Raw genomic sequence first — 144179 nt, 5'->3', positions numbered from 1 at the left:
AAATTTCTCATATTTTTTGTTGCTTTGCTATGTATACATATGATGTTTTTTGCAAATATTTAAAACATATTATTTTTAGATATGTGTGCTATCATTTGACGAGATGAAAATCAAAAAAGCTTACCTTTATGACAAAGCGAACGATGAAACCTTGAAGCCATTTTCTTATGTACAAGTGGTAATGCTAAGAGGAATATTTAAAAGTTGGAAACAACCTATTTTCTATGACTTCGACTGTCAGCTTTCAAAAGAAAAATTGTTTAAAATCATACAGTTTGCTGAATCGTCAGGTAAATATTTTATGATAATTATTATTATACCTATTCAATGATTATTATCAGTTGTCCTCTTTAAAATGTAATCCTATTTTTAATTATACATATTTTATTGTTACTGAATGTGCTTATCTGTCAAAACTCTTAAAACACCTAATTTTTAGGTTTCCCGGTGGTAGCTATTGTTTAAGTGATATAGGTGGTGGAAACAGAGCACTTTATAAAGAGATGAATATTAGTCATACCAACACCTTCTTTAAAAACCCTGCAAATAATCACAATATCTATGTGATGGCTGATGTACCCCACCTTGTAAAATTACTTAGAAATCATTTTGTAGATCAGGGATTTATTTTCAATGGCAATTCAGAGATAAATAAAATAATTATTGAAGAGGTTATTGATGTAACTGGTACTTCAGATCTGAAAATTACGCATAAAATATCAAAGGAGTCTCTTAACATTCAAGGCACTGAAGACAAAAAGTAAAATTGGCAACTAAGTTATTTTCCCACACCATTTCCAAGGCAATTTTAAGATGTGGAACAATGGGCTTATTGAAACAAGCAAACTGGCTTGAATGTGGAGAATTTTTTAAACTAGTATGCATATTTTGTTTTTTTTTTGTTATTTGTAAATTAAATTCTTTTATATAAATATGGCAATGGTATAAATAATAAATTTTAGGTAAATGATTGGTTTGATATTATGAATGTCAGAGAGTATTCGAGTGACTCCAGGGAGCGAACAAAAGCTTATGGATTAGCTTCAAATATCCAAGATGATATAATTACCAAAATGAAGAACACAGTGGAAAATATCCGGGTTAAAGGAAAGAAATGCTTGCTTCCATTCCAAAAAGGTGACATAAAAGTACTGTAAGACTATTTATTAATTCTCATGACACCTATGTTTATTTCAGGCATTATTATGACTAACAATTCATTAAAACTTCTATTTGAAGATATGAAAACTAGATTTTCTACCAAATATATATTGACATATAGGTTAAATCAGGATGTATTGGAAAACTTCTTTGGAACTATAAGAGCCAAAGGAGGACTTCATGATCATCCAGATGCATTGCAATTTAAATATCGTCTACGATCCTATATTCTTGGTAGAAATGAAAGGCTCTCTTTCCAGCTTTGAAAATTTCGAAGAAGATGAAACTCCCAATATACCTTTGGATAGTGCAAATTTATGTGGAAAATATTTTTCTTCAGTTCAAAATAAGACTATTACTGATTTAGAGGCATCTACTATTGTTTGATAAAGAGCTCAGTGATATCGAATATGATGGTTTAGAAAACTTGGCAGGTTTTATATGTCACAAGCTGAAGGATACAGATTCATCTGTAACTTCATCTAGTTCAAATGAGTTCACCTGGATTTCTCATTTAAGTGAAGGTGGTCTTTCAAAACCTACTCGTCAAATGATGGAATATCTTGAAAAACTGGAGAAAATTTTTAATTCTGTTAATAAAGATAAGTTATTAGTTTCTAAACAATATTTAAAAAAAATATTAGACGAGTTCTTCAGAGTGTTCTGCTCTAATCAGACAAAAACTTTATTTATTTTTTAGATCCAGGATGTTTTTTCGAATTAGACAATTAAATAAAGATTTGCGTACTTTTACTTTGTCTAGAAAAAGAAAAATGGCAAAAATTGTACATTAAAGATGTTTAAGAAATAAATTCATTTTTGACGTGACAACGTCTTAAATTAGGTTGTGGCTCGGAGTCACTCATGAAAAAGTGTAACGCCCGCTCACGTCTGTTACGATGAGTCACCGAACGAGAGAGAGGCCCGCCGGACCGGCGAATGCCTTGCGTCTCTCTCTCCCACTCAAACATGATCGGTCCGCTGGTGCGATGCTATTTCTCCTATCATCGTCCTATCCTCAACAAAATCACTCAAATAGAAATTAGTTAAGTTTAAGTTTACATGTACAATGTTTTAGTAAACAAAATATATTTCTATAGTTAAAATTTGTGCAATTCTTATTTTCATTCAATTCCTTGTTCCTATTGTGCAATTTAATAATATTCATATCAATAAATATTCTACCGAGAAAAAGACGTTTTTCATTTTACCCAGAACCTACCGACCTATTAATCAACATATTGATATATTCATATAAAAAAAAAGAAGTACTTGTGACTAGTTTGGAAAAAATATATAAATATTTTAGATGGGTTGGAGTCAATAAAAGGGGCTATTGGTTAACTATTTAGTATCTCGAGCTTTCAATTGTGTTTACAATTATTATCAAGAGCTGCTAAAAAATACAAAATATCTTACAAAGTTGAACTAGAAAGAAAATTTTTTTTGTTAACTCACCAAATATATACTCTGTGTACGTAAAGTATGGAACAAATTCTTTTTTAGCTAAACAGAACATTTTAAGAAATAATCCTAAAACACGTCGATTTTTGATTTTAATTTACCGTATTTTAAAATAATATTCTAATATACAGGGTGAATTACTGTCTAGTAATGACGTCACCGTCATTTTTTTTAAATGGAACACCCCCATTTTGCCTCAATTTTCGGATTACTCTAGCTGAGCTGATTCCAAAAATGTATCACATGTTGATTCAAATTGGTACAGGGTGGTATATGAAAGAAATTATTTCTTATCAATTTAAAAGAAACATAGTAGGCTATGTTTTTGTTAAATGTCATTATTTGTTTAGTAATTTAATGATGTTCAGTGACAGTTTAGTACTACAATATTTTTGGTATTTGTAAATGTTTTAATTATTTCTTAGATTTAATTTGAAGTAGAAATGGAGTTAAGTGTAAAGCAAAGAATTGAAATGCTTATGATGATTGGGTGTGGAGACAGATCGCGAACTCAGATGGAAGTGTGCTATTTGTTTAATGATAAATATCCAGAAAGACCTATATTGCGTTCAACAGTAAGTAAGATAGAAAAGAAATTTCGAGAAACTGGTAAGGTTGAAAATGCACGGAAATCAGGTAGTCCCTCTGCAATTGCTGATACAGCATTAGAAATTTTACTTAGTTTTGAAGAATATGCGCACACTTCTGTGCGTAAAGTTAGTCGCGATATCGGTGTTAGCAAAACAACGGTACACAAACTATTAAAGCTTGAAAAATGGCATCCTCATAAAATCAAAATTGTGCAGGAATTAAACGAAGATGATCCTGATAGAAGAATGCAATTTTGCGAAGCAATGATGGATAACTGCCACCGAGACCCTCTCTTAGTACAAAATATTATTTTTTCTGATGAGGCCACTTTCTCGTTAAATGGCGAGGTTAACCGTCAGATTTGTAGATACTGGGCAAAAGAAAACCCCCACTGGATGCTTGAGCATCATACACAATACTCGCAAAAGGTAAATGTATGGGCTGCAATTGCAAGAAATCGAATCATCGGGCCCTACGTTTTCGAGGGTAATTTAAACGGGGCAACGTACCTTGAGTTTTTAAGGGAGTATCTCGTAACAACTTTACGTAATTTGTTCCCCAGCAGACGTAATCCTGGAGGTTTTGATGAAAGTTTATGGTTTCAACAGGTTGGTGCACCTCCACATTATGCTGTAGATGTTAGAAGGTACCTAGATGAAATTTTTCCGAACAGGTGGATTGGTAGACGTAGATCCATTGAATGGCCAGCGAGGTCACCAGATTTCAATCCTTTGGATTTTTTATGTGGGGCCATCTGAAGAATGTTGTATATCAAACGAAACCAGCAAATATTCAAGAATTACAACAGAGAATTCGGACAGCAATAAACAATATCTCTCAAGACACAATAAACAAGGTTCAACAAGAATTTGTACAATATTTGGGTTACTGTCAAATACAGTAAGGGCTGCAGTTCGAACATTTATAAAGTCATGTATTTCTTCATATTCTGTCCGCTAGACAATAAGTATTTTTGATAATATTGTTAATTTAACTAACGCGTTACTTTATGAACACACACAAAACTATTGTATTTTTGTCCACCCTGTACCAATTTGAATCAACATGTAATACATTTTTGGAATCAGCTCAGCTAGAGTAATCCGAAATTTGAGGCACAATGGGGGTGTTCCATTAAAAAAAATGACGGTGACGTCATTACTCGAAAGTAATTAGTAATTAAAGTAATTCACGTACCTGTTAAAATTGCAGTTAAGAATGATAAGACTGTCAGAAATTTGTTCTCTAAAACTAAAACACCCTTGTCCCTTCTGGAACAAGTTAATGTAATCTATCATATACCTTGTGCTGAGTGTTGTAACGATACGATCGTTAATAGTTTATAATACAATTTAATATATCGATTTACAATAGAATCGATTTCCTTGTCATTAAAGGGACAACGAATACTGGCCAGTGGCCATGTTCATTTTCGAACAGAACTTCAAGAAGTAATGAGTTAAGTTATCACGGCAGGCAGAACTTAGGAGATTGAAAATTTTTTTAAGTTATTTATGGTTTTTTGGAAATGTGAAATTAGAGTTTGAATAAGTATTTAGTTTATGTATCGTTTTATTTAGAAAGTTACGTTGTTTTATGGGAAAATCACTCCGAGGTTCTGGTAAGTACTTTCAATACACGTACATCTTCCATTTAAACTTGCCAGTTCTCAATCATTTAAATCTTCTCACCTTATTAGAGCTATCCAAAAATCATTCTTATTTTTATAAAAATATATAAGTAAATTCCAGTATGGAAATATTAAATATTTCAGTCAAGGTCACTTAATGACCAACATATTTCAGTTTTTGTCATGTGAACAAAAACTATAAGTATATGAAGACAGAATAAAAAGATTTTTTTTCTGTTCTTTTATAGAGCCTGCCGGCTCCAATCATTGGACCTATCTTTGTATTTTTTGGGAGAAGAATATTTTTAATTTTGGATTTGGGAAGGCTTTTTTTTGGGAAGAATTTTAGTTTGATTTTCTGGTTGGTCTATCGTCCGTGGCAGATAGAAAGAACATAGGCTGATCCATCCTAGAGCCCATCCACTACCTGGACCCTGGACAGCGGATTAGGGAACTGCCTTTCCAGCAAAAGGGTTACTAAGGACATTTACTTTCTAGTTAAAGCTGTTAATAATTCAAATTTCAATTTTTTTATATTACATATTATATCCTCGGATACTTAGGCCTTCAGCCTAAGTGGGTTACGAAACAGATTTGTGCACAATCCCTGGTTAGTACCCTCAACTTTTTGAATCCTTTCAATTGCTTTAATTTTGTTATTCCTTATTTACTTTAAATTTATCTATTTATTAATATTTTATATTACACTTAATAGGTTGTCAGGATATATTATCCAATTTTATGGTAATTTGTATATACCCTCATATATCAAATTGATGTATGTAACGTTCTAGTGTCTTAACTGACTAGTCTCAGTTTTTTAACCTGCCCTTTTTGTAACTTATATAAGTATTTAATTATTTTCTAATATTTTAATTACTATTTACTCCAAGTGAGTTATCCTAAACAGTAATCCCAGATCATTTCATCTCATTGTTAGAGAACTGGGTAGACCAATTTTTGTATATAATTATATTTTGGGTCATATTTTTAGGTAACTGTTTTTTCTTGTGAATATATTTTGGGGATATATTTTAATAATTGTTTAGTGTATATAAGTATAGGGTTGGGATAGTACATAATATTGGAATATAGTGTATAAAGCATTTCTGATTTTTATTTGTTTCCTATCATTTATTTTTCAGTCAGTATATAACTACATATACCCCAAATTGGAGTGATATTCAAAATTCACCATGTCGCCCATATCAGGATCATCTTAGGATTGATCTAACCTTAGGTTACTACGGGCAAGCAAACGTGCCAACCTCCTCTCTGAGCACTACTCTCATTCTCTTGAGCTAAACCTATTCTATTGTAGTACTTCAAGTAAATTTTATATTTTCTTTTGTATTGGTTACATTCCCTGTTATTTAACCTTATTAAAATAATAATTAACTTTAGATTTTATTTAACCATAAATCTTACATAATTCCTAATATTGGCTTCACCATCTCAGGTTTTTCCCTTTTAATTTGCAACAATTGTATTTTGGCCTTAATCTTACATTATTTGTAACATTGGCTTGAATATTTTAGGCTTTTCCAATTTTTTATCGGTAACAATTGGCTAGACCCAACGTGGTGCCTTAGTAGTAACATAAGTTATATTTTAGTTTTATTATATTTAAATATTTAGATATATTTGGTAACTGTGGCTATATACACTTATATTAGATAATCTTGTACTCAGTTAATATACCATCATACATATTGTGTAGTTTGTTAAGATACATTGGGGCAGTACAGTACAATCAATTTGACAAATTTTAGTATATTTTAATAACTGTGGTCTGAACTTACTTTATCAATATTTGAGTATATTTTCTAAATTTAATATTTTGATATATTTGTGATTATTTTGATTATTTTAATATTTACTATATTGAATTAATTTTTTTTCCAAAATATTAATACAAATTTACATTACTATAATTCGACTTGTGTGGTAATTACTGTGGTCTTGTGTTGTGTTGTAGAGGTTCATTATTTGAAATATTCTCATTATGTCTTCATTTACAGTAGAACATTTATTAGTTAGTGAGTTGGATTATGAAATCAAAATTAGGGGTATCAATATTGAGGATTTACCTAATGTTGATACAAAGCGCAAGGTCTTGCGTGGAGCCTTGAAACAGGAGGAGGGCAATAGGAATTTTACTCAAATTTCTGCTGGATCGATTCCATTCGAAGAACAACAGCAAGGAATATCCGTGACTCTCGATGACTTAGCTCAGAAAATAGGCGAATTTAGAGCGAATTTAGAGAATAAAGAGCGTGTTGAATGTCTAAGGATATCTAGAGGTGTTTCAGAGGATGATCTTTTCGCTGTTTCAGCTGAACTATTCACAGATTCTGCATTTACGTGGTTTATGAATAATAGGGGTCGTTTGTTGGTCTGATTTGGTGCAGAAGTTGAAGTCTGATTTTCTCCCCTATTCGTTCCAGGATGATCTACTGGATGAGATTAAATCCCGTAAACAGAAACCTGGTGAATCAGTCACTATGTTTATAAATAATATGTTGGGTATGTGTAGTAAGTTAGATACTCCCTTTTCTGACTCTGCAAAAATCAAAATCATTTTAAAAGGTTTGTAACCTTTCTATCATGCTCAGTTAGCCTTAGTGGATATCCACAACATCGAAGATTTGACTGACAAAAGTAAAAGAATTGAAGAAACTCTGTCTTGGTCTTCACATCCTCCGACGTCATCTCGACCTACTTCAGGTCCTTCGTCCAGTCCTTACCAATTTCAAAATCGTTCATGGCATCAGAAATCTCGGGAGCGTAACATGTCGGTTTTAAATTCTAATTTATCATGTTGGAATTGCCATGAAGCTGGACACACATTTTATGAGTGCAGAAAACCAAAGACACATATATTTTGTCATGGTTGTGGGAGAGATAACACTCTCAAGAGAAATTGTTATAAGTGTTCGGGAAACGAGCAGACCGAGGCTCGTACCCTGAGCGTTCCTCAGTCTACAATCCCATCAGGGAGTACAACCACCGTTGTGGAAGGAAATATAGGTCAAGCAGGGCCCAGCAATTCAAGGTCAGGTCCCCCCTCAGAGAAACAATCAACAAAGCACAAGCGCCACAACAAGTCGAATCAAGGAAAAAAGTAACTTGGAAATCCAAAGGACTCCATTCTGATGTTCTCAATCCTAGAGTATTTTCTCCTTTATTAAATGTTAAGTGTAATAATGTAGTGCACCAGTCATCTGTAATCTTGAGCTTTGTCTTTTTGTGCAACAAAAGAAGTTAATTAATGTAAGTACTTTATTTCCATTTTTTAATTAGCAGAAAATATTTTAGTTTTAATTTAAACTACTTGGATTATTTTTCAATTTTTTTTTTTCTTTATTCAATAAAAAATCTGTTAGAACAGTTTTTCAAAACGAACGTTAGCTTAATTATTTTAAAATCCCTACATTGCAAAAACAAATTTTATGGGCTTTGACATTTCAATTTTCACTTATTTTTTAAAAAATAAAATCGTAAAAAAACTTTATGCCTTTTACGGCCGGTTTCACAAAGTAAAGTTACCTTGCGGTTAAGAGATAACCAGCGGTTACCCCGAAATATAGGTTTCACAATATAATGTAAACAGCTCCGGTTGTGGTTAACCTACAAAATTTTTAACCCAAAGTAAAAGCGATGGTTTAGAGCTTGACCAGGATATCCTAACCTATTTTCGTTTTGTTGATATTGACAGAGTGGAGACAGACACGTAAATTATTAATTAATCAGATATGGATTTATATGATATAAATGCTTTTAGCAGTGATGAGGAAGCTGGCAGACCGATAATCATTAGGCACAGAACAAATCATTTTGAAGAACTAGACCATGAAGATTTTTCTGTCGGTTTAGATTCTCAAAGACCACATTTAAAAATATTTTGGAGCAAATTGAAGATACATCTCTGAAGATAAATCTCTTGAACAATTTTGTGGGTTCCATTTTATAATTTTAATTTGGAAGAACAAACAACCAATACTTAGAACAAACTACCACACTAGAATAGAACTTGAAAATGAGAATAATATTTGTATATTGTTTTCGATCTAACGTGACAAATGTGTCATAACCCATCTATACTGGTCAATATCCATACTATTTACTGACAATAGTCCATAAAAATCTGATTATTGCCCATAATTTCCTACCAACATAAGAAAAATAAAACGAAACCTGAGGTTAAGTGACCATAACCGAATCTGTGAATGTGAAACGGCATCTGTCAGTTAAACTTGGGGTAAAGGTTACTTAACTCCAAGGGCTAACCACTGATTGTGAAACTGGCCGTTAAACGAAGTAAATTATTTAGAGCCAAGTAGTATTAACAAAAATGCTTTTTGTTGCTGTTGATTTTACGCTTCAAAACAGTAAAGTATTGTTTTTTTTTCTTGTTTTTAGATGGATTTAAGTATACTAAATAAGGTTTCTCTTGTAGAGAAAAAATTACCAACAATCAATATTAAGGATCTGTCGGAAAACATCCCCATTCAAATTTTATCTAGAAAAGTCGTTAGTACAAAGTACGGTGAAACAATTGTGTTGGAGCTCGTAGACAAAGCTGAGTTTCTTCCGCATAGGGTAACCGATGCATACAAACCGTATTTAGAACAGTTCAGCAGCAGAAAATATAGCATTACGTACAGAGGTCAAGTGGACGTAGGAAAGACGCATTCACTAGCATCTTTTGTAATAACTGAAAATTAAAAGAATACAAGGCGAGAGAAAAAAGGATAGGGTAAGCGATTTTTTGTTTAATATTTTATTTTTTTTTTTGTCGTAAAATGACTTTTTTAAAAGTCTTTGAATAACATCAAAAATATCAAACAATCAGACTGTGTTGTAGTGACAATTAAAAAATTACGAAAAATTTTATTTGACAACTTATCAATTCGAGATGTGAAAGTATGGCTAAAACGTTTAAGGAAACATATTAGGGCATGTAATAAGGCAATTCGTAGTAGACAGCAATATAAATTATCGATTGGGGTTTTAAGAAAATTACAAACGAACGTAAGACATTTAAAACATTTTAGAAAATTAATTTGAAATAGACATGTTGGGATGGGACTTAATTTAAGCTTAGGTCAGAGCTTTCAAAGTAGAGTCAAAACCGGAATTATAGTTAATTTACGCCATAAGGATTTGAATAAATTTTTAGGAGATTGTATAGTTCTTTTTAAATCTAAAATTGGAAAAATTTTAAAAATCCACTCTGTAAAGTAAATACAACATTTTGTGGGGAGTTTGTTAGAAAATCGGGCAAGAACGAAATTGTGGACCTTTTTACTACTATTTTAATACTAAAAATTTTGTTATCGATTGTTCAACACATATAGAAGAATGGTTTAAAGAAAATGTAGTAGATAAACTTTTAAATAAATTATCTGAATTTGCTGAAAAAGAATCAGGGACCGCGTTACATAAAATTATTTCTTTGGCTGTTAATATCAATAAATTTCAACTTGGAAATGGTTCGTCTTACATTAGCCTCCCAGAACCAATTTAAAAAAAAAAGTTTTCATTAATATAAAAAATATTGTTCTGAAGCTATTTTCTTGTGGCATTTTAAATTAATTAATATTTGTAATGTTTGTATTTTGAGAACGATTTCCGAAGTGGAAATTGAAACGTCAATAAATGTATTTTAACCTTTAATTGTGGCTTATTCCCATTTAAATATTAATTAATATAAAAAATACTGACCAGAACTGCTTCTACTGGTTCATTGTAAGCGCTATTCGAGTTCCTAGACGACGAGACCACCTCATATCCATACTTTATAGAAGTTTTATAAACAGAGAATTTAGATAGTCCTATGCCATTATCACAAATTTCAAAATTTGAAAAATTAAATCATATTTCCATTAATGTTAATGCTTTAGAATTAATTAAAACAGAAAAAAAGTCATTTTACACAGTAGTACCTGCTAGATTGACGGAAAATAAGCTAGACAAACATGTCAATTTACTTGTTAATTCAAAATAAATATTATCCGCGCGTAAATGATTATGATACTCTACCAGCTGATGACGACTGCAACGAAGGGATTAAATACCATTATTGTTGGATTAACACCTTGACGACGGCACCTCAAAACGCTGTCATTAGTCAGAGCCGAGAGCAACTTTTCATTTATTTTAAGTGTAACTGGATTTAAATTACAAAAAAAAATTGTAGTAACTTTTAACATGTTGTTTTTTTACATTTGAATGACATTTGAAACGTGTACCACCGGTGGTACATGACGGCTGTAATGAATAATTATTTACTGGAGCCGACATATACCACCGGTGGTACACGGAAGAATGTGTCTATAAAATAGCTTTTTGGTTCCAGATTAGCCAGTAGAAATATGTCGTCTAGAGGGAAAAAAAATAATTGCGTTGGTCTCCGCCGACACAGAAAATAACGAAGAAAAACATGAAAATCCTCAAGCCGCTACTTCTACGTCACTACAAAATGTTGAACCTTCAGCAACATTATCCCAGAACATAGAGCCACTAGTGTATCCTTCAACATCAGCTGCTGTTTCTGTTACCTCTTCGGAAGAATCTGATCCCTTCGCAGATTCAGAACAATCTTATGTTCCCAGTGATAGTGGTCAAGAGGAATCAGACGTCGAGCCATCTAGCCAAAACTCTGATAAAGAAGTAGATGCAGTGACTGCTCAGTCAGATAATGAAATATTTATGCAGAATCGTGGTAAAGAAAGTGACACATGGAGTGCATGTGAACACAATCCAGTGAGTTTTCAGTTCTCTGGACAGAGTGGTGTAATTGTAGACACTATAAACTTGGCGAAACCATGTGACATTTTCAGACAGTTTGTAACAGATGAAGTACTTGATGTGATTGTTTCAGAGACAAATCGTTTTGCGGAGCAATATTTGAGGTCCCATGTACTGCGCCCCCGTTCAATGTACCGGAAGTGGAAAGAAACAAATCGTAATGAAATAAAAAAACTCATCGGCATAATTATAATTATTACACTTTGCGAATAATGAAAATACTGCTGTCAGCAGGACATACTACTAGTAAAATATTTTCAAATGTGGTCTTTGAGAATGTAAACCGACAGAAAAATCTTCATGGCCTAGTTCTTCAAAATGACAGCTTCCTCATCACTGCTAAAAGAATTTATATCATATAAATCCATATCTGATTAATTAATAATTTACGTGTCTGGCTACACTCTGTCAATATCAACAAAACGAAAATAGGTTAGGATATCCTGGTCAAGCTCTAAACCATCGCTTTTACTTTGGGTTAAAAATTTTATAGGTTAACCACAACCGGAGCTGTTTACATTATATTGTGAAACCTATATTTCAGGGTAACCGCTGGTTATCTCTTAACCGCAAGGTAACTTTACTTTGTGAAACCGGCCGTAAAAGGCATAAAGTTTTTTTACGATTTTATTTTTAATATATAAGTGAAAATTGAAATGTCAAAGCCCATAAAATTTGTTTTTGCAATGTAGGGATTTTAAAATAATTAGGCTAACGTTCGTTTTGAAAAACTGTTCTAACAGATTTTTTATTGAATAAAGAAAAAAAAAATTGAAAAATAATCCAAGTAGTTTAAATTAAAACTAAAATATTTTCTGCTAATTAAAAAATGGAAATAAAGTACTTACATTAATTAACTTCTTTTGTTGCACAAAAACACAAAGCTCACGATTACAGATGACTGGTGCACTACATTATTACACTAAACATTTAATAAAGCTATACACGTAACTTTCTCTCTTATGAGAGCCCCCGTTTTAGGCCTTTGCCTCTTCGGGGAAGGGGTTTTGTATTTGCTTGGGTCTTATTTTACCGTTAATGTCAGGACTAGAATTGGTTTCAAGGCTGAGATCTCAGAAATTCGAGGACGGAGAGAAAGTAATCGCCTACCTCTTAGTAAGGCAGAACGTAGGTATACAACCACCGAAAAGGAATGCCTAGTGGTATTGCATGCCGTAGAGAAATTCAGACCCTATGTGGAAGGGACGCGATTTCAGGTAATTACGGATCATTACAGCCTCAAATGGCTGTACAACTTTAAGGACCAGGCCGGTCGTGTAGCCAGATGGGCAGTACGTCTACAACAGTATGATTTTGAGATTATACATAGGAAAGGAGCAGAACATGTAGTACCAGACTCTCTTTCCCGATCAGTTCCTTGCGTCGAAACCATCCAAACCACTCCATCCAATCCTCCAATAAAAGATTCTTGGTACATCCTTCAACTAGAAAAAATAAGGAAGACTCCAGATAAATATCCCGATTGGAGAATTGAGAATGAACAACTTTATAAACTGTCCAAGGTCCCGTATCCGAACCTCGTCAGCCGAATTCAAGAATGGAAAATAGTAATTCCCAAAGAAAATAGCACTTCTCTCATTCATGATCATCATGCACCGGTCACATGGACATCAGGGTGTATATAAAACCTTGCGTAGGATAAATCATGAATATTATTGGCCAAAAATGAAAGCAGATATTGCCCGTTATATTCGTCGCTGTGAAACTTGCCTCAAAACTAAACCCGAACAAAAAGCATCTCGAGGGTTGATGCTAAGTATGACTCCGACTACCTCACGTCCTTGGCAAATTTTGAGCTTAGATATAGTTGGACCTCTTCCCCGTTCGACAGCAGGATACACCTTCATATTCACGGTCTGTGATGTATTTAGCAAATTTGTTTTGTTCTTTCCTCTTCGAAACGCCACCTCTTCAAAAATCGCAGAACATATAGAAGATAATGTATTTCTCCTATTTGGTGTACCTGAAAAGATTATTATGGACAATAGGAAACAGTTTCATAGTCATCAGATCAATACGATTTTGAACAAGTATGGTGTAGAAAAACGTTACCCTTTCAAACTATTCCCCTCAGGGAAACACTGTTGAGAGATATCATCGAGTACTCAAGACCATGTTGACTGCCTATGTGGAAAAGAACCATCGCCTGTGGAATACATACTTGCAAAAGGTTGCTTGTGCTATGCGGTCCGGCCATCATGAGGTCACCCAAATGACCCCAAATTTTATTTTGTTTTCCCGAGAGCTAAACCTTCGAGGTTCAGACAACACAGCCTTGGAAATTATCGACGATATCTACGACCCCTTATCTCGATCAAAAGCACTTCTGGAGGTATTTCAGGATGTAGCTGAACGAATTCAAACTGCTTTTAAGAAGAGTCGGACTCGCTATAATCTTAGAAGAAGAGATGGTAAGTTCACTCTCAACCAACGAGTCTGGAAACGAGTATACACATTGTCAAATAAAGCTCAAGGAATAACATCGGGATTGGCCCCAAAACTTGAAGGACCTTATCACATTACCAGGATCCTATCTCCATGGTCCTATGAACTAAAGGACGATAAAGGATGAAACTTAGAAGTATAGCATGCGAAAGATTTAAAAAGTCACCCACCAGATGCTGATAAAACTGACGATTCAGACTTAGAATAGCATTAATGATCTTCTTATATTTATACAAATTTTAATTATTTTAATGGCTCCATTACGGTTTTCTTGAGGAAAACCTCTTTGTAGTTAGGGGAGAGTTGTTATAGGTTTAATATTTCCTTTGTTTATTTTCCTTATGTGGTCGATGAAACTAGAAATGAAATAGACAATAAATTGGTTTTGAAGTTATTTTATAAAAACTTACTTAGTTTTATAAGGACTTGATTTTTCTTCTGGGGGATCTTGGGGAGGTCGCTATGGTGCCGCAAACTTGATTTCGAGTATTCGCTTCCATAGTCGTCCAATTTTGGAAGAAAATCTTATAGTTATCAAATTAAAAAAGCTTGAGATAACGTTTATTAAACATCTGTATGTAGGCCAAGCAATTTTAGATTTATCGAAAACTGTTATGTACGATTTTCATTACACTTATATGCTGCCGAAAATGGGAACAGATAAGTGTAAGTTGATGTACATGGATACCGATAGTTTTGTCTATGAATTGTACTGTGGATGATACGTATGAGGAAGTGATAAAAGTACACCCAAGTAAATTCGATACATCTGATTACATTGAAAATAACGAATATAAAATTGGACGGCTGAACAAAAAAGTACCTGGTCTTATGAAAGACGAAAATAACGGGAAATTCATGATACATTTTGTTGGACTCAGCAAAATGTATAGCTACAAAGTGCAAAGAGGTAAAATTATTAACGAGTCCAAGGGAGTTAAAAATTAAAATTAAATTTGAAGATTACGTTGAATGTTTAAAAGAGTTTAAAGAGAAAACAATTACCCAGCGCTCTATTAGGTCGTATGCTCACAACGTACATTCTATTGAACAGACAAAAATTCGTATGGCGATAAATGATATTTAATTCCAGAGAGTTATGACACACTTCCTTGGGAGCATGACAGTATTTTAGAATAGATCTTTTTTTTTATAGATGAACATGTTACAGGTTTAATATTTCCTTTGTTTATTTTCCTTATGTGGTCGATGAAACTAGAAATAGAATAGACAATAAATTGATATTTTATAAAAACTTACTTAGTTATAGTTTCATAAAGGGCTTGATTTTTCTTCTGGTAGTATCTTCATGTTATCTTTCAAATTGTTCTTCTTCAGGTTATCTTTCTTATCAAATGTTTTCTTTATCAAAACTGTCACATATTAGGTTAATGGCAGCGTATGCTTACCTTGAGTGACATGACACTTAGCCTCTTCCGACCGACAGGTTATTCGACATCAACTTCTAAAGGTCAATTTATTGGTTCATGGAACTAAAAGTTGTACTTTGAATTATTGGTCCTAATAGGTTGGAGACAGGATATCTTGTCATCAGTTCGGTTAAAAGTTGGATTTGTGTTTTTTTTTGGTGTTTTTTAAGAAAAAAGTTGAGATTTTTGGGTTCACGTGTGCCAAGGGTACTGAATACACAGGAAATTTCTGGATTTAAAACTCAATTTTACCTCAACAGTATCAGGAATCAATTCTGTTTGTCAAATAGGCGCTTATAGCGGATTAAATTCTTGATTGTACTGATGTATACCCAGGGGCGGATGGGCCCACCGGGATACCGGGAATTTTCCCGGTGGGCCGTCGTTTGTGGGCTGCCACGCGCGGACCTAAACCCTTAATTTTTCAACTGCATGAATTCTGGCATAGTCTTTACAGAAGATATGGTTAGAGCCGAATTATTAGCATTAGTAAAGGCCAATAAACCATTATTCTTTATTTTATTTTCTTCATTATTATGTACATAACATATTTTTATAAATTAATCGTTTATTTCAATTTTTGTCTGTAGAAAAACTTTTTATTTTATTTTTCTGGTACGCCAATGGTTTAAATCACAAAGTATGTAGGTGGTATTTATTATAGGGTTTGTTCCAGCCGACGAACCGTCAGAAACTCTCAGCGAAAGTCGATCAGCACGAGTAAAGAGGATAATACTGATGACTGTATTATTGTTCTCTCACTGACCAACTGTTTGCCACGAATTCTGACTGTTTCACTGAAGTTATTCCGGTTCCAAAAGACACGAATTATTATGTGACGTGCGCTTTTACTTCGGGATTAGTTGAATAGTGGCGTAGAAGGATAATAATAAACATTTACCTACTTCTAAATTAACCAATAACGTTATATATTACTTAAGCCGATTTATTAGAGTGGAAGTTTAAGGTAGGAAATAATTATTTAAAATAATTTTTACTATACAGGGTGTTTCAACACTATACACCGTGTCCAGAAAGTCGCGGATAAACAGTACAAGGTGTTATTCTGTACTAAAAGTTCGTATTTTTTTTAAATAAACACATTAATAAATTAGGCAGGTGCAAGCTTTCTGTTTAAATCATTCGATTAAAATAAATTCTCGTACATCCTGTTTCATCTTCTTTCCCAAACAAAAAATTTACTTACTTTTAGTGTTTTGTAGTATTGTTAAGTTCTGTAAAAAACTATAAAATTTTGTAAAAATCTATTGCTTTCAAGTGTTTTTTTACGTCTAATTCGCAAACAAATCGTTTTTGGGCGTTTGTTTATAAAGCAAGAATGTTGGTTGTGATGTCTCCTACCACGTTTAAAGGTTTGTAGGTATAGTTATGAAATACTCTGTATAAACATGCTCAAAAAGCGCCTATTCTAGCTGTTCAATAATTATGAAATTTGTTACGTTAGGACGAAAACTGCTTGTATGATAGCCGTCAGAACCAATATACTAAGTGAATAAAAAATCAAATACCAATGCCACCAAAACGAAAAGGAGGACAAGAAAAAAAACTAGAAAGGGAGAAGAAAAAAAGATGTGAAATAGCAAAAAAATGTCACTCTTTGGATAGTTTGCTCAACAGTTATTCTGTTCCTTCAACTTCAGGGGTAGAAAGTGATATTAACACGGAAAAACAAGAGCAAGAGCAAAAATCCGAAGAAAATTTACCGGTTTCAGAAACTAAATTTGAAACTGAGTTAAAGCTGTCAGAGGACTCGGACGACGACATAGAGACAAGTGATGAAAGCGATAGTGAAGCTAATGTAAAAAAGGCACTTAAAGACGAAGAGGCGCTACTAAAGCTGGGACAGCCGGAAGAGACAGAATCTGGCAATTTCTTCGACCGTCCGGATCCCAATAAATTACAGCTATTTTTTGAATTCCATCCAAAGGTACCTGTCGCCCAAAAAGATATACCTTTCAATGTGGAAAAAGCGTTTACACGTAATAATAAAACAAAAAGGAAATGGTTGAGCTATAGTGAAGAAAGAAAGGCACTTTTCTGCACAATTTGTCTTGCTTATTCAGTTGAGAGTAATAAAGATCAAAGTTCTGCTTTTGCAAGGGGTATGTCTGATTGGAAACATGTATATCAGCGAATAAATGAGCATGAAAGTTCAATCAGTCATGGAAAAAACTGCGAAACATATTTCATGTATATTAAAAATCAAACAATTGAAAAAATACTTTTTGGAAACGTTGTTGAAATGAGAAATAAAAAAGTTGCAAGCAATCGGCACGTTTTGGATGTTATTATTGATGTTATAAAACTAATTGGCAAACGAGGACTTTCTTATCGGGGCACAGCAAATGAAGCTGCATACAATCTAGAAAATGAAAACCTAGATCATGGTAATTTTTTGGAAATAATCTTACTTTTATCGAAATTTGATGTTATTTTGAAGAAACATTTGGACGCCATTGTTAAAAAAAGCAAAAGTTATCACAATAGAAAAATCAAACGTCGAGCTGGAAATTTCTACACATTTTTGTCAAAAACTACTGTAAATTCAATCATTGTCATAATCACAGAAATTATTCAAAAGAAGATTTCTTCAGAGATACAGACTGCCACTATGTTCTCTATAGAAATAGACAGCACTCAAGATATTTCAGTAACAGACCAATGTTCAGTTGTAACAAGGTATGTTAAATTGTAAGTATAATAAAATCTTCACCTTTGCTTATTTTATTTTATTTCAGGTATGTTTACAACGGAACAATTCACGAACGCCTTCTTGCAGTTGTTCCTTGTCACAATTCAACAGGGAAGGGATTCCATACCATGATTCATGACATACTGGTAAAAAATGGTTTGGATGAAAAAAATTGTATTGCTGACTCTACTGATGGGGCGGCTAATATGCAAGGGAGATATTCGGGATTCTCCAGTTTCATGGTCCAGGAAAATTCAAATCATGTTCATGTTTGGTGTTATGCGCATATTTTAAATCTTGTTCTGACAGACATTTTTAAATCCCACATTAAGGCCGCATCATTTTTTTCATTACTGAATTGTATAGCAGCATTTTTTAAAGAATCTCATCAACGCATGGGTTACTGGTTGGACATTGGCAACAATGCTAGATCACAGAAACTTCAGTTGATAGGAGAAACTCGTTGGTGGTCAAAGGAAGCAGCGCTCAGTAAAATTTTTGGTAATTTTAATGAACCTAATAAAGCACTGTACGTTGATTTAATTGACATTCTTAATACAATTGAAAATTCACAAAAAATTAAGCCAGATGCAAGAGCGACTGCTGCAAATTACAAAGCACAATTACTGAAATACGAAAATATTTTAATTGGGCACATATTCTTAAAACTGTTCTCTATAACAGGCCCTTTATCAAGATATATTCAGACAACAGGGTTAGATTTATTAAAATGTAACTTTATGGTTAATGATTCTATACTGAGTTTAAAAAAAATGCAACGAAATTTTCCAGACATTGAAGCATCTGCAGATAAATTTGTAGGGTGGGCTAAACTCTCTTTTGAAAGGAGAGACTTCGAATTTTTTATTGAAGAACAATTGCCCGAGTTTCGATCAAAAAAGAAAAAGAAATTCTTTGATGAGAAAACTTCTGATGAAATCCCAGTAAGCCCAAAAGAAAATTTTAGAATTGTTTTTTTTAACGTTATTGCGGATACTGCAGTAGAATCAATCAGTAGAAGATTTGCAAACAACGCTGAATTATGTAGGGATCTGAGCATTTTAGATCCAAATAATTTTGAAGAAATCGCCAAAGGTGAGCTACCTGAGAATTCTCTAAAAATATTGTCAGAAAAATTAATACAGTTTGATTCTTCTGCAACTCCTGCAAAGTTGAAAGAAGAGTTAGCAAGCTTTGCAAGCAACTGGAAACATATTAAATTAACAATTGAAGATTCATATGAAGTAAATTATGCTAGACTTGATGTGGGGTTAGACGACTCTTCTTCTGCACAGTCAGATGTAGACGAAGATGACTGTATAACAAAACAGAGTACAAAATCAAGGGTGTGCATCGAATCTAACAAATGTCAGAACTGTGTCATTTGTTGCTACGGTTCAATTTTAAAATATAATTTGTTTAAGGGGGCTTATTCCACGCTGGTATTGGCTTATCAATATATACTTTCATTGCCCATCTCGCAAGTGGCATGTGAACGATCGTTTTCAACTTTAAAATTTATCAAAAATAGATTAAGAAACTCCTTGTCTGATAATAGACTCGAGTCGTTCATGCTGATGAATATTGAAAATGATATACTGAGCGATATCAACAATGATGAAATTATTAATCGTTTGGGTCAAACAACCAAATTAATGAAGGACGCTTTAATGTATTAATATAATAAATAATAGGTTACCATTTAGTGATAGCTATATATGTAAAACGATATTTCATTCACCTATAGCTTATAACACATTAATTTGTTATTTATATATCTTAAATATCTTAATATAGAATTTTCTAGAGCAAACTTTGTATTTTATATTCCAAGTTTCAAGTTTCTATAGTTTAAAAAAATCAAAAAAACTCCCATGTGTATATATTATATATATATATATATATATATATATATATATATATATATATATATATATATATATATATATATATATATATATATATATATATATTTAAATTTTGGGCCGCCGTCGTTTATTCTCCCGGTAGAATTTTACTTGCCCATCCGCCCCTGTGTATACCTTCTCTTCCACCAGACGTTTAGATAATTGAAACTCTTAATATCTGAAATAAAAGTAACCTTAAATTATAATTAGTAGTTTAAAGTATAATTAGATTAAGTTAGATTACAAGGAAAGGTAGATATTTAGTTACTAATTAGGGATATAGTTAACAAGATTTATTTAATTTAGTTAAGTTAGTGTTAAAAACTTACTAGGAATAATTACTATAAAATACATACAGTGTGATATAATATTAAGTTAGAAACTCACCGTTGACAAAGTAGTGTGCACCTAAGATATATATATATATATATATATATATATATATATATATATATATATATATATACGCTGGGGTTATTCAAATCACTGTAATCATAATCCATATTCTCTGCTCTAAGCATTAAATCATACCAACCATTTGATACTGATAATGTTATTATTTGATTTCTCACAATTAACCTCACTTTTGAATAAAAAGATAAACTATAAATATAAAGTGTAGTTCTTGGCAGGTGGCAACAACACCCCCGCTGGGTTATGGCTAATGGTCTGATATGCGGCATTATTCGATAATTTGGGCCATAACATTTTACCCACCCCACTCTCCGGGTATACAGTCCCTGCTCAATTTATTAGACTCACCATAAAAATTTCAGTATTTTTAATTTTAATCGCATTGAAAGTATGTTCACTTTGATACTGAGGTGCTGAATGGGTTGCATAACTATTGGGAACATAGTTAAGTAGAAAATGGTATACTTTCTCTTAGAATTGTCAAAACTTTACAGATGACAGTAGAATGTGCTCAAAGTGTGGAGCAACTAATTATTTTACATTTTGATTTTTTTTTACTTAAAATCTAGATTTGTGATCAGTTTATTTAAAATTTGCACCAGTAAGTATTGACACTATTACATAATAGTGTTACTATTATTAATATTACATTATTAGATAATATTGGTTAATTCTTAGTTATAGTACAAAACGATTAATCTAGGATTGGAATTTTTCAGATGGGCAAATCTAAAGATCTTTGTGTTGAGCAAATCTCTTCCATTACTGCTCTACTACAAAATACAGCACTTAGTCAGAGAGAGATAGCACGAAAATGTGGTGTATCCCAGTCGTCAGTGAGAAGATTAAGTCAAAAACTCAAAGAGGGCCGATGTGGCAAAAAACCTTCAGTCACCGCCAGGGCGCAACGAATTTTAAAAAATTTACCTGTAACGCACAGAAGGGCCACCCATAGAGATTTAAGAAATAAGTTGGAAGAAGCAGGGTGCTGAGTATCGGTGGCCACTGTACGGCGAAATTTGTATAGCATGGGCTTTAAATGTCGCAGGCATGTTAAGAAGCCAAAACTAACACCACACATGCTCAAAAACGCTTAGCTTGGGCCAAGATCCATAAAGACTGGTCTATTAATGATTGGCGTAAGATAAATTATTACAAATAATTTTATTTTCGTTCTTTATAATTTTATTCACATTTCCAGGTTTGCTTCAGCGATGAAGCTACGTTTCAAATAATGGATGACAAGACCCAGTTTGTCCGAAGACGTCCAGGGGAAAAATATGAAAAGGGGTGTGTAATTAATACAATTAAACATCCCGCCTCAGTAATGATATGGTCGGTGATTAGTGGCAAAGGTATGGGACGTTTGTATGTCGTAGAAGGAACCATGCGACAAGACCAATATAAAAGGGTTTTGCAGACAAGATTGGTTCCACAAGTGAACGAATGGTTTGGTAACAGCCATAAGATATTTATGCAGGATGGAGCACCTTGCCATACGACTAAAAGTATTAAAAAATTTTTGTTAGAACAAGAAATTCCGCTCTTACCATGGCCCGGCAACTCACCAGACATGAACCCCATTGAAAATATCTGGGAGTGCCTAAAAAGAGAATTAGCCAAGGAAATAATTACCAACAAGATTCAGTTGATAGAAAGAATCATTTTCCATCGGAATCATACCGAAAATTTAAAAGAAATCGCAGAAAAATGCATAAACAGCATGCCTAGGAGAGTGGCTGCACTTATTAATGCCAAGGGTGGCTTAACAAAATATTAATGTTATAGTACAATATTGTAATAATTTACTTTATTTTTGTTCAATAAATATGCAAAAAGGTTACTACTATCATTTGTGTTGTTTCTTACTTATAGCTAACCTAGTTATAATTATAATTGATTAAAAAACACAGAAAACTTGAATTTGCTAAGTGAGTCTAATAAATTGAGCAGGGACTGTATATTTTATACAGTCCCTGCATAGACTGCAGGAATAATTTTTTTAAAATAGAATTTTTATGTAACAAACGCTCCAACATTAACAATATTAGCTGTTAGAAAAATTTGTAAATCAATAACGTCAGCAGCAGATTTAATGAAACAGTCTCTTCTACCATGGAAACTAACCATGGTAGAAGAGACTGTTTAAGAGAAAACTTTTAAATTTGTAAAAAAAATTCCTTCATTTAAATGGCGCGCTATGATAAAAAAAGCCAAAAATTATCATAATCCTTCCCATGTAGAACTTGACTTTATTACATGTTGCAAAGAAATATATCCCAATTTAACTAATATTATATTGGAAAAATCAGATTGGGAATATATTTTTGAAGATTATTTTACTTATTGCGTATGGACAAGTAGATATTGGCTTCAACAATATCATCTTAATGTATGCAAAACATGTTTTTTCTAAATTAAAAAGAAAACATAAAATTTTAAACAAATATATATTTGTTAGCTATAATCATTGTCACGAGGTTTACAATTCTAATGCTATTATTGAGGATGTATATCAACAAAAAAGTTATTAGTGTCACAGCTGCTTTAAAAGCATATTATTTGAAATAGAAAACTATGAATCTTGTATAAATGCCTTACACGAAATGCCTAAATATACCCGATTTGATAATTCCGATGTAGATAGTGAAATTGACTCTATTGAAATAATTTGTTAACTTTTTACAAAAAACAGCTTTACGACAAACAAACTAAAATATTAAAAGAAAATTGTTCATCCCTATTCTTGTTTAAGTAAATAATGTTTATAATTTTATACTAACACTTATATCGTTATGTTAAATTTTTAACTAACATTTAATATTTATTTCTCCCAAAGTATGTATGTAATTAGATTTAATAATATATATATATATATATATATATATATATATATATATATATATATATATATATATATATATATATATATACACAGAGTGCGGTAAGTCAGTTCCCGTTATGTAGTTTCGCATAACAGGTGTTCCCTACTGTTTGTAGGGTTAACCTTGAGTTTCGTTCATCTGCTTTTCGCGTGTTGCTGTTCGTTGTGAGTGTCGGTGGGGTTTTGCGGTGCGTTGTTAGTAAAGGTAGCATTCCGCATCATGCGACCGAGACAGGAGACAGAGACAGGCCACAGATATGCGAGACCGCGACACCAAGTGAACTGTCGCCCCTTGAACTGGGTACGCGACCGATACAAGCGACATACGAGAAACGTCGCCTGTCTCGGTCTCCTGTCTCGGTCGCGTGTTGCGGAATGGCACCTTAACGAGTTAAACATGCAGGCGGGCGGCAAATACACGAAAGAAGAACGCGTTTTTTTACTAACTTCGTATCTGCGATTGTCAGCGGACTATGGGACTATTTTTTCCGAATTTCAGGAACGTTTTCCGAATCGTCCAGTACCATCGCGTCGTAATGTCACTAAACTGTACCGTAAGTTTTTAACGACGGGTTCCGTTGCAGACGCGCCGCGGTCTGGTCGGCCAGTAACAGTGACGACGACTGAGAATATGGAGGCCGTGGCGCTATCTTTGGCCGAAAAGGCAAACAAATCAAGTTGTAGGCTATCCAAAGAATTAACTATTTCCGATAGATCGCTTCGCCGATAAAACGCATGAATTATGTTGTGTATCGACCTCGTCTTATTCATGCGTTACACGAAGATGACCCTGACCGTCGCGCGTCGCTTAGAATTTTGTGAGTGGTATCGTGGTTGTGTTGCGGATGACCCACATTTTTATCGTAAACTTTTATGGACGGACATTTAAACTGAATGGCATAATAAATCGGCATAATTGCGTCTATTGGAGTACAGAAAATCCGCATGTTACACTCGCACAGGAATTGAATTTACCAGGCATTTGGGCTGGAATCTACGCCGGCGGGTTAGTGGGGCCATATTTCTTCGAAGACACGGTAACAGGCCAAACCTACCTCGAGATGCTCGAAGACTTACGCGGTACGATGGAAGCAGATCCCGCCCTAGCTGGAATTGTTCACTTTATGCAGGACGGTGCTCCACCCCACTACGCGCTGATCGTGCGTGACTTTCTTGATGGGCACTTTGGTGACTGGATTGGCAGACGCGGGAAAATCGATTGGCCGGCACGATTCTGCAACCTCACGCCGTGCGATTTCTTTTTATGGGGTCTGCTGAAGAATAGTGTGTATGCTAGGCGACCGCAAACTCTCCCACAGTTGAAGACAATTATTGAGGAAGAATTTGAACACCTCCGTCAGAACAAGGCAATCAATCCTCAACCGAACATGCCGTAGTTTTGCGAGCCGTTGTGAACGTTGTATCGAGGAAGATGGACACCAGTTCGAACATAAAGCTTAGATTTTTATATGCACCTTTGTAACCCAAATTTGCGACTTAATTAAACGTTTTGCATTTTCGTTTTCCGATATTTTTATTATTATCTTTTTCCGTTTAATTTGCGACTTAATTAAACGATTTGCATTTTCATTTTCCGATATTTTTCGATTGTGCAAATCGGGGAACTGACTTTTGCCGCACTCTGTATATATATATATATATATATATATATATATATATATATATATATATATATATATATATATATATATATATATATATATATATATTGAAATGATATAGAATATAGAAGAAAGAAAAACAGTGTTTAAAAAATTAATTTATAAGTTATATACTAGAGAATTTTATAAAAATTATTTATATGAGGGTATTCTTAAGAAATTAGCATATAATAAATGTAAAAAGTTTTATTTTAATAATTATAATATTGTAAATATATTTAAGTGAGCCATGTGCATAGGCAACCAACTATACATTTAAGTGACAGACAGATATACATACTCCGAAAGTGAAAAATAAAGTGGGGTTATAATAATATGTTAGTTTAAAATGTTTAATTTATATGAGTCCGCTAGATGCAGAACTCTGTATTTGCAAAAATTGTAAAAATTGAGTTTTAGCTGACAGTTATTTGTCACATGTTATAGCTATCTGCTGATGTAGAAATTCAGCAGCAAAGTAAGGTATTTACTAAGAAAAAGGCATTAGAAATCTTGAATCAGACGCAAAACTCTGTATTTGTCAGCCTATGCCAGTTGCATAACTGTGTAATTGCAATTGGCCAATCGCTTACATTGTTTGAGTCACATGACACGTCTTATGTGCACATGTCAATTATTCCATCATTCGCCATTACCGGTTTCACTGTTTGTTATTTGAGTACTAAAAACACCAAGTTTATTGCAAATAATTAACATTATGGATCTTCATGTGCATACTAGACCTTGTGAAAAAGGAAAAGGGAGAAAACGAGTTGTACAAACAGAAAAATGGAAACGAAATGTAATGAAACTTAAGAGGTAAGAGGTGTCTACAATTAACTAGATAGGTTTGGTACTTATTGTCAATATTTTTAGGCATAAACCTAAGGATTTACCCGGTTGTATAGATTTAAAGATGCGAGACATTCAGCGTTTCCATAATAATCTGTATTCAACAACTGACAAAATAAAACAAGATATTTTTTTGCTGAAATTTTGTGAAGGTCAAAAGCCCAAGAGATCAGGTACAAACCTACATGGAATTTCAATTAAATATTTTGTTCCTACAGTAGAGGGTGGACTTGTGTTGGTTATTCCTTTTTGCCAACAGATAGGATTTTCGGTATGATAGAAAGGGAGATAAAAAAGAAGAACGTTGTAATAAACAGAAAAGAATATGAAGACATAATTGGAAAACACTCAAAGGTGCTGAGACTTGGTAAAGACTGGCAGATATCAGACAGGAGAAAGACGAATGACGTTGTTGTTAAAAAACCTTCCCAGTGGCATTTTAAATGTAATGCAACGAAACGATTTATATTTTCTAAGGACAAAGATTATATGGCTACGGTAAGGGGGGAAATATTTTATCGTTCTGACATAGGGTTCAGCAAGTCTATAATACGAAAAGGGAACAAGATTTCTTTATTGAAACTGAAAACAGATTGGATGTTCATCGAAAGGAGATAAATCGTCCATAGGCACTCTCCTTAGAAACCATTTTGGTGAAAATTGGAGAGACCAGCCGGATCTCAAATTTTATAAAATTATAGATACTGGCGTACAAGCAAATAATAACGAGAGTGCTGCAGAAAATGATCATATTGATGATGAGGACCCAGAGGAACTTAGAGTTTAGGAATTAATATAAATATATACATATTATAATTTTTAATACCTTTTATACTTTGGATAAAAATAAACTTCACTAAAAGTTTACTTCCACATGCTTTCTTCCTTATTCCTAACACACTAGGTTTAGAAAACAGACTAATATAACAACCACTAATATCGTTAATGGTTGACTATTATCATGTATTTGCAAATGTTAGTTGCATAAATCTGTATTTACATAGTTCACTTGCAAAACTCGGTATTTTTAAATTTTTCTTCCTTTTCTAGCAAACCCAATAACTTTTCTAAGAAAAAAATCATTATATTTTACCTAATAAAGCATTTATCTCACAAAAAAGTGCCATTTATTATGTCTAAGGTTTTTTGCAAAATTTATGTTTTTTGCAAATAACTCAGTTTGACTTATACAGTAAATACAAAGTTTTGCATCTAGCGGACTCATATATAGTTACTGATTTAAGTGTATATTCTGATCTGAAAAGCCTAAATGTCGATAAAATTCTCGATAGAAAAGTAAGGAATTCTCTAGATCACCGAAGATAACCTGTTTGCGAAATAGATTATTCCAGAAGATTCAGATATGTAGGAAATGGAACAAATCGAATAAGATTTCTTGCCAGATGGTTCTGGAACATTGAAAAATTATAAATACTCGGTGATTTGGATTCAAAATGGCCAGTCAGTTAGTAAGAAAGTTAGTTAGAAGACAGACACATTTAGTTAGTGAAGTCAGTTGTTCAATAAGTTCAAGATAGTCAGTCAGAAGGTCCAGATGTTCAATATAATAAGTTCAATGAAAATTAAGAAACAGTATACAGATAATATTATTGAAGATTAAAAATTATGTTATGTAAAAATGGTAATTGGATAATGGAAGGAAGTATTAATTGAAAATTAAAATAATATAATATACTTGGTGATTGGATATTGGTATATTGAAAAGAAGAATAAATATAAATGCTGTTAAGAAGAAAAATATTTTAAATTGGTGGAAGCTGATACTTGGAAAAAGTAATTTCACAGAAACAAGGATAACCGAGGCTGAGAACGAAGACATTGAGTGGTGATTAAAATCTTTATGTTGGAGAACATTTTCATTTAGGCATTCAGTGACAGAAAGGTACAAAATTTTGTTAATATAATTTAGTTAGTGTCATAAGAATTTCAATTTTAAAGATAGTTTGTTTAAAATTTATATTATCTATATAATTTAATTAGTTTCATAAGAATTTTAATTTAAAGATAGTTTATTTTAAATTTTACATTGGTTATGTTAGATATATATGTGTGTTTCATAATAGATATAATAAAGATAATTTCAAAAAGTGCTTACAAACTAATTCTTTGAGAACCGCGATAAAAACCCTACATATATATATATGTATATGTATATATTAAAAAACACTCATTGCTCATCATTCACAAATAATACATCATAACAATATATATATATATATATATATATATATATATATATATATATATATATATATATATATATATATATATATATATATATATATATATATATTGTTATGATATGTAAAATCGAGAAAAATATTGGGTTGATTAAAATATTTCAAAGTTCAAAAACATTAAAATAATTCAGATAAGTAGGATAATAACCAACAAACATTTCGAAGAAGGAAAGTTATTAAATTCTTGGGTTACCTGTACTAAACAAAATGTAAGCTATACATGAATTATGTCTTTGTTATACTTGAGTGACCCGCATAAGTTTAAGTGAAAGCCAAAGACAATTGAACAGGGTTTTTCAAAATACATTAATGCAGTGATTAAAGACAATAGAAGGGATTATAGAAAGAGGTTTTTGTTAGTTTTTAAGAATTATAGAAAAATATTATTTGTAAATAAGTTTTAGGAAATTTATAATTATAGGTAAAAATTTGTTTGTTATCGAAATGAAAAAATGGGGGAATTGTGACGAGTTTTGATTGGCGGAGATTGAAAAAGGTGGGTTAGGTATGTAAAAAGGAAAGTTTAGCTAGATTTAGGAGAGAAAAAAGATAATCAGTTGATTTTCCAAGTCTGTAAGACGAACACTGATTGTTCTCTGGTGGTTCCCAAGAAGTAGCAAGCAGTAGTGTTGAATGTTAGTGAGTTTTTGTGGAGTTAGTGTATCTGACAGATATTAGAGGATATTAGAAGGAGATCATTAAGGACGATATACTTGCAACAATCTGTTGTAAGATTGCTGATTACATAAGGAGCGGTTGAGAGGAGATAATACAGTCTACAAGGAACAAGGATTTGGACCACTCATCATCAGAGAGAGATATTTTTGTTTTCTGCAGTTTTTTTCTTTTATTGATAACACAATTTTTACACGTAATTTAGAAAGGATATAAATATTTTGATTAGGAGAGTTATAATAGTTTGGGATTTTGAGTTTTCAATTAATATTGTTTGTACCATTAATTTTGATTGTTCACGTACGGAGAACAAAATTTTGAGAATCCTTATATGAGATTTGTTTATTGAAAACTTTTAAGTGTGAATTATTTCATTATTTTTATTTCAATATATAGTGTTAGATCATATGTGTTTTTTATTATTCCGGTATTCTCTGGACCTTACCTTTCACATGTAATAGCATAGATATTGAAGCACGAATTTAACCCTGAGATAAAAGAATTAAAAATTGTGATAGAGTCATAATCATATCATTTAAATAATTTTAATTAATCAAAAAATTAATTAGCTAATTATTGCTTGGCGCACCAAGACTTTAAATATCAAAATAACTGGCTTCCAAAACGTGGGGCTTGAAAATATCGCAGCTTTACATTTGAAGGAAGGGAAAGAGATCTGGAATAAGTACAGGTGATCCAGAGATAAAAACATATAACATTGAGGGAATTTGAATTTGAAAGTATTTTTACAATTTTTCCAGGGAATATAAATTTGATTTAGTGTTTGATCGTAGTTAGTGGATATTTACTGCTATTGAATTATTTGATTTTATTTTCTTTACCAATCGTACATTTGATATTTATTTTGAATTATTTGAATTTTACTGATTGCATATTTGATATTTGTCGTGAAAATTTAATACATTTGGGGAGAAATATTGTCGTGTTCTGAAACATATAGAGTGTTGTAAAATTTCACATTTGGCGGGGACAAAAACAGTAACGAAAAGAAACAACATGTCGACCACAAGGAGTCAAAGTAAAACGCAAGAAAGGAAAGAGGATAAGATAGAAGAGGAAACAATTATTGATGAAGGATCGGATAATGAAGGAAATGCCACAATAATGGAGGAAAGAAAAGAAACAGGGATGCTGGAAAAATTATTAGCAATGATGCAAATACAGACACAAACAATAGAGAGAAACCAACAAGAAACATCACTAAAAATGGATAGAAATCAACAAGAAACAAAACAAACAATAGAACTAAATAACAGAAATATAGAGCAGCGTTTGGAAAACTATGAACAAAAATTAGAAGAAAATGATAGAAAAATGGAAAAGCGTTTGGACAAATATGAAAATGAGGTAAAAGTCTGTTTAAAAAAAATCAGAGAAGAAACAGAGAGGAAACTAGAGATGCAGAGAGAAGAAATAGAAACTAAAATGAAAGATATTAAGACTGTACAGAAAAAGGAATTAGAACAGTTAGAAACAAAATTTGAAATGGCTTTACAAGAAGACAAGAAAGAAATAGAAAAACAAATTGAGGATATCAGAAAACAACGAGATATGGGAGACAGGAGAGAAGTACTCATCCAAAGTCCGGATGACATAAAAATACAGTTTGGCGGGGATATTCGGAAACACACCCAGTACCGTTTGTTAAAAATTTGAAAACCAAATTACAACATATTAGATATTTTGACGATTGCAAAGAAACAATTAGAAACCATTTGAAAGAAGGAGCAGCGTTATGGTATGAAAGCAAGGAAGATGAGTTTGAAAATTGGACAGATTTTGAAAATAAATTTCTCAACTATTTCTGGGGGAAAATAAACAGAGAGAAATCAACCAAGAGCTACAGAATGGAAAATATCACGAAAAAATGGGAATATCTGAAGAAAGATATGCTTTGCAGATATATAACAATTCAAAATATCTAGAATACAAATATTCTACCGAACAGCTGGTAGAAATGATCAGCAGACATTTTGAGGAAACGTTGGAAGATCACGTGATTTTGAGAAACTATCAAGATATTGATAGTTTGTGCCAATTCCTTCAATTAAAAGAAGCGAAAAGAAAAGAAATGAGAAATAGAAGACAACATGACCAATATAATGGACCGGAAAGAAGGTATTCATCAAATTATGACCAGAGAAACCGACATCCCAGATCAACAAACGAATATAGGCCGAGAAATTACAATAATTACAATAGACAACAAAATTACGATAACAGGAATGACACACAACATAGAACATATGAAAATCACAACAGGAATAGAGATGCACAAAATCCTCCGAATAGGAATACTAACGAACAAAGGGACGATAGAAATAACCAGAGCTTCCAACAACAAAATAGAAGGGAGATGAATCATGTAGCAATAGGAAACGAAAGACAAATTTCTAATTCTAATCTAATATTTTTAGATGCATTTATAAAACATAAAGCGATTAAAATTGTGATTGATTCTGGATCGGAGATATCGCTAATCAATAAAAAACTAGTAAAAGAATTAAATTTGGACCGATTTGTGTATAAGATTCCTAGGGTTGATTTAGTGGGTGCAAACAATAAAAATTTGACGACAGTAAACGAAGGCTTGGGAGTACAGATAAGAGTGGGAAACAAATTCCATATTATGAAATGTGTGGTGATTGAAGATTTAAATCATGATATGATAGCGGGAATTGATGAATTGAGGAAAAAAGATATCACCATAAATTTTTCGGAAAATAAACTGGAAATCAGAGCAGAACCAGACAACACAGGAGAAGAAAAGCAAACAGATAGGAAAACAAATTCTGGAAGGATCAATGCACAGGAAAAACGCAAAGAAATCGATATGACTGTAGAGGTTAAACCGAAAGTACAAGAACAAGATCTAACAGAAAAGAAAAAGAGAAGGAAGAAAAAGAAGAAGAGTTCGAAAAGAAAGCAGGAAAAGAAGATGAAGACCAGAGAAAAACAGGAAATAGAAGGTACAGAAGAAGTGTTGGCAACCGACGATAAAACAGAATGGAAGCAGGAAGAAAAAGAAGGTATCATCAGAGAAATGAAAGGAATAGAAACATGGTGCTCGGAATACCAAAGGGAATTAGAGGATAAAAAGAAAACAGAAGAAAAAATGGCACTGATGGACGAGAATCCAGAATTTTGTGAAGAAGTATTATGGACAGTGAACACATGTGAACAAAAGGAGGATGAAAGAAAAATAAATTGTGGAGAAAACATGGGAAAGAAAATAGAGAAGATTTTAGGAAACCATGGAGATCTTGTTAATGAAGTAAACCGAGTGGCTAAAAATTATGAACTTTCTTTTAAGGGAAAATACTTGGAAAAATTTAAAACGAAAATATATCCAATCCCGTATAAAGACAGGCAATATACGGGGTATTTTAACATTCACGACATTTATCAGTATCATAAGTAGATTTTAATAACATAGTGAAATAATTTGATCCTAGAAAACTTTTGTCATTTTTAAAATTTAACAAAGAGTTTTCGGCAGATCAAATGGCGGGGATTTGTTATGATATGTAAAATCGAGAAAAATATTGGGTTGATTAAAATATTTCAAAGTTCAAAAACATTAAAATAATTCAGATAAGTAGGATAATAACCAACAAACATTTCGAAGAAGGAAAGTTATTAAATTCTTGGATTACCTGTACTAAACAAAATGTAAGCTATACATGAATTATTTCTTTGTTATACTTGAGTGACCCGCATAAGTTTAAGTGAAAGCCAAAGACAATTGAACAGGGTTTTTCAAAATACATTAATGCAGTGATTAAAGACAATAGAAGGGATTATAGAAAGAGGTTTTTGTTAGTTTTTAAGAATTATAGAAAAATATTATTTGTAAATAAGTTTTAGGAAATTTATAATTATAGGTAAAAATTTGTTTGTTATCGAAATGAAAAAATGGGGGAATTGTGACGAGTTTTGATTGGCGGAGATTGAAAAAGGTGGGTTAGGTATGTAAAAAGGAAAGTTTAGCTAGATTTAGGAGAGAGAAAAGATAATCAGTTGATTTTCCAAGTCTATAAGACGAACAGTGATTGTTCTCTGGTGGTTCCCAAGAAGTAGCAAGCAGTAGTGTTGAATGTTAGTGAGTTTTTGTGGAGTTAGTGTATCTGACAGAAGCTGAAGCAGCAAAATATTGTAAGTCATATTTTCCTACTTATATTCCAAGAGTCACTGTTCAGGCCAACGAGAGATTCAGTTTATCGTAAAGAGAAGATATTCCAAGAGTCATTTTTCACTCGGGCCAACGAGAGATTCAGTTTATCGAGAGGAGAAAGGCTATCATAATTTGAATGATTGTTGCTTTTGAAAGAGATCATTAAGGACGATATACTTGCAACAATCTGTTGTAAGATTGCTGATTACATAAGGAGCGGTTGAGAGGAGATAACACAGTCTACAAGGAACAAGGATTTGGACCACTCATCATCAGAGAGAGATATTTTTGTTTTCTGCAGTTTTTTTCTTTTATTGATAACACAATTTTTACACGTAATTTAGAAAGGATATAAATATTTTGATTAGGAGAGTTAGAATAGTTTGGGATTTTGAGTTTTCAATTAATATTGTTTGTACCATTAATTTTGATTGTTCACGTACGGAGAACAAAATTTTGAGAATCCTTATATGAGATTTGTTTATTGAAAACTTTTGAGTGTGAATTATTTCATTATTTTTATTTCAATATATAGTGTTAGATCATATGTGTTTTTTATTATTCCGGTATTCTCTGGACCTTACCTTTCACATGTAATAGCATAGATATTGAAGCACGAATTTAACCCTGAGATAAAAGAATTAAAAATTGTGATAGAGTCATAATCATATCATTTAAATAATTTTAATTAATCAAAAAATTAATTAGCTAATTATTGCTTGGCGCACCAAGACTTTAAATATCACAATATATATATATATATATATATATATATATATATATATATATATATATATATATATATATATATATATATATATATACCTGTTTTAATTTATATTGCAAATTAAAACATGCAAAAAAAAAGAAAAAAATGTTTTATTTCTTTGGAATAAAATTAAAAAAGCGAAGCTGGTTGAATGGTCTAAGACATTGCAGTGTGAGAGATTCGAACCAATGGTCTACAACTTATTTTCAAAATTTCAAAGCAATATTACAAAGCCGTAGACTTGGCCTTTCGACTAACTTAACTTTGAAACGTTGTTCTAAAAATAATAATGATAACATTAATCGCGACTTGTTTTTACCACATTGTGATATGCATATTGATAATAAAAGGAACTTAATTTTTCAAATATTTTATTCAAAAATACTGTTTTTAGTGCATTATAATAGTAATCCGAAAATTCAAGCCCTTCAAGAAACCGAATGCGCGAGTTACAGTACAATGACCGCTACCATCCAGTAAGTTCCACCACGTGGATTCCAACACGGGGCTACCGCTTGAACATTCTGGACTAAATTGCGACGTATTGAACAGCAAGATCAGCAATTAATAAATTATAAAAACACCATGTTAAAATCAATATTTTTCAGTCTGATTAATTAAAAGCCTGATTTAAAATTATAGTCTGATTTAAATTATTATTGTTGTTACTAAAATCTTTGTAAGTCGAAATAAAAGTTTTAATTGTAAAGTTCAGTTTTTAAAAAAGTGTTTTTCCCAAGAACATTCATAATTCGCGGTAAAACTAACTTCCTAACTAACTAAATTAAAGTTTATTCGTTTAGCATATTGCCATCTGTCAACATAAGCACGTGTTGATATTCGCCGTCTCATTCGTCAAGAGGCTATTAAATATAATTTATTGCCTTAAGCCAGACAGATGTTACAGATCCAAACTTGCTAGCATGTTTAAATTCAAATTGTATCGTGTTGATTTTTAAGTTAATATATTGTGTTATAGTTATTGTTAAGTTATTTACTGGTCGTGTTATTTTTTAGAGTTTAGTTTAATTGTGATATAATGATTAAATTTCAAGAAATTCTTACACTAATAGTTTCAAAAATAAATATTTTTAAAAATCATATGATACACATCAGTACGACTCTGTTTGGCTTTCACGTGCTTTTATTGACAATTGGGAATTTGTAAAATGAATGCGGTTTAACTCAGAAATGTCAAATGATTGATGGTACACCTTGCGCTATTGGAAATTTTATTCATAATGCCAACAATTGCCACGCCACTGCATTATTTTCCTGCACCGAGAGAAATGTGGATCACCTTCGCCAATGGTTTTGTGAAAAGATATTACATTAACTATGTAAATTAGACGTTTTTAAATAAAAGATTAAACGTATTATTTTAGTTTTATTAAAAAAAACACTGTCTTCCTTTTTTACATATTTACTTTAATGCAAGATGATTCACATTTGCGATTTACAAAAAAATTTATAATATTAATCGTTAAAAATACATTTATTACTAATACGATAGGTAAAATTATAATCGATAAACTATATTGCCCGATGACATCATTATTAGCTTTGTACCATTTTGAATCCCTTTCGGTGTTATTTGGGGATATTACGATGATCTTGTAGAATGCTCTTTCTGACTTTGGTATCTCTCTCATTAAATGCTATGTATTTTCTACGTTATTATACGGAGTAGAGGCCTGGACACTTTCCGAAGCTTCTTTAAGAAAACTCGAGGCATTCGAGATGTGATGTTACAGAATTTTAAGAATTTCATGGGTGGATCGTGTGACTAATGTTGAGGTCCACGTGACGTAGAATAGGCAAGGAATGCGAGAAGAGCGCAAACTAGAATATCTTGGCCATGTTATGAGGAATGAACAGAGATACGCCTTGTTGCAACTCATTCTTCAGGGCAAGGTATTTGGAAAGAGAGGACCAGGGAGAAGAATATCTTGGCTTCAAAACCTGAGAAAGTGATTTAATACATCGACAACCGGACTATTCAGCAGCAAGCAAAGTTAGGATAGCCATGTTGATCGCCAACATCCGGAACATATAGGCACCGTAAGAAGAAGAAGAATGAGACATATAGAGAGGTATACCCTTCTACACTTCATAATACAGGGTAAGATCGCCGGAAGGAGATGCCCAGGCCGAAAGAACATCCTGGCTCTGAGAATGCTATCAAAAGACCACCGCTAATTTATTTAGAGCCGCCGTAAACAAAGTTATTATTGCCAATATGATAGCCAACGTTAGATAATCGGACAGGGTACTGAAAGAAAAATAATTATCTAACATATAGATACGGTTGCATACTTTTATTTTATCTACAACAAGTAGAGTAATATTATGTTTTGTAGGTTGATATTATCTCCGATAAGAATCAGAATTAAATGCTGAAACCGTAACGAGTTGCACATCATATTTTATTTACAACGCGCAAGTAATTTATTGTTTTTAAAGTGGATAATGAACATAGGTTTGCAATTTTATATAAACCCCCCCACCAATCGATAAAGATGCAATAAACATACAGGTGAGAGATGTTGCAAATAGGACAAACGACCAAGACTCAAATTTTCAATTATATTCAACTGCTATCATTGCCAGAAACCAACAATACCATTCTAAGATTCTTTTTAACCCATTAGGTACTACTAGTGTGCCATATATGATACACTAAAGAACGATCTTTTCATCGTGACTTACAGCGCTTAACGAGTGACCTTCAAAACCCTAGTAGATGTTTTTAGGTCTGTTAGTATGTAGTTTAGTTGCAGGCGAAAGCAAAATACATTTGACAATTATTTGTTGTTGTGATTATAAGCTGAGAGTTCGTCTTTGTTTTGACTACGTACGAAATGTGTTCTAATAAAAGGTAAGTTATTTTTTTTACCAGTACGTATTAAAAATTTTATATCTGTGTACAAATTTAGTTCATGTGATAAGTTGATAACATTTATGTATGTAAAAAAGGAGCATTAGATATACCCAGTGTTCATAAATTATGTGTTTTTGTCCATGTAACTTATATGGCACGCTAGTCTTTTACGGTACGCAACTGTTAAATCTACAAAAATGTTTTTATTTTTTGTTACAGATTGACAGTCCAAGACATTGCCGATCTCTTTGACTCAGAACAATTTTGGGAGGATTTTGACAATGAAACAGTTGATCGGGTTTATATAGAACCCCCGGAAAACCGAGAAGAATTAGACGAAGATTCCGGAGATGAATCTGGTGGTGGACTAGACAATTTATCAGGCAAACAACTTCAAGCGTCTGCAGAAATAGTATTCAATAGTGGAGAACGAATTGGTACTGACGATTATGGAAATACTGAATATATTGCACATAAAGACTCTAATGAAGGTAATACCATACTCCATACTAAATCTGGTAAAAATAAAAAAAATAAAAAAATAGTAAACTGGTTGAAAAATCGTGACTTACCCGAGATTACAAACCAAAAGATATTTCCAATTTCAAATTTCTCGAAGTATGAAAATATGTCACCAGTAGACCTGTTCGAGCTTTTCATTACTGATGATATCATACAGTTACTTTGTGTTGAGGCTACTCAATACGCTCAATTTAAAAATTGTTCAGACCCAAAAATTACAACAGAAGAAATGTATTGCTTTTTAGCAATTCTTATAGTTTCTGGTTATGATAAAAAGCCATCAAAAAAAAGTAACTGGGATTCTGGAGATGATATGCGAAACACAGCCGTCTATAATTCCATGCGCCGTGACAGATTTATTCAGATCATGAGATTCGTGCATTGTGCCGATAACACTCTTCTTGAACCCAACGACAAACTGACTAAACTCAGACCTCTTATAAATAAGATAAAAACTAACTTTCTGAGACATTACATTCCGGATCAAGAAATCGCCTATGATGAAAGCATGATCGAATACTTTGGAAAACACGGATGTAAGCAGTATATTCGAGGGAAACCCATCCGGTTTGGATATAAAGTCGTGTCTCAATTCCAAAAGCGGTTACCTTATCAATTTTGAGGTTTATCAGGGAAATATGCCAAATTCTAATCGAGAGCATCAAGAAAAATTTGGTAAAGCAACAGCTCCGTTATTGCAGCTTATTGAAGAGATGCCCGAGGAAACTAGATCATTGCCATACCATTTTTATTTTGATAACTTATTCACATCCATCAATATTCTTTATTATTTAAAAGAGAATGGTTATGAAGCAACAGGGACAGTTAGAGAAAATAGACTAACAAAGAATTGTCCACTCCGTACAGTAAAAGAGTTAAAAAAGACACCTAGAGGTACTTATGACTATGCTGTAACCACAGATCAATAAGTAATGGTGACACGCTGGATGGATAATTCTGTAGTTACTGTAGCATCAACTGTTCATGGAGTTTCTCCAGTATCAAATGCAAGCCGATACTCATCGACTGAAAAAAAGAAAATAGGGATTCCTAGACCTAATTGTATTGGAAAATACAATGCTTTTATGGGGGGTACCGATCAAATGGATGCGAATACAAATGTTTATAGAGTTGGAATTAGAGGCAAGAAATGGTGGTGGCCCATCTTTACTTGGCTACTAAACACATCTATCCAAAATTCGTGGATAATATATAGAAAACATCACCCAGGTGCACCCCAACTGAACTTTCGAAGAGAAATAGCACAAGTGTATTTAAAAAGGTTTCAAAATCTACCTAAAGCTGCTGGACGACCAGCTACATATTCACCTGAAAGCAGGATTGCTGTCGATATTAGGTACGATCACAGTGATCACTATGTTGAATATGTTCCGAATGATAAAAGAAGACGTTGTGCTGGCAGTCACGCACAATCGAGCGCTGTGAGAACACAATGCGGCAAATGCAATGAAGGGCTGTGTATTCAGTGCTTTAGTGACTTTCACAAACAAAATTGAAGCTTTGTAAGCAATTTTCATATTTTCATAATTTTTGTAAACTTAACAATAAAAATACATCTTTCCAAATATTTGTTTACTTTAGTAGTATAGGGGACTACTGTGTCATATATGGCACATGCTGTAATATTGTTATTACCAGACGGGTATTTAAAATATTAGTTATATACAATATTTGGACACCCCTATTATAGAAAATATGAAAAATTACAGCAAATTCCAAAATTATAAAATTCAGTACTTAATGGGTTAATGGAGAGAAAACATATTTTTGAGAAAAAAACGTATAACTTTTTAAAGTGTACCTCGTAACATGCATTTGAACAGTAATGCACTAACTTGGTATTCTCCAATTTGTTGAGCGGATATGCACCTTATACTCTCTCTTCAATTAAGCAGGGAATCGTTTTTTATCAAGTAATGATTCAGATATTCAATAACAAGCTTTTGCGAGCATTTGCTATTTACAGGGGTAAGATTTCATGTTTCTACATATTATATTCTCTACTGTTAGCAGTTTTTTTTATTACAGCTCAAGCTTATAAATATAGATATGCGTTATTTTTTATCATACTGCTTTTTAAGATGCTTAAATGTACATGTTCTCCTTTTTGTGTTCCACTTGTGAGAGTACAATATTACTGTAGTACATGTACGCATTATTTTGGTAAGGATGTAGCATCAGCGGAGTTTGATGCATACATCCAGCATAACACAACCCTACACCCTAGGTGTGGGATGCTGGCAGTAATATCCTCGTATATATTTACCTGTAACGAACGGAGGCATAGTGTCGGCGTTGCAACAATTTTTGTTGCAAATGCCGACAGTGAGTCCGACACTGATTCGCAAATAGAAGATAGTGATAACGATATTTCGGAGGATTCATATTAGATTTCTAAAAAATATCGTTATCACTATTATTTGCTATAGAAAATTGAGTTTAGAGAGTATAATGTTATTGATCTTTATAACGTTAAAAATCTAAATAGCTCAGACACTATTTTTTTTCTTTTTAAAGTGTAATTTTTAAAATTTGTGTACAGTTTATAAATATTGCTTTTGCAGAGATACTGATATATGATTCTCCGAACGGAAACTAGTACGTATGGCAGTAAAATAAACGTGTTTATAAAACTTTTTTAATTCCTTCTGACATCAGTAAACTTACAGAGTAAAATCTATATATATATATATATATATATATATATATATATATATATATATATATATATATATATATATTAGACAATTATATATTATATAGACAAGGTTGGATGAGGTTCAAGCCTGCATCCGAGGTGACTTTCGATGATGTATGGAACAAGATAAATTCTATATATAAGAGTAATAGCACCGGACTCAATACCGAAACGTTCTGTCTCGGTATTACAACCGTAAAGAGGGCCACACCATTTCTTGCCTCAAATTCGAACTCTATAAACACTTGTATTAGCCGCTTACATTCGATACTTGAGAAACTCCATGAACAGTTGGTGCTGCAGTAACTGTATGTGTGTTACATCGTTCAACTATCTGTCTCCTTTTAGGACGCACCATAGTCTATAGCGCCGCCCAAAGTCAATGTTGCCAATTGCCGTGTAATAATCCGATTTGCGGATCTTTTTAAGAGATATCTTCTTCGTATCTTTAAATAAATCGGATATTTGCCTATATTTTTCATTGTATTTACCAATCTACTACAACAGACTAATAACAAAAATAAACTTAATGGTTTGTAGTTATTTCCTTTGTTTCCTGTAAATATTTTATGGTTAACACATTATTTGAGAATCATCTAGAGGAATGAGATTGGCAACACCGCTCAAAATATCCATCTGACTGCTTAGATAAAGGAAAGAGGGACTTGCCTAAGGAAGCGATAGGTGGTTTGACAGCATAATAAAATCCTAGATTTATTATGCTGTGGTGGTTTAGTGACTGGGACTGCTGCTTAGTCTAGTTTTCACAGTGATTCTAGGCTGTAAGTCCGTAGCGTGAAAATAAAATATTTTCGTAAATATATTAAAATGTATAAAATTGAAGAAAAACTACAAATTTTAACTTGGTATTTTGGAGGTCACTCGATTCGAGATATAGTTAATTTATTCGTTATTTGTTTTGCGAATAGGCCGGTTCCTTCGATTTCCACAGTTGAGAGAATAATTCAAAAATTTCGCAAATGTGGATGTATTCAAAACTGTCACAAGTGTAACAATCTTGGTGAACCACCTGTTCGTCAAAAGAGTGAACAACGTATAAATAATGAAGTTGATGTTTGTTTTGTTGTTGAGGCCAGTCAGCCGTGTTCAAGCAGGGAAATTGCTGAACAATGAACTTAAGCAAAAACACTGTTCGAGGTATTTTAAAAAGAAATGGATATCGTTGCTATAAAGTTTAAATTTCCCGAGGACAATACTAGACGAATGGTATTCTGTAAAGAGATGATGGAAAAGCAAAATGCTGACGAAAATTTTTTAAAGAAAATTTTATTTACTGACGAATCAACATTTTCTCTTCACAGGAAACACAATCCATCCATTGTTCGATATTGGTCTCGGGAAAATAAACATCTAAGTATTCCTGTGCGCACACAATACCCACAAAAACTTAATGTGTGGACGGATATTTTGGGCGATTATGTAATAGGTCCTTTTTTATTGAGGGCAACCTGAACGGCACTAAATACCTCGAACTGCTACAAAATCAAATCGTTCCGGCTATTCAGCAACTTCCTAATATGAATTTTGGAGATATTTGGTACCAACATGACGGATGTCGCAGTCATAATACAAGGGCAGTTACCAAATATCTCCAAGGGACATTTCCAAACCGGTTAATTGCGACAAACGGTACAACAATCAAGTGGCCTCCAAGATCAGCAGATTTCTCTCTAAATGATTTCTTTTTTTGGGGGTTTCTTAAATCAAAGATTTATCGGCAAAATTTTGAACATGTCGAAAATTTAATGGAGTTAAGGGCGAAAAGTATCCAACATTGTGCCAACGTTACGCCTGATCAACTCAGAAATACAATAGCTTCTTTGTATGATAGATTCACCTATTGTTCGGATGTTCAAGGTGGATTATTTGAACCTTTACTCCATTAAATTTTGTGCCTGTTTTTTTAGTTGTTTTTAGAATTTTATCTTTTAAGTTTCTTTTAGAAATTAAGTTTTGTTTCTTTTAAGATTTACTTAAGTAAGTTTTAAGATTCTTTTAGAGTTTATATTTTGTTTTTTTACGAATTTATTTTTTATTTTCCAAACCGTTACGGCAAAAAGCCATTGCAAACCTATTTTATTAAGAAGAATTATTTGTAAATCGATTTTACAAATAATTTTTCGGGCATAAAACGTGATAGTTGCGTAAAAATACGCGTTTCATATAAATTGTTCGACATACTCCTTCCGTGGATCATTGGGCGCGTTCAGCAAGCGGAGCTGCTCCACAACTGTTAAGTAAAAGTCTGCAAAATGGAACCGCTACCGCTCCGCTACTTCCGGAGCGGCCTGTCAAATTTGGTAGCGTTCCATCCAACATGTTGAGAGAAATGTCATTCATGACATTTCTGTACTAAAATTGAGGGTTAGGTGTAGGTGTTTGTCTGTTTTTTACGTTTTTTGGAAATTGGCGGCATTTGTATTGTATAAGTTGTATTTCCCATTTCCTGTAAGCACGCTGTGAAGCAGATGCCAGTATATACCAAGCCACTAGTATATAAAAACTTGCAAATATGGCTGCTTATAACCAATTATATATTTTTGAAAATAATCAGTATCTAATAAGTGTAACTGCTGATATTCACGAAAGGCTGAAATGTGGTAAGTAGTGGAGATGGGTTTTATGGAGTAATTTTTATTTACATAAATATTGATTTCTAATTTTTAGATGCAGAGTACTTCCAATCATTTATAGCGGGAGAATGTGTAGAAACTGCGGACACTGGGGCATTGGAAACTTCCGAAACAAGTAAGAACCTTTTACTTCCATCCAGATTATATATTGTTTTCCCCCTAAAGTATATCTGATACGTTTGTTTAACGGTTTAACTAAAAATTGGATTCTTATTTTTAGATGCTGAGTACTTACCTTTGGTAGCGGGAGGATCTGTGGGAACTGTACCAATGGAATATTCTGAAACAAGTAAGAACCTTTTACTTCCATTCAGCTTATATATTGTTTTCGCCCTAAAGTATATCTGATACGTTTGTTTAACAAAAAATTTAATTGTTATTTTTAGATGCTAAGTACTTAACTTTGGTAGCGGGAGGATCTGTGGGAACTGTACCAATGGAAAAATCTGAAACAAGTAAGAACCTTTTAATTCCATTCAGCATGCTTATTGTTTATACTTCTAAAGTATATCGTTGATGAGTTTGTTCTACTGCAGATAACAGGTTAGGCTTTATAATAAATATTTGCTTTCTTAGGTGTAGGGTGTTTCAAGACTGAATTTGTTGCAAGTGAATATCCCTAACTAGTTTAAACTACTATCATCTCCATGTACCATAGCTTTTAATGAATATTTTTTGTCTCATAATCTCTTTTGTGATAATGTTATCTGATGTGACTAGGGATCCTAAATATGTGAAGTTTTTCACAAGACATTTTTTCAATACAAATTCCTTCACATTTTACTGACATGCAAATATTTTGTTATGGCTCGATTAATTTTTAGAACACTGGTTATATTTGATGAAATAAAATGTCTCTCATCATCATCTCTCTTCTTTGACTTGCTCTTATACTGTTATATTAGTATTTGACATTTATTGGTTATTTATTTTATATCCGAATTTTCCTTTCCACTTACACTGTTGTATTAAGTTGGTTTTTTCTCTTGAGAATTTGCCATTGAAATAATATCTTGCATCTTGTTGACTTTTGCGTGTAGAAGCTACATTCACACTTAATAACGCTTATCTTCCAATTTATTAATGGGCCATTCTATGAAAACAAAGACATTTTCATAAAAAAATGAAATTCGGTATTATGACTTTTAATGATTGTTATTAGATTATTAAAGCTTTGTACTCTGTGGAAAAAATCAATTTTTTGGAAAAAAAAATTGTGCAGGTGTTTATAGCATAATTAAATATGGCGCCACCAGCTTCTAGTTGATGTTTGATACTTGAGACTACTTTGAGGTTATCTGGTAAGTATCTTATAATATTTTTCTTTGTTTATTTGTATTAAATAATAAAGTGTGATGTATAAATTACTAAAACTGTGTATTATAATGAACCACAAGCAACTTTTAAGGTTATAAAATAAATATTAACTTTTAGCTGTTTGTAATGTCCCGTACGTGACAAAAAAATATATTTTTCACATTCATCACAGCAAGTGTCAATTATTAAATATGCCAACTATACATCCAAATAGTACATATATGTTATTACTAACCATCTTAATTTTTGTAGATTTTTTACACATTCAGATTGGTGATAAAACTTTTTTATAAAAGTGTCCTGTACGTGACGTCACGTACGGGACATGTGACAATCATGTGTTTTTGATCAGCTAAAACATAAGTTTTTTTTAATTTCTGGCCAAAAACTCGCTGAAAGGAACAGAAAAAGACTTCAGAGAGCAAGGAAGACACAAAGCAATTCAAAGGCCAGTCTATGCAACAATAACTCTTCACCTGTGTTACCATATAGCTGCTAGCGGACTTTCTCAGCAGCCGTCTGGAGAACTGTAAGATCTTTACCAAACTCGCCTCGCAAACAAAAAGCAGTAGTGACCGGTCTTGCTAAACGCATTGGTCTACAGTTTAGTAATGCAATGGAAGAAAGTTTAACGGATACAAGCAGTAGGCCTCCAAGAACTGAAGAGACTTCAATTATCAACTTCTTTTATCGGCCAGACATAGTGTATACCTGTCCGGGGATGAAAAATGTTATGACTGTTTGGAAAGATGGGAGGAAGGAGAAGTTGCAGAAACACTACATCAATATGTTTCTAAGTGAGGCATTTAGTATATTTAAGGAAGAAAATGAAAATGTTAAGGTTGGCTTTTCTAAATTTTGTAGCTTAAGGCCAAAAAATCTGTTGTTACTCAAACAAACTCCCTCTAAACAATGTAAGTGTAAAATTCATGAGAATTTTATGTTCAAATTATAGTCTTTAAAATATATGTATAATAATGACTTCTGGAAAAATGTCGTATGTGATGCTGCCTTAAACTCTGTGTTGGCAGAATCTGTACGAAACTTGTAACAATGGTAAACTTTTGTTGCTCCTAAGTGATCCAGACAGTAACGTTAATTGGAAGAAGTGGAAAAAAACTTGATGACAACAAAATTAAGTTGGTCATAAATGAAGACTGCACTTGTGACCTATATGAAATGTTAGTCAAATATCTGCCACACATGATGTACCATGTAAACACCAAACGAATTCAGAGTAGTGAGTTTGAAAATGGCAAAAAGAATAGGACATAACGCGTATTACAGATTGACTTTGCTATGTTCTTTAGCTGCGAGTACCAGAACGAGGTACAAAGTGCGTTATGGTCACGCAAAAGTGTCCTTTTGTTTACAGCAGCAGTTATTTGTGGAGGAAACTGCAAAACTTACAGTTTGTTCTTACACAAAAAACAAAGACAAAGGTACAATTTTTGTGTTTTTGGATTTCTTTTATAAAGATATTAAAGAGGACCCCGAAATTTTAGAAGAAGTGATTTGGAGTGATGGTCCCTCTTCAGAATTCAAAAATAAATTCATGGTGAAGACACTGCAGGTGCTATCTAATAAATATAAAAAAACATTTACCTGGAAATTTTTTGCCATCTCCCATGGCAAGGGTGTAGTAGACGGGGTTGGTGGAAACATCAAGCGCTTAGTAAGAACAAAAATGATGGCTCGAGGAGAGAATGAGTGTATAGTACAATCAGCTAAAGACTTTGCTGCAGTAGCAAAAGTAAGTTCTAAGAGTGCAGTATGGTACATAGGGGAGGACCACATAAGCAAAGAAATTTCATGTAAAACCCTTGGGAATGTCCAGCCCATTCATGGAATAAAAGGACTTCATGTTTTTCAGTGCAGTAATGGTCCTCTTCTAACAAAAAAAAACTGTTTGATGAAATCAACAACTGAACCTGTCTCGCCAGCAGGTTCAGTTAATTTTGTTCTTGGCAGTTGGGTAGTTGTTACCTATGATGAGAAAGAGTTCCCAGTAGAAATTATGTTCATAGAAAATGAATATGTACAGATATCAGTAATGGTTCCAACTGGTCCATTAAATCACGTCAAATGGCCTCAACCACCCGACTGCATTTTCTACTCTAAGGAAGATGTATTACGAGAGATTGCCCCTTCTATAGTTGTTAATAATAGGGGATTGTACAAATTTATTTCAGTTTAATGAGTATTGACATTTTATGTTTCTTTACAGTCAATAGAAAATATTAACTTATTGCAAGGCCAAATTAAGCTGTTGTGTGTTGTGTGTATTTTAAACAATAAAATTGCATTCTAACCAATAATATTAGTTTTTATTTGTCATACCTAACTTAGTTTACATGTTTGATGTAAAAGTCCTGTACGTGACGGATGAGTCCCGTACGTGACACAGACATAAAAGTCCCGTACGTGACGGATGAGTCCCGTACGTGACACAGATAAAAAAAATTGTTTTAAGCTTATTTAGAGAATTCATAGATATCTACATACACGGTTATGTTGCTTGTAATTATGGTTTCACACACAAAAATTACAATTAATACTATAATACGTATTTGAGCTGAAATATCACAATGAGTTTCTACCTGCAAATAGGTGGTTGACTTAAGATGTCCCGTACGTGACAGCTCTTCTTTTTGAGGCAGTGAAGTCACAAGACACAGTAGTTATTAATAACACATGTTAAAAAGTACATCTTGCATGTCTTTTCAACGTAAGTCTATGAAATGCATAACTATTGTGATCTAAGTGTAAATTGGCAAACATTATAATCTAGGAAAAATTGTGCATATGTCCCGTACGTGACAGTGGAATTCTCCTAATATATATTATAATACTGCCTTTATTTGCCTATCAGCTATGGTCATTTATTTCTGATGCATTTTATTAAAAATTCATTACAATATTGGTATACTTAATTTTTCTAAAGCCAATTTCCATTCGTCTCTTTGTTGCTGCCAATGCCGAATATTATTGGTCTCTTTGATAACAATATGCTGACCATTGTTAGTCTATCTCTTTGATATAGCAATAGGAAGCTAGCAATGAAAATTGATATGTTGATAGTTGTTGAGATACTGATATATGATTCTCCGAACGGAAACTAGTACGTATGGCAGTAAAATAAACGTGTTTATAAAACTTTTTTAATTCCTTCTGACATCAGTAAACTTACAGAGTAAAATCTATATATATATATATATATATATATTATATAGACAAGGTTGGATGAGGTTCAAGCCTGCATCCGAGGTGACTTTCGATGATGTATGGAACAAGATAAATTCTATATATAAGAGTAATAGCACCGGACTCAATACCGAAACGTTCTGTCTCGGTATTACAACCGTAAAGAGGGCCACACCATTTCTTGCCTCAAATTCGAACTCTATAAACACTTGTATTAGCCGCTTACATTCGATACTTGAGAAACTCCATGAACAGTTGGTGCTGCAGTAACATATGTGTTACGCCATAATTGCATGTGTTCTATTTTCTAAGGCTTTGGCTTAGCTAATGCTAAGGTGAACAAAAAGTTATATGTCACAGAAAGCGTATACATAGTCATATTTTTCAGTAAATATAAGTTTTTCAAACGACACACATACGTTCATCTTTGAAAATATTATTTACAGGAAATGTTTATTCTTCTCCCACAGGGTACTCTATAAATTAAAAAATTCATATGGAAGATATTTTCTATTATATACATACGAAACCGTGCATACGAGGGACCCCCTATAAATTCTATCTCGGAAAGAGGTCTTCCTTTTATTATAAATATCAAATGTGGCATTCATCGTGGTCCATACAATTTGATCTAAAATAATGAGATTTCCTAACCATAGCTATGGTAATATCAGGAGGAGGATCTAGAGTAGGATTTGTAACCATTGTGAATGTTAAGTTTTAAACATTTTGCCACAGCTGAAAAGCCATTCCTGCATCTTTTTGCGTCTCAACCGTTTTTTTTTAGGAAAATACCATCGCAGGTGATGTTTCCGCCATGAAGAATTTACTCTAAATTCGTTATCACTGTGTTGACAATGAGGGCGGCGCATAAATTCTATTGTTGCATTATTAAGCAATCCATCCACTGGCAAATTATACTTTTCTTGTAAAGTAATTAGTAACGTTCAGAGATCTGTTTTATTATCGATACTTTGTTCGTATTTATTTAAATAAAAAATAGAATCTTTTTCAGAGAAATCATTGCAAAGCATGCATGTGAACGTTAGCATGAAAAATAATACGTGTACTCCCTTCAACATATTTACTGAGAATGATTTTAAACATATAGGTGTTGAGAATATAACACTCTAAGTAGTAGATATCAATTATTTATAAGTAGAAAGGTCTTTTTCATGAATATTCAAGTATTTTACGATTTCGTTATACATACGGAATAGTTCGGATCAAAATATTAATTCTCACAAATGATTACGTCACCCCATCTGGAACCTTTAATATTATAATTAAAATACGTTAAAATATGTAAACATTCACCCTGTGTCTTAGCGGATGTGCATTTCCTTTTAAGATTGCTCACACGGTCGCCGGAAACACGTGCAAAATTTTTTTAAGAATCAGCTTTTTAGTCATATAGAATGATACGGCTGGACGTATCATTCTATATGACTTATGTATGTATGTATTACATTCCTTTTTAACATTCTCTCAACGATTCAGTGTTTTCACAGTCGACAATATCCGGTGCACGTGTAAACAAGCTTGAGCTTGCACTTCTCGCTAATTTCCAGTCGAGTTACGTCATACCAGCCTGCCTATTTAATGAACGGCTACATTCTGTTACACTCACAGTCTGCAGTTCACCTTTGTGATAACGTGTTCGTTTTGTGTTACAAGAAAAATTTGTGCTACAAATATAAAAATTAAAAAGTAAGTACTATTTTATATATTTTAGAGGGCTCGTATTTGATTGTATACACCATCATTCTAAGTTTGTCATATTGTTAATTTATTTCTGCATTATTTAAAACATATAATATTATTTGTATGTATATATATATATATATATATATATATATATATATATATATATATATATATATATATATATATATGTTTAATTTTCTCGTTTTTACGTTTAAAATTCTCACTCTTTTACTGAATAATAATTTTGTACATACCATATTTTATAAAGGAAATAAACTTTCTCAAAAACGTGTTGTAAAGTGTTCACGCAAATATTCTATTAAAACATTTTCTACGTATTTTCAGTAGGTCATTTCAACAACTGAGTTGTAAACAAAAAAAAAACAATTACTTTAAACATTGCTTTTGTTTATTTCCTAGTATCTTAGCTACAATATTAAAAATATTTTTTCGTATTTCAAGTAGACATTCTGGAGCCTCTTCAAAATATTCCGTCGTTGATTTGGTCTTCTTAAAATCATGATAAATGTCAATAATTCTTACATCTTCATCACTTTTACGCATAAACACTCCCTTTTTCAGTGAAAATTCTATTTGATGAGTAAACATTGATAATTACAATTCCATTTGAGTAGACTTTTGTACCTACTACCACTTTACTTGTTATCCCATACTGCCTGGCAACTCCATGAAAGATTAAACTAGCCGGTAAACACACGCCTGCGTAGTTGGCTCGAATAAATTCTTGCTCGATACATGTCTTAATCAAGTTTATCTGAATGTACTGTTTCATACTGGAGCAACTGATGTGTCTGCTTTGACTGTTTTTCGATTAATGAAAAATTGTTGGTATTACTATGAACGTGGTGAGAGTCCCCTCGGCGAACGTTTATGCAAATCTAACTGAATAGTTTTCAGTGTTTATTCTTCATATGTCGATATATATATATATATATATATATATATATATATATATATATATATATATATATATATATATATATATATATATATATATATATATATATATATATATATATATATATATATATATATATCGGTTCTATTCATACATTTCCCACATCTTTCGCAAAGTAGCTGACGTCTATCATAATTAAATTGCCATTTTTTAAAATCTTTTTAACTGGACCAGGAAGAAGAATTATATGGAACCCACTTTTCATCATTTAAACCTCCTTTAATGTATCAGGTATCACAAAATTCGCTTGAAGTGACATCGGGATACTCCTGAAGACAACTCTTACAATTCCTAACCATGACTCCTTCTTGGTATAGAATGATGAATGCAGAATGAATGAATCAACTTATAATTTTATATACCTACGTCAATCACCACAAAGTATCTTTTACTTTCTGGTAATTTTTTTTTTCATATTTGGTGGTACTGCTTCTTTTTATGTTGGTAGTATTGATACTTCCTTGTATCTTATATAGAATGAGTAAGGAGTAAATGTAACCAAGTTCAATAAATGTCTTAAATTCAGCACTTGATGCAGAACAACCCTACCAGAGTCCAGCTGCCCACAGAAGGCCAGTCATTGCAAATTCTAGGCTACGTAGACGTGGACATCAACTTCAACGACCAGCTGACAAGCAGAGTCCGATGCCAACTTGTAGACGATCCTTACTATGACCTGATCTTAGGCATGTCATGGCTGAAGGCCGAGGATGCCTTGTTAGACTTCATCAGGAAGTGCATCCACGTAGGGACCGACAGTCCCGTAAGTACAAAGATATATGAGACTATTTTTCATACAATAAACATTTCAATAAAAAAATATAGTAAGGATACATGTCAAACTTGTGAAAAGTTACATAACACTAAAGTAAATGAAAAGAAAGAAGTACAAAAGGAAAAAATAAGAAGAGAACTAAATCGGCATTAAGAAGAAGCAGAAGCTGCATATGCAGCAAAAAGAAAAGATAAAATAATTTGTCAAGATGACAAGACCCAGAGAGTTTTTGCTTTTGATTTACAGCAGTGTTTACCCACGCCCAGCCTAAACACTTCAATAGCTTTTTATAAAAGGCAACTATGAACGTTAATTACAATAATGAAAGTGTTAATGGATATGAAATAGAAACACAAGATACTACTGCAGTATGTAGCTCAGAAAACGACTTTGATGCAATAAATAAACTGAATTATAATAACGAAAGTGTTATTGAAAATGAAATAGAAACATATAATACTACTGCCACATGTAACTCAGAAAATGATTTTGATATAATAAATAAACCAGGCAGTAGTACATCTGCTGAAAGACACCAGTCCAATTTCAGTGATGCATCTAACGAAGGATTCGGTCTGGTGAACTATTCAGACAATTCTGATTCTGATAATCAATCTGAAAATTTGGGGCCAGTAAAAAGAAAATGAAGAAAAAGATGCCAAGTGGATAAATCTACTTGGGTTTATGAAGAAAACAGAAAGAATAGAGAAACTGGGCAAAGATATTTTGGAAGAAAGAAAGATAATAACATTTGGAATAATTAGAGTTCTTTCTGAGACCTCCTAGGACACTAAGACAAGGTGTCAATGTAAGGAACGGGGCAAAGATTGTAAAATTAGATGTTCTTTGATTGCAGAAGACGACAGACAAAATATCTTTAGTACTTTTTGGGAAAAAATGACTTGGGGAGAGAAAAGAATTTATGTAGACGCGTTAGTACAAATAGTAAAAACTCAACGTCACAGAGACAGAAAAAATGAATTTGTAACAAGAAGAAATTGTTATATATCATTTAAGACAAGGTGAAAAGTCAATAAGAGTATGCAAAACAAGGAGACAAGACAAACACAAAGTGTTCATAAAAGAGAAAATGAAGAGGAAGTAAACAGTATCCCACCCATTGAATCTAAAAAAAAACAAGAAATCGAATTCTTTTGAATTGGAAAATAAATTAATGAATGAATTTCTCGATAACGTACCTACGATGGAATCACATTATTGTAGGGCATCGACAGGCAAAAAGTACATTATAACTGATTGGTCAACTTAAAAGACCCTTTACGATATTTATGTAAACAATTGGTGCAAGGAACGTAATGTAAAAGCCCTATCTGTATGCTCTTTTAATACCGCGACAGATTTAAAAAATTTGTCCGTATATCATCCAGAAAAGGTACAATGTCAGATCTGTTTTTCACATAAATTAGGACAATATTCAGAAGACGCACATACTTTACATATTGAAAAGAAAAAAGAAACAGAAAAATATGTATTTACAATGGACTTACAGGCAGTGATGTTAGCACCACGTTCTAATGTTTCCAGTCTATATTATAGGACCAAACTCTGCGTTCACAATTTTTGTTTATTCAACTTAACACTTTGCGCTAGTTGGCGTATTACAAATTTCGGTTGAGAGTCACCCATATCGGTTTTTCGGCAAATCCTGGTAATTATTCTGAAGCCATTTACGTTTGACCGTGCACGTACTAAACATCGTTACATTTCAATTAAAGAGAAGTGTTTATGTGGAGTTCTGTTAATTTTATAAAGATTGTGTTGTATATAAAGAAGTGTTTTGTAAAGAAAGTATTTTTAACATGAGTGAAAGAAAATATTTAACTCAGGCAGAGTTAGAGGCCCTAGTAGCTGACATAGGTAACGACTCAGATGATATAGAAAATGAAGTAGATTCAGACTCGTCTGAAGATGAGATGCTTCTTGAGGAAAATACGGATAATATTGTAGAAAATGAAGTAGATTCAGACTCGTCTGAAGATGAGATGCTTCTTGAGGAAACCGTTACAGAAGATATTGATTTTTGGGAACCATGGGAGGATAATCAACTGAGATTTAAAAGTTTCCCGTTTACCAAAGATGTTGGATACTGTCAGCCCAGGTTTAATCAAAAAACATCAGAACTAGAATTTTTTCAACTGTTTTTTAAAGACGAGCTACTGCAAGCAATTGTAGCTGAAACAAATAGGTGAGTTATTTTGACTGTTTTAATTTGGAATTATTATCTACCTATTTGGATTTTAGATATACACGTGAAAAAATTATAATAAACACGCCATTAGCTAAAAGATCAATTTGGACATCTTGGAAGCAAGTCACACTGGAAGAATTTAAAGTCTTTTTAGGTGTTGTAATCAACATGGGTTTAAATCCTAAATGTAAACTAGGAGACTATTTTTCTTCTTCTTGGATCGATAATCAGCCATTTTTGAAAGATGTATTTGCAAAACAAAGATTTTTTTCAAATCTTTTGGAATCTCCATATTTCTCCATCACAGAACAATCCTTTAGGTAAGAGAAGCCATAGTAGTAAAGATTTATGAAAATCATGACTCCAGGACGGAATGTAGTCATAGATGAAAGTATGGTACCATGGCTTGGTCGTTTGAGTATGCGGCAATATATAAAAAACAAACGCCATAAATATGGCGTTAAATTATATAAACTATGTACCGTCAGTGGATATACATATAAAGTGATGGTTTACTGTGGAAAAGAAAACAATATGATAAACAAAAGCCATTCTCAGAAAGTTGTGCTGACCTTAATGAATAGCTTGTTAGATGCCCAACGAACTTTATATGCCGATAACTTTTATTCGGGCATTCCTCTTGCAAAAGATCTATTAGATCGCCAAACTTTTTATTGTGGGACTCTTAGAAGCAATCGGAAAGGTATTCCAAAGGGAATAGTTCAAAAGAAACTAAAGAAAAATGAAATATTTGGCATCAAAAATAAGGACAATATAAAGGTAATCCGTTGGCAAGACAAGAGATCGGTATTAATGTTATCCAGTAAACCTGAGCATACCCTAAATTTCTGCACTACGGGCAAGAAAAAGAGATCAAAACCAAGGGAGGAACCAGTGGAATATATTTTTAAACCGCAAGTTATCCAAGACTACAACAAAGCTAAAAAAAGGTGTAGATTACAGTGACCAAATGGCAGCTTATTATTCTTCCTTACGAAAAGGTCTTAAGTGGTATCGTAAGGTAGTCTTCGAGCTAATATTTGGTGCTACAATAATCAACAGCTGGATTATCTATAATAAAACAAACATCGAAAAAAAGATACCAATGCTAACATTTCGTGAACAGTTCGCATTACAACTTTCAAATCAAAATGAGTGGATTTCTGAAACCAACTTATCAAAACGAAAACATCGTCTGCTACGAGAAGGTCCTGGTAGAAAACGTAGACGAAATTGCGTTGATTGTTACAAGAAGTTGAGACAGACTATGAAAAGTAAGGAAGCTGACAAGAAGGTGACCAAAGTAAACACTTTTTGTAAAAATTGCGAAAAGAAACCGGCTTTGTGCTTAACTTGTTTTAATGATAGACATATCTAATTATTAATTACTATTTTAATTATTATATATTTTTGTACATTATAATACTTCAAATAAAAATTGATCATTTTATTTATTTTTTAAAAGTAAAATATTTCAAATTGTCACATAAGTATCAGTATATTTTTTATATACCGTAAATACTTTACCGGGCATCGGAATCTGGTGCTATGTCTGCCAGAAATGGATTAGAGTGTTTACTATGAGATGGCAGTGTTAGATTCAAGGTAATTTCAAATACAAAGTCACAGAAACCATTTATTTATAGATATATTTACCAGACCCATAGGTCTGGTATCGTCCGAACAGTAGACAGTGTTACCAGATATAGGGATCTGGTAACGTCAATAAATTTGACTAACAAATTTAATGCCGTCGTGAACGTGTTAATAATGAAAAAATTGAAATTGTCACAACAGTTAAATATTTGGGATTCCAGCTTGACAATATTCTGAATTTTGAGAGTCACTTCGAGTACATTCATAAAAAAATATCAAAAAAACTTACACAATTATTCAACCTCATTTTGACTATTGCTCATCAATCTTATTTAACATACCCCAATTGGGAGGACGTTAAATACTCTAAATTGGTTCTCTGTTGAAAATAGACTGTTTTATTTCACCATGATTTTGGTCTTCAAAATAGTAAATGGCTTATCACCTGAATATTTTGAAGAATTCATTTCTTTCAACAAAAGTATTCATTCTTATAATACCCGAGGTTTAGATGACATATATGTAACTAAAACTATGTATAAAAGTACAAATAATTTGCTCTTTTTTAAAATCTTCCTTAAATTTAATCAGTTACCAACATCTGTAAAAAAATGTACTAGTCTCAATAATTTCAAAATGTTGCTTACACAATATATATGTATCAAACATTTATAGTGTACTTTCTGTATATTGTATGTATAATAGGTTTTCTATTTAAATAAAGATCTATCTATCTATATGAAATATATATATATATATAAAGTAGGGTACTTGGGGGTAAAAACACGCACGGGGCAAAAGAACGCACCTCATTTAAATTTGCCGCTAATGTCCAGTTTCTAACGATTTTAGTTACGTTTAGTAAACGTTTGGCAACATTGTGCGATATGTGTGTTCCAAGTTGAAAGCTGATTCAAGACGTTGTTTACAAATTATGAGGTAAATATTATTTTTTACTATTACACTGTAATATTGGCATAACAAAATTAATTTGTGATAAAATCAAATTGGCATTTTTCATTGAATTAGTTTATTCGGGTGTTTTCTTGGCTTGATTGTAGGTTATTATGTTAAGAGTTTTCGATTGAGATTAGGTCTTTTAGGGTATTTTTGCCCCGTTATCGTAAATTAATTTTGTTTCTACTAATTTTGGAATTAAATATTCAATTCATCTACATCTTTTTTCAGAAACTACAAAAGAAAATCAGAGCGCAAGCCTTTGACAGAAGTTATTTTGTGTGAAGCTCGTGAACTTATTAATAATGGCGTTTCTATACGTCACTCAGCAAAAGCTGTGGGATTTCATGAAGCGACACTACGGCAAAGGTTGAAAAAAGGAAATGGTGTCCAGTCTTTAGGCAGATTTAAAGCAGTTCTAACCAAGATCCAAGAAAACGAAATAGTTCAGCATTGCAAAGAACTCGTATTGAGCATCCATTTTCACCTGTAAATCAGTTGGCTGGTCGGGACTTCACTAGATCGTTCATGAAAAGGAACCGACTATCTTTACGTGTTCCACGAAAAACCAGTATTGCTAGAACTATGGGCTTCAATAGAGTGCAACTAGCTCTGTATTTTAATATTTTGGAGAACACCATAAAAAATATAAGTTACCTCCCAACCGTATATATAACGTCGATGAAACGGGAATTCAGACAGTTCCAAACCATCTGCCCAAACATGTTGCCCCAATTGGAAAGAGAGATGTAGCAAAAGCTGTAGCTGCCGAGCAAGGACAAACTATTACGGCTGTTTGTTGTATGAGTGCAACTGGTCACCATGTCCCTCCATTTTTCTTATTTGCTCGAAAACGGATGAATTTTCTTCTAATCAAAGACGGGCCCGCTGCCTGCGACATGGCTGTTACTGATAGTGGTTACATGAACACTCAATCGTTTATCAAGTACCTGGAGCATTTTATAAAACATACAAGTCCAACAGAGGAGAACCCCGTTCTCCTGATTCTAGATAATCATGTATCGCACACAAGTCTTCAAGCAGTAACATTTGCAAAAGACAATTTCATCCATTTATTAAGTCTGCCACCACATAGCAGCCATAAGACCCAGCAACTCGATCGGGCATTTTTCAAACCATTAAAAGCTTATTATGAGAGCGTCGCTGACAGCTGGACCAGTTCCCATCCAGGACAGGTTCTCTCCATTTACCATGTAGCTGGTCTCTTTTCCACAGCATTTGCAAAAACTGCTACTGTAGATATAGCAAGAGAGGGCTTTCGGTCTACTGGAATCTACCCACTAGATAAAAATATTTTTTCGGACCTAGATTTTATGCCAGCGGAAGTAACAGAGCAAGATTTAGGTGAAGATTCAGACGATGAAGGTCATGTTTTTATTCAGTTTCAGCAAGAAGAAGAACTTGTTACTGATGCGATAGAGCCCCAGCCGTCATCAAAATCGGAAGTCAGAATTTCTGTACCTGGTCCTTCAAATATTGAAAAAGAAACTGTTACTGACACGAGAGAGCCCCAGCCGTCATCAAAATCGGAAGTAAGAATTTCTGTACCTGGCCCTTCAAATATTGAAAAAGAAACTGTTACTGAGACGAAAGAGCCCCAGCCGTCATCAAAATCAATTTTAGCTTCAGATATTATTCCCTTCCCAAAAATTAAGATAAAAAGGAAACGAACTAGGAAAAGTTTGAAGTCAACCCTATTAACATCGACGCCTAATAAGGAGCGACTTTTAGAAGAACAAGAAGAAAAGAAGGAAGCTGAAAAAGATAAGGAGAGGAAAGCATTACTGAAGAATCAAAAGATCAAATCTCAAAGTGCTAAAGTTCGTGCTGCCAAAAGGAAAGTTTTCGACGAATCATCATCTGATGAATCAGTAGCACTCTCCTATCAAGAAAGTATTGATTCTTGTGACATTCATTTTTCCGATAACGATGAAGAGCAAGACATTGATGTTGTACCAGATATTTTACGTGATGACTTTGTTGTAGTGAAGGTTTTTGGAAAAAAATCATACAGATTATTTGTCGCCAAAGTCTGCCAAGTAAATGATGATGGTTATGAAGGGGTATTTTTTAAGCGACTGCCTACAACATTCCGTTTTCGTGAAACAACGGAAGATGCCTTTTTTCGAAAGGACGATATTGTTTTAAAGCTTTCAAAGCCAATAAAAACCAGCTCTTTCAGATTTTCAAATTCAGTGGGATTCTCTGATGACCTCGTTAAATACTCTTCTCTTTTAGATTAACGTCTTGTATTTTATTTTACGTTTGGTTTTTTTCAATAAAATTGGTTTCTTTTAAACGCCTACCATCTCTTTTATTTGGGGTTTTATACATTTTAGCTTTGGGGCAAAAATACTACTGCCCCATTTGTAGGGGCAAGAGTACGCAAATGCAGATTTTTCAAAACTTTTTTTTTTAATTTGTTAGTGAACTTATAGAACTACTGTCGATACTTAAAATGGAAAAACAATATGTAAGCTCTCCTGTAATAATATTGGAAAAGTTCTAAACTGTTATAATTTCTGAAGACGACAGGAGATAACAAAACTGCGTGTTTTTGCCCCCAACTACCCTATAATGTAGGTATGTACCTATAATTAAGGTATGATTAATAAAACCACTTGCACGAGGATATTAGTTTGATTTCAGGTAAAGAACTTCAATGGCTAACAATAGATAATTTATACAAATATCACCTCGTCTCATTGATATATCGAATTATTTCGTCGTCAAATTATATTTATTTAAGGAACAAATTAGTATTTCGTGAAGACGCTCATAATCTGGATCTGAGATATCCTCATAGTCTTATGCTGCCAAGATATAGACTAGCTATTTTCCAGCGATCGTTTACTTACAATGCTGTTTTAGTGTTTAATAGTTTAACAAAAAATTTAAGAGGTAAATCTCTTGATTTCATGAAGCGGCATTATAAGAAATTTTTACTACAATCGCAGTAACGTTATTATTATTATATAGTATATTGTTGTCGTAATTGTTACCATTAGAATTTTTAGAATTTTTTTTTTTTTTGTTTTTATTTATCATTAATATCATTTATCACATAACATCACAAATTATTTTCTTTATCTTATTTTTCTAGTAGCCACATGACTATTTCTACCATTTCAATATTATATTATTATTTATGTCAATTTATAAATAATTTTTTTTTCATGTTCTACTTATTTCAAACTGATTTTGTAAACTTGAGGTTAAGTGGAGTAGCTCTAGCTAGACTTCGCCTCATGTATCTCTTGTTTGTAAATTTTTACAGACTAAATAAAGGCAATTTATTATTATTATTATTTGTTTTTATTAAATCACTTTTACTGTGTTTGACCTTGACCAATCCCTAGATAGATGCACTTGGGAATCTGGTGTAATTGTGAAATAAAACAAAATAAATGTGACTTGCACACATTTATTGCTTATATTTTATTGAACATAATATATATTGCAAATAGTAATAAGATGAAATATCAGGTTTTTACCAACCATTTTCTTAAAAACATTCTAAAATTTTTTTCTAAAACTAAATAACTACCTATAAAGTATAAAAGTAAAACCTACAAAAAGTTACCGTCCTGAAATTATTCCTGATTGCAATTTGATTAATCCACACACTATTTTGATAATATTATCTGAATAACACAACAATTTATTATCAATACATGCATGTGGTGCTAAAAATGAAAATTCTCTCAATCTACGAATAACTCTTTCCACATGTATTCTCAAGCTAGCTATTCGTCTGGTCTCAAATACCTCATCTTTACTAGGTTTTGTACATACAAAGACACTCGGTGGCCTAATTAGGACACAACCTTTAGACATAAATAAAATATTTAAAAACCACTATGTTCTGCAATGACAGCATCAGATCTACGACCCCCAAATGCTGTAGATATATAATTTATGATACCATCACGAGTGCAAATATTTTAATTATTTAAGTGTATTACATTTTTTATATTCTGACCATGTTAAAGATTGTTTCACTCTGCATCTGTTGGTTTCTCTATCTTTATTTCTAAATAATCAATTATACAATAAACATTACGATATCGAGCTCGAAAAGATATTGGTAAATTTGATTTCACGAATGAAACCTGAGGTTGTATTATACATTTTCTTAAATATTTACTTATCATTGGAACAGATTTCGAAAAAGTTTTTGAAGCATAACTTTCAGTTATGCCAAAATCATCTGCTAGAGCTATAAAAGAAAGTCCAGTCCTGATTTTTTTTAGTGTTAAAAATATATACATAGAATTTACCTTGCAATATTTTTCTAGCAATTGAAATGTATAGTATGCATGTTCTGGTAATCCCATATACAATCTAGGTCTGTTTTGTAACTTTGTGATTGTACAATTCATTGTCATATTTTTAAATTCAGTTCTCTTTTCATCATTAATTATTTTCACTTCACTGGGCGTTAAAGTATACTCACTACTTTCACTAAAATTTTCATGATCACTACTTTGTATGCTTACAGTAGTTTCAGAAATATTGGCCACATAACTTGTTGATGGCTTCATCTCTACGTTGACTGGAATAATTTTGATTGGCGATAACCCTACTGTAATTCCACACTGTAGGTTACATTGAACACCTTTAGTCCTAACACTAGGACAGGTTTGTGAAGAGACATCCCTTTTCGAAACTTCAATGTCATTTGTTTCCAGCTGAATTTCCATGGGGTAAATGGTCTTACTACTACATGCAACTATCTCCAAATTCTCCTGAATAAAAACTGGATCTTGTGGCACCAAAGAAATAGCTTCATCAACAATTCTTTTTGCAGTTCTCTTAGTACCTGCAGCGGTGGGATGATTTTCAAACGATCTTTTTCTATTTTGCTGGCAATCAAATATATGAGGCACTACATTAGTTTTCATTTTTTTCTGACCACCCATTAATTTGTATTTAACATAGTTATCCATGTTTTCTTCAAGCATTCTTCGAAACATCGTCAGTTAACTTCTGATTTGAGTAACCAAATTCAGCAACATATTGCTTCATTTCGGGGCAGGTGAAGTCATTATAGCATTTAGGACTCGAAAAAAGTGTATTTAAGTGAAGAGTTAAATATTATGAAAATGTTCCAAATGTTTAAAGAAAAGTATCCTATTGCATCTGTTTCATATGACACGTACCGAAATATCTTTAATAACAAATTCAACATTTCATTTGGATACCCAAGGGCAGATACCTGTAGCAAGTGTGATGAGTTTAATGCAAAAATCAAGACTTTTCATTCTGTTGACGATGCAGTACAGATAAAAGCTCTATCTACTGAAAATAACTTGCACAAAAGTCGTGCCCAAGTTTTCTATGATAGAAAACGAGCTACCCGAATAAAAGCTAGGAGAACTTTTGAATATGAATCAATCGTCATGGACTACCAGAAAAACATTTCGCTACCCAACATCAGCACTAACGATGTTTATTATAGGAGACAACTTTCTATGTTTTCTTTCAACATTCATGTGCCGTCTTCAGGAAAATCCTGTTTTTTTACATATCCTAAATATGTGTCAAGGAAAGGATCCGACGAGGTATCATCGTTTCTCTTCTATTTCATTTTTAATGAACTACCAACAGAAGTCCGTCATCTTCACATTTTCTGCGACTCAGCTGGTGGACAAAATAAAAATTTCACAGTTGTTCGGCTACTTCATTACATTGTCCATGACATAAAGCGTCTAGATACTATTCAAGTTACATTCCCCATTAGGACATTCGTATCTAGAATGTGATAAAAACATGGGCTTGATAAATTTGAAGACTAAGATGGAACTACCCGTAGATTGGATAAATGTGTTAAAAGATGCAAGAAAAAAGCCGGAACCGTTCAAAGTTATAGACGTGGACCAGACATTAACGAAACAGTGGACTACATTTCTCCAAGAAAAAATTATTCGTAAGTGTCCAATAGCTCTGCAACAATGCTTACCTTTGGTAGCGGGAAGATCTGTGGGAACTGTACCAATGGAAAATTCTGAAACAAGTAAGAACCTTTTAATTCCATTCAGCATGCTTATTGTTTATACTTCTAAAGTATATCGTTGATGAGTTTGTTTTACTGCAGATAACAGGTTGGGCTTTATATTAAATAATTGCTTTCTTTGGTGTAGGGTATTTCAAGACGAATTTGTTGCAAATGAATATCCCTAACTAGTTTAAACTCATATCATCTCCATGTATCATAGCTTTTAATAATTATTTGTCTCATAATCTCTTTTGTGATGTTATCTGATGTGACTAGGGATCCTAAATATGTGAAGTTTTTCACAAGACATTTTTTCAATACAAATTCCTTCACATTTTACTGACATGCAAATATTTTGTTATGGCTCGATTAATTTTCAGAACACTGGTTCTACTTGATGAAATGGAATGTCTCTCATCATCATGTCTCTTCTTTGACTAGCTATTATACTGTTATATTAGTATTTGACATTTATTGGTTATTTATTTTATATCCGAATTTTCCTTTCCACTTACACTGTTGTATTAAGTTGGTTTTTTCTCTTGAGAATTTGCCATTGAAATAATATATTGCATACTGTTGACTTTTGCGTGTAGAAACCCATTCACACTTAATAACGCTTATCTTCCAATTTATTAATATATATTATAATACTGCCTTTATTTGCCTATCAGCTATGGTCATTTATTTCTGATGAATTTTATTAAAAATTCATTACATATTGGTATACTTAATTTTTCTAAAGCCAATTTCCATTCGTTTCTTTGTTGCTGCCAATGCCGAATATTATTGGTCTCTTTGATAACAATATGCTGACCATTGTTAGTCTATCTCTTTGATATAGCAATAGGAAGCTAGCAATGAAAATTGATATGTTGGAAAATTGTGCCTTAATAAAGTTTAATAAGGGTGATGGTGATGGTGGTATTCTAGTGGTGGCTATTTATTTTAGGTAAGGAATTTGTGTGGAATAAAGAGGCAACGCAACTCATAATAGGTGAGTACATGGCAAGGAAGGAGAATTTTAGGGACCTCAAAATAAAAAAGAAAAATTTGTGGGGTCAAATCAAACATTCATTTTCTCAATATGGCCACGAAGTAAGTGAAGATATGATCGGTTAAAAGTGGAGGAATTTAAAAAAAAAACATATACAAACATTAAGGATAATGAAAAATCCACTGGGCAGAGTAGAATCTTCTGGGAATATTTCAATGAATTTGATGAGATATACTCAGGAGATAAAACTATTCATCTGCCCAAGACCATTTCTTCATTTACTTTGGGTAAAGTAGAGGCACCCTCATGTTCTGTACCACTTAAGAGGAGTTGCAGTCCAGGAGCTGAGGAAGGATCAACCTCTTCAGAATCAAATAGAATATTGAAGAGGAGTAGGGTACCATCTCTACATGTGTAGAGAAAAGGCCTTAGCGATGGAGGCCACAAAAATAGAAACTTTGCAAGAAATTAGTAGGGCTTTAAGGGAGCACAATGAACTTACTAAAAAGAAAATTGCCATTTTAGAAAGCATTAGGGATAAGTTATAAAAACAAAAAATCATTCATTTATTTTAAGATAGACTGTATGACTTATATACACTTCTAAAATATAGGTCAAACAGGTAACAGGTGGATGTTTTCAAATAAATGATAGTGTGTACTTTACACACTATCATTTATTTTTTAAATAAATTTTATTTGAAAACATTAACACTGTTGCCTGTTTGACCTATATTTACTTATTTACCGGATGTCCTAATTTTTACCTAACTATAACAAAAATACTAAAACTAAGTGTTAAATAATGTAAATATTGTTGAACTAATGATTAAATTGAATACAATTTTCATGAAAATCTTATAAAAATGAAATGAATACTCCAAGTTAAAGGTGTCACATCTTTGATCACATTATCAGTCAAATAGTGCTTACAGATTTTATATCCACCAAATCATAATATTCACTAAAGTCATTTCCTGGTATCTGAATTCTGTTCATAGGAGAGAATTTGCCATAGATAGTGTGATAATTTTTAATAGAATTTGTGTTAACTTATCAGAACAGTTAGTGATATGGAAAGTAATGTATAGATAAAAAGGGTGTAAATATGGTTAAAATAGTATGGTGACCATACTGTAGAACAGGGATGGCCAACCCGCGGCACGCGTGCCACTCTGTGGCACGATTGAGTCCTATCAGTGGCACGCGTAGCGTTTTGGATTAAAACACTTTCAAAAAAATTTAAACTTGAAAAACAAAAAATAATAAGAAGAAACTTGGTAGGTTTACGGAAGTTACGATAGATGCGACATCATTGCATCCTCTGGCGAGCGATATTGCTGCGATTGGTGCACGTGATCCTAGCTGTCGTAATGTGCAATAGGACTGCGTTACCCTTGCTTAGTTTATTTTAAACTGCCCCGTTGTATGTGCACATTTTGTCATCGCGCATTGTTTCTTTAAAATTTTAAAAGTATTTGTTCGATATGTCCACGAGTAAGCCTTCGACTTCAAAACGAAAATACGAAGATGATATTGCAATTCGAGATTTTCAACCTGCTTGGGAAGAACAATTTTTATTTACTAATCGTAATACTTCAAAGCCTGTTTGTTTGATATGTGGATTGTCTGTAGCAGTTTGTAGCAGTCACAACTGCTAACATATAATTAATTAATATAATTTATTATTAAAATCCTAAAACCCCTCAGAATCCCGTTTATGAAACGTTTATGGGCAATAGACGAGACGATGCGCAAACTAAAGTGATCAAGAGGTGCTCGGCTAAAGGCAGTTTTGGCCAACAACTCACACAGAGAGGTGTATTTCTCCAAGCCTTAACCGGCATTTTTTTTTTGTCTTAAAATCGGGTAGAAAATCTGGGATTGGATTTAATGTTTTCCCCGAACATCAAGGGAGAAATTGGAACAAATGATAAAAATCTTGATTGGAAAAAACCGGCTTCCAAATCTGCAGAAATGAATATTTAAAACCCGGCTTCCAAATCTACTGAAATAATTATTTAAAACCCAGGTGAGCAATTAAATCATTTAGTTTTATAGGCCTATCATTTTATTGATATTTTCATTGTCTTTTGAAATATTAAAAGTGTAAAATCCGAGTTTTCTCATATGTATCATGTGGCCTTGAGCCTAGATCATAAATTTATCGGACACCTAATTAGTTTTTTCTGTTTTTTTGTATACCTACTCGGTATAAAAACTTTCATGCCTAATTTACTAGATATTCTTTAAATGCGCAGACGCAATAAATAGACAGGATGACAGTCAGCTGATAAAATAAAATGTTTGTTTATTGTGGTAATTCGATGTAAGAGTATGTGTTGACAGTCATCTTTGGGTGCCTTGATGTTTCTCCAAATGTTATTTTTTGTAGATTTCACCCGATTAGGATAACGTTTAATATTAGAAGTAATTTAACCAAACACCTACTTCAACCCATTGGTAACCAGGAACCGATTGTCTCCAGAACCACAGCGTTCTTCGTCATTCGTTTTTTTCGGAGCCTCAAGGACCGTCAGAGTCTTAAGGGGACCTAACCAGGACAGCTGTAGTGTTGTGACAGACATTAACAACAAGTTTCTCAGGGTTAAGGTTTTTCTTGTAATTTACAACTTTGTATATGCATATACCAAGGTTAGTACTTATTACAGTTTTTGTACCAGCTATAAAAAGTTAGGTAAATAGTTATTAATTAATTAAACTAGATTCATTGATAGGGAAGGGGTTCATGATTTTTGTATAGCGGGTTTTAAAAGGGAAGGGAAGAAATTTATGTATCAGAGTTTTTAAAAATTATATATATATATATATATATATATATATATATATATATATCTTTCCGAGTCTGTTGGCCATACTCATCACACTTGATCACTTTAGATATCTCCCAGCATCTATGTGTAAGCATAACACTTACACATAGATCTGGTGTTTAGCTGCTTCGACACATATTAGTCGTATATTTGTTAGGTAAGGTAGTTTCTTTTGTATAACCGTCACGGTTTTTTTTTAGTATTTATATTCCCTACCTTACCTATCTAGGATTTAACTTTCGTAACTAACCTTAGTGTTAAGATTTCGCTTCTCCCATGGACTTAGATTATATATTTACTAATACACCTTTTTGTTTGGCCCAGTAGTGGGGGTCCTTCATTTTGTCGTGGCTTTTTGGTCCTCGCATACCGTAGCCCCACTACTGTAATTATATTTTCTATATATAGATATAGGTGAGTTTTGTTAGTTGTTAATATTATAAATATATTTGTTACAAGTAGTTTTGCTTTTATTTCAGTTCCTGCTTACAGTTATAATATAGCAGAACAAGGTCAATAGTGTCTTTTCGGTTTTTAAACATTACTACAGGGTATTAAATCAATAGTACTTTATTCCTTGTTGTTCATAACTTCATTTATTATTTTTTCGTTAATTTCCTTCAGAAATTAGCTGGCGCCCATTTCAGTATTTTCCTAGGCATCTCCGTATATTCTCTTATCTTACCCCTTTTATAGTTCCAGATTTTCCGTTGCATTATTATATTGTATTCTTTTGGATAAAAAGATCTCTTTTCCCCTTATCTCAAAGCCAAATTCGAGTGTAGTGAGGCTAGCCCGAATTCGTGCTTGAGGTTTTGTGTCTCTGTGTTCTTTTGAGCTAAGCCATTCTTTTTATTATAACTTCTTTGCTAGTTCTTCTCTAATTTATCATCTCCTTCTCCATATACCACCCCCTAAACTTTATTTAGGTTTCAATTGGCTAGACTCAAACGTGGGGCCTCTTTTTTTTGCACGTACTTTTGGCTTTATATCTTTGGTTTTTTTTCTCCCACTTTAATTTCTGGTTGTGTACCTTTGGTGTTGTATTTTAATTTTCAGCCGTGTTCTTTAACTCTTGGTTTCCTAACTGCAACATTGGTTTTTGTATTTCAATATTTAGTTTATCTACATTATCTATTAAATATACCCGTAGTACCCTTGTTTTGCTATATTGTGGGTAGACTGAATAAATTGCTTTATTTTTTTTGATTAACTAAATATCCATATTGGATTAATAATAAATAACATAAGTATATATTAAAAAGGGAAAATTATTTAAATATTTTAAATTTAACTATCTTAACACTATAAAAGTCCGGAGTAGCACCAAAGTAATTCACCACTGTCTGGAAGTAACATTTTTTGAAATTTCTAGGTTTCTCAGGGATTGTAGCCGTACCTTGCATCTGAGTTCACGACTGGATAAACAAGCAAACATTACTGGTAAAATAATTCAATTATAATAATAACCTGGAAACATAGAGTAAGTTAGACTTTATCTATTTTATCATAGTTTTTCTCATATATTTTCTGGTATATTTCCCAGTTGTATAAAATGGGCAATCTCAAGGTAGAGCATCTGTTAGGTCCAGAATTAGAGTACGAGTTGAGAGTCCGTCACTTAAACGATCCATCTTTGACAACGGTGGAAAGGAAAAGGGTAGTGTTGCGTGGTGCATTAAAGCAAGCTGCAGCAAATCGGAGTTATGCTATTCTGTCTGCTTTCCATCTTAATTTTAAGGACGAGATTGCTGAAATAGAGGTTACTCTTGCAGATCTGGTGGTCAAAATTGGTTCTTTTGTTGGTTCTCCTAGTGATACTGCCTATGCTCGCTATACTTCTCGCTTAGGTCATGTTGCAGCTAGAGTCCATCTGTTAGAAGCTACAACAGAGGAAGAGGAGGAAGTGAAGAGGTCTCTTAATTTCAGGGTTCTGATTCTGGAAGGTGAACTTGATTGTAAAGTGATTCCACAGGCACATTCTACTCCTCATAATGCTAGTGTTTCAGTAAATTCATTTCCCTTTATTAAGTCTGCTCCTATTCATAAATGGGGTGTCCATTTTTCAGGTCAAGATACTGAAAATGTTGTTAGTTTCTTAGAGAAGGTAGAATGTCTGCGTATAGCGCGTGGTAACAGCGAGGAAGAGTGTTACTCTTCTGCTGCCGATTTATTTAAGGATTCAGCCTTCACTTGGTATCTCAATAACCGAGGTAGTTTTGCTTCATGGCAAGAGTTAGTTGCCAAACTTAGGTCAGATTTTCTTCCATATAACTATGAGGACAATCTTCTTGATGAAATTAAGTCTCGAAAACAAGCTCCGCAGGAGAAGGTAACTATATTTGTAAATGAGATTGTTAGTTTGTGTAAACGGTTGGAGACTCCTTTGTCTGAGTCACATATCATAAGGATCATTAGAAAAAATTTGTGGCCATCGTATCATTCTAGTCTGGCACTTACAGATATTTCTTCAATTGCTGACTTAACGGAAAAGTGTAAGAAGTTAGAGGAAGTTTTGTCATGGTCTTCTGACAACGTGTCTAGAGTCCCTATTCATCAGAATTTCAGAAATAATGAGTCATCTTATTCTGATAGACCCAATTATTCACGGTCTAGTAATAGTAGAAATTTCAGAAATAATGACTCATCCTATTCTGGTAGGCCTAACTATTCTCGGTCTGGTAATGTCTCTTCTTTTAATTCGAAGCTTACCTGTTGGAATTGTTGTCAGCCAGGACATGGGTATTACGAATGTCCTGAGCCTAGAATTCGGTTCTGTTATGGTTGTGGACGTCAAGGTGTCCGTAAATTTGAGTGTGAATTCTGTTCGGGAAACGACAGAAGGGGTGGGTTGGCCCTGGCTCCTACTCCTCGTCAAAATACAGGGAATACAAACACTGTCCAAACTCCTCAAAACCAAGGAACCAGTTTCTCGAGTCTGGATGCCCAAGCTTCCACAAGCCAAACATTTCACGCTCTACCGAAAGACAAAAGACCACAGAACGGCAAATACCAACCGAAGAGAGGACAACGGTAGTTGAGCATGAACACCGTGATTCTTCTGTAGTTTCTTCAAGTAATCTCTTGTCTTCGTTTGTTGATTTAGATATAAACTCATTGTTAGTTCGAAAAAACAAGGATAATCGTCCATATCTTGAAATATCTATCTTAGGACATTCTTGTTTAGCTTTACTGGACACAGGGTCTAATATCTCTATTTTAGGTTCTCTAGGTCTGGAATTTCTCCAGAATTCAAATGTAAATATAGGAATAGATCAAAGTTTGCAAGTGACTACAGCTGATGGTCAAGTTCAACCAATTTTAGGTCAATTCACTACTGAGATTTCTGTTAGTTTTTGTAAAAGAATGATTACATTCTTTGTTATTCCTTCAGTTAAGAATTCAGTCATCCTAGGTATGGATTTTCTGAAAACTTTTAATAGTGAATTAAATTTTACTGAATTTTCCTTATCTGTGTCTTCTTTTAATATCTCTTGTGTCAATGCTGTTAAAGATATGAGTCGACTTAATGCTCAGGAATTAGAGCAGTTAAATAGTGTCATCACATCATTCTCTTCTATCTCATCGAAAAATCAGTTAGGTCGAACTCATCTCATCGAACATCACATTGATGTTGGTTCGTCTAAGCCCTTCAGGCAATATCAATATCCTTTGCCTCAAGCCTGGCATGAAAGTCTAGTAAAGGAGGTAGATGAAATGCTTAAGTTAGGTATTATTGAGCCCAGTACTTCTTCTTTTTGTAGCCCTCTATGGCTGACAAAAAAGAAAGATGGGACTTTTCGTGTCTGTTTTGACGGACGTAAACTTAACGGTATAACTATGAACAGAGATGCTTATCCAATACCTCGTATAGATATCATCCTAAGTAAATTACAGAATGCAAAATTTATTTCATCTATCGACTTAAAGAAGGCGTTTTTACAGATTCCTCTCAGCGAGGAGAGTAAAAAGCTTACTGCCTTTGCAGTAAATGGCAAAGGATTGTATCAGTTCACTACAATGCCTTTTGGTCTTGTGTCTGCTCCTCAGACTATGTGTCGATTAATGGATTTGGTAATAGGTCCTGCTTTAGACCCATTTTGTCAATACTATCTTGATGACATTCTTGTCATTACTCCTGATTTCGAAACTCATATCTCTGTATTGCAGCAGTTGTTTCAGCGTTTAAAAGACGCAAATTTGACTATTAATTTGGATAAAAGCAGCTTTTGTCGTGACTCTATTAAGTTTTTAGGATATGTTGTAGATTCTCAGGGTCTTCGTACTGATCCTGATAAGATGTCAGCGATTCGGGATTTTCCTGTGCCTAAATATACCACTCAGGTCCGTCGATTGTTAGGAATGGTTGGTTATTATAAGAAGTTTGTTAAGTCTTATTCGACCTTGTTGTCTCCTATCACAGATTTACTTCAAAATCGGAAAAAGGGACAAAATATTGTGTGGACTCCTGAGGCTAATGAAGCTTTCATTAAAATCAAGGAGGCTCTCACAAATTCTCCTGTTATGGTAGCCCCAGATTTTACTAAGCCTTTTTATCTGATGACAGATTGTTCTAACACTGCATCTGGAGGTGTACTCTATCAAATGGTAGATGGAGAAGAACACCCTATAGCTTATACAAGCAAGAAATTAAATAAAGCACAGAAAAATTATACTACAACTGAAAAAGAGTTGCTAGCTATAATTACTGGTATTGAACATTTCAGATATTTTCTTAAGGGTCGTTCTTTCACGGTCATAACTGACCATAGTAGTTTGGTGTGGTTACAGAATATGAAGAACCCATCTCCTCGTTTGGCTAGGTGGATTTTAAAATTGGCACAATATGATTATAAGATTATTCATCGTAAAGCTGCAGGTGTAGTAGTCGCTGATGCACTCTCTAGAACGTCCGATATTAATTTGTTAGATTTATCTTCCTTGCAACCAGATGACTGGTATCGAAAAATGTTGTATGATGTACAGAATGTACCAGGTAAAATTCCTGATTTTAAAGTTAAACATGGTGTTTTGTATAAACATGTCTTAAGTTCCATGGATGCCCTTACTGGAATGTCGGATTGGAAGATAGTCGTTCCAACTCCTAATAGAGCAGAGGTTTTGGCCACTTTTCATGACCATCCTACTGCAGCTCATTTTGGTTTTTACAAAACTTTCCGTCGTATATCGGAACTCTATTACTGGCCGAAGATGCATCAAACTGTACGTAGCTATATCGCTAAATACAAAATCTATGCTACATGCAAACCGACAAATCTTCCCCAACCAGGTTTAATAGGTAGTTATCGACGGATTGATTTTCCATTTCAACTTATAACTTTAGATCTCATTGGTCCTTATCCTAGGTCTTATAAAGGTTCTCAGTATGCCTTAGTAGTTGTTGATTATTTTACAAAATTTCCTTTGGTTCATACTATGTCTAAGGCAACTACTTCATCCATTATCAAGTATCTTGAGAATGAGGTTTTCTTAATTTATGGTGTTCCACAGATCGTGTCTTGCGATAATGGACCACAGTTCACAGCTAAGGCTTTTCGCGACTTCGTGTCTAAATATAATGTCCAAAAGATCTGGTACAATGCGAACTATCATCCACAAGTCAATCATACCGAAAGAGTTAATAAATCAATCGTGACTGCTTTAAGGTCATATTCCTTTCCTGATCAAAGAGCTTGGGATACTCATATCCACTCTATAGTACAGGCTATCAGGACTTCTTCTCACGAAATAACCAAATGTCCTCCATCTTATTTGATGTTTGGTCGTCATGTTCCTCTTTCTGGTGATTATTTTGGTACAATTTCAGAAAATGCCAATAACTTTCCCACTATATCAGATAAATTACACCGTTTAGAAGATATTCAGCATCTTCCTGATATTTATGTGGATGTTCGCAAACGTTTGAAAGCATCTTATGCTAGAAATAAATGCCATTATGACTTGAGAAAGCGAGAGTTATCCTTCAGAATTGGAGATTCTGCGTTGAAAAGAAACTTTGTCAAATCTGATAAAGTGAACTTTCAATCGGCCAAGTTATGTCAGAAGTACATACCTTGCACAGTTATTAAGGTCATTTCTCCTTTAATTTATGAGTTGCAGGAAACTTCCACTGGCAGGAAACTAGGAAGGTTTCATGTCAAAGACTTACTGGAGAACAAGACAGTAGGTACATAACTTGTCAGATAATTTGGATTCTTCATCTTCAAATGAAGATTAACTGGTCCCTTATCAATGCTGTACCAGTTTGGTTGTTTAAGATCGGTTTATCTATTTTGTTTACCTGGCAAAACAATAAGATGTGCTATTTTGCCTTCTATTTTTTTTATCTTATCTTAATGTTGGTTATTATCTTAGTTTATGGACTTTTTAATTTTGTTGTTTGTTTTCTCTTAAAAGTCCAACTGCATATCATAGGCTAGCTAGTCACGTAATTACTCTCTTGCGAGAGCCCCTGTTTTAGGCTTTTGCCTCTTCAGGGAATGGGGTTTTTATTTATTTGGGTCTTATTTTACCGTTAATGTCAGGACTAGAATTGGTTTCGAGGCTGAGAATTGGTATTGCCTCTTGTCATTGCATGTTAGGCGTATGTAACTTTGTTTTATTTCTTTGACCGCTTTAATCCAATTATCCGATGCTTTTAATTCTCTAGCGCGCTTATAGCCGAAGTAAAAACCAGTGTATTGCACTGTAATTTCGACAACGGCTGAGCACGCCAGAGGCAAGCACCGGTTCTCGGATTTTCAGCTGTCGCCGGTGGTTGGTGTTATTATGCTAATACCTGCCGTCAACCTCTCCGTTATTCGCCGTTGTCGCTTATTGACCCATCTACGTCCCCTCCAGCGTCTGAACCAGTGTATTGCACTGTAATTCGTCGTCCGGAGGATTATGCAAATGAGCCAAGCGACGCTTTCACGGGGTTGGTTGTCGCGGTATTAGCGTATGCGGTCGGCGGATTAGGAGGGGCTTACGTATCTCTGCTTTGGTTGGTGATTGTTGCCTGGGTGGGGACGGCTAGATGCTGTTTTATGTTTGGACATCTTCTTCGACGGTTTGGCGGTTAATTTCAATACCTCGACTAATTTAAAATTTAACAATTCTTTAGCAGATTGTTTTGGCCTTTTTTTCAAACGTGGAGGATAGCTGTGGCTACAACCTCACCTAGGATCAGGTATTATTGTGCAATGAGTTGGGAACCACAGAAACCAACTCGCCCTGTCCTTTTAATTATTTACGCGGTACTCATAAGGAGTTGATTCGAGGACATCATAGTAGTCATCTGGGAGATCCGTGCCTACGATGTTAAGTAGGACGGATGGGAGATGTGGAACTTTATTTTTAGGTTTTCTGACTGCTATGTGCCCTCTAGGATGGCAAGGCATCTTGAGAACTCTCTGGGCCCTGGTATTGCGACCCTGGATAGTCCGCAAGGTGTATCTCTTGCCTAGGGATAGGATGCGGGTTGTTATTTTGTCAATATTGTTAGCAACTATCATAGGAGTACAGGATGGATATATGGGAATTTCCCCATCTTGAGTTCTGAGTTGAATAGATATTTACAGGGATAATGCGGAAAACATTCCAAATATTTTCTTTAATAGTGTTGTATGATTTTGTGGACCATGGCCATAAAGCTTATGCATTCATATTCACTTACTGTGTCGGTGTTTTAGCGTGGGTTCAGAATTGATCACCCTGGATGTGTGCCCTCACTTGGCTCAGAAATATATCAATACATATTAGTTGTTTCTTGAGTGTCTCTTAGGTTGAAATTAGAATGTGTCATTTAGAATTGGATCGTTCTGATATTCAGCAGTAAGTAAGTCTGTTTAACTTGGTTTGTTATCTCCTATGTTGTTATCTTCTCAAGAATTTGAGTTTAACATATCTTAGTATCTTGAGTTTGTACCTGTCTACCTACCATTCGTACGGATTGGTAGATGTGAGTTTATCTTTACCTTGAGTGTATCTTTATCTTTACCTTAATTGAGTTTATCTCGTACCTTTACCTTAATTTAGTTATCTTTACCATTACCTGGATAAGTTTATTTCTTATCTATATCTTATGAATATATATCTTATCTTTATCTTGATTATGGAGTTCTAAAAATCTGTCCTTTACTGTTCTTGTCGTGAGTAAAGAATTGGACCACGTCAATAGTACAGTTTGGGTATTACAGTTAGGATCTCTTTTATCTTTCCTTCTACCAAGTGTATAGCTGGTAGAAGTGAGTTTTGTGCATATCCTCTACCATGAGTAGATCTGGACTTGCAATTATCTTTTACCTTTTGTGCATATTCTTTACTACGAGTTGGGATTGCAGTTAACTTACTTACTTTTTTTAGCATACCCTATTACATGAGTATAGTGGGCTTGCTAGTATCTAGGCTTGCTAGTGCCTTTACCGATTGTGTGTTTTCCCTACCGCTGCTAAAGCAAGTAGATGTATTGAATTATCTTTTACCTTGAATTTTCGAATATGTTGCTGATATCCAGAACCATATCATATAGATGTTTAGGTTTGTAGTAATATAGTTTCAACTAGTCCTAATAAATTAAGCCCTCATTGAACTCTTGAGTGATTAATAGAATCTGTTCGCTCTAGTGCCAACGTTGGGTAAACTTGATAGGACTTTGTTTGAGTTTGTGTTGTGAATGGTTCTTGGTCGTATCTTTTAGAGGTTGTTAACACACCTCAGTAGTGTAGTTTATTTATAGTTTTACTAATACTTGGAAATATAGAATTTAAGTATTGTTGAAGGTTAATTTACTCTATATAAGGTTGAATTGAATTATATTGAATATATTGGTATTGAGATTGATATTGCTATAAGGTTGTTGAATTATATTTAGAAAGTACCTAAGTGATTGGGTTATATGTTTTTTTTTACTTTTCTTAATACTTTGTCTAAATAAATTAAATTATTTTAATTTTTTTTTGGTAAATTACGCATTATTAAATAGATCACATGCTGTCTGTCTACTGTACGTCTGTCAGTGTCATTACTTTTATCCCATCTCCTGAGTAAACAGTGTGGCTGATAAGCTCAAAATCCTTGTGGTTGACACCACAACGTTTCGGCTTCATCATATTCATCGTCTGGTTTGTCTTTAAGGCTAGATTGTCCTAGACAATAAAAAAAAAGGAAACTTCTGGTAAGTGGAAAGTTTTCCTTTTTTTTTCTGGAGTTGAGAGAGGATGTAGCAGTCACAACTGCTAACATATAATTAATTAATATAATTTATTATTAAAATCCTAAAACCCCTCAGAATCCCGTTTATAAAACGTTTATGGGCAATAGACGAGACGATGCGCAAACTAAAGTGATCAAGAGGTGCTCGGCTAAAGGCAGTTTTGGCCAACAACTCACACAGAGAGGTGTATTTCTCCAAGCCTTAACCGGCATTTTTTTTTTGTCTTAAAATCGGGTAGAAAATCTGGGATTGGATTTAATGTTTTCCCCGAACATCAAGGGAGAAATTGGAACAAATGATAAAAATCTTGATTGGAAAAAACCGGCTTCCAAATCTGCAGAAATGAATATTTAAAACCCGGCTTCCAAATCTACTGAAATAATTATTTAAAACCCAGGTGAGCAATTAAATCATTTAGTTTTATAGGCCTATCATTTTATTGATATTTTTATTGTCTTTTGAAATATTAAAAGTGTAAAATCCGAGTTTTCTCATATGTATCATGTGGCCTTGAGCCTAGATCATAAATTTATCGGACACCTAATTAGTTTTTTCTGTTTTTTTGTATACCTACTCGGTATAAAAACTTTCATGCCTAATTTACTAGATATTCTTTAAATGCGCAGACGCAATAAATAGACAGGATGACAGTCAGCTGATAAAATAAAATGTTTATTGTGGTAATTCGATGTAAGAGTATGTGTTGACAGTCATCTTTGGGTGCCTTGATGTTTCTCCAAATGTTATTTTTTGTAGATTTCACCCAATTAGGATAACGTTTAATATTAGAAGTAATTTAACCAAACACCTACTTCAACCCATTGGTAACCAGGAACCGATTGTCTCCAGAACCACAGCGTTCTTCGTCATTCGTTTTTTTCGGAGCCTCAAGGACCGTCAGAGTCTTAAGGGGACCTAACCAGGACAGCTGTAGTGTTGTGACAGACATTAACAACAAGTTTCTCAGGGTTAAAGTTTTTCTTGTAATTTACAACTTTGTATATGCATATACCAAGGTTAGTACTTATTACAGTTTTTGTACCAGCTATAAAAAGTTAGGTAAATAGTTATTAATTAATTAAACTAGATTCATTGATAGGGAAGGGGTTCATGATTTTTGTATAGCGGGTTTTAAAAGGGAAGGGAAGAAATTTATGTATCAGAGTTTTTAAAAATTATATATATATATATATATATATATATATATATATATATATATATATATATATATATATATATATATCTTTCCGAGTCTGTTGGCCATACTCATCACACTTGATCACTTTAGATATCTCCCAGCATCTATGTGTAAGCATAACACTTACACATAGATCTGGTGTTTAGCTGCTTCGACACATATTAGTCGTATATTTGTTAGGTAAGGTAGTTTCTTTTGTATAACCGTCACGGTTTTTTTTTAGTATTTATATTCCCTACCTTACCTATCTAGGATTTAACTTTCGTAACTAACCTTAGTGTTAAGATTTCGCTTCTCCCATGGACTTAGATTATATATTTACTAATACACCGTTTTGTTTGGCCCAGTAGTCTGGGTCCTTCATTTTGTCGTGGCTTTTTGGTCCTCGCATACCGTAGCCCCACTACTGTAATTATATTTTCTATATATAGATATAGGTGAGTTTTGTTAGTGGTTAATATTATAAATATATTTGTTACAAGTAGTTTTGCTTTTATTTCAGTTCCTGCTTACAGTTATAATATAGCAGAACAAGGTCAATAGTGTCTTTTCGGTTTTTAAACATTACTACTTACAGGCTATTAAATCAATAGTACTTTATTCCTTGTTGTTCATAACTTCATTTATTTTTTTTCGTTAATTTCCTACAGAAATTAGCTGGCGCCCATTTCAGTATTTTCCTAGGCATCTCCGTATATTCTCTTATCTTACCCCTTTTATAGTTCCAGATTTTCCGGTGCATTATTATATTGTATTCTTTTGGATAAAAAGATCTCTTTTCCCCTTATCTCAAAGCCAAATTCGAGTGTAGTGAGGCTAGCCCGAATTCGTGCTTGAGGTTTTGTGTCTCTGTGTTCTTTTGAGCTAAGCCATTCTTTTTATTATAACTTCTTTGCTAGTTCTTCTCTAATTTATCATCTCCTTCTCCATATACCACCCCCTAAACTTTATTTAGGTTTCAAGTTCCGAAAAAATTTAACCTGGAACGACATTATAAACAACTGCATAAGGACTTCAGCAACAAATATCCTATTGGTTCACATTTGCGAGCCGACTTTATTGAAAAAAAAAAAGAAAACCCTAGCCAGCCAACAGTCACTGTTTCAGAAGAGAAGTGATGAAATGGAAACTATGGTTAAAACATCAGATGAACTTTCTCTGCTGTTAGCCCGGAAGAAAAAAGCCTACTCTGATGGAGAGGAGATAATTAAAAATAGTCTGGCAATATTTGCTAAAAATGTGGGAGATGTAAAGATCAAAAATATGGTCGATAATATTGCATTATCCCGAAATACAGTCATGCGCCGTATAGATGATATGGGCCAGGATGTTGTTTCCCAAATTATAAGTGGATTAAAATCCTGCAAATTCTTTTCTTTAGCGTTGGATGAAAGTTGTGACAACACAGAAAATGCGCAGTTAAGCATTTTTGTCCGTTATACCAATGATAATTTTGAAAATGCCGAAGAGCTTCTGGATTTGCGCCAACTAGTCACAACAACAGGAGAGGACATTTTTCAACAGCTTAAAAACGTAATCGAAGTCAACAAAGTTGAATGGTCAAAATTAGATAGTGTTTGTACAGATGGAGCTCCTTGCATGGTTGGTAGACTAAAGGGGTTTGTTACATTACTGGAAAACTATTTGGGAAGAAAAGTTTTTAAGTACCATTGTATTATTCACCAGGAAGCTCGTTGTGCCAAGGACCTAAACATGTCATCTGTTGTTGACCCTGTAACACGCTGCATTAACAAAATACGAGCTCGGGCATTGAATCGGCGACAATTTCGAGAACTGTTCGCGGAAGAAACGGAGCAAGATGGAGAGTTACTTCTCCATTGCAGTGTGCGCTGGCTCTCCAAAGGAAATGCACTCGAAAGGTTTTGGAACTTGAAGGAGTGCGTCTTAAAATATTTGCAAGAAAACAATGAACTACCCAGTGAGTGCTCGTTACTTAATGATAAAGATTGGCTTTGGGATTTAGCTTTTCTCACTGATATTATGAGACATTTAAATTTATTAAATTTAAGATTACAGGGAAAAAATTGTATTTTTCCTACTCTAGTTGGTCATATATCTTCTTTTGTGAATAAACTTATGCTTTTTTGTAACGATTTTGGAGAACAGAGATTGACACATTTCACATTAATGCAGGAATTAGCCAACAAGGTCAGTAGAACTCCAAATTATGACAAATTTAAAAACCTTATATCTATTTTGCTAGGTTCATTCAATACCCGGTTTGAAGATTTTCAAAAAGACAAAATGAATGTTGACCTTTTCATAAATCCTTTTTTTATTTCTCTGCAAGATATCAATTGTTACTCAGCTGAAATACAGATCGAAATTATTGATTTACAGAACCACACTATACTAAAAACCAAATATAGGGAAATTATTTCAACTGTTACTGATCCCAATTATATTGAATTTTGGAAATTTGTACCAGCAAACAATTTTCCTAATTTACACGAGTTAGCTCTAAGATATTGTTGTAGATTTGGTTCAACGTACGTTTGTGAGCAAATGTTCTCTATTATGAACATAATAAAATCAAAATATCGGTCACGATTAACTGACATGCATTTAAAAAATCTAATTGTGTTGGCTAGTTCCGAAATTAATCCCAATATAGATGAATTAATTAAAAAAATACAAGTTCAAATACCACATTAAATAAGAAACTGTTTAATAATTTGAATTTTAGATAATAAGAAAATATTTAAGTTTTTTTGTTTAACGTTTTTATTTTATTTTTATTAACAATAAAGTAAGTTTGTTGTTATGTTTTACTTATTACGCTATTTTTTAAACCTCCACTATCTTGACTAAACGGAAAAATGTGGAATTTACATAAGAAATACATATTGTACCGTATATTATTAATGTTAGTATGTCGAAAAAATTTAGTGGCACACCAAATTTTTTTTTTTTCTCATATTGGCACTCGACTTAAAAAGGTTGGCCACCCCTGCTGTAGAAGCATAAGACAGCAGGATGTTACTGATGAAAGTAAGACATAAAAGTCTACTTGGGAACCAACAGATCTCAAGAGTTTCTTGTGATATAACCTAGAATACAGTATGCTTTATTCAACAAATTGTTGATGTCCGGGATAAATGACAAAGAACTGCCAAAGAACCCTCCCAAATCTTTTATTTCAGTCACTCTTGAGAGAAGGCTTCTATTAATGTGATAGTCAAACACATTATTTTAGATTTGCTAAAGGATATAACAACCCGGATGGGAATAGAATAGAAATATATGCTTTATTGTCATTGAAAATTTTACAATTTTATGGACGAAGCTTACAAAGACTCAGAGAAAAAAGACAATAACAAATTGCACAATCAACCGTAGGAACTAATAAGTTTAAGCTACTTTGGGTAATGATGACGCACGGGTAAAGAACCATGGAACTGTATATAAAGATATTGTAATTTCTTAGTTATTAATTAAGAAACTCTTCTACTGAATAAAATGGTCTTTCAGATAGATAGGCTTTTGTCATTTTACGAAACTTCGGGAACGATGTTGCAGATTTACGTCGTAAAGGGAGATCGTTGTATAGTTTTTTTGCAGAATATAATATAGATTTGTTTACTAACTGTGAACGGCATCGGTAAATAAACATTAAAGGTTGAATTTTCGTTTAGTAGTCATGATAAGGTCTTGCTGGAAAGACATGTAGGTATTTACGAACTAAGCAAACAGTTTCTAAAATATATAAAGAAGGAAGTGTTAAAATCCCGTGATCTTTGAACTAGACTCGGCAATGTGTTGTTCTTCTGAGGCCAAACAGATACCTTATTACTTTTTTTTATTTAATAATATCAACGGATTGGGCAGAGTACCAGAACCCCCAAAAGGAAGACCACATCGAAGATGAGACTCGAAGAAAGAAAAATATGCAATTTTGGAAGATTCTAAATCACAGTGTTCAGAACCACATTATTGTCGAAGCCAAAGTTCAATCCGGAAATATTTGCCAAGTGATCTAAATATCCGAAAACTGTACAAACTGTACAAAAATGAATGTTCAGCACCGGCAAAAGAATCTTACTTCAGACATATTTTCAACACCAAATACAATTTAGGATTTGGCAGTCCGAATACAGATATGTGCTCAACATGTCTGCAGCTACTAGAAAAAATAAAAACGGAGAAAGATGAAAGGAAAAAGGAACAGTTCAGAGTAGAAAAAAGAGTTCATAGCTTGAGGACAAAAGCTTTCTATTCGCTGCTCAAGACAGAAGAAGGTTTAAAAATAATTTCTTATGATTGCCAAAAAAAACATGAATCTTCCTAAAGTACCAGATCAATCGTGTTATTATAGCAGGCAATTATATCTTTTTAATTTCACCATTGTGAAAGGAACTTCAAAGACACCACTTAATAAAAACAACGTTTTCGCAAATGTCTGGACAGAGAACACTTTCTCAAAAAATTCTAATACAATAGCATCTGCAGTGTATAACCACCTAAACAAGATGGATCTCACCAATATAACTACCATTAGACTGATCTCAGACGGCTGCGGAGGTCAGAATAAAAATTCCACCATAATCACAATGTGTTGCAAATGGTTGTTGGAACATCCTTCTATTAAAACAGTAGAACTGGTGTTTCCAGTAACTGGCCATTCCTATCTTCCAGCAGATAGAGTGTTCGGAAACCGTGAAAAGGAATTTTGTAAAATGGACACAATACTAAGCCCGAATCAGTACATCGATATCATTTCACAGCAGGCAACTATTGTAAAAGTAGGCGAAGATTTCATCGTGTATGATTTCAAAAAGGAAGCCGAAACAATACTGAAGCCTCCCGGACAGTGAAAAGTACAGTTTGCGCAGTGTAAAAGATTCTATTTAAAACGATCGAAGCGGATCGGAAATGTGTTGGTTCAGTCGAAAAGATTTTACAGGAATCAATCGGGAAAATATGAAAATAGGACAACACATACCTGTAAAGGCATTAAAAGTAAGGGACGTTAAAAATCTGCTATCAAAACATTTTGGAGACGACTGGCAAGGCCTGGAACAATTAAGTTTCTATTCAGATGTGATAAACATTGCTGACACTCTGGCTGAGAACGAAAATGACAATGAAGAATTGGAATGTGAACCAAGAGAAGAAACACCGCTTTTGTTGGTATAATAATGTTAAAGTGATGATTTGTACTGAAACAAATATGTTAGATTTTTTTAGTTTTACATTTTAACTATAGTTGTGTTGCTTTATACTGTTAGCCTGTAAGAAATATACATACCTAAAGAAATAAATAAAAAAACCTCATTTTTGTACATAAATAGTTGACGCGCGATACAAGTGGTACATGATACAAGGCGCGAGGAAACCTCATAAAAATAATGTTCACGATACAATGTATTTTGACACATTGTACTGAGTCCGGCCGGTGAGATTAGGTTGGAATCAAACTTGGTCAAGTCCTGTGAAGTTGGTATCAAACATGGCTATCTCCATCGCTTGGGATCAAAACAGGTTACGTCCAATAGTTTATATCAATTCAGCGTATTTCCTGCTCTTGTAGTATGCTGAATGTAATACCAATATAAAGAGTGTCTTTTCTTTCATTGTTTTAACAGTAATTCTCAAATTTTAGTTGCTGTCATCAAAAGTGAGTGTTTTTTTACTTCCTGTCAAATCATGCACGATGGACGTAGCCAGATTTGATCCTATACCCCTGATATAGTGAAATTCATCAAATCACAAAGGCTCAGATGGATTGGGCACACATAAAGAAGAGGGACAGAAGAACTGATCAGAAGATAATGAACTGGAAACCAGTACCAAATAGACCAAGAGAAAGACAAAAATAAGGTGGGAAGATCAATTGTTATTAGACGATATATCAAAGATGGAAATTGCAAACGGGAGTGAAAAGATTCAGAACCGGAGAGACTGGAAGAGGAAGGCAAAAAAACATCACAATCTATGAACGACGATCTAAAGGAATCTGCGGACTAATCCACCGCATGAAATGGATTAACCCTTTCAATATGGTGATGCACCCGTGTGCATTATGCTTGATTGTCCGCTCCGTACGGTGATGCACACGGGTGCATCATGAGTTTGCGTTTGGCATATACGGCGATGCCACCGTCTGCATCATATTTAAGGTATTTTTGTTCTGTCCGAATTACTTTATTCAAATCTAGAGGTGGGGAAACCACGCCCAAAAGTGGGTGACGTCTAGAACGAGATTAGATTTAGTTAATTTGATTGGTGATCAGGTTGTCTGGCTGTTTGACTATTGGGAAGTGAGGTTAATGTGGTGTGTACTACTTACCTTACCAGTTCAGTTTTTGTAGTCAACGAAGTAGGTGTTTATAATGTCTCAGAGCAGAGATTCTGAAAGTGATCAATCCGATCTAGATTTCGATCATGAAGGTTCTGAAGATGATATAAGTTCAGAAAGTGATTATTCAACTACAGATGAAACTTCAACAGAGTTTCTTACAAAAAGCCTGCTCATATAGAGCATTATAACATGAACATGGGTGCAGTAGATATGATTGATCAAGAAATCGAACCATATAATGCTGCCAGAAAGAACTACACCTGGTTCAAAAAAGTAGGAGTACACCTACTTCAAAGAATGGTGTTGAACGCTAGAGTAATCTACCAAAACGCCTTAAATAAACAAATTCCCTTTTTGGATTTTACACAAAAATTGTGCAACGAATTACTGTCTCATTACAATCCACATTATTCTGAATATCGCGAGTTTTTCAATAATATACATCGAAAGAAGACTTCAAAACCCCAGAAGAAATTGAAAGTGGAACATAACTTGATTAGACTTGCTAAAGATAAACAAAAAAGGCGAAGGTGTTTTGTTTGTTATAACATTGTTAAAAATAAAAATAAATATACGTTTCTTTTTTGTTCCGGCTGTGACGTAGCATTGTGTTCCAAAGAACATTTTGACCAGTACCACGATAAATAAAATTGTTCTCGTGGTATAGAAATATTTCAATAGAATTTGTTGTTTATTTTTTTTTTCCCAAATCCCTATAATTTTTAATAATTTTTGTTTAAAATGGTATTTTATAGATAACATTTAATTTAGCTCAAATACTACGTAGAAGAATAAATTTAATAAAAATAGTTTTATTTCTAAAATTAATGTTATCCTTACATTAACTATAATTAGTTGTAGTGTGATACTGTATTTTAACCGATAACGGTCAGCGCGCGAAGCCACTCGGTAAGCGCTCGAATCCGTATATAGAGCCGACTTGCCGAATGACGGTCCGGCACGAAGGGGTTAAAAAAGCTCATAGTATTTGAGCGACCTATACTCTAACAAGAGTGAATTAGCCACATTTTCCTCCCTCAAAATGTCAATTTGTCAAACTTTTTGTAAAAGAGATTACTGTACAATTTGAAATATCACAATATTAGTGTATCATAGTGTTAAGGATATACCTAACTATAAAGAGCCCTGTTATTCCCCAAGCAGATACTTCTCACCAAAAAATTCCCTATCTGCCAATATCCAATCAAATACGCATTAAAGTTTAAAGTAGAGGCTTCACTCAAATTTGAGTAGGTAGGTATTTCACATTTGTATTTACTGGGATTTCACATAGAATTACATATATAAGGCACAAATTGAAAAAAATGAAATTATTCCAGCCAAGCATTCAAGCCTTAGTAAATTGATGGTTTAAACAGTTCTTTGTTTTATAAAGTGCGATAGTTTTTTTGTGTTTTTAAGTTAAATTTCTTCAAATTCACGATTTCAAAAGGAAAATCTCATCCCCGAAAATACAGATCCGCCTGGGAATCTGATCCAGAGCTCAAAGGTATGTAGCTGAGACCTTAGTATTGCATGTATATCTGCAGTGTTTGAAACAAAAGATTTTATTATTTATTAAAAATGGTTCATTAATTCTAAAAAAAAAATATTTCTATCTACTAACGATTACATATCAATTTTCATCATCTACATCATTCTATGTGAATTATTTAAACATAAGTGCTAACATTCATCTCTTCTGGAACGATGTATTTATACATGGCCCAGTACCATAAATTTAACAAATTTTTAAAATTCAATTACTTGGAGGGTAATACAGTTTACAAAAAAAATAAAGTTTTATTTAAAAATAATTAATTTAAAAATATTTATTTTGACAAAAATAATTCCTTAACCCTTTCGCTGCGTAAAGCGCACATGCGCGCCCTCCCAATTCTTTGTAAAATGCGTATGGCGCACATGAGCGGCCTATGTATATGGTGATTTCCATATACAGTAGAACCCCTCTCGTCCGCCCTCGGATAGTCCGACGCTCCGGGTAATCCGACCTGCTTGGCTTCGCGGAAATCCCCGGCGGTCGATTTGTTTACGACGAAAATTTCTCCGAAAATCACAATCCATTCTGTCAGTATTATTTCGAACTTTGTGAGTTAAAGTGTGTACATTATTTTCAACATGTCAGGAGCAAAACGTAAACACGTTACGCGTTCGTTAAGTGAAAAACTTGCAGTGCTTCAAAGGCTGGACAAAGGTGAATCACTACAAAAAATTGCCAAGGAACTGAATGTAGGCGTTACGACTATTAAGGATTGGAGAAAAAATCGAAAAGAAATTGAATCACATACAATGACGATAGTAGATGGAGAAAACGCTCTTAAAAAGCGAAAAACATTAAAAAAGCCTAAACTTGAACTGCTTGATAGTGCTCTATGGATGTGGTTCAGTCAAGAAAGAAGGAAGGGAACTCCGATATCTGGCCCAATTATAAAAGAAAAGGCAATAATTTTGCACAAAAAACTAGAAGTCGGAAGTGCATTTAAAGCCAGTGAAGGCTGGATTGATCGTTGGAAAACCCGTCATGGTATCCGGTTTGTCTCAATTTGTGGTGAAAAATTATCTGCTGACGTCGAGGCGGCTAAGGAGTTTTCTGTGAAGTTTCAACAAATTGTAAAAGAAAATGAACTGTTACCTTGCCAAGTCTATAACATAGACGAGACAGGCCTAAACTATAAAATGCTTCCAAACAAAACCTTAAGTGCGTCAAATGAAACCGTAGCGGGAACGAAACTCATGAAAGATAGGCTAACTGTTGCTCCTTGTAGCAATGCTGATGGAACACACAAGCTTTCGCTGTTTGTCATAGGCAAATCTAAGAAGCCCAGGGCATTCAAAAACATAAACTTATCATCCGTGCCGGTTTATTATCGCAACCAAAAATCTGCTTGGATGGACTGCAATCTTTTCAAATCTTGGTTTTTTGACGAGTTTGTGCCATGTGTTGAGAAGGACTTGACGAAAAAAATCTTCCTGTTCGAGCTCTACTGCTATTAGACAACGCACCATCGCACCCTTCTGAGGAAGATTTAGTAAAAGGGGATATAAAAGCTATCTTCCTCCCACCAAATGTCACATCACTTATCCAGCCTATGGACCAGGGCGTGATAGAATGTTTTAAAAGGCGTTATCGCCGAAAATACATAAGCTCGATTTTAGAAAAATCCGAAGAAGGATGTGATATTTTCCAAGCCATGAAATCACTCAACATTAAAGATGCTATCTATACAATGGCTGAGTCTTGGGCAGAACTAAATCCTGACACGCTAAGAAAATCTTGGCGTAAGCTTTGGCCAGAAGTTATGATCGAAATTGACCAGGTCGAAGATGAGCAAAATGACGTGCAGGAAATCGTTACCAATCTTCAGACCCTGGATGCAAATATACCTGCTAGTGAAGTTGAGGAGTGGATTGAACAATGTGACAAAAACTGCGAAACCAGTGAAGTGCTGAACGATAACGAAATTGTTACCGCTGTTATGGAACGTGACGGTGACGGAATCGTGAACTCAGAATCCGACAGTGATGATGATGACGAGCCTCCTGTCCGGATTTCACACACCGATGCCAAGAATGCTTTTGAAATTGGCCTTCAGTACATTGAGCAGAACTCAGCATCAACACCGATGGACATCGTGTGGATGAAAAAATGGAGGAACATTGCAGCTAAATCCAGAATTTCATCTTGTAAACAAAAATCTATTACTGATTTTTTTACTAAGTAGGCCTACATAGGTAAGCACTAATTTTTATGCTACCTTTTTTGACATTATATATTTACATACATATTTAATAAATAATGTACAAACAAAAGCTTTCTTGTATTTTATTGAAATATAATTATTTATTATATCACTGTAGAGAATAACTTTTTAAGGAACTTTTTAATTATGTAAAAAGTAAGAAGACTGCATACTTGGGGCACATTATACGAGGAGAACGATACACTTTTCAGCAACTGATACTCGAAGGGAAAATAGAGGGTAGGAGAGGTCTCGGACGTAAAAAAATGTCATGGCTGCGCAATATTCGACAATGGACAGGAATCCACAGCTATGAAATGCTTCTCAATGCTGCTAAAAACAGAATTATTTAATCCAGAATATTTAACATCTCACCTGACAAGACGATGTACGGTGGACGCCTACGCAGAAATGCATGGCACCTTAAGAAGAAGAAGTAGAGAAGAAGAAGTAGAGAATAATACAGTAGTTTTTTAAAAACACATACATACGTCATACACAATGACTTTTTCTGATAATCCGACCTTTCTTGCGTTCCGACCATACTGCTAGTCCCGAGGGTGACGGATTAGAGGGGTTCTACTGTACATTTAAAATTGACTCAGTTTCAGGAGATCAAGAAAACTTTGTCCGCATTTTATTAAAGGTCACTTCTATTCATAGGTGGCGTCGCGGCTCGGTGAATCATGTGGTTAGGTTTGCAAAGCTATTCATAGGTGGCGTCGCAGATCAGTTACTCACATAGTTAGGTTTTCAAAGGTGTTGTCGTTTTAAACGGTTTAGTGTGATTATAAGATTAATTATTTGTATAATAATGGCCGATTTAAATAAAGCTATACCTTCAGGCATAAAAAGACGTAAGACCGTGAAAGTGAGAAATGACAAAAATCTGAGTGTTGAGGAATTGATGCAGTTTTTATATAATTCAGACTCAGATGAAGATTATGAAGACTCTAATGTAGATAACTGTAAGTAAATAAATGTAATAATAAACTTGTGGTCTGAAATTAATATTTTTAGTTGAAATTGAAAATGTTTCGGAAGACTCTTCTGGAAGTGATACTGAGGATGATGTACTACAGAACGAGTTAAATAATACCGTTGCAGATAATCCTGATGTACAGATTACAGACAATGAATGGACCGAAACAACTAGCGGTATGAAACAAATTCCATTTACAAAAAGAAGTGGATTGTTAGTCGATAGTCCTGGTGATAGTGCGTACGATTGGTTTAAGCTGTTGTTTGACGATAAACTTTTAAATATGATTGTCTTACAAACTAACAGTTATGCAGTTGAAGTTCTTTCTACCAGCAAAGGATGTGACCGTTCAAGGATTTCCCTATGGAAGGAATTAACAATATCGGAATTGCTAATATTTATTGGATTAACCTTCCATACAGGAACAATCCAATTGCCTAGCATACAAGACTACTGGAAGAAAAATAGATTATTTTCGACTTGTTTTTCTTCATACATGAGTAGAGACCGCCATTTGCTTATAATGAGATGCCTTCATTTTGCCAAAAATGTAAAAGAAAATGAACCAGTTCCAGTACATCGACTATATAAGGTAAGACCCTTGCTACATCATTTTAATAACAAAATGAATGAAGACGGTATACTATCCAGGAAAGTAATATATCTCTAGACGAATCTATGATCTTGTGGAAAGGAAAACTGGTATTCAAGCAATATCTCCCTAAGAAACGACATAAGTATGGAGTAAAGCTATATATGCTGACAGAAGCCGATTCAACAATTTTGGATATCTATATATATGCTGGTGCAGATGATGCAACTGCTGGTAAGTCTCATACAGAAAGAGTGGTGCTACACCTAATGCGTAATTTTTTCGACCATGGACATTCGCTTCATATGGACAACTATTACAATAGTTATAACTTGGCCAAATTATTACTGGATAAAAATAGTTTTTGTACAGGAACTCTGAGAAAAGATAGGAAAGGCTGTCCAAAAAACGTCGTAAACGCAAAGTTAAAAAAAGGCCAGACCAAAAGTATGTACCTCAACAACGTAATGGTTGGAAAATGGCGAGACAAAAGAGATATCATTTACATTTCAACTGAATATAAAAATGAGATGGTAACCGTAAGAAATAGACGAGGGGATGAGAAAATTAAACCACTGCCAATCATTAAATATAATAAATATATGGGCGGAGTAGATCTTCAAGACCAAATGTCTTCTTATTATCCGCCGACACGCAAAACTTTACGTTGGTACAAAAAAATTGGCATACATCCGTTTCAGCTATATTTGCAAAATGCTCATAGATTGTATAATCCATTGTATATAAAAGTACCACGGAAATAACAAAATGTCATATTATAAGTTTCGATTGTCAATACTTGAAAAGTTATTACCAGAAAAATGTCAAGGAACAGCAGTTGTAATGGCAGAAGTAGCAGTTACTTCGGGTGTAAACCACACACCTTCAAAAATTGAGTTACATAATGAACGTGGTAAAACTCTTAGAAAAAAATGTCGGACATGCAATAAAAATAAGATACGTAAGGATACTATTTATCATTGTCAAGAATGTCCCGATAAACCTGACCTCTGCTTAGGCAAATGTTTCAAGAGAATATCATGTATCAATATAGAAAGACATTACGAAAAAATTAATATTTTGTATACTTTTATTTTACATTATATGTTATTTGTTTATTTTACATCCTGTTTGAATGAATAAAATTTTAGTTTAGATCAAAAAAGTCGATTTAATTTACTAAATACAAAAATTTGTATCAAGCGCACAAGTGCGTCCTCCGCATTTTTAAAAGAAGTTCCTTGAAAACTGCGTACAGCGCACATGTGCGTCTTGCAAAAATTCAGAAGAAAAATTATAATAATCGGTTTTAACATATGTACAAAAAACAATTGTTGAACAAATATCGCATTTAGTGTTAAAAAACTACTGCCGCACTGGTCAGCGATATGTATTTATTTGACGCAGCGAAAGGGTTAAACAAACATGCAACTAGTCTAAAAAGTAGGAAAAAAACCCTAAAATCTTACAATAATTTTTTTTTACGACTAGGTTGGATTTCTGCAGAGCCTTCAGATGTTACCAAGGCTTTCTGCAAAATGTGCAACACTAGTTTGGCTGCCCATAAAAAAGACCTATTACTGTACATGAAATCAAATAAACATCAGGAAGCAACAAAACGTCAGTTGGCCGGACCAAGCAAAAAGATTACTGATTTTGTTACAAGAAATATCACCACAAGTAGGTGTTAAAGAGTTGCCTATCTATCTTAACTTCTATATACCTAATCTATGGATATGACTGCATCAACGCCATTTGTAAGCATATCGTAAGTCAGTTTCATAAGCGTACCAGTGGCGGCTGGTGTGGTAAAATTTTGGGTAGGCCAAGCCAGCAAATTACATATAGCTATGTGTAATCAGTGGCGGATCCAGAGGGAGGTGTCACGGGGTCATGACCCCCACCCCTAAAAATATTTGAAAACCCACTTATCCTATTGGTGGTAAGAGTAAAAGTGACCTTGCATCAGAGAAAAGTAATCACCCTCAAGATCCATGACCTCCCCAAAAAAAATACTGTAGCATCCAGTGTGTGTAAAGTACATCCACTAATAATTTTCCAACATAAACATGCCTCATTCTGGTATCAAAGAGACCGCCTTTCAAATCAAGGTTGTCAGACATATTTCCTAAAATTCCTAAGGTTATATTTAAAAAATATTCTCTATTCTCTATTATTCAATTGCTAGTCAACGAACGGCACCCTTAAAAAATAATATGAACATATTCTCAAAAAATATATCTACAAATTAATTAACTAGGTACTAATATTTCCATGGACTCTTCACTAATGAATTAAAGCAACCGTGAACTTTGTATATATTACTTATAGTCTAAGTAATTTTCGAATATCGGCAACATTGTAGTCTGGAGAGAATTTGGACGTTCGGTCTATATCTACGTTGCCATGTTGGTGAATTTAGCGGTAATACTCTTATAGATATAATGATCGACTTTTAAGAAATCAGACAACTTTTAAGAATCGAAGTTCTCAAAAACGGTTTCAAGAATTGTATTATTTTTTTCCAAATTTCATTGATTTTATACCTTACCTGGAAACATGAAAAATTGCAGATATATTAATATGGTATTAAAGTTACATTCACTAATGTTAAACTCATGCATTATTGCAACAGCGAGGCGCAAAGCCATAAATCGTAATGAACACCTGTTTGTCTCGCTATGTGACACCCTAAAATATTTCATTTTGCAACCAGCTATCAGAGGCGGAGGCTTACTATAAGGTAAGTAATATATTTTTCTATGATGGCATTTTGGAGACCATTTGATACGAATGATCAAGATGCATCAACTTCTGTGTTATCAATAAATAATGACAATGATGTTAATGACAGCCCCGAATTAAAAAATAAATATTTGCACGTACAATCCCAAAGAATAGTTTTAAATATGTATGAGTGTTTGAAAAAAGAAAATATTGGGATGGCTGATAATGCAATTGTTTCGAGAATTCATGTATTAACAAAAATCGGGTATAAGACGATATATACAATTATTAACTTAGGCACTGTTACAGATCATTCCTTAAAACGAAAGCGACCAAATAAAAAATTGGGTAGGATTGACACTGCTGCAAAAGACGTTATTCAACGAACAGTTTACAATTTTTACAAAGAAAATAGAGTGCCTACTTTAGAACTGATTCGTGAAAAATTGAAAGATTTCCCTGAATATAATTATACATCTTTGGAAACACTGCGCGAGATTTTGATAAGTTGTGGATTTAAATATAAGAAATTAGATAATCGAATGGTAATAATGGAATCTCGGCGTATTGTTGAACTTCGACGAGAGTATTTGAGTAAAATAAAACAGTATCGTAATTCAAACAGAAACATAATCTATTTAGACGAAACCTGGTTCGATACGCATGATGTTGTCAAGTACGGCTGGGTTGACAACACAAACAAGTGTGCGTTAAATACACCGTGTTCACGAGGAAAACGTGTTATTATTCTTCATGCCGGAAGCAAAGATGGTTTTGTATCTATCTAATGCATTGCTATTGTCGGCCAAAAATATAACAAAGTCTTCTGCCGATTATCACGAAGATATGACAGCCGATTTATTTGAAAAGTGGTTTGTTGAACAACTCTTGCCCAATATTCCGCCGAATTCAGTGATTGTTATGGATAATGCGTCGTATCATTCCCGCATATGAAATAAAATACCTAATAATAACACGAAAAAGGACGAAAATTTAAAATTTATGCAACTTAAAAACATCACTGTTCCTAAAAAGATTCCAGTAAAGAAAGAATTAATTAGAATGATCAAAAGTCGGAATTTTAATAACGAATACGTTATTGACACCATTTGCAGCAGGCATGACCATACTCTTTTGCGATTACCCCCATACTATTGCATTTTTAATCCAATTGAAATGGTTTGGGGTACCGTAAAAAAAAAAGATTGCGAAAATATAATCAGTCACCAACATTAAGCGCAGTGGCCATTGAGAATATTCGGGAAGTAATTAGTGGCATTAATAGCGATGTGTGGAAAAATCGCGAAGCTCATGTTGTAAAAATAGAAAACGAATATCCTGTTTTACCGGCAATAGCACCAATAGTTATCCAACCTGGGAACGATTCGAGTTCAGAAGACTCTGACGATTCTTTTTAGTCCTTCTAATTAATTTCTTTACAGCTATCGCGATGCCTCTTGAACACTAGTATTCATTATTATACAGTGTGTCGCATTTAAGATGAAGACACCTCTATATATCAGCTATCAAAATACATACAGATTTGAAATTTTGCACAGTCATGCATGTTGATAGTGCACATTTTTTTAAGATAGTCATCTGAAATTTAAATTTTAAACGCGGCTTACTGCGAATCCACAAACAGAGTAAATTTTCGATATTTTGCTTCGCGTTAGAGAAATCGGAAAAACTTATTTGGAAAAGTTGTTCCACTTATTGTAACCGCACATACCAAATTTCATGACAAAATTCGCAATATTAGTTTTTCAGTATTATTTGTAATCTCGATCCTAAATCTACAATTGGCTGTCTAAAGATGCATCTCGGGACAGCCAACTGTCCGTTTTATAATCCTGACTACAATTGAAGAGTTTATTTCCAAATTGTCTTAAATCCATATAATGAAATCCATGAAATAACAGATTTTCATACAAATTTAACATACAAATTATACAATTTTACAATTTTCATATCGTCGGTGATACGGCAATACGTCCTATGTCAAAAATTTCGGTTTTTTGGTTTATCTGACCAACAGTGTTATTATGACCTTGGCTATGCACCTGCAATACGTCCCATGTAAATATTCGAATATAAACTAGATTTTAAAACTATTGCAAAACGTTATAAGTCGGCCGGCGCGTCGAGACTGACTGCAATACGTTCTATGCGACAACGTATTTTGCTTGTGTGCATTACCGCTGATAAATATTGAAAACTAATGGTAAGTAAAACTGAAAATACAATTTATTATTATTTATGATAATATTACACCCTAATCATATTTAAATCTGTATATTATTTTACTAGGTACTGATTTAGTAAAAAACATTTCGTTACAATAGAAATTAACCTCACTTTTACTAAGTACGACTAATGAATTCATAATTATTTTGTATTATGCTTATTAATAGTAGCTACTACATAAAACAGAAGTATAATTTTTGTGTTTTGCTTGCTGTAAATACTAAAATTTAATGTAAATAACTTTAAATGTGAAACTGCAAAACGTTTTATGTGTACGTTGACTAAACTTGTTTTGACATGGAACATATTGCATTTGAATTTTAATTTTTTAATATTATTATTTCAGAGCAACTGAAATTTTTTAATATTATTTCGGAGAACTGAAAACAAAATTCCGATGTAAAGATTCGTCTGACGAAAGTCTATGTAGTGATCCAGAACCTACAGGGTTCAGCGATTCTGGCTCAGAATATGCTCCTGATGATACTAGCCTGCATTCTGCTATATCGGATGACAGTTCTACTAAAGAAGTGTTGGATCCTGTTACTGGTGATTTATTTGTAGTTGCGACTAGCGATGGCCGTCAGAAGAAACGTCCAAAGAAAGGGCAAGGTGATCCAAGTAAGTGGAAACGTGCAAAAAATGCTTTATCTAGGCTTAAGGGTGAATCGTACCTGGGCTTTCAGAAAACTCTGACGAAAAATATAAACAAACCAGCATAAAACCTGGAAAAACTTTGAAATTACGTTGTAGTGGGCATACAGGATTACAAAACATTAGAGGTCCTCGGCAAAAATTCCAGTGTTCCGAAATTACAGAGGAACAGCGAAATTCAGTTTTTAAACATTTTTGGGAGATTAAATCTTGGGATTGTAGAAAAACTTACGTACGCAGTCTTGTGTTAATAGGGTCGCCACAATACTCGAGAAAGTCTAAAGATGCTGCATGCAGGAAAAACATTTCATTTAAATATTTCTTATCTGTGAAGGAGAGTACACCAAGATTACATGTTTGTAAACAAATGTTTATGTCTACATTAGGTATTGCACAACGGCAATTGAGAGACTGGGTTCTGCAAAATACGGTAGTCAGCCATATCACTAAAGAAGTAAGTAGAACTAATGAAGAAAAAGAAAAATGTGTAACAGAATTTCTCAATAGCTTGCCAAAAGTTGAATCACATTACTGCAGAGTTTCGTCCCAAAAACTATATTTGGAAACAGTGTGGGAAAGTCAAATGCACCTGTTATTCTGTAACGAATATTTGAGTCAGAATAACATCATACCATGCTCCCGTCGATTTTTTATGAAAATTGTCCATAAACTAAATGTGGCAATATTTTCTCCACGAAAAGATCAGTGTAACCAGTGCAGTGTATTTAAACATGGCAACCTTTCACAGGCAGTTTATGATATTCATACTAATAAAAAAGATAGAGCACGAACAGAGAAAGGTGATGATAAAACCAAATCTGACGATACTACCTTAGTCTTTGCAGTAGATGTTCAAGCTGTTTTATTATCACCAAGGTTACAAGCTTCATCTACCTATTACAAAACAAAATTAAAGGTTCATAATTACACTATGTATAATTTAAAAACGAAGAAAGCCACATGCTATATTTGGCACGAGAGTAACGGCGGTTTAGACAGTAATGTTTTTGCATCCATTTTGGTTCAACACCTTAAAGCTGAAATAAATCAATGTAATCCGTCAAAAATAGTGATATGGAGCGATGGATGTGGCCACCAGAATCGATCTGTTACCATATCAAATGCTCTGTTACAACTGGCAATTCACAAGCAGGTTACAATACAACAAAAGTATCTGTATTAGACCTGGAAATAAAAAAGGTGATCTATGTGTTAGTGATCTCGTGGGACTTCACTATGACTCCGTGGAACGGGTAATAAAATATAAAACTGATTTTAGCATGGAATGGGCAGATTTACCTAGAAGACCTAAACAATTGAACATCTTATCAAATAAAACACCCTTATATCAAGCACCATTACCAATAGAAACTACAAAATTTGTTCATTTACAAGAAATGAAACCATTAATACCAGGTGATCATCACCAATTTTATGATACCTTACCACATGGATGCTTAAATACAACTACCTGTTTGCATATTAAATCTTTTCGTTAAAACTTTTTTTATAAAACTTTTTACTTACCACTGTTTTTGTAAAGTGAAATAAAATTTGAAATTTGTTTTAGTTTATGTTAATATTACCCACAGCTAAACTTTTTATTTGCACATGTTTTGGAATAAGGAAAAATTAATTCTATTTATTTTCCTTTTTTATTCTTTGGATTTATTTTAACTTAGACTACCTCATTTGCAATAGGTTCTATGTCAGATGCCTTACCTATCTGTGTAATATCTATTTACTGCAATACGTTCTATGTGGTCCTAACTCTTTCCACAATAATTTCTTAAAGATAGGTTTTATTATTTTCAATATATCCCAAAAAGCAAGATAATTATACCATACAATAATATAACAGTTTTGAAGAGTTTTCCAAATATCACGTTTTTAGCCCCTCCTGAAAATTCTTAATTTTTGACATAGGACGTATTGCCGTATCACCGACGATATGCACTTTTAAATGGTAAATAAGAAGTTGTTTTGGTACATATAACTTTATTCTAGACTTGAAGAAATCTATAAAGTTTAAAAAAAGAAAATTAAAAAAATCGAAATTTTGGATTTAAGACACTTTGGAAATAAGCTCTTCAATTCATGAAAAATGAAGACTTGTGTCGCGCATTAGTGTCTGCAAACATACCGCTTTCAAAATTAGCAAATGTAAATTTTAGTTCGTTTCTAAAAAATAAAGCAAACTTAATGTTCCAAGTAATCGGTCTCTAAGAAGAAATAATGTGAACGGGCTATATTCGTCGGTGTTAATTAATATTAAGGAAGAAATTGCAGATAATTATTTTTACATATCTGTAGACGAAACCACTGATTCCTCAGGAAAGTATATTGCTCATTTATTGATTGGTGTTCTTAAAGAAGATACCTTACCAAAATCTCATCTTATTTCATGCCAGCAACTTGAGAAAACAAATGCTTTAACAATTTCGCGTTTTATACAAGAAACATTAGCAACTTTTTTCTTCCGACAACTATTCCTTCTAATAAATTACTGCTTATTTTATCGGATGCTGCTCCTTATATGGTGAAAGCAGGACAAAATTTAAAAATATTTTTCCCAGATTTAATACATGTTACTTGTGTAGCGCATGGATTAAACAGAGTTGCAGAGGAAATACGAAAAAAGTTTCCTCTTGTAAATACCATGATATCCAGTGTCAAAAAAGTATTTCTTAAATCTCCTATAAGAATTCAACTTTATAAAGAAATGCTACCTAACATTCCTCTTCCACCACAACCTATTTTAACGCGATGGGGAACATGGTTAGAAGCAGCTAATTTTTATGCAGATCATTTTGTTAAAATAAAGAACATAATTGATACGTTAACAGATGAAAGTTCCCAATCTCTTTTGGATTCTAAACAAACTTTTCAGAGTAACTTGCTTCAACAAGAACTTTCATTTATAAAATCAAATTTTAGTTTTGTTCAAAAAACAATTACTCAGTTAGAATCACCAAAACTGTCATTGTTCGAAAGTACAGCATTAATAAAAGAATTTGCGTCATGTTGTCGGAACGTTAGAGGTAATATTGGAAAAGATATTTTAAAAAAATTTGAAGCTACTATGGAAAAAAATAAAGGTTACCATATTCTTTCTGAAGTAGTCAGTGTTCTAGCTGGAAATATTTCGGAAACAATTAATTTAGAACCAAATGTTTTGGTTAGTTTGAAAAATGCTCCCGTTACATCAGTTGATGTTGAACGAAGTTTTTCCATATATAAATATATGTACTCAGACAGAAGCCACAAGTTTTTGTTAGAAAATTTTGAACACCACTTGGTCATTTATTGTTACCATAATTCTAAATAAGTTTATTCATACTTAAAAATTATGTAGTTACTTAAAATAAATGTAAATCTTAATGAATAGTAGGAAATATTTAGTTTTGTACACTTTTTTTTTAAATAAAATTGTTACTATTTTACGATTTTTTTATTTATTTGTATGCATATTTTGTAAAACATTTGCATATTTTCGGGTAAACACGTGCATATTTATGCGCATATTTTCTACATTTTTATTTGCATATTTGCCGAAGTCTAGTGATGAGTGTTGGAAATGCCACCAAACCGTCGAAGAAGATGCCCACGAAAGCAACGCAATCATAGATAAGCTACGTAGCCCCTCCCCACCTGCCGACCGCTAACTCTGTTACCGCGGCAGCCAACCCCGTGAAAGCTGTTGTCTGACTAATTTGCATAATCCGGCCGACGACGAATTACAGTGCAATACACTGGTTCAAATCGTCGGCGGAGAGGGCAATAATACCACTTATGGTGGTATTATTGCCCCATGTCAGGTAACAGAGAACGAACACCAACCACCGGCGAACACTGAAAAATTCCCAAAATCTACGCTGGCCCCGGGCGCGCTCAACCGATAAAAATATTACAGTGCAATACACTGGTATTGGGGTCGACAAAGAGTGCGGAGAACTAAGAATTTTCAGTTTCAAAGAAAATAAAAGGATTAAAAAACGCAGAACTAACGATGAACACGGCAATACCAAATCTCAGCCTGAAAAACCAATTCCCGTCACAGCATTAGCGGTAAAATAAAAACCCAAAACAACACAAACAAAACCCCTTTCCCGAAGAGGCAGGAGCCTAAAGCGGGGCTCTCTCTAGAGAGAGTAATACGAAGAAGTGAAGTAGAAAATAGCCACTAGACTGGCTGTTTATAACCTATGTTTCTACGAGAATATAAAAATCTTGAAACAATTCAGTTGAATTTCCTACTAAGTGGGCACACTTATATGCCAGTAGACACGTCTCACGCCATCATTGAAAATATGTAACCTTAAACATATAACTGTTTATGCACTTTCCCAAAGGTTCACCATTTTCTCATCTGCTAGAAAGAATCCATCGCCATTTAATGTTGAGCGAATATCTTATGATTAATATAAAAAATGGGATAACATTGATGACAAATATTTCAAAGGAAATCTTACTGGCAAAATAAATAAAGTTCGCATTACAACTTTAAGAAAGACCAAACACTTTGTTTCTATAAAAACATCTATGAATTCTGTTGCCAAATTATTCGATGTTGAACTTCAGCCTAAGACTAAGGTCCCACTTATGTCCTGCTATAAATCACTGCTGCCATTTCCAAAAAGAAATACGACGATCTTCAGAAACTATGTACTGACCAAGTTATTCCAGCTTGTTTTCATCATGAATATTTGAACATTCCACGGGATGCGAATATGAAAGATGTATTACCAGAATCGGACGTAGAAGATCCTGATTACGATTTTTATCTTAATATCTAATCTATCTATTATTTTCAAAATATCTTATATAATATATATATATATATATATATATATATATATATATATATATATATACATCGATGGCTAAAGTGCAAAACCTCGTAAGTCAAAATTTTCCAGTTTTGGGATTAATTTACCAATAATTTTTATATATTGCTATCTATTAAACTACAAATCCTCATAAGTCTATTTCAACATTAAGACCTCTAGTGACATCTATCAAAAACTAGTAAAAACTCTTTAGCAAAAAGTGTAAAGCAGAAACCTATTAAGTAGGAATTACGAGTTTTTTATATTTACATTTGCTCGGATATTTTATGTAGTAATACAATGTTGTGAGGTTTTACCGGAATGCGGCAAGTGTTTTTTTAGGTTTTGTGTTTCACTCTTGTGAATAAACGTAGTTTTGTTGTTTTGTTTTGAAAAATATGTCTTGTAGTCGTGGAAAAACAATTTTGAATTTGAGTGGCTCAGTTCCATACTTGCCTAACCCACAATTTTTCATATTTCGCGCTTTTGTGCTCTTTCGCTTTAAAACGATCTTATCTATCTGTGCCAAAGTTACCTATCCCGATATTTAACATAAAACAAGGCTGACACCTATGATCAACTTTTGCAAACAAAACTTGCTTTGACACTGTTTGAGCCAGTCTTGCCTAAACCACTAAACATGGCGTCGGCAAGCAACGAGACGTTTACATTATCAAACATATCAGGTGACGATAGCGATAACGACAAAAACTATGTGCCAGATGACGAAAGTACAGGTAAGATTAATGTGTTTACTGTATATATTTTTTATTTCCACTTTACGTAATTCTCTTTTTTGCATAAAAACAAAATGAGGGTTAGGCATATTTTTGCTCTTACTCAGAACAAAAACTAATAAATCAAGTTAGGCATAATATTTTTGATGAAAAGTAGTAAAATCTTATTTTAAATCAATACAAAATATAATTTTACCGTTTATAGTTTAGTTTAGTTTATTATTACTGACTCTGCACATATTTTATTATTGTATTTTGGTCACATTAAATAATTTTGTTGGATAGGCATGTCTGGCCCTGAATATATTGCGAGTGTTCCTTGAAACATTTAAGTCATCATAAATTTCTAAAATATTTTTAGAGAATCTAATTTCTATTTTTTTTTTTTCTCTAGATGAGAGTCAAGATGAGCAGAATGCGATTAGAAATCCAAATAATCTGCAGAATAGACGAAAACGTATAAGAAAACCTCAAACCCATAAAAAATGCATAAGAAAAGAGAAACGTGCTCGTGGTCAAGAATATGTTTCCGCAACAGAAAAAGTCGTCTCAAATAAGACCTGTGATATGACAGATTGTGAATGCCACCTTCGCTGTTTACAAAAAATACCGCAAGCTAGAAGAAAGCAAATTTTTGAAGTATTCTACAGTATGAATTGGGACATGAAGCAATCATTCCTCGGTGGTCAGATACAAATTTCACACGTTTCTAGGAAATACACAAAAAAGGAAAATAGTCGTAGAGAAAAAACCCGAAAGTACATTCTTCAAGATGATAGCGGCCAAGATAAAGTAGTTTGTAAAAAGTTTTTTAAAGGAACTCTAGCAGTCTGCGATGGCACTTTGACCAATGCATTGAAGAGAACGCAAGAAACCGGTACTCCTGTGTTTGATCGACGAGGAAAACATGTACCTCACAATAAGACTAGTTTAGAGGATGAACAAAGAGTATGTAATTTTATTGAGATGTTTCCATCGTATGAAAGTCATTATTGTCGCAGGGATAGTAATAGAAAGTATCTAAATCCCGAACTCAATATGAAACTCATGTATGACTTATACAAAAGTCAGTGTACTGAAGAGGGTCATCGAGCAGTATCACTGTATATGTTTCGATACATATTCAATAGTAAATTTAACTCACATTTTCATCAGCCACACAAAGACACGTGTCAAACTTGTGACGAATTTAAGGCACAAACTATTGGCACAGACAATACTAATACTAAAATTCAATATGAACTTCATTTGCGGCGAGCAGATGCAGTAAGAGATATGAAAAAAAGAGATGCAGATGAAGCTAGATCCAGCAATGGAACAAAACAAGTTATGGTTTTTGACCTTCAAAAAACTTTACCTACACCAATGTTATCAACTGGTGTAGTATATTACAAGCGACAACTATGGGTGTATAATCTCGGTATCCATGATGAGGTAAATAATGTTGGCCACATGCATGTTTGGGGCGAACACACAGCTTCCAGAGGAGCCCAAGAAGTAGCGTCCTGTCTTATTTATCACATTCAGAACTGCTTACCATCAGCAACCAGAGAAATCACTCTTTACAGCGATAGTTGCGGTGGTCAAAATCGCAACATTAAAGTTGTATTAGCACTGAGTAATATTTTGCAAAACTCGGAAATTGAAAAAATTGATTTAAAATTTTTTATATCTGGCCATAGCTTTTCCAGCTGCGATCAAGATTTTGGTGTAATAGAAAGAGAGAAAAAGTATCATCCTCAAATTTTTCATCCAAATGATTGGATGAATGTAATTAAAAAGGCTAAAAAGAAAACACCAAAATTTGTTGTGCATCAGATGACAGCAGATCACTTTTTTACTACAAGAAGTTTGGAAGAGTCCATAACTTACAGAAAAATATCTGTAGAGAAGGAAAAAGTAGAATGGCTCATAATCAGATGGATACAATTACGTAAAAAGGAGCCCAAAACGATGTACTATAAATACAATTGTATCGAAAATGATGATCTCTTTAGTAAACTTGATTTAACAAAAAGAGTTGGTCGTGGTAGACCTGTAATTATTGATTTGCCTGTTGAACTACCATTGTTGTATCCTCATGGACGACCTATTACAAAGGAAAAAAAGAAAGATTTAATCGATCTTCTTAAATATATACCTCCAGAACATCACAAAATTTTTATAGATCGCTTCAATCAGGGATCATTGAAGAAACAACGGGAGATTCAATTGAGTCTGACGTTGAAAATGATCAATAAAATAATTTATCGACTTACTTTATCGTTGCCTAGCCAACAACTGTATTACTTAATTTAATGTTAGTGTTAGCGCCAAAGTTGCCTACAAGTTTTTATCAAAAGTATAATTCACGTGTTCATATTTAATTTTTCTTTGTATAACTTTTAGTTAAAGTAATATCTTGTTTATTTACAAAATATATTAAAATGTTTCTACATCGAGTGCTTTTTTTATTATCGCCAATTTACTTTACATCAACTTTCTGACTTATAATGAAAATGCGGCTTAGGCAAGTATGGAACTGAGCCACTCATTTAGTGTTGCAAGCTGATACAGATGGGTAAGTGATTTTTTGCCTTTTTCTTATATTTTTATTATTATTTATCGTTTGAGGTTAAGTCTGCTTTCTTTCTCACTGAAAAAGTAGGGCATGGTGTAAATTACAATAAAGCAAATAATGATTGTTTATAAAATACTTTTATGCAAATGTGAATTATAAGAGTTAACGTTATGCCATTGAATTATAAAATAGATTATGAAAATATTGGTTATGAATTTTATAGTGATTGTTATGACTATTGAAATGTAAAATTCCACTAAATTAGGTATACTTATCTTAAAATCTTGACAAATGTTTCAAGAACTCAGGTTCTTATCAATAGTTAAATTAATTATTAATGAATTCAACTATGTACTATCAATCTTCTGATGATTGAGTTCTTAAAATAATTGTTAAATTTTTAAGATAGGTATTCTTAATTTAGTTTAATTTCATATTTTAATAATTTATTGGTTATGAATTTGATGTTTTTTACAGTACAATACAGAGTAGCAGCTCAGATGAATCTCAAGAAGTTAATAGCGTGGTCGAGGAACCACCATCAGCGGTATCAAATAACGTAAACATAACCACTGATATGCCAAATTTTCAAGATGAAAATTCCGATAGCGAACCTTTCCAAGATAGTGGATCGGAATATATGGCATCAACCGAGTCCAATGAATCAGATGAAGAAACACATAACCAGTCGCTAAATGAATTACTAAATGAGACAGAAACAGTAACATCGCCCATAATGAGAAAAAGATCAAGGAAATCTGACGTCAATTATTTAAACTGGGAACGAAATAAAAATAAACTGAAAAGAATGAAGGGAGAATCATACCAATCCTGTCAACTAGATAAAGATGACAACAAGTATAAAAAAATTGAACGAGACGAGCGAAAGATGGGACCTCCATGTCAATGTAAGAATTCGCAAAGATCTCTAAAATTTTTTTGCAATATTTTTGAAGACGACGACAGAAAAAATATTTTCAATGTTTTGGAAAAATTTGGACTGGAATCAGAAGAAAATTTATGTTATCAGCCTTGTAGATAAAGAACCGGTGAAGTATCATCGAACAGGTATTTATAAAAATTTGTTTCCGTAAATCACATTTTACAAACCTTCATTGCATTTCAGTTACTCCAGAAAAGCAACGAAGTACTTCGTATATTTTTTTCCTTAAGAAATCTAATTCTCGAAAACGGGTATGCAAGAAAATGTTTCTGCAAACATTAGGTATAGGCGAATGGAGTGTGCAAAATTGGATTAGTCAAGGATAACAAAACATTGCAGTTCAAACTACAAAGAGTTCAAGAAAAGGCAAGATATCCGAAGATAAAGCCTTCCTAATCCAGTTTTTAGAGAAAATTCCAAAAATGGAGAGCCACTACTGTAGGAAAGACACTAATAAATTGTATTTAGATACACAGTGGACCAGCGTTAATGAACTATACAAATTTTATACCAATGAGTGTGTGGCTGCAAAGATAGCCAAACTGAATAATACAACTTTTCGTCAGGAGCTCGATAAGCAACGTATAGCCTTATTTAAGCCAAAGTAAGTTAAGCATACAGAACAATAGAAAACGTTTTTTTTTGTTACAAGAATTTTTATTTTTTAGGAAAGATCAGTGCGACACTTGCACTTGGTATTCTGTCGGCAAAATAAATGATGAACAGTTTCAGCAGCATTTGGAGAAAAAAAATTTAGCTCGTGCTGAAAAGGAAAAACTAAAAGAAGAGGCTAGTAAGGACAACAGTAAACTTGTTTTGACTATGGATGCACAGGCAATATTAACAGCACCAAGATTACAAGTATCAGCTGCATATTATAAAATGAAGCTAAATGTTCACAACTATAGCTTCTATAATTTATCCACTGGCAAAGGCCATTGCTATGTATGGAATGAGGGTTCAGGTGGGGTTGAAGCAAACGAGTTCACTTCCCTTATCATAGATTATATCAAAAGAAATTTATCTCCTGCTACTAAATCCGTTGTTTGCTTCAGCGACGGATGCTGCTACCAAACTTGAAATGTTACGCTTTCGAATGCTCTTTCTTACTTATCAAGAACATCAGGTGTAGAAATATTTCAATATTATCTAGAAAAGGGTCATACTCAAATGGAGTGTGACTCGATTCACGCGTGTATTGAGCGTAAACTTAGAAATCGTGTCGTGTATGTACCGGGATGCTATGTTGACATTTGTAGGTCTGCTAAGGCAAAAGATCCTTATGAAGTTGACTACTTAAATTATTCCTTTTTTAAAGATTACTCGGTAATCAAAACATTTTCTTCAATTCGTCCTGGCAATACTAAGGGAGATCCTAAAGTAACTGATCTTAGAGCACTGGCATACCGTTGTGATGGTGCGATTGAGTATAAATTATTATACCAGGACCATTGGACACCATTACCAAGGCGTACAAGAGCAATTCAAGATAATTTGGATATACCCCAATTGCATAACGCTCCTCTAAAAATTAAGCCTGATAAATTTAAACATCTTCAAGAATTAAAAAACTATATTCCAGAAGATTTTAGGCTATTCTACGACAACTTATCTCACTAACTCAACCTTTTTTTTATTTTTTTTTTGTATTTCTGTCGAATAAAGTTTTTAGTTGTGTTCGTATTGTTTCATTAATATTTTTTAATCATCTAATTAAACAAAATATTGTATTAAAATCCTTAACCAGATAATACTTTTCATGACAAAACATCGCAAGTTGAAAAATGATTTAAAAAAAATACAACAAAACCTCGTAAGTCGATTTTTTTTGAAAAATCAAATCCAATTTAATGTACTTGCATACCATTAAAAAGAGGTGTAATATAATTTTTTATATCGCTAACACCAAAACGGGAACGCCTTATTAAAAAAAGTAATCAGTTTTTTGTCTCTCCTGTAAAATTTATAAAATTCGACTTAATAGGTTTTACACTTTAGCCATCGATATATATATATATATATATATATATATATATATATATATATATATATATATATATATATATATATATATATATATATATATATGTGTCGTTCATTGTAAAAGTGGTGTAACTCCATATTTTGTTATTTACTGTTTTATTGTATCATTCAACCACGTTTAGTATAATCTTTCAAGATTATAGTATAATCATAAAAGCGAATCATCTCCAAAACTTACTCCTTCAACATGTAGATGGGGTTACTAGTTTTGTTCGAGAGCTTAAACTGTAAATATGTCATTATAAAAGTGAAGTAAATCCCAAGTCGCAATAATAATGAAATAAGTCCGGAGATACTTCACTTTTATTGTGGCAAAATTGCAAGAGGTTATGTTACATATTGTATCATTTCGTTGATTAATTTATGTTTACTGTTTCAAAACGAATTATAATAGCATATTATGATGGATACAGATGATTTTAGTAATTCTGATTCCGAATATCACCCTTCAAATGAAGAAAATAATAGTACTTCCGGTAAGTTTCGTTGTTGTTCATTTAGTTATTTTTATAACCTTAAAATATAAGTTATTAATAAGAATTAGGCAATCCATTGACCTGTTAAACATTGTATTTGGTTGGCACACAAAACCAACAAAACTGTCCGTAACTTTATCTACTTGTTTTTGTTAATGTTTTTTAGTGTTTTAAAGATATGTTTTATTCATTGTTTGAAAAGCAACAATAAACAAATATTATTTTGCTTGTTTTTGTCCAACATCTGGTGCTTCTAATAATAATTTCCTTAGCATTTGGTTTAAGCATATTATTGAACTACATACAATAAAAATTCCAAAAATGAAGCGAATAATATTCATACAGGATAAATAACGTATAGTTATTAGGAAAATCACAAAAATAATCTTTGTTTGCCAACCAGAGGTCACGTGGTCTGGATTGCCTAATACGGAACTATTTTGTTTATTTTTTGAGTTTTATAACTAACTATACTTGCTCAACCTTTTAAATGTGTTGTCTCCTTGTTTTAGGTACAGATTCAAGTCATGACGAAAATATAAATGATAATAATGACCAGCAAAATCTTCAAGCAGACCCTGTACCAGCTAAGGCTAGAAAAAGATCACTCAATAAAGAAAATTGGGCAGTCAACAAAAGAAAAATGTTAAGAAATAGCGGTAAAGAGTATTTAACTAAAAGAGGTATAATAAAAAATCAGAAAATATTGATTGTGGATGTCCAAAGAAATGTTTAACGCTGTTGACAGAGGATGAAAGAAAAGAAATATTTGATTCTTTTTGGAATTTAAAAAATTATGATCTTCAAAATTCATATCTGTATGCATTGGTACAAAAATCAGCAGTCAAAAGAAAACGTCCACTAAATAGTTCACGAGCAGGAAAAAATTTTCATTTCAAATATTTTGTTAAGTCAAGTAATGAAACCCGATCTGTGTGTAAGAAATATTTTTTAAAAACATTTCAAATCAGTGATGGCAGACTGTATCGTTGCCTTTCAAAGGATGATGTGTTCCAATGTACTGATAAACGAGGCACAACAAGTTCCAGAAAACTTGATGATTCTGACATTGTAGCTCACATCGAAAGTTTTCCTTCCTATCAAAGCCATTACACGAGGAAAAATAACCCCTGTAGAAAGTATTTAAATCCAGGACTAACAATACGAAAAATGTATGATCTTTACAAAGAAAAATGTGATATTAATATGACAGAACCTAAGAAATTAAAATATTATAATAAAGTTTTCAACACAAAATTTAATTTACATTTTAAAATGCCACACCAAGACACTTGCAAAACTTGTGATGACCTTAATTTAAAGATACAGGGAGCTGGCGATGAAAATGCTAGGAAGGGATTTGAAATACAAAGAGAAGTTCACCAACGAAAGGCAGAAGCAGCAAGAGAAAGTCTGAAAAATGATTCAAAAAGAACTAATGAAGAATACATTCTAACTTTTGATCTACAGAAAGCCTTACCCTTCCCCAAACTTAGTACTTCTGTAGCATACTATAAAAGAAATCTTTATGTTTATAACTTCGGTATACATTGTTTCAATGACGATGTAGGCTACATGTTTGTCTGGGATGAAATTGAAGGCGGAAGGGGCTCTCAAGACATTTCATCATGTCTTGTAAAGCTTTTAAAAACTCATGCAGCTACACAAAACCATGTCATAATGTACTCTGATTCTTGTACCGGACAGAATAGAAACATCAAGATGGCCCTTTCTCTTTTAAAGCTTGTACAAGAACCTATTCTCAGTATAAACACAATAGACCATAAATTTTTAGTGTCAGGACATTCGTTTTTACCCAACGATGGGGAATTTGGAGTCATTGAAACCGCTAGTCGTCATCAACAACAAATTCTCAGTGCAGATCAATGGATAGACATCATAAAAAACGCAAAACGCAAACAGCCACATTTTTGCGTGACGAAAATGAAAAACTGTGATTTTTTTAGTACAGTTACCTTGGAAAATTCCATTACAAATAGAAAGAAAACGACATGTGGTTATGAGTTCAGCTGGCTTAATATTAGATGGATAAGATTTGAAAGAAATCATCCATTACAGTTTAAATTTAAAGAAACCCTTAATCCTGACACCCCATTTTACGTTGTAGATTTAACTAAAAAGAAGCAAGGACCTGAGGTTCAGTTAAACAATATTATACAACTGCCACTGTATACCTCAAAACGTCCCATAACCAGCGCAAAAAAGAAAGATATGAAAGACCTCTTACCGTATATTCCACCGATTTATCACTCATATTATAAAAATCTTCCTACCGATATACCAACGCGGTCAAACAGCGGTAATTCTAGTGAACGTTCATCTGATGATGAAATTATGTACGATTAGCTCACAATAACAGTGAAGTAACTCCAAAAAATTTTTTTTTTCCTATTTTTATCACAGAATTCAATATATTTTTTTCGTTTTATACTTATGATTAGAAACTTGGTCTTGTAGTGAACAATAAATAATGTAAATAACTCAATAACGACTTTTATTTTTTTTTCCTGTACATCAATTTGCAAATGTCAAAATATCTACAAATTCAATTTGATGGAGTTACACCACTTTTACAATGAACGACACATAGGGTAAAGGTGACAGTGGTTGGCAGGTCTATAGTAGTTGACATGCAAATTTCTGATTCAACGCAACTGTTTATATTTTATTCTGTGGACATCAGGTTTCTATAGTTTTACAGTTTAGTGTTGGTAGTTTGGTGTATTTAGTATTTTTGTTCTCTTACGTTGGTAGTAAATCCATCTCATGAGTGGTTTTGTTACGCTGTATCTGGAAGAGTCTGGAGACAGTTTATATTGCTAAACAGTGTGTGAATAATTTATGTATATATTGTTCCAAAGGTAAGTTGTGTCATAAAAAATCTAGTGTATGTATAGTGTACAATGTCTATATCTTGATTACACTAAAGGATGAGGCTTTGTATAAACTTTAACCTCAAATTTATTTAGTGCCAACGACTGTCTACAAAAAAATGACAAATTTATTGGTTGGCATGTAGTGCCAACCACCGTATTTTAAAAATTAATGTGTATTTCAATCCTTGGCACCTACCTTTGACACCTCCTTTATGTAGGAGCTAAGTTTATAAGAAAGTTAGGATTTATTAATTTAAAAAATATCTTTGCAAAAAAGGTAGTATATAGACGTGTAAGTAGGTAGTTACTTTCCTAAAATAACCAAATATGCCCCTAAAATATTTGAAGGCATTATATTTACTCTAATTTCTCTTAGGTGTTTAAAATGAATAGAGAAAGAGAAGAAAAGATTCATAAAGCAATAGAAGCAGTTAAGGATGGCATGTCAAAATTAAAAGCCTCAAAATTGTATGGTGTGACCAGATCAACGATTCAGTTTCGAATGGGAAATAAATTCAAGAGACCAGGTTTTGGTCCAGCTAGTTATCTTACAAAAGAGGAAGAATCAATTTTGGTTAAGTAAGTCGTAAATTTTATAATAATGTACGATATTTACTTTTTCTAAATTAACAGGTGGATAGTAACGTGCCAAAAGAAAGGTTTCCCTAGGCGGATTGAAGATGTCCAACACAGCGTACAAAATATTATAAAGAACGCCAATAGAGTCACCCCATTTCCTGATGGCTTACCTGGCAAAGGTTGGTATCGTACATTCATGAAAAGGAATCCAGAATTGTGCTTGAGGACTACAGAAGCAGTTACGCAAGCTAGTGCCTGTATTAGCGAAAATGATATCAAAAACTGGTTCAAAACAATCGAAACAGAACTTGAAAATGAAGGTGTTAAAAGTATACTGCAAGATGGCAATAGAATATATAATGGAGATGAAACAAATTTTTTATTATGCCCAAAAAATAAAAAAGTAATTGCATGCAAAGGTACAAAAAATGTGTACGAAGTGGATCAAGCAACTGCTAAAGCTGCGTTAACAGTAATGTTCACCTTTTGTGCCAATGGTGGTGTGACTCCACCAATGATCATATTCCCATATAAGAGAAAACCTCCAAAAGAAATATTGGAAACAGTTCCAGAAGATTGGGGAGTAGGCTATTCAGAAAATGGCTGGATGAAATCTGCTTTATTCTACGAATACATAGCAAACGTATTTAACCCATTCCTTGTAAAAAATAAGGTTGAAAAGCCAGTTATTCTATTTGTCGATGGGCATAAAACACATCTGACTCTCCAAGTTAATCAGTTATGCAACAAGCTGGGTATAGTGCTGATAGCTTTGTACTCAAATGCTACAAGACTGTTGCAACCTGCTGATGTCGCTGCCTTTAAGCCATTAAAGGCAGGCTGGCAAAAGGGCATACTTCAATGGAGAAGAGAACATCCATTGCTCCAGTTTACGAAAGAAAACTTTGCTCCTTTACTTTCCAAGGTTGTAAACGACTATGTTAAAAATAGTACCATAATTAATGGGTTTAGAGCTACTGGCCTATTTCCTTGGGATTGTAATGCAATAGACTATTCCAAGTGTATGGGACACAAGAATGAAGGAAATGGAGTGGAGACAAGTCAAAATGACGGTGATGAAATAAACACTACTAATGCATCAGATGAACCGGTGTTAACACTTGATACATTTAAAAGATTGCTAGGTCCAGATCTGTTGCACAATTTTGAAGTTGGCAATGGTGGAATCAATAGTAGTAGGGAAAATCTATGTTTAAAGAAAATATGGAATTTCTTTACTCGCAACAATAATACCACACTTACTTCATATAATATAGAAAGTATGCCTATAGATTTTATACCGGATTTAGATATACCATGTCCGTCAGGTATAAATAATGTAGACATGCCACTTCAATCAGATGTGGACACACCGTCTGATAGAAGATTACTTAAAGCAAATACTGAAACTAGTGAAATCTTCCTGGATTTTAGCTTTGATCCCGAATTGAGAGATGCACTAGGTACCTTTAATGAGGTCATGCCTGATATTTCAACAAATCCTGAGAAACCCATGGAATTGTTTGATAATAATATTTCTACAGCGCAAACAGAATCAACATTTGATCAGTTATTAGTCAAAGATATGCCTAATCCAAAAAATGTGATTATAGAGAACGTAGTGCCTATTAGTGAAATTCTGCACTGGCCATCGTCCCCTTTAAGGAAAAATAAAAGACAAATAGAAAAACTGCCATATGTCATAACATCAGAAAAATGGAAAGTTATTGCAGAGAATAAAGAACAGAAAAAAAAGGCTGCAGGAAGAAGAAAAAGAAAATAGAAGAAAAGCAAAGGAAGACAGGAAAAAGGCTAATATAAGTAAAGGAAGGAAAGTTACACTAGCAGAAAGAAACAAAAAAACTAAAGTCAATGTTGAAGCAAAAAAAAATCAGTATGTATCCAACAAAACATATTAGTAAAGCCAGCTACAGCTGTATCAAAAAGTAACACAGAGAATATAACTGAAAATGAGCAGAAAAATAATGAAGAAGATGGAAGTGTAAATAGCAGTTTACAGAAGTCGACAAATCATATAGAAATAAAAAATCTTGATTGTTCATCTCCTGGATGTTCTTTTGACACTATTGGAGAAAATAATACAAAATCTCAACAGATGTCATGTGGCATGACTATTTCTAAAAAAAACTAATAAACGGAATTTGTTATCAATGTGGTGACAATATATACCTAAACAGAAAAGGAAGAAAATGTTCAAAATGTATAAGAACTTTTCACTTGAAATGCAACAAAAAAATATTTGACAAAGTATTCATCTGCAATAAGTGCACCGAACTCTAATTAAAGTATTCATTTTCCACAAATTTGTAATATCCTACGTCTAATAAATGTAATATTAAGCGAACATTTTGGTTTTTATTACTTTAGGTAAATTAGGACATTAATTTTAAGCACTTTTCAAAAAGAAAAACTTGATATGCCAACCCACAAAACAAGTGCCAACCATTAAATCATCAGATGCCAAGCAGTGTAATATACATGCCAACCACTATAAACTACGTCCATCCTTGTTAAATTCATAAATTTCTAGTGTAAAACAAGGATAGCCATAGAAAATGATGATGTAGGGTTAACAAGCAATATCTGGACACTCATATTCGTTCATTATATACTTCACATAAACCAATATCGGTTTCTTTTCAATATATGAAACCCAACTAAGACAGAAAGGTGCCAACCATTGTCACCTTTACCCTATATCTTTTACAAAATTAACCGGCACCATGTAAGGTAAGTTTTGTTTTCCGGTGTACGTCTTGCGATTTGAATATGTGGCCCATCGCGAAATAGGCTTTATTTGCCTCTTCTTCTTCTGGTTCCTATCCGTTTCGGATGTTGGAAATCATATTGGCAATCATGACCTTGCTCGCTGCGGCTCGAAACAGCTCCGTTGAGGTTTTCTTAAACCATGTTCTTAAATTCCGCAGCCATGATATTCTCCTTCTACCGGGTCCTCGCTTACCTTTGACTTTACCTTGCAATATAGACTGCAGCAGGGAGTAACGGTGCTGATTTCTCATAACGTGTCCCAGATATTGCAATTTTATGCGTTTGATCGTAAACACAATCTCTGGTTCCTTCTTCATTTTTTCTAGAACTTCCTTGTTCGTGATCCTTGCTGTCCATGATATTCTCAGCATTCTTCTATAAAGCCACATCTCAAATGCTTCAAGTTTTTTAATAGTGGTGTCTGTAAGCGTCCATGCCTCCGCCCCGTACAACAACACAGAGAAAACATAGCATCTCAAATGTCTCATTTTTGTATCCAGGGATATGTTGTGACTTTTGAAGATGGCGCTCATTTTGTTAAAGACCGTTCTTGCCTTTCCTATGCGCCACTTTATTTCCTGTACATTGCTCCACTGTTCGTTTATAATAGTTCCCAGGTAGCAATACTGTTTTACTCAATTAATTATTTGCCTAATAAAACAATAATCAGGCCCATAGTAAGTTATGGTTGCGAAACATGGGTGGTGACACAGAAATCTGCCAATGCATTAGATGTGTTTGAAAGAAAAATATTACGTAGGATCCTGGGCCCAATAAGTGAAAACAACAACTGGCGAATTAGGTACAATAGAGAAATATACGAGCAATATAGCGAAGCACCTCTAGCACAACATACTAAACTGCAGAGATTACGATGGGCAGGGCACGTGGTCCGCATGCATGAGAATAGAATCCCCAGAAAATTATTAAATGCAAGAATGCAGGGAAAAAGACCTGTTGGAAGACCTAAAGAGATGGGAAGATGAAATCGATGAGGATGCCAGGAACTGCCTGGGAACGCGTTCATGGAAAAGAACAGCGGTAAATAGAGATGGTTGGAGAAGCCTGTTGAAGGAGGCCAAGGCCCGATTTGGGCTGTAGCGCCATTGGATGGATGGATGGATGTAAGGTAAGTGTCCTAGTAGTCGGCACGGGCCCCGTTATTGGCACTTCGAATATTTTTGCTGTTTCATAAGAAAAGGAGGTATCCGTAAATACTAATCAGTACACTATTTAATAGATTGCGCATTCTTGTTTGTGGGTAATGTAGGTATTGGTTTTGTATTTGCATATGGCTACAGATATTGGCTTGTGATTGTTGACACCAGCCTACAAGGTAAGTTTCTTAACAATTTTCGTAAGAATGCAGTAGGTTTGCGATTTGTTTTTATTAGCGGCTCTTCATTAAAAGTGTAGTATTCAGAATAAAATTTAACTGAAATTTTGCGTTTATATTTGCCTATTTTTTAAGTGATTATTAAAAATAAAAGGGTGCCGGTTACTAGGCCTTGGGGAAGTGCCACGAGCAATGATTGGCACTTATGCCAATATCTGAAACTCCGGAATTACTGGTAAGATGTAGTTATCGGCATCAGCATTATTAACTGACATTTCGATTATTAATTATTAAACTTTTGAGATGTTTATATATAAATATGAGAAAATAATTAGATTTTTTGGAAGATGAACATTCTATTTTTTTTTATTGTTTACAATGCCAAAAGTTAAAAGGAATACGAAATATCAGAAAAGATATACCGAGGAAGTCCTTCAGAGTGCTTTAACAAACATTGGAAATGAAATGGATAAGAAACTGGCTTCAAGAAAATATGGAATTCCCAGACAAACCCTTCAACATAGACTGAGTGACAAATTCAAAAAAACTGGTCACGTGCCTGCAACGTACTTAACAAAACAAGAGGAAGACGTGTTGGAGGAGTGGATTACTGACTGCCACAGGAAAGGTTTCCCCAGAAGGAGAGACGATATTCAGTCTTTAGTGAAATCCTTCTTGGACGCCAACCCACGTAAGACTCCATTCAAGGACAACCAACCTGGAAGACATTGGTATGAAGCCTTCTTTAAGCGTCATCCAAACTTGACCCTGATAACTCCAGAAGCGGTTACTAAAGCGAGCAGCTGCGTTTATGAGAAGGACATAAAAAATTGGTTCTCCAACATCGAAAATTATTTAAAGGAGAAAAATTATTTTGATATATCGCAAGATCCAAAAAGAGTTTTCAACGGGGACGAAATTTGTTTTCTCTTTTGTCCAAAAGAGGATAAAAGGTTGTCGCTCCTCGCGGTGCTAAAAATGTATAGCAGATGGATCAAGGTACAGCAAAGGCCAATCTTACTGTGATGTTCACCTTCTCAGCTGCTGGATCAGTAACTCCGCCGATGATCATTTGCCCCTATAGGAGGCTTCCTGTTGCTGTCGGTAAAAGTGTTCCTGATACGTGGGGAATAGGAACAAGCGACAATGGCTGGATGATATCCAAATTGTTTGTGGACTATATTTCAAATATACTCCATCCCCATCTTTGCAAAAACGAAATACAGTTTCCCGTCATTTTTTTTTTTTTTTTGTAGATGGTCACAAAACTCACATGAGCTATGAACTAAGTACCCTTTGTACGAGGCTTCAAACAATACTTATTGCATTATATCCAAATGCTACCAGAATCCTTCAACCAGCAGATGTTAGCTGCTTTAAACCTCTGAAGAATGCCTGGTAACGCGCAGTTCGGAAATGGCGAAGAAATAATCCCTTCATTGGATTGACCAAAATTCATTTTGCATGAAATGAACAAAATGACCAAAGTAACAAAGAGGCCAGAGAAACCAAAACACGTCAGCAACTTAACAACACTTTTGATAGAAAACGAAGGTCCGATGACCAAAAAATCCATTATATCAACCCAGCGGAGTTCTCAAAGTTCAAGTAATTTAAGTAATAAGGGGATGTCCACAATCCCAATGCGCCTCCCTAAGGATAATATCATTCGTAATAAGAGATTGTGTTTTGTGTTCGTAGCAAATTTTGGAATTAAGTACCGGAAATGTATGAGAATGTACCATTACAAATGCCTGCTGAAAAAAGATTTATACACACCTCATTATTTATGCAAAGTGCGCCAAAGGAAGGCGTAGTTTTCTATATTTTCTGTTCATGCCATAAATATTTTTATTTTAAGTTTCAATTAAATTTTGTTTATTCGGATACGGTTTTTATTTCAAAATATTTCAGCTTAAGTTATAGTTTTTGTATTTTATAAATATAAACCTTTATTTTAAATGATTTGAGCTCCTATTGTTTCATTCCATTACTAGGAAAGTGATGCCATTAACTACAGCAAGACGTGTGAAAATTACTGCAGGTAGGTGCCAATGACTACAGCCATGTGAATGCCAATAACTACAGGCAACGTGCCAATAACTAGTACTTTCTCTGTTTTTTAATTTAAATCAATTTCGTTTAAATATATTAACGATATTATTAAAAACAGTTTTGTGATCAGAAAGGTAGGACATAATACCGCCCAGAATAAAAGTTCCCGAAATTGTGATTCTTTTCTTGTGGAAATCAGAAATATTTTTACCGGGACATTTCCTTCAAGTGCCAATAACTGGGTGCGTTACCCTATACATCAACATATCTTACGGGAGACGAACGTGTTAACGTGGCTATAACCACGTTCTATTCGGTATTTGCTTTTGTATACTACAGTAACTAGAAGAGTTGGTATAAGTATGTTGTAAGCAATATTCGTTCAAAATTGAAACTTTTCGGTCACATTATAACCACGTGCTTTAGATTTGTTTGTAGAATCTTCTTGTTGATATAATTCTAATTTCTTGTTTTATAATAATCATAAATTGACTTTTTAAATTTGAAGTCAATGCTAACCTAATGATTATTATAAATAAATATATTATATACAGGACGTCGTCATTGGTGTTGAAAATCCTTGATACTGATCTACCAGTTTTCAGGCCATAAAAATAAATATTGAATTTCACTTCTCTACTCCTTATTCTATAACCATAAATCGATTGTTTTAAATTTTAAGTTGACACTAACGTAATGATTATTACAAATAAACTTGTAACATACGAAAGGTATAGATGCAAAAGTCATATTCTCCACTTTTTGTCAAAAATTTATTTTTAGTTGTTTCGTATTCTCCACATTGAAAGACACAAGTTTTCTCAGTTTGATAGAGCAGAACTAACAGTCTCATACAAATTTATGAATAAAAACCGCGTTGTTAACTCAAAACTAATATTCACCGCCGTATTAACTTGCAGAACTCACGTTCTCCCTTTCAGCCTATGAGACTGGAGGCTTACAGTCACGTGACACCTAGGCTGAGCGTAAGTACTTTTTTAAGTTATCGTCGTTTTTTTTTTCGGTATTTAAAGTAATAAAATACAAAAATAATGGATGTAACTGTACGACCAGTAAACAAAAGTATTGGTGAAACTGTTAGGAAACGAGTGAAGGCACCGGAAAAATGGAAGAGAAATGAGGCAAGGAAATGCAGGTATTTAACCTAACTTTAATCTCAACTGTGCATTGTTAAATTCAAGATGTCTAGCTTAACTTGAATGTTCAGATAAAAAATAGACGATAGCCAATCTAACGGATATTTATGTTCCGTTATTTTTTTAGATATGCGGCAAAAGGCTTCCCGACATGCAACCACCATAGTGGAGCACTATTACGCAGAAAAATATCAGCCCAGGATATTAGATGCTTTCGCTCAAAGTTTTATTCAACACAGGATAAAATATCGCAAGATAATTTTATCTTAAAACATTTGACTATGCAGCAAATCCAAAGGCGTCCTAAAAATAACAGAAATACAGTACAGCAAGCTAGAGCAAAATATTTTATATGAAACAATGAAAAGAAAATTGTCTCAGTTTACTATACTACATTTTTGGAAACTTTAAATATATCCAGGTTTAGGGTGAATCGCCTATCCCAAAGGTACTTTACTACTGGTTAAATGCCAAATAAAAGAAAGAGGTAGAACAAGTTTACAGTCTAAAAAGCTAGTGTTATGCGTTTTTTGAATAGCTTGAACTGTAGCGAAATACATTGTTGTGCAAATAAGATGGGTCGAAAGTATCTCTCAGCTGAACTTAATGTACGGAAACTTTGGCTAAAGTACATAACAGCTATTCAAGACAAAACTGTTGAAGTAAAAGAGCAATACTTTAAATATATTTTTAATACAGAATAAAACTTAGTATTTGGTAGCCCATGGGAGGACATTTGGGAGGGTATTTGCTTTTGTATACTACAGTAACTAGAAGCGTTGGTGTAAGTGACCAATATTCGTTCAAAATAGAAACTTCTCTGTCACATTATAACCACGTGCTTTAGATTTGTTTGTAGAATCTTCTTGTTGATATAATTCTAATTTCTTATTTTATAATAATCATAAATTGACTTTTCAAATTTGAAATCAATGATAACCTAATGATTATTATAAATAAATATATTATGTACAAGACGTCGTCATTGGTGTTGGAAATCCTTGATACTGATCTACCAGTTTTCAGGACATAAAAATAAATATTGAATTTCACTTCTCTACTCCTTATTCTATGACCATAAATCGATTGTTTTAAATTTTAAGTCGACACTAACGTAATGATTATTACAAATAAACTTCGTAACATATAGACTACTTTAACTGTCCCAACGTGCGATATTACCATGGCACACTGTAAAATGTTTGTTAACATTGCTGGAACCACCTTTATTCGGCATTCAAAATAGAAACTTTTCTTTCAAATTATAACCAATCTTTGATACTGCTTGACTTAGGTAACTGAGGACTGAGGTAACTTTCGTTCTTTTCATCTCTGATGAAAACTATAACTTGCTTCCAATTTCTTGTTTTATTCTTTCTTCTTCTTTAGTGCCTTATCCGGTCCGGATGTTGGCGATCATCAAGGCTATCATGGTTTTGTTGAGTGCTCTGCGAAACAGCTCCGTTGAGGTCATCCCAAACCATGCTTGTTTTATAATAAGCATAAATTGACTTTTCAAATTTTAAGTCAATGTTAAACTATGATTATTATAATAAATATATATGCAAAGGATGTCGTCATTGGTGTTGAAAATCCTTGACAATGATCTACCATTTACCACTTCATAAAATGCAATAAATATCTTTTCGTAAGTACTAGCGGCGTCGTTTGAATTTTACTTATTTCTCTATTCCTTATTGTATAAGTATAAATCGGTTTTTTTAAATATAAAGCTGACACTAACGTACTGATTATTACAAATAAACTTATAACATATCTAGTACTTTTACTGTTTAAACAAAACTTGATAAAACACCATAACAAACAACATTTAATATTAACAATATATTTATACAATAGACCCAGATTTTGAATGCTATTCGCAGTTATCTCTTTATTTTTTATAAACACAAGCGGCTATTTCTGTTTTAATCCTGCTATCATTTCTTATATTCTACATTCAATTAATCGTTGATCCGATACACCAGCATATTGATTCTTCGAATCCATAAAAAACCAGACTTAAAATTACATCTTCTACAGGAAGACTTTGGTAGTAAGCAGAAAATCAAACTCGATGATGTCTGCAATTCTTAATAACCAAAAATCCATTTATATGTATTCAGACAGTGATTTGCGCACGGCATCTGCTTTTAACCTGAAACAAAAAATAATAAAATTATAGTAAATCAACACCTATTAGTTGTTTTTGTTTTAAATAATATTAAAAGATGAGGGTCGGTATAAAAATTATCTGGCTATATGTTAATGTTAATTTATCAGCAGATTTATACAATTCCTTTTATGAAGCACTTTTAAGGCATTTCCTAATTTTAATAACCCTTCAAACTTCGAAAATATTATACTAATGTGTGGATTGCGAAGCTCAAAACTAATTTCCAACATCGTTGCCTATCTCAAGCCAATATTAAGCAGGAGAGTTTCACGTTAAGGCCAACTATCAGTGGAATAAAAAATTAGTGATATTAACTATCTTTAATGGGAATTGATCACAATTGCAGTTGAAAATATGTTTAATTTGACGTTTGAATTTCCACTTTGAAAATTGTTCTCGGCAATAATAAATACTTGACGAATACGAAGTAGGAGTCAAATGAAATGTATTTTCAACTTAAATTGTAGTTATTTATTTTTTTTATTATTTATATCTAAAATTACAGGTCGAGTTAGTAGTGAATGTGTACTAAAAAATTTAACCAATTTTTTTCTTTTATAGTTTATATTTATCTTTTTTTTGGTTTGATTTTGTGATTTCGTTATATTTTTTAAAACAGGGAGTAATTTTTTATCACTATTTATTCCGTTTATGATCCCTTTTTTTCTTGTTTTTGTTTAGTTATGTTTATTTTTTATTATATGATGATTTAGATACTGATGAATGTGGAGTCCGAGAGAAGGATTATGGTGGAAAGGGGCACGATCGTGGACGTGACGGCCGGGGTGCCCCAGAGATCTGTCTTGGGCCCGACGCTATGGAATCTTGCATATGACGGGATTAGGCACTGTGAATACGGAGAGGGTAAAACCCCCTTCGCATTCGCGGATGACCTCGCTGTACTGGTAGTGGCCCAGGATGAGCCAGATCTCAAATACCGGGTTCGAAACGCAGGCGACATCGTAAAGAAATGGATGACGCAGCATGGACTGAAACTTGCGACAGAGAAAACCGAAGCCATTATTCTGAAGGGGACAAGGAACATGCAAAATATTGAATTAAAAGGTGCGGGAGCATGTATAACACCCAAGAAACAAGTGAGTGAGATTGTACCAGAATGGAAAATGGGTGTGAAGACGAGCACGTGCGGGAGGTGGTCCGGAAGGCTGCGAATATGCGGCTGCGTTAGGGAGGGTGATGCCGAACATTGGAGGACCCAAATCCGAAAGGAGGGTCTTACACGGTGTTGTACAGTCGATCGTCCTCGACGCGGCACCAGTCTGGAGCGAGGCGGTAGAGATAACGGCCTATAGGAGTCTCATGACACGAGTAGACAGAACAAGTCTGTTGCGAATGGCATGCGCTTACAGAATTGTGTCTGCGGCAGCCTTATGGACCATCACTGGATGTGTTCCGTTGCATGTTTTGGCGGTGGAAAGAAAAGAGCTTTATGAAATAGGTCCAAACCTTACTGTGGCCGAGAGAAGACAGGAAAGGGAAAGGTCAGTTGAAAGATGTAAAGAAGAATGGAACAACACGGAAGATGTGGCACAGTGGACGAAAATGCTGATCCCGAACATAAGAGATTGGGTGGACTGTGGCCACAGGCGACTGGATTATTTCCTGACGCAGGTGCTCGCAGGACACGGGTGTTTTAGGGCCTACCTCTATAGGATCGGAAAGGCTGGTACAGATGAATGCCTAAACTGTGGATACTCAGACACTGTGACACATACTATGTTAGATTGCAGCAGATGGATAGTGGAAAAGAACAGAATGGAGAGAGAGAGACAGGTGTGAATTTTGTTACAGTGAGAGAAACGATTGAGAGAATGATTGAAAATAAATTAGTTTGGACTAACATACACAGCTATATCCGTGCAGTGATCAAGAAAAAGGAAGAGGAAGAAAGACTGCTGGACCAACGCTAAAGGTAAGAGTGAATGATGCTGAAAGGTGAAGCTAGAAAAGTGGGTCACACTGTATGAGTTAGAATGCGTGAGTCAGACTGTGGGGAAGGAGGAAATACCCATCTGGGAATGATGCCGAACTAGGACCGATAAGTGTCTTCTACGCGCTACCTGGAACGAGACAGGGAGCCTCCTTGCCGATGAATAGAGTGTGGATGTATATGAATGGAGAATGAATGAATAAAGGTAGTGATTCGGAAGTGATGCCGGCCTTACAGCGGCCATTCCGCTTCCGGATAGCTGGATGACAGAGGAGGGTCTGGTTTGGCAGGTAGGCATTCGGCGTAGACTCGGCGACGAGAGGGCATTTTAAAGTACCTCGGGAACTATCGCCGGGAGTACGAAGAACGAATCCTGCACTAAAGTTAGTCAGGCGGCGTCCTGGACTGAGATGTCTGTTGAAGATTCCAGACCCCCCCCCCCTCTATAAAGACAAAAAAAAAATATATTACATGACCGGCATAGGAATATCCTAATTTATTTAGGAGAATACTATACTAAGTCCAAACGCTTTTAAAAAAGGAATTAAACGAGAAACTAGATATACTGTGTTCAGTTTGCTTTATAGGTCTTTATAATCTTATCTGGACTTAAAATATATTCCTTCAAATGAAAAATTACGAATCTTATCCTAAGACCAATATAGGATTTTACGCTTCTCAATGAAAATACATCCAGTATATAATAAAATACACCCACGTAGAGTGCATTTTTTTAAAACTTAATATTTATTTTTTTAACAATCTCAAGTTAAATGCATAGTATAATCTTTAAGTGCACATCAAGTGGTGACTGTTTACAATTTATGTATTAATTTTACGGTACGCGCCCCAATTGATTGCGTTTACGACTTTTGGAGATTGAATATATCATTTCAACTTTATTTATTAGATTGTACTAAGCAGTATCTAAACGAAAAAGGGTCATTACTTAATGACAGGCAGGTGCATTGTGTAATATAGTATTTATTTTTTAACCTACCAGCATAGCAAACAGATTAAAAGTCAGAAACGTTTTATTAAGATTTGTATTCAATTCAGTTTAATTCGAACCAAAAAAACTTAGATGGGTTTAGTGAGTCTACATTGCTTTAACAATGGCTCTTCGTAAAAGAACTTTAAGGATTTTAGATTTGTCACTCTCTGATACGCCTATGTCTTTAAACACAGGCCCCAGACTACAAAAGTTAAGTTTTTATCACTAAATTATTATTTTTTTGAGTCAATCGAGAAAATATAAATACAATGTTTACTGCCTTTCTAAATTTTATTAAAAAATCATTTTTGTTAATAATTATTTTACATAATGTCTGCTTCCATTGTAAAAAAATAACTTGCAGGAGCAGATAAAGAAATTCCACCACATCAAGAACTTAGCGATAAATTTGGCCAACATGCAATCATCAAACCAGCTACTGTTGCAGAAGAAAAGCACTATAATCAAAATTATTGGTAAGTGTCAACCTTTATTTAAGTGGCAGCGATGGTTCAATAAAGGATAAAGATTATCAACCAGATTCAGATAAAAGTGGAAGTAGACTTCCTGCAATTTTACCGGCATTGTCAGAGGTGTTTCAAGTACATCTAATGCTATACTAGGCTCCGTAGCTAATATAGTAGAAGGGATTATACCAATTCTCTAGTGACCAAGAGAAAAGTTGTCAATAAAACAAAAATAAAGCAAATTGGAAAGAAAAGGACACAAAATGTTCTTCACTGGAAAGCAAATGAGATAAAAAGAAACTATGACAGTGGAAAGGCCTATGTTAGTAAGAAGGGTAAGAATGTTCCTTGCAAAACCTTAAAAGTGTCATGTGGAATATCTTGCCGCATGAAATGTAGTTCAAAATTATCTGAAGCTCAGAGGGAAGCTGAGCACAATATCGAAAGACAATTTATATTATCTTGTGTCCAAACGAAACCTACAGAACGACATAGGTTACACTCAGGAGATGAATCTAAACTAAAAACAAATACTTTAGTTTACTCTTTTGTAATTAAGGGTATTAGAACTGTAGTATGTAAAACAATGTTCTTAAATATGTTAAGTATTTCACAACAAGTAGTGAAGACTGCTTTATCAAAGCGGCATGATAGAGGCTTGGTTCAACTAGATCTTAGGGGCCCTGATGAGCCAAGTAATAAGAAAACACAAACAATTATTGATTCTGTGGTATCACATATTTCATCTTTTCCGAAATAAGAGTGTCACTACAATCGGGAAAAGTCCAAAAAGAATTATATGGGACCTGATTTAAACATTGAAAAAATGTATAAATTATACAAACAGGAAAAAACAGAGAATAATGATGCTACTGAGCTCATAACTGGCTGGCCAAAGTCCTGGCTGTATTGCGATATATTTAATAAGCAATTCAATTTAACACTTAAACCTCCAGAAGTAGACACTTGCGACAACTGTGATATATTTGCAGCTAAAATAAGAGCAGCTCATAATGATTCTGACAAACAACTAATTGAAAATAAGATAGATATGCACTTAATAGAAGCAGAATGCAGATATAAATTTAAATCTGTTCTGATCTAACATCATCTGACGTCGAATGGGTCACCATATGGGCAGATAACTGTTAAGGCTAGACCAAAAACCTATGTGTAGTTATGTGTGTACACTTTACCTCATACAAAGATATCCGAAACTACAAATAATAGATTGTAAATTATTAAAAATAAAGTATTGAAAGAAAACTGAAAAAACTACCCAGTCTAAATATATTAACACCCTAAGACTGACAACAATTTATTTGTCAGTGTCCTAGTAAATACGAAGTTGTGAACATGGAACTTAATGATTTTAAAAATTTTGAATGTTTATACTCTTCAACAGGTCCATTTATTAATTGGAAAATAAATACTGACAGAGAGTCATTTCAAATTTCAAAACCAGTGATCTTAAGAGTTACCAAAGAAAATTTTGGATATCTTCAATATAAAACTTTATTCAACAGTGACACTTTTCAAACGGTTAACATAAGACAAAATAAAAGAGGAGACACTACTTTGCCAGAAACTTTACCACAAATTTATTAGAGAAGAAAATATGTGTAATATTAATATTTATCCTGTAATCATTAACATTGGAGATAACAGTTCAAATTCTGATGGTGATGAAAATGAAATATGAGAAACGAAAAACATGTTTAAATCTTACAACAATATTATTTGAGCTAAATAATGTTTCATTCTTTAAATAATTTTACTGTTACTTATTACATTAACACACTGTAAATATTATTGTATATTTAATTATATTTTTTATAGATTGTTTATTTATTTATAAATTACTAATGATATTAAAAGAATTTATTAAACTACTTCAAATGTGACTGTAATTTTAAAACAAAATTAACATTTTACATTCTATTTATTTGATAAAATCAAATTTTATAATATAATCCGTGATTGAGCAGTAGCCATTTTGTCACTTGCTGTTGCATGGAGTAAATTTTCAACTTATTTCATGTGCTTAAATGATGACACATGGGTAAAGAACCATGGACTTGAATGTATATACTCAAATGGGGGTTTATGTCAAATAAATAAGATAACTTGGAGTGTTGACAGAGTACAAAACAGTATGACAGGGAAATAATACTGCAAAACTGGTTGAAGTCGGCATTTATAACTATCCCTGAAAAAGTGTTTAGACTATCGAACACTGAACCTTAACTCTCTAAACATTATATAACTGTCTCTAGTCAGTGTTTACTTTTGTTCTAAATAAATCCAGAATTGTTAATACATAAATAGCTTAAATGGTATTGTTGTTTGTTTTTAAATGAGCTTACAGATGCATATTAACACCTTCGCTGCGCCACCAGTTGAAAAAGACTGGTAACAGCATTTGCAGAAATTACTGCTAAAAATAAATACATGTATTTCCATCTGGCGAGTAACGTACAAACGAAACGCGTTGGTCAAAACTAACATTATAGGTACCTATATTATTGTCTGAAAGAGATCTATCTAATAGAGGGATCATTTTTTTACCAGTTGGATTCGAGTGGTAACACATACAAGTTAATTTTTTTTCATTGTGGGGATTCCCAGATGAATTCAACTGGTGAGTAATTTTATTTGTAATTCCCAGTTTAGTTTAGTTATCTCGGTCGAGCCATAATAGTGCTTAAAATATTTGTATAAAAATTGTGTAAAATGAGTAATAGAGCTGTTAAATTAGTAAATTTGGCGTTGCAAAATGCAACTGCAAGTGGTAGTTGTGTAGACCCCAATCAGAATTTGGATCGTCAACAAGAAACAACTATAAATACTTTGAGCGAATCAAAGGAAGAACCATTTAGCGACAATTCGGACTGATCCTAATTACGCTCCTTCTGAATGTTCAACTAATTCAGATAATGACGAATATAAAATCAGTTCCGAGAATAACGAAGAACTTATTGAAAATACAAGTAAGTAAACAATTTTTTTCTCTTCTTATTTATTACTTCATGTAAAATTTGTAGGAGACCAAGGTACTTCAAGAGAAATTTTCGAAAACGTAGCAACACTTGATGAATGGATACCAATAACTGAAAATAATTATATAAACATAGGTATAAACGAACATTTAGTAAACCCAGTAATTAACATTCAGAGTGAATCCATTAGTCCTCTTGAAAGCTATTCACTATTTATAAATGACACGGTTATTGATCTCCTGGTTACAGAAACCAATCGATATGCATCTCAACAATTAAATAACAACTCAATCAAACCTAAATCTAGACAAAGATCCTGGATACTTGTAAATCAATAGGAAATGAAAAGCTTTTTAGCCATTATCATTTGTACAGGTCTGACAAATGTCCCTACTTTACAACAATACTGGTCTAAAAATCCTCTTTACCATAACAGTTTTATAAGTAGCTATAGATATTTTGAGATCAATAAAAATATCTACATTTCAACGATAACGTTGGTTTGCAAAATACCACAGATAAACTATACCGAATTAGACCTTTATTAGATATTTTAAACAATAGATTTCAAGATATATTGACACCTGGTAGAAACGTGGTTATCAATGAAGGTATGGTTCCTTGGAGAGGATGCTTAGGGATGCGTCAATATATTAAAAATAAGCGTCACAAGTATGGTGTGAAACTATATAAAGTGTGTACAACAGATGGTTACACTTATAGAATTAAAGTATATTGTGGCAAAGAAGATCCTATTTCAAGTAAGGGACATTCACATAATGTTGTTATGGCAATCATGGATAGATTACTAGACACAGGAAGAACACTGTACGCTGATAACTTTTACTCCAGTGTACCATTAGTTCAAGATCTGCTAGAGAGAAGAACTTTGTATTGTGGAACTTTAAGAAGCAACCGAAAAGGTCTCCCTAAGACAATTATTACAAGAAAAATGAAATCTAATGAAGTGATAGGTATGTGCAATAAACAAGGGATAAAAGTTATTAAGTGGCAAGATAAGCGGTCTGTTTTAATGATAACCAGTAAGGGGAACCATAACACTGCTCTTTACAATACTGATCGAAAAAATAGAAAACAAGTAGACATTTTAAAACCCCTTTGTGTTATTGACTACAATAAGGCCAAAAAAGAGGTTGATTATAGTGATCAAATGTCAGCTTACTACACTGCTCTTAGGAAGATGTTAAAGTGGTATAAAAAAGTTGCTTTTGAGTTAATTTTTGGGGCGGCTTTAGTGAACTCTTGGATCATTTATAATACGATAAATCAAACACAAAGTGGCCTCTAACAAAATTTCGTGAAGAAGTAGCATTTCAGCTAGCCTATAAGTCTACGGACCAAACATTGGTTCAGTCTTCGAAAAGAAAACATATACTGACCAAACCCAAAGGATCTGGTACCAAAAAAAGGAGAAATTGTATGGAATGTTACAAGAAGCTGAGGGAAACAATGAAAAGTAAAGAAGCTGATAAAAGGGTCACTAAAGTTACTACATACTGCAGCATATGCGAGGAAAAACCTGCTTTATGTTTACCTTGTTTTAATTTTAAACACAATGCATAAATTTTAAAACTTATCCTTACTAATAATTAGCATTTGTTGATTTTATATTTTATGAAAAATATGTATTTTGATCTAAATAAAAGTTTTGGGTTTATTTTATTTGAAAATATTATATGCACTTTTAAATTTCAGTTTTTGCTTTACCAGATGAAATAGCCTGGTACTAATGCAGTTTTCAGCAAGTTTGTATATTCCTTGTATGTATATAACTATTACTACAAATAAATCTTTAAAAACTTACACATAGATCGCACACACATTTATTAAGAACTACCAGGCTATTCCGACTGGTGTATCTAAATAGAATATTCTATAGTACCAGTCAATTAAAACTGGTAAAGCATACAACATAATAATTGAATTTTTCGTAATCGCAGTGAAGGTGTTAATAGGCATTTGAACAGTCCTTGTTGTCCAATTTAGTAGGTACAAGCAGTTGCTTTTAGTCATCTGCCAAAATAGGTGTATAAATTATTGTAATCTGAAGAGAATTTCCATACAAGTGAAAAAGTGGTTTATAACGTCTATATTTTGCTGAAAAATTTACTATAAATACATCATAATATATATTTTTGGAATATATTATTGGTTTTAGAAAAATAAATAAGCTATTTATTTTTAGCATTATAATTGATAACCATCTATGGTCAGAACAGTTTACTTTATGTTTTTTTTTGAATCGCCACTGTATAAAATAAAGTAAAAGAATATGATTTTCATAAAATTCTAAAATGACTAATGAAGTGGCTAATATATATTAGATTCACTAAAAAATAATTATTCGTCTGACTCTGATGAGACTACTCAGTCCACTGTGTCTCATTATCTGAAGGAAATGGATGCTGCAAATAGACTTTAGAAATGATAATTTACCACTGAATTTTAGCAATATTAATTAAGAAGCTGTTCCATCAATATCATCTCCTATTATGACTGGTGCAACCATGCCATCAACATTGTACTCTGCTAAGCCTACTGCAGAAATTTCATTGTGAAAATGTCCTGTTAAAACTACTACACTTATTCCAATACAATTACTGTTAAAATTAGGAAAAAACGACCTCATTTACCACTACCAGAGGTAGTGTAGGAATACCCTCAAATCAGAAAGCCTAGCCCAGTGTGTCTAAGACTGGACCAAACTAGCTTCATCTACCAGATAATGTACAATATGACGGTATAGATCATGATCCAAACACATACATGTAATATTGGCATAATTACTGTAACTTTTTTGATATTTATCTTTATAAGACAGCACCCTAATATGGGCTTTTTATAATTTCAGCATTTAATTTACTTTGTATCGTTTGACCTGAAGATGCTTTGCAAAGTGTAGAAAGTGAAACCAGTCGTTTTGGTAGTAAAATTAAATTGATTGTAAGTCTTATTTTATTTCTTATTTCATATATATTTCTTATATTTTTGTTTTTATTTCAACAATAAAAATCATTTCTTTAACTATTCTATTCAAATAAAACCTCTTCTAATTCTAATCTAACACTCAAATGAAAAATGAAATTGTGCACAAGAAATTAAATCTAACAATCAAATTACCCTAATTAGAAATTATCAGTTATTATAACTTAGACATAAGTGAATTTATCAAAAGTTAGAAGAGGAGATTGGTGTCACAGTACATATTCCAAAATGAAATAGGTACTAGAGAATTATTTGCTATAATATACTATATGGTGATAACATTAACTTACTCATGTTGACTATAAAAACCTTTAGATGGAGTAAGACATGAAAACAGATACAGTACAATCTGATGGACTGACAATAAAAAATTACTTAACAACTTACAATAGGCAGATGACAGTGATGGTTGCAAAGAGCAGTGGAAATCTTAAATATAAATTGTGCAGAGATGGGAATTGATATAAATGTTAAACAAATGAAATATAATATGCTTATTACAAAGGAATCACAAAATATGGAACAAATATTGACAATGGCAATGTGATAGAACAAGTAGAAAAATATCAATACTAACAAACTTTGACAAAGAAACAAACAATGGCAGATCAGCATTTATACAACTGATGCCACTCACATGCATTCTCAATTTAAAAAATGCTATATTACACATTTTTAACATTAAATGCTATATATATTTTCAATATTATTATATGGAGCTGAGACATGGGTATTAAAAAAATGTACATTAAAAAGAATCAAGGCTTTTGAATTCTAGTTATACAGACCAGAAAAACATGAAAAGTTGGCTGTCAACAGCCACAGTAATGTCAGAAAGAAGGATGCAGATTGTTAACAAAAAAATATAATGGTCTAATTAGCAATTTCAGATCTGATATAAACACAAAAACCTAATGCTAAATATAAAAAGCCCTGATAAGACTGACTGAAAATAATGTATAGTGCTGATGATATAATTTTGAACTACAGACAGCATACAAAGAACTAAACATTATAACATGTAAGTATAAAGATTGGAAATTTACGTTGGATGAGCCATGCTCAAGAGAAGCAAAAGGAAAACACCAAAGAAAATATGAGAGAACACCATTGTGAAAAAAGTCAAATGGAAGACCCATACAATGTATGTAATAAAGCAAAGAACAGATCAGAATGGAGGAAAAACATGGAAGAAAGCAATAAAGGGTTGGTCAACTATAATGGACAACCCTTTTTATGATCATATGTTTGGGCATAATGGCAGGCATTAGATAGAAGTCTATTTCCCATAAAATCATAAAATTAAGAACTCCGATTTTAACATTCAATAATATATTCTTTACATTGGTTTTATTAAAAGAAAGTTAGGTAAATCATTTTTACAATATTTAGGTAATAATATGCATTTCAACATTACACAATGTCCCAAGTGGCCATGCAGAAAGGGTGTTGCCTTATACTGCATATATGAGAATTTTAATCACTAGATCACCTACCAACACCAAAGTCTAGATTAACTATTTCTAAGTAAAATAATTCCCGATTTCACAAATAATAGGGAAATGCCTATGCCCCTACACAGAAACGTTTGGGAATGTGATATTGGATACTGTGCGCCATCTTGATTTTTTATTGATGTGGAAATTTATGCAACTAAACATAGGATTAATATTAAAGAATAGGATTAAAGTTTGGAAAATACAGAGAAAACATTAAGAATAGGATGAATGAGTAGTTATGATCTAAAGATATTACTTACCTTCATGGTTCCAGGAAAAAAATACATTCATTATTGCCGACACTTACGTGTGGTCAAATATACATTCAAAAGTTTGATTAGAGAAACATCTTTTCGAAAAAATGACCCTGTAGTTGTAAAAGTTGACTCTCTTGCCTATTAACTTAAAAAAAACATTTTCTTTCGTAATTAACTTGCACCTACACCCATCGACATTACACAAATCCGAAATCCGCCATAGTCACCATTCAATGGCGGCCAGCGGCCATGCAGTGATGCCACATGAAGTCGAAGAGAAATCGTGATATCGGAACCGGAACACATATCGGAAGAAATAAATCGTAAGAAATCTTGAGATTTCGCTACAGTTGAATTTTGAAGGAAATGGGAGTTTTTAAATGATATATAATTATACAAAACTATTTTAAATATATTGTTATATAGGTATTAATTAATAAATAATTACTATTTAAATGGGAATAAGCCACAATTAAAGGTTAAAATACGTTTATTGACGTTTCAATTTCCACTTCGGAAATCGTTCTCAAAATACAAACATTAGTAAATTGTTTTAAAATTTACTGTTTGTATTTTGAGAACGATTTCCGAAGTGGAAATTGAAACGTCAATAAACGTATTTTAACCTTTAATTGTGGCTTATTCCCATTTAAATAGTAATTAATTTAAAATGCCACAAGAAAATAGCTTCGGAACAAAATTAATATATAAGTACATAATTAAAATTTAGTGTACTAGAAAAGGGCCTATTTTAGTGGAACCACCAGTATCAGATATAATTTTAAGAAATTACCTACCTACCTACCTATATACTGCAAGCTATGGATTTATCGATTCAATATTAGGCAATGATTATAAACATTCTTTATAGTTTAAACTTCAATGAAAAGTAGTAACCTATTTTACCCAAGAATATTAAGTATAATATATTATACATAAATCTAATTTTATTTTCTGAGGACTTAACATTTTATCGGCACTTGTAGGATTTCAAAGTGATTCAAGATGAAATATAAGTCATTGTCATATGAAATTGCCGATTTGTTTCATGTCTCAAATACACACTTAAATCATTTTGGTCTGTTGATCCTTTAATACAGAATTCCGGCTATTCTTGATATTTAATGATAAAATATACATAAACATCAGTTGTTTATGGACCGATATTTACACTTTCAAAGCAATAAAGAACCTTTTAAGCTTTGTTTATATTATTCTGTGTATATTAATTGGAGTAGTGCAAGCACTTCTATATAAAAATACAGTCGATTTATGAATATTTCAAGGTGACAATCTAAGAGCACTTTAAAAATGCTGATTTTCTCGTATACATTTTATTAGGTATCCATTATTCATCTTGAGATTTAGTAACAGTCTGAAAATTTTTAAAAACGTAAGATATGAGACGTCAATCGTGAGATTTGTCTACAATTCGTGAGATCTCACGATAAATCGTGAGGAGTGGCATCACTGCATACTGATACGCGGGATACGCCATCCGCCACGCTGTGATATTGCGCATGACATTTGACAGCTGGCCAGGAGTGTGACGCAGTCAAGACCGCTCGAACCCACGGTTTGTAGACGTACTACGGTTGCCTCTTCCGCCTAACCAATGAACATTAAGCCCGAAACTGTACTCTCGTGACGTAATTCTTCCGCTTCAACCAATCAACACTGCAATCGATCTGCCCTCTACATTCAGTTTCAATCGCGAATAAATGAGTTTTGTATTCTTGTGTACTCTGGTGACGTAACTCAAGCATCCCCACCCCAGTCGGAAGAGGCAACCGTAGTAAGTCTACGAACCGTGGCTCGAACCCATGGTACAATGAATACAAGGTATGATATTGCGCATGACATTTGAGTCATCTATTTTATAATGGAAAAATAATTTAGATATATGCTTAAATAAGTCTCTTTATACAAATATCCACTTCGCAAGGGCTTAAAAAATTTGATGGGTAAAATGTTGAATACCATGTTGCATACTTTGTTTCACCACTGCCTGATGTTCATGGTTTGAAGATCTTCCTCTATATCCTCTATCCACCTTTTATTGGGCCTACATCTTGTCCTGTTCGTTTGGGGTTTTAATCTCTGGATTACTTGTACAGCTCGATTATCGGGCATTCTTTTTAAGTGGTCAAGCCAGTTTAGTCTTTCTGACTTTACAAATCTCTGGGCTCTGCAGTAATTCATCCAGCTCTGCATTAATTCATTTTTATTCTTCATGAACCATCGCTATTTTTGAATGTTTGTTATGTGTTAAAAATAGGTGCTTTTAAAAACATTTGGATAAACTGAGTGATGTGCATAGTTATGCAACTAGAAAAAACTCCATTATAATATCTTTCATTTTGTAGATTAACGAAGACTCAGAATTCGTATGATTATATCAGTTTAAAACTTTTTAATATGTTACTGTAAAATTGTTATTATTTTTTTTTAGACAGCAACCTTAAATGGTTCTTTCATATCGATTTGTTAAGTAATAAACTAGCCTCAGCTTACTATGCAATTTGTAATAAGATCTGTTTTGGAGGAAATCAATGTAGCATCTTCCAAAATAAATATATTTTTCTTTGTTAAATCATGTTATCATTATTAAAATATATAATGTTATCATTATTAAACAATACAAAGATAAATTTACTTGTGAAAATTACAAAAGATGTCATTTAAAATATTGTGCAATATTGTGTGACATCACTACTACACTCATATTAGATGGCCAGCTAACTTATCCAGCTCTGCATTAGTTCATTCAAAGTGAATAAATACTCATGCGCTTATGAAACGCACCTGGCGGATCATAAGGGCCTTCACATTTTACTCTTTTTCAACTTGTCTTGAGTGAAATGTCTTTAATCTTTCCTACCAGCCTCTCTTGGCTAACTCTTGTTTCTTCCGACCCCGAATGGCGATTAGGTTTCCGAAGGCAGACGGGTCACTATATTTCCTTCTACTACAACTCTAAAACTCGCCAACACGCTTGGCCAGCGCGGCGTTTCAAGGCCAAATTTCCCCTCATGATGGATACATCAAGTGTACGGCCCTCAGTCCCCGGCGATTCCAATTTCCCTGACCAAGGTGGCGGTCAGAACAGTGTTGGAGCAGAGAGTGCTAAGAATCACCTGAAGAGATCAGGCCACCAAAACAAACGAGAAATGCATATATGTGCCTACAATGTACAAACTTTATCAACAGAAGTATCAATGACAGAACTGGAGAATGAACTACAACACATAAAATGGGATATAATCGGTATAAGTGAAGTTAGGCGTCGAAAAGAAGATCAAATAATACTTAAGTCTGGAAATATGTTCCATTTCAGAGGAAATGAAGATTCATCTGTTGGAGGATTGGGTTTTTTAATCCATAAAAAATAAGTATCAAACATAATCACAATAAAAAGTATATGTACCAGAGTCATTTATCTTGTTTCTAAATTAAACCCAAGATACAAATTTAAAATTATACAGGCTTACGCACCAACTACGAGCCACCCGGATGAGGAAGTTGATCAATTTTATGAAGATATCAGAGCAACTATACAAACTTCAAAAACACATTACACATTGATAATTGGAGATTTTAACGCCAAATTGGGATTCAAACAAGATGATACAGAATCTGCTATGGGAAACTTTGGATTTGGTGAGAGAAATGAGAGAGGTAACAGGCTTCTTGACTTCTTACATTAGGAAAATCTCTTTGTGATGAATTCATTCTTCGGAAAGAAACCCGAACGTAAGTGGACATGGAAGAGTCCGAACCAAAGAACAAAAGATGAGATTGATTTCATAATATCAAATCAGAAAGATATTGTTCAGGGTGTAACAGTATTCAATAAATTTTCAACAGGGAGTGACCATAGACTAATTAGAGCAAAAACCATTTTTAACACTGAAGTTGAAAGAACAAAAATGATCTTCAAAAAGAAAAGTGAAAGGTGGCTGTTCCCAGAAGATATAACACTTTACGAAGACAATATTAAGACTAGTTTGGATACACACGACTTAGAGAATATCAGCATCAATGAAATGAACAATAATATTACTCAAATATTGAAAGAATCCGAAAAGAAATACTGTCCTCGTCCTGAAAACAATAACAAAAAATTAAGCCACAACACAAAACATCTTCTAGAGGAAAGAAGAAAACTTAGGGAAAATCAGGATCATAACCAAAATGAACTAAGAATTTTGAATAAGAAAATTAAAAAGAAAGTTAGAAAAGATCTGAGACGATACAATACGATGGAAATAACTAGAGTCACAGAAGAAAACAAAAGCTTGAAAGTACTCACACAGAGCATGTCCATTGGAAGAAAAAACGTCCACAAATTAAGAAGTGAACAGGGGCAAATCATTGAGGATAGAGTTCAAATTATGAATACGATAGAGAGTTTTTATAGATAACTATACAAAGAACAGCAATATAACCGAAGTGCATGATTACCAAAGATAATCAATCAGGGATCTGAAATTTTACCGGACGTAACACCCAATGAAGTTCGAAGGTCAGTGCAAGAAATGAAAAACAAGTCCCCCGGAGGCGATGAAATAGTGGCAGATGCCTTGAAAGTGGCTGAAAAAAGATTATGCCAGGTCCATGTCAAACTATTCACTAGATGTTTGCAGGAAGCAATAGCACCAACCCAGCGATATAACGCAGAAATTATCATACTTCATAAAAAAGGGGATGCTACCGACCTCAGGAATTACAGGCCCATAAGTCTACTTTCACATATTTATAAACTATTTACAAAAATAATTACGAAACTACTAGAAAATAAATTGGAATTTTATCAGCCCATAGAACAGGCGGGTTTTAGAAAAGGCTATGGAACAAACGATCACCTACTGATAATAAAAAATCTTATAGAAAAATGCACTGAATATAATAAACCACTAGCTTTAATATTTGTCGACTATGAAAAACAAAAAATGTTGGAAGCCTTGACAGAATGCCGAATTGACTATCGGTATATAAATATAATTAAACACATATACCAAAACGCAACAGCCAGTGTTAGAGTGGGTGATCGTCAAACCCAGAAATTCTCGATACAACGTGGAGTACGCCAAAAGGACACCATATCGCCGAAACTGTTCACTATGCTTTTGGAATATATATGTAGAAGGGCAAAACTGACCGACAAGAGCATAAACATAAACGGAGAAAAGCTTAGCCATCTAAGGTTTGCAGATAATATTGTACTAATAGCTGATAGGATAGATGAGGCCAAAGAACTTTTAAATCAGCTTTACCTTTCCTCGCTAGAAGGGAGATTTAAAATAAATATATCTAAAACCCAGGTGATGACAAATCTTGTAGTCAGCGAAGATATATGCGTAGGAACAAGATCTATAGACTAGGTAATGGCCTATAAATACCTAGGTCATGAGATTCGCATAGGAAAAGATAACCAAACCGTTGAGCTTCTCCGTCATATAAGACTGACTTGGGCAGCCTTCGGCAAGCTGAACCATATTGTAACGAAATAGCCCATCTCCGATACGTCATAATTCTTAGAAAGATGAATCTAGAAAACGTAAGAATCGGCATGTCAATACCGCCCGTCTTCGATGGTTCTTTCGATGAGATAAATTAGAGGTGGGACAACGCCAGAATATTCGTCACAACATCGCCACGACATCGCGACAACGCGATGAAGATTGCAGCGGGTCCAAGAAGATACTCCAAGAACGACTGAAGACTGTTCTCAACAAGAATGGAGAAGACCCAGAGACATTCCAGTTCCAGTCAGCAGAACAAGCAGTTTTAATGAAGATCGAAGAGAGTTCCAGAAAAAATGATAAGAAATTTGAAAACGTCTCTCAAATGATAGAAGAATCTTCTCGAAAGAATGATGAAAGATTCAATGAAACGTCTTAAATGATAGAAGAATCTTCTCGAAAGAATGACGAAAGATTCAATGAAACGTCTCAAATGATAGAAGAATCTTCTAAAAAAAATGATGATAAATTAGAGAACGTTTCCAAAAGATTCGATGAGAAATTCGAAAATGTATCTCGAAGATTCGACGAGAAATTTGAAAATGTTTCTCAAATGATGGAAGAAACTTCTAAAAAGAACAATGAAAAATTTGAAGAAGTTTCTAAAACATTTGATAAAGTAGAAGAGAAGATCAAACAGTTAGAGAGCGTGATAACTAATACAAAAGTGCTACCACCAGTTAATACAATAGCCTTAGATCGGGTAGTGAAAGAAGAATCACCTAGAGACGAAACGACACATAACATGAGATTCAAATTGCCACCATTTGATGAAAAGTCGTCTTGGTCCATTTACCTTAGACAATTTGAAGCTATTGCGACAGCCAATCATTGGACAGAACAAGAAAAGGCTGTTTCCTTGACTGCTGCTTTAACAGGTGATGCTGCAGATATCCTAAGATCGATTCCTAAGGGTCAAGAAAAATGTTACCAGACCTTGTTCACTCGACTAGACAAACGTTACGGAGATGCCCATCTACAAGTCTACAAGGCGCAACTAAGAAGTGGAATTCAACGAGCAAGTGAAAATTTGCAAGAGTTTGAAGCAGATGTTGGTCGTATAGTGCGGTTAGCTTATCCAGAGGCACCAGACAACATGTTGGAAGAAATTGCTGTAGATATCTTCGTCAATGGGTTAAAAGACAATGAACTACAGAAAGCTTTACGACTATCAAGACCGAAAGTTCTAGATGAAGCACTCGCTATTGTCTTGGAACATGAAACAGCTAGTCAAACTTCACGGACCCATCGAGTAAGAACCATTGAAGAAGGCGACGAACCAAACGATAAACGTCTGGAAGAAATGGTACGAAAAGTAGTTCGTAACACGATGCCGAAGAGACGCGAGCCCAGATGTTGGAATTGTGGTGACGTAGGTCATATTCGCCGTAATTGCAAGAAGATGATACAACATTTGGAAAACTAGAACAGGTCGACACCAAGGGGCAACTGCCGACCTCGAGAAACACAGCCCCCATAGTAACTGTGAACATTACGTCCTCAGGTGGAATTCATAGCTTGTACATCGAGGGTCGTATCAATAATAAATGTAGATCGTTTTTGATAGACACAGGTGCACCGAGAACTATTGCACGGCCAGAAGTAGTACGAGGCCATCTTAAATTATCGCCTGCAACAGTAAAGCTTATAACAGCAACTGGTGAGATAATTAATACATATGGCGAGGCTAATCTGTCAGTATCCATTGGCCAGACCACAGTGAAACATAGAGTATTAATTGCAGATATCTCCGACGAGTTCATATTGGGGATGGATTTACTAAGGAAAGTTGGAGCTGTATTGAATGTCAAAGATGGAGTTCTCGAGATCGGTGGTGAAGAGTTGCCGTTTCATGAAGACAAAGAAGGTGTTATTAGCTTAATAACTACTTGTGACGTAACAATACCCGGTAATAGTGAGAAACTTTTGATGACCAGACCTTATGGTTACTGCCGAGAGGGAAGTTTAAGGATGGTCGAAGATGTGAATAATTCGGAGTTCCTAACGGCAAAAGCTTTGGTGAGAATTCGAGATGTCGTTCCTGTAAGGGTTATGAATTTAAAGGGAACTGCTATTAGGTTAGGTAAAAGAACCTTGATCGGACAGTGTGTTCCCGTGGCTTCGATTTGTTCCATGAATACTAATGAGAAACCGTCGAAATCTAAGTATCCAAAGGAGCTTGTTGAGACGATGATTAAAACGTGCCAAGATCTTGATGATGAACGAACGAAAAAAGTGAAGTCTATGCTGATAGAATTTCAAGATGTTTTTGCCATCGATAAGAAGAATAATGGCAAAACAAGCATAGTAAAGCATAAAATTAATACCGGAGACGCTCAGCCAATCAGACAACAACCTAGACGACTTCCATTTGCGAAAAGAGATGAAGCCGAAGACATCATCAAAGATATGAATAAACAAGGGGTAATTGAACCATCAAACAGTCCATGGACATCACCAATAGTGCTAGTAAAGAAGAAATATGGTTCAACACGTTTTTGTATTGACTACCGACAGCTCAATGCGGTAACTAAAAAAGATAGTTATCCTTTGCCCAGAATAGACGATACTTTGGATACACTTTCTGGTTCTCGTTGGTTCTCCACACTCGATCAGAAAAGTGGATATTGGCAAGTAGACATGGAGCCAGCTGATCGTGAAAAAACCGCATTCTCGATAGGATCAGGGCTTTGGCAGTTCACAGTTATGCCCTTTGGTTTATGTAATGCCCCGGCCACATTTGAAAGATTAATGGAGGCAGTTTTAAGAGGTCTAACATGGAAAACATGCCTGGTTTATTTGGATGATGTAATTGTAGTTGGAAGATCCTTCGATGAACATGCCAATAATCTGACAGAAGTCTTTCAGCGATTGCGGGCAGCGAATTTGAAGTTAAGTCCAAAGAAATGTCACTTGTTTCGACGAGAAGTGAAGTACTTGGGACATATTGTAGCAAGTAATGGTGTAACCGCTGATCCTGAAAAACTTGCAGCAATTAAGGATTGGCCTGTAGCAAGAGATAAACACGAAATTAGAAGTTTTCTTAGCCTATGTACATATTACCGACGTTTTGTCAAAGGATTTGCCAACATCTCCAAGCCATTAACAAAGTTGACAGAAGAAGGCAAAGAATATACATGGAGCGAAGAGTGTCAAAGAGCTTTCGAACACTTACAAATGGCTCTGACCAGCGCACCGATTTTAAGCTACCCTAGGCAGGCAGGAAAATTTGTGTTGGACAGTGCAATGCTTGCCGATGCAAGCAACAGTGCAATAGGAGCTGTTCTCTCCCAAATCCAAGATGGACAGGAGAAAGTCATCGCTTACTTTAGCAAAGTCTTGTCGAAACCAGAAAGAAACTATTGCGTTACTAGGAGAGAATTGCTAGGCATAGTAAAGGCTTGCGAGCATTTCCATAAATACTTGTATAGCAGAAAGTTTCTTCTTCGCACGGATCACGCTGCTCTAAAATGGCTTCTACAATTCCGTAATCCAGAGGGCCAAATGGCAAGATGGTTAGAACGATTACAAGAATATGATTACGAGATCGAACACAGGGCTGGCAGAGTTCATTCAAATGCTGATGCCCTTTCGAGACGGCCGTGCAGTGCAAATTGTAATCACTATCTTAAATTAGAAGAACAACTTTGCCCCGTGAGACGAACCACCGTCATTAATGATCAATGGCAGCCTCAACAGCTACAAGACGCTGAAGTAGATGATCCATGTATAAAAAGAGTATTGGATTGGATGCGTCGAAGTGAAAGACCTTCTTGGCAAGACATTAGTGCATGTAGTCCAGAAGTCAAGTGTTACTGGAGCCAATGGAATTGCCTAGTGCTGAAAGATGATCTTCTGTATAGAACCTTTGAGAACGATGATGGTACAGAAACTAAGCTTTAGTTGATTGTACCTAAAAGTAAAGTGTAAGAAGTATTGCGTCAGTTGCATGACGGTGCATCAGGTGGACACTTTGGTATCACGAAGATTCTGCAAAAGGTTCGAGAATGGTTCTATTGGGTGAACTGTAAAGATAATGTTATAAGATGGTGCCGGAAATGTGAACTGTGTGCAACCAGTAATGGTCCAGTTGGTAAAAAGAGGGCACCCATGAGACAGTACAATGTTGGTAGTCCTATGGAAAGAGTAGCAATCGACATTGCAGGTCCACTTCCAGAGACAAATGATGGAAATAAATATATCCTGGTAGCCATGGATTATTTTACGAAATGGACTGAGGCCTATGCGATACCAAATCAAGAAGCTGCTACCGTGGCAGAGGTATTTGTTAAAGAATTCTTTAGCCGATTTGGTGTTCCTTTGGAGATCCACTCCGACCAAGGGCGAAACTTCGAGTCAACCCTTTTCCAAAACGCTTGTAAATTGATTGGTGTCAATAAGACCAGGACGACACCCCTGCATCCTCAATCAGATGGAATGGTCGAGAGAATGAACCGAACGATGGGTAAACACCTGTCCAAAGTTGTATCAGAACATCAAAGAGATTGGGACCAACACATTCATTTATTCCTAATGGCCTACCGCTCGGCCGTAAATGAAACTACAGGCCAGACTCCATCCTGCCTGATGTTAGGTCGTGAAGTTCGTTTGCCCTGCGACCTAGAGTTTGGCTGCAGACCTTCCGAAGAACATGTTGCAAGAGAAGAATATGTCGACCGCCTGAAGTTAAGAATGAACAACATTCATGAACTTGCCCGACAACACATTCAATTAGCCAGTGACAGAATGAAAGATCAATACGATTCTCGATGCAAGAATGAAAGCTATGAAGTAGGTGATTTTGTTTGGCTTTATAATCCACAACGTCGTCGAGGCTTGTATCCCAAACTGCAAAGACAATGGGAAGGTCCGTATGAAATTAAAAAGAGAATAAATGACGTCTTATACTGAATTAAGAAATTGCCGAAAGGTAAACCAAAAGTAGTACACATAAATCGTTTTGCACCATATGCTGGCTCAAATTAAACAGAAGAAGCACGAACCCTTTAACATGAGATCAGAGATGACCGGCGACCAAGCTTGAATGAATTTATGTCAAATTACGCAGAGAGAAAGAGTGCTAGATTCGGCGTGACCACAGAAGTTCAGCAGGATCTTTTTAGTGTTCCGCATAACGTCTCTTTAGCCCACTGTGTTGCCCAAGATCTTAAGATGACTAAAGGAATCTCATCCGTATTTTATAAGAAATTCGGTCATTTGGACGAGTTAAAAAACCAGCAGCCTAAAGTTGGAAGAGTACTGAGATTAGAAGATGGTTCTCGATCTCTGCTGTATATGGTGACCAGGAAGTCGTATACAGACAGGGCAAGCTACGAGGATATATGGCGTGCTCTAACTAATTTGAAGAAAATCGTGTGCAATTATGACATCAAGAATTTGGCCTTACCCAAAATAGGCCATCCACTGGAAAATCTGGATTGGAAGATTGTCAGAAGCATGCTTGAAGTGATCTTCCGAGAAACCGGCGTACGAATTACTGTGTGTTGTATTAACCCGAAGAGATCGTGTCCTTCAAAGTCTGTAGACTGTTATTTCTTCTTGAGGGGTTCATGCAGAGCTGGAGAGCTCTGTAGATTCCGCCATCCTGGGCCTACATCTGGAGTTGCTGATCGGGACGCTCAGATCTAAGAGGGGAGCAGTGTAACGAAATAGCCCATCTCCGATACGTCATAATTCTTAGAAAGATGAATCTAGAAAACGTAAGAATCGGCATGTCAATACCGCCCGTCTTCGATGGTTCTTTCGATGAGATGAATTAGAGGTGGGACAACGCCAGAATATTCTCGAACCTAGTAACTGTAGTATATATAGGTAACAATGTTATAAGTAGAGTTAGTTGTTAAGATACTACCGAACTGTAAAGTTATAAATAAATATATGTATATAAATTCGAACCGCTCGTTTTATTTAATCTCGCTACAATATTTTCGTCTAATATACCAATATGCTTTAAAAGAAAAACGTTTAATCAGTGTGTTTTGCCAGTGTTAATTTACGGTGCGGAAACGTTGACCATGACAAGAAGAACAGTTCAAAAGATCCGTGTGTGTCAAAGGGCGATGGAGCGTGCTATGTTGGGCGTTTCACTACGAGACAAGATCCCAAATCGTCAGCTACGACAAAAAACAGGAGTGGCTGATGCAGTAGAGAGAGTAGCAACGCTGAAATGGAACTGGGCAGGTCACGTGGCTCGAATGACTGATGATAGATGGATAAAGCGGATACTGGAATGGAGACCAAGAGATGATGCCTACCGAAGCAGAGGTCGTCCACCAACACGTTGGACTTACAATCTAAAACGTTGTCATAGGAATTGGATGCAAGAGGCACAAGATCGAAATAGATGGAAAATTATGAGGGAGATCTATGTCCAGCAGTGGATAAGCGAAGATTGAATGATGATGCATAGTTATGCAACTAGAAAAAACTTCATTATAATATCTTTCATTTTGTAGATTAACGAAGACCCAGAATTCATATGAATATATCAGTTTAAAGCTTAAAGTTTAACATGTTACTGTAAAATTGTTATTTTTTTAGACAGCAACCTTAAATGGTTCTTTCATATCAATTTGTTGAACCTTGAAAACCTGATGACAAAACTAGTAGAGAGAATGGACACTATGCTTAATCTTCTTATGACTATGATTTCCAAAATGCACTAATGCAACACAGACTTAAAATAGCCGTCTGGAACTCAAATGGCCTAACGAACCACATCCAAGAAATAAAAATTTTCCTCGACGAGAAGAAAATTGATGTTATGCTTGTATCAGAAGCTCATCTAACAGACAAAAACTATATCAAAATTCCAAAATACATTGTCCACTACACAAAACATCCAAATGACAAGGCACACGGTGGCACAGCTATTATTATCAAATCTAATATAAAACACCATGAGTTAAATAAGCTCAGTGAAAAGTACCTGCAATCAACTAGCATTGTCATCGAAGACTGGCTAGGCAACCTTACCTTATCTGCGGTCTACTGTCCTCCTGGTCAACCAATCAACGAAAACAACTTTAGCGCCTATTTCAGTTCTCTTGGACACAAATTCATAGCAGGAGGAGACTTTAACTGTAAACATCATCACTGGGGCTCTAGGGTAATTACAACAAGGGGTAGACAACTGCTGAAGTCAATAACAGGAAACAACCTACAACACATATCTACAGGAGAACCAACTTATTGGCCTACAGATCCAAATAAAACACCAGATCTCTTAGACTTCTGTGTGATTAAAGGTATCTCTCTTAACTATTTAGCAATAGAATCATGCTGGGACCTCTCTTCAGATCATTCTCCCATTCTAATTGACCTAGACTCCAAAATCATACTCAGAAAAAAAGCCTCCAGTCCTAACCAATAATCAAACAAATTGGAAAATATTCCGAAGCGCACTAGCAGAACAAATACCAACGAACTTGCCACTTAAAACAGAATTACAAATTGAAAATGCGGTACAACAACTTACTACCTCCATACAAAAGGCAGGTTGGATTTCTACTCCCGAACAAACAACATGGAAGGAAAGCATAAACTGTTCGCAAAGTGCAAAAAACCTGATCGATGAGAAAAGAAAACTTAGGAAAAAGTGGCAAAACACACACGCTCCTATTGACAAACAAAATTTAAACAGAATTACCAGAAGACTTAAAAATCTATTAAAAGAAGAGAAAAACAGGGGGATCCAAACTTACTTAGAAAATTTGACTCCGTCCAAAGACACCAATTATTCTCTATGGAAGGCGACGAGAAAGGTAAAAGGTCCACAAGACGCCATACCTCCTCTAAAAAATGTCAAAGGTAAATGGGCAAGAACAGACACAGAAAAATCTGAGACATTCGCTGAACATCTTTCTACAGTATTTAGTCCATTTAACAGAGTAGTGCCATTAGAACAAGAAGAACCATTTAATTCTTTTCTTGAGGCTCCATATCAAATGGATCTACCTATCACCAAGTTTAATATTAAAGAAGTAAAACAGATAATAAAGAATGAGATACAACCCAATAAGGCTCCGGGATTTGACCTCATAACGGGTAAGATCCTCCAGGAACTAACCAATGACTGTTACAGAATAATCACTATGATCTTCAATGCTATGCTTAGTCTACATTACTTCCCTCTGCAATGGAAAGTGGCACAGATTATACTCATTCAAAAACCTGGTAAAGATCCAAAAGATGTCAACTCATACCGACCGATTAGTCTACTCCCAGTCATCTCTAAGGTCTTCGAAAAACTTCTACTACGAAAAATCAAACCAATATTGGACGAAAAGTGTCTCATACCTGACCATCAATTCGGTTTTCGTAACCAACATGGTACAATAGAACAAGTTCACAGACTATACACAACAATAAGAAGTAGTCTCGAGAACAAGCAATATTGTACTGCAGCCTTTTTAGACGCCTCTCAAGCTTTTGACAAGGTGTGGCATACAGGACTTCTGTACAAATTAAAGAAAAATTTACCTTACCCTTACTTTAAACTTCTTCAATCATACCTTACAGAAAGGAGATATCTGGTAAAATATAGTGAAGCCTATACAAAACTCTATCCTATCTGGTGTACCTCAGGGTAGTGTGCTCGGACCGATTCTGTACCTGATATATACGGCTGACTTGCCAATAAGCAATAACCTAACGCTTGCAACATTCGCAGATGATACTGCTTTCTTGGCCTCTCATAGCAACCCAATAATAGCATCAGAGAGACTGCAACTACATCTGAACAAAACAAATGAATGGCTTAAACTCTGGAGAATTAGAGTAAACCCCTCAAAATCTACACAAATTACATTCACTCTAAGAAGAGGTACATGTCCACAAGTTAACCTCAATGGACATCCTTTGCCCCAAAAGCATGACGTAAAATACTTAGGTATTCACCTTGACAAACGTCTAACTTGGACCAAACATATATGGACGAAAAGGCTTCAATTGGGAATTTTATACAGAAAACTTTACTGGATGTTGGGAAAAAACTCTCACCTATCGATTGACAACAAGCTGCTGATATACAATACAATAATAAAACCCATTTGGACATATGGCTCACAGCTCTGGGGTTCAGCTAGCAAATCTAATATTATGATAATACAAAGATTCCAATCCAAAACTCTGAGAACAATCGCTAATGCACCTTGGTATATCCAGAATGATGCAATACATAGAGATCTTCAGGTACTAACAGTCTCTGAAGAGTGCAAAAAAACTTCTGAACAATATCAAAACAGGTTGCGGGTGCATCCTAATACCCTGGCACACAATCTTCTCAACAACCAACAAGCGAAGAGATTGAAGCGACATGACCCCTTGGACCTACCTCACCTATCCTGACAGAGCCTACAGCAGTGGGAGTTACGCCTTCAACAGCACCCAGCCATTGTGATCAGTGCCGCTTTTAGTGCTCGCGTATCAGTGTATGTGCGCATCCTACCGGTAAAAAGCCAATTTGTGTCGTGATGATTTGGTCACTGGACCTTACATCTCTCTGTCATGTAAAGACAAAAAATTTTACTTATTGTTTTCACTGCAAAACAGATTGTAAAAATCTTAAATGTTAATAAAAAAAAAAAAAAATCAATTTGTTAAGTAAGAAACTAGCCTCAGCCTGCTATGCAATTTGTAATAAGATCTGTTTCCGAGGAAATCAATTTAGCATCTTCCAAAATAACATATTACCACTAGAGTCAGTTTTAGTTGAAAAATCGAACACGACCGTAGTTTGGTGGACACACTTTTTTCTCGTATTATCGACCTATGGGGTATGAAATATTTGAACTCGTTTGATAAACTATGTTAAAAAGATAAAGGAATGATCTTAGCGTGTCCGAGTGTCAGATATTCTGAAATTACACTCTGATACTCTTCAAAAAGCTTTGTATCATTTTTAAACCTTTTCTCAAGCGCAAAGAATCT

This window comes from Diabrotica undecimpunctata, chromosome 9 (assembly GCF_040954645.1).
Source record: "Diabrotica undecimpunctata isolate CICGRU chromosome 9, icDiaUnde3, whole genome shotgun sequence".
NCBI lineage: Eukaryota > Metazoa > Arthropoda > Insecta > Coleoptera > Chrysomelidae > Diabrotica > Diabrotica undecimpunctata.
The sequence above is the reverse complement of the archived record's forward strand: the minus strand, read 5'-3'. Positions refer to the sequence as shown.